This window comes from Mercenaria mercenaria, chromosome 17 (assembly GCF_021730395.1).
Source record: "Mercenaria mercenaria strain notata chromosome 17, MADL_Memer_1, whole genome shotgun sequence".
NCBI lineage: Eukaryota > Metazoa > Mollusca > Bivalvia > Venerida > Veneridae > Mercenaria > Mercenaria mercenaria.
This window is the reverse complement of record NC_069377.1, coordinates 9,118,059-9,231,704: the sequence shown is the minus strand read 5'-3', so window position 1 is coordinate 9,231,704 and position 113,646 is coordinate 9,118,059. Positions and strand designations below refer to the sequence as shown.

General features: G+C 35.7%; 2 protein-coding genes across 4 annotated transcripts; both read left to right on the top strand.

Annotated features, from left to right (window-relative positions):
• Positions 1–10,664: 10,664 nt before the first annotated feature.
• On the top strand, positions 10,665–65,692 carry LOC123536313 (histone-lysine N-methyltransferase SETDB1-like). 3 transcript variants are annotated; one of them, XM_053528959.1, is made up of 31 exons: positions 10,665–10,761; positions 14,088–14,270; positions 15,074–15,167; positions 15,733–15,906; positions 16,696–16,789; positions 19,443–19,580; positions 24,560–24,702; positions 29,418–29,520; positions 32,713–32,827; positions 33,034–33,115; positions 33,654–33,727; positions 35,010–35,083; positions 36,156–36,335; positions 41,727–41,838; positions 42,392–42,547; positions 42,848–42,964; positions 47,346–47,414; positions 48,671–48,776; positions 50,120–50,303; positions 53,555–53,740; positions 54,152–54,273; positions 54,602–54,706; positions 55,388–55,532; positions 56,227–56,354; positions 57,697–57,765; positions 60,243–60,335; positions 62,269–62,390; positions 63,203–63,304; positions 64,165–64,277; positions 64,795–64,883; positions 65,658–65,692. In XM_053528959.1, exons 2-31 carry the CDS (start codon positions 14,105–14,107, stop codon positions 65,680–65,682), a joined length of 3,480 nt encoding a protein of 1,159 aa, XP_053384934.1. In that variant the 5' UTR covers positions 10,665–10,761; positions 14,088–14,104; the 3' UTR covers positions 65,683–65,692. The 3 variants fall into 3 exon arrangements, with proteins under 3 accessions (XP_053384934.1, XP_053384935.1, XP_053384936.1); XM_053528960.1 differs by lacking the exon at positions 19,443–19,580 and adding an exon at positions 17,566–17,646; XM_053528961.1 differs by lacking the exon at positions 19,443–19,580.
• Positions 65,693–85,341: 19,649 nt separating this feature from the next.
• LOC123536972 (uncharacterized) lies at positions 85,342–94,110 on the top strand. The gene is made up of 7 exons (XM_053528962.1): positions 85,342–86,629; positions 86,904–87,014; positions 87,190–87,567; positions 87,942–88,169; positions 88,491–88,751; positions 89,189–89,552; positions 89,937–94,110. Exons 1-7 carry the CDS (start codon positions 86,056–86,058, stop codon positions 91,204–91,206), a joined length of 3,186 nt encoding a protein of 1,061 aa, XP_053384937.1. The 5' UTR covers positions 85,342–86,055; the 3' UTR covers positions 91,207–94,110.
• Positions 94,111–113,646: the final 19,536 nt, after the last annotated feature.

Below are 113,646 nucleotides of genomic sequence, written 5' to 3'. Positions count from 1 at the left end.
TAAACATAAATGATATAATGCAGCCAAGACAAACCAAACATAAATAAGATGAAACAAAATCAAAAGCAGCAGAATCAAAATAAGGAGGGATGCATAGCAGGGTTAAAGCAAAAGAAAGAATACTAAGCATTTTGGGTATAATTCAAGCACACATAGAACAAGCACACTTGTGATCACTCCAAGTCCGGATCAGTCGCTTGAATTCCATGTAATCTGTAGTACATCTAACTTCGTTCGGAAGACTGTTCCAGACTTGTGTGGCCTCAAAGCGAAAACTCTTCTTACCATATATGGTTGTGCTTACTGTTGGTACCTCAAGAGTGTTTGTATATCTGAAATTATAATTTGATGATCTTACTGAAACAAGTTCTTGAATATATAAAGGAGAAATTTTATTTAAACTCTTAAAAACCTCCAAAGCAATGAGTCGAAGTCTAACTATGTGAAGGGTTGGCATATCAACTTTACGTAATAGAGAATCATAACTAGATGTATAATCATTAAAAACAATTTTCAGCGCCCTATGTTGAAGTTTTTCTAACCTATTTGTACTTTCTTTACTACAAAAATGCCAAACTAACGGACAGTAATTAAAATTTGATCTGATGAAACATTTGTAAATTAAAATTTTAGTATCTTCTTTTAAGAAACGGCTTAACCTTGCTAAAACATTTATTTGTCTTGCCGCCTTATTGCAGACATTTGAAAGATGAACTTTAAAATTTAACAGCGAGTCAATTTCAACTCCAAGCAGTTTTACATGGGATTCACAGGGTATATTTGTGTCTGATACTTGAAAACTTTTAATATTATCAGATGTATTTCTTCCAATGCATATTGCCTGGAACTTATCCGGGTTGGCCTGCATAAGATTGTTTTCAAACCAGTTTATCATCTTAATGCTGTCTTCTTGAAGAGTGGTTTTAAGCACATTAATATCGTTATGATTAAAAGAAAGCGTATTGTCATCTGCATAATTGTAAATAGAAGACTTTTTGATAAAATAAAAGATATCATTGATAAAAATATTGAGGATCAGAGGACCTAGGATTGACCCTTGAGGAACACCTTTATTTATAGCTTGCCAGTCACTATAGAAATCACCCAGTCTAACTTGTTGTTTTCGGTTGGATAGGTAATCCAGCATAAGATTTGCTGACTGTTCAGTTAAACCATAAGCTTTAAGTTTTAAAACAATTAAATCATGAGGGAGGCAGTCGAATGCCTTGGACAGGTCCATGAGTATAGTAGCTACATACTCATGCCTGTCCAGGGCACTCTTCCAGTCCTCAATCAGACGTAAAAGGGTTGTTTGACATCCATATTTAGCTCTAAAGGCTGATAGAAATTTATGAAATACTTTTTCAAAATGGGTATTTAGTTGTAAACTAATTGACTGTTCAAAAATTTTAGATAGAGTTGGAAGTATGCTAACAGGTCTATAATTTTTCTTCTGAAAGGGATCATCTTTTTTATATATTGGGGTGACCTGTGCCATTTTGAGCTGATCAGGGAAATTAGAGGTTTCAATACATTTATTAACTACAGTTGTAATAGGGCCTGCCAGTACCTTTGTATGTATATTATAAAGGGTATATGCCGAGTATCAGATCACTATAATGTTGATCATTACTGCAGCCACCAATAGATGCAGAGGTAAAAGTAGATTTCCCTACTTTGTACAGCACATTACTACATAATTACGAGGGGTAAGTGCCAGAATGTGCTATGTACCATATTTTACGTTTTTCACTTTTTTGCATTTTCTGGTAGAGTTTTTCAAGCTGCACATTTTGCACCAGTTTGCGTCATTATATCATATTTCTTTCCTAAGTTATTTAACTGGGATCAAACCAGTCATTGCAGAATCTCTGTTAATAAGTTATGCCAAAAACAGTTTTCATTACATAGCATGTTATCAAAGTAAGTTTATCTTATTTGAAATGAACCAAAACAATCTATATACTAACAGGAAGGTCTAATACGTATCAGTTGTTCCAGATGCTAATAGCTGCTTTTGGCAGACTGCATTTTAAGGCTTTGGGAGGATTTTTCAAAATCCATAACATGATATGTAAAGATAGCACGTTTTAGCAGAGCAGTTTTCTACATATTATGCATTAACCCAACTGAGCCAGAAAAAGTCATGTAAAGATAGGACCTAAATCTTACTGATATTTTACAGTAGTGCAACAGCCATATTGTGCTATTGTATGATAGAAGATTCTGGTTGAAGGCCCGGTAGTAAGATTGTCATTTGCATGTCAAGAAGCAGACATTCCACGATAGGTTTATTTGGCCGTGTTAACTTTTACTGTTTTTTTCAATAATTAGGTGATGAAAACGGACTATCAAGTTTAGAGTGTGTGGCAGATATTGTATTTTGCACTGGAATGTTGAACATTCATCCTGTTTGAATGTTTTAGAAAAAAGAGTTGAAGTTATTACAAGTGAAGTAGACTTACTACTGTCAGCAAATGATCTTGGAAGAGGTAAAATCAAACCTTATTAATTGTAACTGCTTTTTATAAGCTAGTTGGAAACATATTGGCAAAGATCCTTCACATTTTTGACACTCTTGAAGAAAGAATGGAAAAGTATATTGCCTTTGCGTTAAACTGGCATTATTCAGATTATGACGGAATAACTGTAGCTTGATTACGTGTCAGTGGCAGACCTTTTCCCATTAGTACTGGCTAATTACACAAAGCGCAATGTTATATTCTACACAAATAATGTTGAAGAGCCAATCAGCACAATGAAACCAACCAAAAGTGATTTACTTGCCACTGCAGATAAAAGTAAGTGTAACTTCTATACATCTTTTCTGGAATTTTGGATCAGTTTGAAAGATACCTTTAAAATCCAGATTCTAAAATATACTTTGTCTCGCCGTTACAAGATGAACAATTTGACTAACAGAAACAACAAATATACACCTACCACCAATGATAAATCAACACCACAGAAAAGAGCTACATCAAGAAAAAAGCAGTTTTTATAATGCTTGAGGAGTTCCATACTAGAAAAGGAAAAGCAATACCAGAAACATGGAATCAATGTGAAAAAAAATTACAGGCTGTCAGGTGCAGAGTATAAATCAGTAGATGGAAAGCCAAACACCACAAGTTGAGCCATTAGGCTGTAACAACTGCAGACAAAATGTGACACAAAAGTTACATCAGAACAAAGGGAACAATTCTTTAAATCAGTTTGGCCATTGACAAATTATGATAGACAAAAAGATGTTTGTCAATTGTAGAAGAGACAGACACTAAAACATATCAAGGCCAAATCAAACTGAAAACAGGTGTCAAGAAGAATTTCTTTCGAAATTGAAAATAAAGGTATTCATCTGCAAGACGGTTTTTTTTTAAAGAAAACTTCAATAGGTAAGGCATAACTATATTGATCATACGTTGAAGAACAAAAAGGACGAACATTTTACAGGAAATGCTTCGAGAGGAAAACAAACCCTTATAACGTAATTTCTCCAAGTAGAGCAGATGCAGCGAAAAAGCATACTGAATCTTTCCCACCCATAAGTTCACATTATGTACGAGAAGGGAAAAGGAGACAGTTCCTTGATTTGCATCTCACACTGCCAAAAATGTATGACCTCTATCTGGAGAAGTAAAACAATTAAAACAAAACCAGTTTTATTGGAAGGATACAGATTAATGTTGTACCTAAGAAGGACCAGTGCAACAGATGTAATCAGTTTTACATGGCACAGCAATAATGAATTATGATTTATGAACAAAATAATGCTTTTGACAAACCTAAGCAAAGAAAGAACCAAAACCAAAATGGCAAGCTTAATTAAGTTTGCATTAAGGTCGCAGCAAGATTGCAGTTGCGATCTTAACAAGCATGCAGCAAGATTGCGATTGGAACTATCGCAACCATAATTTAAGCTTGCGCAAAGTAATTTGCGCGCTTCCTGCAACCTATTTAAGATCTTGCAAGCTTTTAAGGTTGCGCATGCTTGCGATTGGAACCCTGGCGATCTTAATTGCGACCTTGCAAGTTTACACAATCAAAATAAGATTGTAAGCTTGCGCAATCTTGCAAACTCGCACAATCATAACAAGATTGTAAGCTTGGGCAAACTTGCAAGCTTACACACACATATATCAGTGTACTGAAAAACAATTGCGAGTCCCGTGCAACCTTGTTAAACATAACAAGGTTGCGCAAGCTTGCAAACTTAACTGTCTTTCCAAACATTGTTTAGGTTTATGAGACAGTTTTAATAAGTTTAGGGTGTAAACATTTAATTATAAACAATTTTATAAAACAATATTTGTAGTGATCAGTAGATATTAAGACTCAACAATCAGGGACAATAGTTTTTAAAACAACATATTTTGACCTAAAACGTTTAATATTTGGTTTTATATATAGCCTCCCTTTTATATGTACCAGTGAACTAAAAGAGTTTTAAAAGGTTATAGGTAATGAATTTGAAAAACTGAAAATGTTTCCCTCCAGGAGACAACAAGCAAATACTGTTGCCAATTAAGTATCATTCAAAGCTACCTATTTCTGCCGCAAAGAAAAAGTATCTATCGCAACTAAACTATGCAAGAGTGGTAATATTCTTGAATATTTCCATGTATTACACGGCTTTAATTAACAGTAAAGACAGTACCAGAGATTGTTTACCAGAACCAAATGCTGTTCAAGATTCAAGCAATGACTCCAATAGTAACTTAACACTACGAGTCAGATAAATTTACCACTACATTTTAAATGTGACTGGCAATGTTGTTCCCAAGACTTAGCTCTCTCCTTTCCCTTGCATTTACGCTACTTTTTGCATCCCATCCCCTTTACTTTTAGTAAGTTTTCGTGGCTCCTCTTTATTTTGACAGCCGAATCCCTAGACGGTACTTGATTGTTTTTTCCTACTTGTGTGGGTGTGTTTATAAGCTTGTGAGTCTATAACGGTGCCCTACTGTTTTCTTATGTGTTGCTTGTTCATTTTTCTATGTTATTCAGTTGATCGTCGTTGTGTGTTTGTCTTTGGTACATGAGTGTCTGCGCTACTGTGGTTTAAGTTGCAGTGCGACTGTTTTTAAAGAACATGGCATTCCCTCGTATATTTGTCCTTGTTCAACTTCCCCCCTTCGAATTCCTCCCCTACCCCCGACCCAATTTCGCCCTTTACCGTTTCCTTCCCTTTTATCAATATTTAGTTTATATTAATATGTACTTGTTGGATGTTTGAAGCAACCCGTCTGAAATATTTTTCCATTACAGCTTCTTTTTGTTGTGGGCCTACTATGTAAATGCGTGGCTCTGGGGCTGCGTTTTTGGTGCTCTGTGCTTCCAAGAAATCTACCCTTGCCTATTATCTTTTTAGTGTGTGACAATAATGATAGTTACATAGATTACAGTCATAAACATGTGTATCAAACTTTATATCTCTATTAATGCAGTGTTTATATTTTATAACATTACATTAATGTATTATGAAAAACATAAACACATAAACTAAAACGTTGTAGATGATTCTTAATACATGATAAGACAGTCTAATAAGAGCTAAATGGAGCTATATACGTATAGGCTATTTGTGACTTGAAAAGTCTTAAGCCAAGACAAAGAACGCATCATGCCATAGGAATCTATGTTTTTATAGAATGTATTTGTATGCCAAAAAACTTACATTTATGTCAACTTTGCATATGCTAGAAGATTCTATTGCATTCTATTGCTTTATAGAATGTTTTCGACACTTACAAAAACTATGACATGCAACATCTTCACCAGCTACCAATTTATAGCATGTTCTGGCTCAGTATTGTTTCGAAAGTTTTAACAGAATTGTACATGCCAAAACCAGATATCTTTCAATGGAATGTTTTAGTTATTCTGATATTTGCAAATAAATGGCCTTTTAGTTGTGCCAAAACAATTTTTTTGGATTTGACCTAATTTACTAAAGATATCAACAAAATACATATATCATGTATTAAATAATGATAAAGTAAATAAAACCATAGTTTTGATATCTCAAAATACCCTACTATTAAAAAAACGCTCTCCTGTAAAATTTTTTAAAAAATGCACATAGCAGGTTCTGGCACTTACCCCTCGATTTAATAAATGACCTCTTATGTCGGTCAAAAGCTATACATAGCTTATGTTTATAATGTTATTTTATCTACTGACAATCAATAAATATTGACTTGACTTGACTTGAAGGATGTAGTTGTTTTCTAACGTTTGGAATTTTTTCATACTCTGTGACCTTGAAGAACATTAGTTTCCAAGACAAACACGAAAAGAAAAAACACATGCCACCGAACTCGTTTTAATTCTATAGGGCATTTTCTTCACCCACTGTTTAAGCATTTCTGAAATTTTGTAAAATTGAAAAAATGGTGGTACTTTATAAAACATATAATATCCCATTTAATGTTATAGGGATTTTGTGTCTTACAGGTTAATATGAATACAAGGTGATGTCAGTATTATATAAGCATAAATGTCACTAACAAATCTCTTTCATTTTTACATGTTGACATAATTACCTCACCCAATTTATTTTCAATGAAAAAAAATGTATTTAGATCTAAATAAATTCTGACGATAAGATCTTAAAAACATTTTGCAGCTGTAATGACACATGAAAATGCTTTAAAGGGAAAGGTTTGTTTTGATGTTAATTCCAGCTGCTGGAATTTCTTTAATCATTTAAAGAAGTGAAAGAATTTTCAAAATCGACTTTAAAATGAGAAAGTTATGAGCATTTAAATACTTGATCAAAATGCTGGGCATTTTCTTTCCATGGCAACAAAAAAAACAAAATGGCGGATTTATTAAATTTCTAGACACATACTTGAACTGTAAATACTTATTTCTGTAAAATAATTTCTCTATTTTTTTCCCAGTATAATGAAAGAATTTACCATGTTTTACATCTTACACACAAGAAATATATAAAATTAATCTATTTAAAAGGTTATTTGCTAAATAAAGAATTCAGCAGTGTGTAAATGACGTCATAAACACACAAAATGGCTGCCTCCATGATTAGCAATTTTCTTATATTTCAAACTGCCATATCTCTTTCAATAGTGGTCCAATTTCAAAAATTCTCTCAGCGTTATGAAAGGCTTGATGATGGCTTTCATCAGTAATAAACTTATTGTCATGCTTTTCTTGTCCTTTAAAATGGAAAGAAAAAAAGTTGGGTCACCATGCATCTAATAGATTTATTAAGAAAAAACTGTCAAAAACTGGTGAATTTGAAATGTTTTGTTCTTTGTTGTTTAATATATATATATATTCTAGATAAAATTAAGTGCTATCTTGAAATTTTTTTATTTCAATTATAGCTTATCATTTTATGTGTCAGTCAGGAAGATATCAAAACCAAACCTGATCTAGTTTCATAGATATTTGAAATTACCTACCCCTACCCCATTAGAAAACTTACGTCAATTTTAGGCAAATGCCAGCCAAAAATAAGGATAATATTCTTTTCGCAAAAAGCAGAAGCTATTTGGTTAACTGGTACATTATTAGCCATATTTTAATCATTAGGCATTAATTTTTGGCAAATTTTTTTATTAGAAAGCAATATTCGAAGAAACATTTTTCAAAATGGCGGATATCCAGAAAAAAAAAACGCTCGTACATCCTTAAATAATAAACTAACTTTTCTAATTCAAAGGCCATTTGCAAAGGAGAATGCTACTTTTTACACATGCAATTTTGATAAAGCTGTTATTAGTTTTATCATACTATCTGATCATGTGACGAAGTCTGTGAAGCTTTTTCCTTTTTCTTGAACAACATTAGAATCTATGTGTTATGTTTGGGAATGCAATTTCACAACAAGTTATTGATATTCCCATTGGAACAAAGTATGCACCCCATGTTGCAGATTTCTTTTATATTGTTTTGAAAGAGACGGCAAATGTTACTCCAGTTACGCAGACAAACATTATAATTGCATTTAACAATAAATCAAGCTATATGGGCAATATATTTAATATGGATAATCCGAAATTTGCTCAGTTTGTGGATATTATTTATCCCCGGTTAAATAGAAATAACAATTCAGATACTACTGCCTCAGTTTTAGATTTACATCTTTCTGTTTATAACAACATTACACATACCAACATTTATGAAAAGAAGAATGATATTAATATCATTATTTGTAAATTTGTGTAAGGATGTACCCAGGCAACATCTTATTGGATATATTTCTCAGTTAATTTCAGTTTGCCAGAGTGGTCATCTTACAACTGAAATTCTTCACCAAGACCACTTTTATATAAATTGCGTAAATATTTTGCTAAATTTTATTGTTGTAATAAGATTTGGCTTTAAAATTGATAGAGTCTATTAATTTAAAGACAGTTCTGTGGAAATGTATATCAAAACCCAACTTTTATCGGGATGTTGCTAACAAACTTGTGAGATTTTGATGCCACAGGGTGAGTCAGTCCGGGGTTCGAACCCGTGACCCCTCACGCACAGAGCGAGTGTTCTACCGACTGAGCTAACCGGCTGCCTAACACATCTTCCCTAACGTGACAAAGTCCGTACAGTGACATACATCCCCACAAATACATAATATTGCAAGCATCTTTTGACTGACCAAGCAAGCATGCCACAGCCCCACGTTGGGCGCCAAATGTCACAGGGTAAGAAAAATGTGCTGTCAGTCCGGGTCTCGAACCCGGGACCCCTCGCTTACAGTGCGAGTGCTCTACCGACTGAGCTAACCGGCTGCTTGACACATCTTCTTCCCTAAAGTGACCAAGTCCGTACCGTGACACTGAGTAATGGTAACTGTACTCCTGTATTTGGTAAAGTTATAATATGTTTATCAAAAGAGATTATAATTAATTAACAACTGTTTTGAGACACGCTGTATGTTAAGTGTTCAACCTTTTTACTTTTGGACGCTATGGTTTACTTTTAAATTGTGCCTGACGGAACAGGCGAATGCCTCTATGATAGTCAGTTCTTTTCGAAGATGTTATATAAATCTCACTTGGACTGAACTGTTTTGATATCCGCCTTCGGGCATATATTCCGTCGGGCCCTTACGGGTGTTTCTCTTTATGCTCTTTCGTTTTCAAAGGAATTGAATACATGCGTTTTGAGTTCTTAAGGTTTGCATTTGATATGATTTTATTTCGTTTTGCATGCAATGCCTTCTGTTGCCATTTCGAGTATTAGGATTCATCTGATGGGTATAATTTTTATTTCCATTGTGTAGAGATAATACCTAAAATTTTTAATTATCAACAAAAAAAAAAAAAAAACAACAAAAAAAAACAACAAAAAACAAAAAAAAAGCATTGATTGCTTAGATTAAACGTTTAAAATAAATACCTTTATATATTCAATAGTTGCAGACCAGTCCCCTCTTCTGTTTTCCAGGTTTATTATCCTAACGTTAAGGCTCTAATAAGAAACTGTGTTGTTAAGATAGTTTTTATTAGGTCTTGTACACAATTCAATGTCCTGGTTCCTTTCCACTATTTATATTCTTCTTCTTCTTCTTCTTCTTCTTCTTCTTCGTAGTTACTATACACTCCTTTACTTTGAAGATTATGTGTAGTAATGATTAAAATTTATGGCATATTACATAGTGACATAACAATTGTGTACATGTAAAAAGCAATATAAGTGTCCAAATTTACACGATTTGAACTTTGTATATTGGTTTCTATTTAGAGATTAAGAGCAGAGATTGGAGCAAGCACAGTGACAATAGCTTTGAAAGAGTAAACTCTGGCTGCTGTGTCTGCGACAAGGGGGAGGGGGCGTGGGGGGTGGGGGCTGGGCAACATGTTCCATTGACACTACACTAGAATGAAATTTGTAGGATCTTTGGATGCACCAATGTGTCTCAAGCTGTATATGTTACCATGTCTAGGCCTTGGTCTTGAATCAGCGGGTATTAATAAATTGTTTCGGATATATAGCAAGAACATTAATAAGTGAGATCTAGTTCTTCTTGTCTCTATTATAAATGTTGGTGGCCAATTTAAATTAGTTAACATATCAGAAACAGAACTTGTATTATGATAGCAATTAATAATTGACAAATCTAGCAGCCCTTCTCCGTACTTTTCAATTGGATTGATTATAATATATGATTCTGTTAAATTTTTTAACACTGTTTCCAAGTAATACGGCCAGCAGTTAAATGTATTGAATGTAGAAAATAGCGCCAAACAATTAAGACTTAATCACATGTATAAAATATTTTATGAAAATGTCCATCTTATCTTAGTGCCAATTTTGTATGTAGTAATGAAGTTTGAACACACAGCACTAGATCTAGTGCATTTATTTTTGTTCTTTCTGAAAATAATTCTGTCATTAAACAGTCATTCTTTTATACTGATATCAAGGATTGGAATGCTTTACCAGATAGTACTACGTAATATAACTGTTACTGAAGGAGTATCTTTGATCTAGCATTCAGTCTGTGATAGAAGTTTGTGTGCATTCTCTTTAAGTGAAGTGAATACTTTTACATGATCCCTTTTTCAAACCGTCTGTGGGTTTGTTTTGGGGAGGCTGCATTTTGAGAACGTGGCATTCCCTGTTGTTATCTATAATAATTCATGTACGGTATGGTACGGGAAGTGTTTTTTCTTTTGGCGTAAGAAAGTAATGGTGTGAAAATCACAACCGAACATGGACACCGGTTTGCACAAAGAGATAAAAAAAATAAACAAAAAATAAGAAAGGCAGGCATGTGCAAATCTGAATGAGGTTGCAGTATCCGTTTTTATTTATTTTAAATCAAAGAATACTGTGTAAATTAATTGTCTGAAACTATTCCGTCAGTGATCTTCATGAAAATCTTGAAGATTTGTCAAAGCACGAGTCGGACCTGGGATGAAGAAATTTGACCAGACAGATAAAAAAACCTGTTTGCATCCTAAATCAACCCAAAAATGAAAAATATGTGGTGAAATAAGACCCCCTTTCAACGATATATAACATCTCGGGGTTTGTTTTTTTTTTTTAGTAAACTGAGGACGATAATCGGTGTCTTCCCCTAGAGGCTAGAAAAAAGGCCAAAAAAAAAGGCAGTGGCTAGAGAACCGGAATGAATAAACTTTACAACCCTTTAAACATATTATAATATGGAGAGGGGGAACTGTCACCCTTATATAACATTGTGGGGGGAATTGTCTGGGAGTGAATTGTCTTGGGGGGGAATTGTCTTGAGGGGGAATCATCTTGGGGGGGAATAGTCTGACAACCAACCGGAATTGGTTCCCTAGACAGCGAAGTTATTTATCTGGAACAAGTTCTCCAGCCAAAATACCGTGCATAGGCTACAGAACTGGAATTTTATTTCTATGCATAATGCTGCCGAAATCCTGCTTTGTTTCTTGGCAAGAATCACACATACCGTATTTTCCCGTATTAACGCCCCTGGGGGCGTTACATTTTCCAAAGAGGGGGCGTTTATTTGAGGTAAAAAAATAAAAAATGAAAATTTTTACAAAACTTAAAAACATTGTTCAAACTAGCTGTAAAGTGTTTCTGTGTTGTTTAATCCCCCTAAACGTAATTATTTGGCATCCAATTTAATGCAGTTTGTCTTTTATGCATTTAAATACGGTACCTCGTGTATTCCATGTCTGGCTTTTTGACACGCTCGCGACACTACACATTGCGTCATGACCCAAACAGCTGTGTACTCCGATAACATTTTCCTTAGTACATGCAGGTAGCTAATAGCACAATACACAATGTCAATGGTTTGACACGCTGCTGTGCCTGCTTTTAAATCAAAAGTTCTTAAAACTGCCGAAGAAAAGGGTATATCGTAAACACATTGCTTCAAGTTTGTTTAAAGTCGGCAGGAAGCGTGTGGGCGAGTGTTGTAAAAACAAATCAAAAATGTATTTACTGTTTAATTTTCTGTTACGTACCGTACTTAGTACAAATGTTTTGGCTTTACAGTACATGGACTGTTTAAAAGTGTGTTTAATTTTTAATACATTGGACTTTTGTACTGTAAATTACTGATTATGTAGACTTATAAAAATGAGGTAGGTGATTTTTTCCCGTTCTTGTTGACTTTTTTTCCCCTCCAAAATGGGTGGGGGCGTTAATTAGAGGGGGGGCCTTAATTCGGGAAAATACGGTATTATTAATATTATCTTAATTAATTTTTCAAGTTTATTTCGCCTTGCTCGAATGAGGACAATTTCCGCATTCATTCGTACTAATTTATTTTATCATTCCAATATGGCGGACAGTATGTGGTGAGTTCACTTTTGGAGACACGGTAAAAACAGATAAATGAAAGGGCATGGCTTGCTGAAATGGTAAAGTTAATTAAGATAATAACAAGCATGATACATACCAAAAGAAACAAAGTGAATTTCTGCAGCATCATGCATACAGCATAGAAATAAAATTCCGGTTCCCTAGTCTATGCACTTTAGCCAGATGAATAAGTTCGCTGTCTAGGGAACTGATTCCGGTTCTCTAGCCACTGCCTAGAAAAAAAGTCCCACAAAAATGAATTTCACCCCTCAACAATTGATATTTTGGTGTTAAAAATATTTTAATGCTGTAATTCCACTTTATGGTTTGCATTTTATTTGTTCTAAAGTGTCTGATACCAGCCTGCGTTCATGTGCCCATACAATCCATCAATGGTTGGCTTATTTGTACAGATTTATAACGGCAGCACCCTATTTTACGATGCACATCTAGGCCTAGAATCAATGTTTCATGGTATTAACAACTTCATTGAATTTTTCTCATATCTGGAATGAATCTAAAAGCAGATGGCATAATTTTAGCTCTATCTACTTTATGTTCTTGTGAGATTTTCGCGAGAACTGTGAAAGCAAATCAAATTATCAAAAAAACCAAGTTTTTTTCCTCACCATTTTGGGACATGACCCATACCTGTGGGATTGGGAATTTTTGCCAAAATTGGAAAAGAATACAAATTTCAATATCCATGTTAAAGCAATTATGAACAAACCCTTCTGTGGCAGAACTATAGTACAACCAGTTATATAATTTCTCATACTTGGCTGAAGTAAAAAGCCTCTGGTCAGGTACAAGCACACTTTCATTCAATTCATTGTCCTCAGAATGCAATGAAATTTGAAAATCCAAAGCAGTCAAAGGTGAAGAAGTTTGACTTTCAGTTGTTTCAATAGTTGATGTCGCTTTTGCTGGTTGACTAACACGCTAGTTATAGTTTTTGATAATGCTGCCTGTTTGAATAAATTGTCTATTCTTTGCATTTTTCAGGTGTGTTTTTTTTAACTTTTTGAAGTAATATTTTTAATTGTGTGACATGTTTTTACCATTGTTGTTGATATTGATCTATTTCTATAAGACACTTGCGCAGGTTAATAGAAAAGATGATTGCCGAATGTATCAGATTGTAATTTGTGCTACCGATTTTCGTACTCGATTTTCATCGTACTTGCTGTTTTTCTTGGTAAAATGGGTATATTTTTCTCAGATTTTTTTTGGCTTTGAATTGAGAATTTCATGCTTGAAATTGGTAAAAAAGATACTATTTTCAACTGGGAACATTACCGAATAACGGCTGTAAAATACGCCCCCCAATGCGGTACGTCTTTGACACCTTCAGTTTAATTGTCAACATGTGTGAGATCAAAGCGTAAACAAATTGTTGATAAACCAAGTGATCCACTGGTATTGTTACATAATTATTTGGTGTCCGTTGTAAAAGAACGACTTTTAGCTGCTTGTAATAAATATTTACAACATAAAACTGTGTGGTTGCAGATTTTTCATGAAATGTGGTAATCTTACCGAATACAGCAAATTAATAGTTATTATTACTTTATTCCCATCCATACTCGTGTTCCTTTTACATTTATACCGGATGAAATATGATAAAATATACATTAATATTGATCAGGTTTCAGTTGCTTCAGATACACTACAAAACTGATTCGTGGCAGGCAACAGTAAATAAGCTGTGGAGAGTTTTAGGGCCTTTGGTTGTGCTTGAGTGTTAAGAATCTTTGGGTAAATAGTACCTGTAAATGGACTGTAAATATGTATTTACTGACTGCTTTTAGAACCATACCACTTAAAAATGGCTGACAAAGAGATGAAAAGTTTCCAGTTCAGCTGTGATATAAACCTGGATGATATAGTCGACTCCGCTATTGCTGACCTGTGTGATACCTCAGAATGTGTCGAGGCACAGAATTGGGAGACAGAGCTACAGAAGATTCAAACTCAAGTAAAAACTGCAGAAAGTAAGTCATTCCAATTTGCAGAATAAAATCAAAGTATTGCTGTATTTAATATTAAATACACTAGAAATAGATTTTATGTTGTTTTTTTTTCACATGAACTACTATGCATTTTGAGAATTTAAGCTATCAGAATATAACAGACATGTATGATAACTGGTATAATTTATAGAACTATAAATAGCTTTTATAATTGATTTCTTACCAAGACAAAAAAGGGCTGAAGAATGCCATTCTGAGAAGTTAAAGTGACATTAAATAAAACAAACTGGCTTGGGCCCGGTTGTTTGAAACTTTAACCAGCTGTTAAAGTAACGGCCGGTAAAATTTTGGTTCAAAATACTGGACTTGGTGGGAAACACTAGTATGATATTTTTATTTCATTGTAAAGATTTTTCAGTGTTCATACCGTAATTCTTACCTTATGCATTTGTTTTTCTAAGTCTTAGGAAATGATGAAAAATAACCCTTAAAGCTAATCAACCGTTAGCTTAATTGCCTGTTAAAGTTTCGAACAACTGGGCCCAGATTGTATTTTCAAACAAATTCATTTATTATATATTTGACTATCAGTTCCAGTTGCTCGATGGTTTAGGATTATACATACATATTTTCTAGCGATTATGGAAGAATTGTTTTGATTTTACCCTTTCCAAACAAGTTTGTTTTTGTTTAAGGATAATTTCGCATTCATGTAACACGCACTTGTGTTAAAGAAGCTAAAAGCAGCAATTTTATTTATCCACCTATGACTAAAATGCTACAGAACAAACAGAATTTAAAATGTTTTCTGTATGTATTTACAGGAAAGCAGAAAGAAATTAACAGATTGTTTTCGGACTGTATGTCACAGTTAGTGAGTTTCCGAGATGCACTTGAAGAAGAGGAAAAGGAGGATATGTAAGCTAAAAGAATTTATTGTGTCACATACTATGTACTGTTAAGTCATTACTTCAAGCTTTGCAAATTTTTTGTCTTTGCTTGGCATCCATCATGGAAATTTAGTATCTTCAGACAAATCAGTTCCAACATTTGTATAATCTTTTAAACATGTTTGAAATCCACAAATGAAATTAATGTCCTGGCACAAGAGCTGCTCCGGAGTTTAAGGTCCATATATCAGACAAAAGAACTTATAATAACTTTTCTATACAAGGAAGGATCAGATCTTGTCATCTATCAGCTGTAATGTGTGATATATTCCAAAAATCCATATATAGTGTGGGCTCAGCATTCAACTTTTGTAACTATTTATAAATAAAGAACAAGACTCAGTAGTTTTGACATGAGCCCACAGTGTATTGTAAGACACCCACTGTTCCTTCAGTTTATTTTTCAGCTTGTTACAATAACTAAAACACGTCTTTCAATTGATTGAAAAAATCATAAACAAGAGAATAAGTAAATATGATGCAGGAAAATACTTAGTGGATGCACTGATAATTTTTTTTACCCAATTCTTCAGGATAAAGCACGAAGCTGCAAAACTTGCTGCAGATAATGCTTTAAAACAACCACATGAGATCACTATAGACGACACTGACGATGAAGATGATGATGATGTACAGTTCATACAGAAGACGTACGATCCTCAAGTGGCAATAAAACGTCAGGGAGAGGTCACACGAGTATTTGCAGTGTATGTATATTATAAGCTATTGGTTTTGGAGTCAGAGTAGAGATATTATTTATATTGTTGGTTTTAAATGAAAAGCAATTTATTGAATATGTGAACATATATTTCATCAAAGCATTTGATAAATGCTGTGAATGATGACAGGTAGAAATTTTATTTCTAAATGATGTTACAGCATTATGCATGTTCTTTATTGTTTGCATCACGGGTCACACTGGGTGAACAGTTTATGTTTAGGTTGAACACCACTAATTAAAGTCCTTCTTTGTTTCATATAAAATGATAACTTAAAGTCATATTTAAGAAAAAGTTCCCAAGTGTGGTTTATTGTACAATAACCCGTATTTTGAGTTCTTATGCATAAGAATATATCACAAAGGCCGTAGGCCTGAGTGATATATTGTTTCGCATAAGAACTCAAAAACCAATATAATAATAAATAAATAAATGAATGAGTTACTTTTGTAAATAAATGAATAAATAGATAAATAAATACATTTTGTAAAAAAAAAAGAAAAAGATAAATACATTTTGTAAAAAATAGCTTCATTTTAAGAGCCGCATGGAGAAAAGTGTGAGCCACTTTAATGGGTCTGTAGCAAATGGCTGAATTGGTAAGTGGCAGAGTGTACCATGTGTGCATGAATCAGACAAAAAAAAATGACATGACAAAAGTATTTGTACTGTTGGGTTTGTTTGCTATGTCGCGAAATTTTCTTATGATCGCTGTAATCTACATTAGTGTAGAATTTTGTCTTCTAATGGTTCTTGTAATTGACTTGCTTATTCCAGGACTAAAAAAGATCCAAATGCAGGTTCCTCAGTAACAACAAGCCAGACAAGAGCTAATCTGTCCACTGCTTTATCAAATGCGGGGAACCAACCAGTACGTATTTGTTTTTAGTTGTTAACTCCTTGCAGTTTCTTTGCTTTGAAGTTCACATGGCTCAAACAGCAATGATGAAAGTTTATATACCATCAGAGTGTTATTTGATTTAAGCAATTTGGAATATGTTTTAGCCAAAAGAATCCTTTTCTGATGAATTAATAGTTTATTTGTGTAACAGTATTTGCATTCTCAAGAATTCATTATAACTAATCATTAAACAAAGGAGTTAAAGGTTACAGTTGCTGTTTTTGCCTTTTTTGTTGAGTTCAACACTGCAGTCATTTCTCCATGTTGAAGACATTCACTGATATCAGGTACATGTATATATCAGTCTCTCAACAGAGGTGTTGTTCTTTCACTTTTTATTGCTACAGTGACAACATGAAGATTACTTGGTTTTCTTTGAACATGTTTTACATTGGCGTCATCTGCTGTTTGAGTTATAACTGTTAAATGTTCTGATGTTGTTGCAAGATGTGGACTTACCAGTTTATAGAAGTTGACAGAGAGGAAAGTAATGGCGGGAGCAACAGCTCCGTGAAAGAGATTGGCATATGTATTTTGGAATGAACTTCTTAAACTCAGACATGTTTCATGTGTGGAATTTTGAGCAATTCACTGTAGTTAATTCTCTAAAAATTCTTTTTTTTTTTCACTTGGACAGCATTAAACAAAAAGTGATAAACTGATATGGAGTGAATAATAATGATAAATACTTTTCTCATGTGCATTTTTCTCTCGTACCAGTCATTTCATTTGATCATAATTTGCAGCCTCGTACCATTGATACAATGCGAAAGATTCTGTCAGCCTCTCTATCACAGCAGTCAGGAATTAAAATAAGGATCAGTGGCGTAAGACAACAGAAATACTGTAAATCACTTGGACACAGTGTCGTGAAATCATTTCTAATCTTGTTCTCTCTTTAATAAGTTACATGTGTATGATAAATATACTATGAAATCATTAATATTTGTTCTGGACTAATTTTTCATGAATTTTTTAGTGAGTTGATCCACGAAATTTCAACAAACGAGTAAATTCTCATCCATTTTGTGTTCAAAAGTTGAAAAACACTAATGCCTTACTCAGGACTTGGTTAAAGCCACGAAAATTAGTGCCCACAAAATGAAATGAATTCAGAGTTTTGAAAATTATAAAATGTTTAAAAATACATAACATTTTTAAACCGGAGGGATAGGACAGAAAATGTACTCCTTTGCACACAAGACTTAGTGTGCTTTCAGTTCATAGATATTATTATGGTCTTAAAATACAGAACTCTGAAAAGATTTAGTTCAAGATACATTACAAATTTGGCAAAGTTACCAGACATGAAAATGTAAATGACTCGAGAGTTTTTGTACACAAACTATGTCCAGTGATTATCAGACAGATAGCACTTGCTCTGATTCCTTCAGTTCTTGTGTAAACTTTCCCTGCTTTACTTCTTTCATTGATTTGATTTGTGGATGAGAGCAAGCGCTATCTGAAGTTCCTATATCGGGATATGCAGCATGATATATGTCATCTTGTAACTGTTGTCTTACACACATTGTGGTATTGTGTCAAACTTTTTGTTCTTGTCCTAACTGTAACCGTTTATTAAGTTGACAAGTAGAAAGGCATCCGTGTTTCAATGTTACCTTGCATCTTGCGTTGCTATGGAGAAATACAGTGCACAATTCTTTTTCCCAATTTAGTTTTCTTCTATAGAATGCTGAGGATCAGCGTATTTTAAAGTTAGAAATTAACTGTCTTCCTTATTACCTCCCTTTTGCTTATATAAAAGGCCAAGGATCAACATTTAATTTAAAAGTTTTTTTCCGTTAGAAATTAACTGTCTTCCCTATTACCTCCCTTTAAATTGATTATTTGAAAATGTGTAACTGTACTTCAAGATTTATTTTGTTTGCATAAATGTGTCACTATTCTTACTGTTAAGTACACTCAAAGATGAATGGTTTTCTGTTTTTCTTCGCAGAAACTATGTTCCATGTTTAATAGGTGGCACTTGATTTACAATTCAGATCAACTTAAACTCCAAAAATTCCTCTGAAATTTAAAATGTTTTTTTAGGAGAAAAAGTGTTTCTTGTCAGTAGGTAGAGCACAGAATTGATTATTGTGTTCCCAGGGAGAAGTGAAGATTCTTCTTTATATGAGTCGCGCCATGAGAAAACCAACATAATGCATTTGCGACCAGCATGGATCCAGACCAGCCTGCGCATCCGCGCAGTCTGGTCAGGATCCATGCTGTTCGCTAACGGTTTCTTTAATTGCAATAGGCTTTGAAAGTGAACAGCATGGATCCTGACCAGACTGCATGGATGCGCAGGCTGGTCTAGATCCATGCTGGTCGCAAACGCACTATGTTTGTTTTCGCATGGCATGGCTCATATATTGATAGAAGAAAACATGTTTGAAGTCATTTGTTCTCCACCTCTGTCTAATGCAAGGAAGTTGTCAGTTACTTGCTTAGAATAAGTTTGTACTGATACAGAATCAAAGATCACTGATTAAGTTACACAACTGCTGTTACATTTTAACAATATTGTGATAAACATGAAACCAGACATGTGAAGTGTATGTACTTTTGTTTCTATCTGACACTGTTTCAGATTTTGAGTACCTGTATAATTTTATTTCAGCAGTCACAATTACAGAAAGTGCGAGAGAATTTTACGCGATCGCTCCGTACCATGAACATTCCTGCAGTTTCTCAGTCATCATTATCATCATCATCCCAGTCATCATCATCAGCTTTGCTGTCTAATTTAGCGTACAGTGTATGTTCTTCTTTCTTTTCTGTCTTACTGCTTTATATAGGGTCTGTAGGACTGTTAAGGCCCTCATGCTTTGATTTCTGGAATAGAAACCAAGATTATAACATTGAATCTGGAAATCAGTCAAAAATTCCATCATCTGATTGGTTAAATCAGAGGTCAGTCTTGATATTGACCAATGTCAAGGATGCATTAATAGACTGGTTTCCAAACTCTGGTTCATATTCTTTGGACCTTGACCCTTATTCTTCAGCAGTTATTTCTAAATTTTCGACTTTAAAATAGCAAAGTTTCAGTTTGCCTTAACTTTGTTTTATAGCAAATTTGTACAGTCAAGTGTGACTGTATTTGTCAGTGTTTCAGATTTAGACTTTGAAATACTGAACTTTCTTTTTCTCTCTCCTTGATAAATCAACACCAATTTTAATGAAATAAAGCATGAATGTGTATTCTGTTGCTGTGAACAGTTCAGCAATATGTCAGTTTAAATTTACGTTATATCAAAGTATTTAATAGTCTAAGTTTCAAACCAATGTAAAGACTTTGCTACCAGTATGGATCCAGATCAACCTGTCCATCTGTGCATTCTTATCTGGATCCATACTGCTTGTGTATTAGTCACATACAAGTGTTGAAATTGATAAACAGCTTGGATGTGGGGATAAATAAATAGTATGGATGTGGGGATAAATAAACAGCCTGGATGTGGGAATAAATAAACAGTATGGATGTGGGGATCAATAATCAGTATGGATGTGGGGATAAATAAACAGTAAGGATGTGGGGATGAATAAACAGCCTGGCTGAGTGGATAAATAAAAGTATGGATGTGGGGATAAATAAAAAGCCTAGATGAGGGGATAAATAAAAAGCCTAGATGAGGGGATAAATAAACAGTATGGATGAGGGGATAAATAAACAGTAAGGATGTTGGGATAAATAGTATGGATTTGGGGATAAATAAACAGCATGGCTGTGGGGATAAATGAACAGTATGGATGTGGGGATAAATAAACAGTATGGATGTGGGGATAAATAAACAGTACGGATGTGAGGATAAATAAACAGTATGGATGTGGGGATAAATAAACAGTATGGATGTGGGGATAAATAAACAGTCTGGATGTGGAGATAAATATACAGTATGGATGTTGGGATAGATAAACAGCCTGGATGTGGGGATAAATAAACAGTATGGATGTGGGGATAGATAAACAGTATGGATGTGGGGATAAATAAACAGTAAGGATGTGCAGATAAATAAACAGTATGGATGTGGGGATCAATAAACAGTATGGATGTGGGGATAAATAAACAGTATGGATGTGGGGATAAATAAACAGTATGGATGTGGGGATAAATAAACAGTATGGATGTGGGGATAAATAAACAGTTTGGATGTGGGGATAAATAAACAGTATGGATAAATAAACAGTATGGATGTGGGGATAAATAAACAGTATGGATTTGGGGATAAATAAACAGCATGGCTGTGGGGATAAATAAACAGTATGGATGTGGGGATAAATAAACAGTAAGGATGTGGGGATAAATAAACAGCCTGGATGTGGGGATAAATAAACAGTATGGATTTGGGGATAAATAAACAGCATGGCTGTGGGGATAAATAAACAGTATGGATGTGGGGATAAATAAACAGCCTGGCTGTGGGGATAAATAAACAGTATGGATGTGGGGATAAATAAACAGTATGAATGTGGGGATAAATAAACAGTATGGATGTAGGGATAAATAAACAGTATGGATGAGGGGATAAATAAACAGTATGGATGTGGGGATAAATAAACAGTCTGGATGTGGGGATAAATAAACAGTATGGATTTGGGGATAAATAAACGGCATGGATTCAGGGATAAATAAACGGTATGGATGTGGGGATAAATAAACAGTATGGATGTGGGGATAAATAAACAGTATGGATGTGGGGATAAATAAACAGTATGGATGAGGGGATAAATAAACAGTAAGGATGTTGGGATAAATAGTATGGATTTGGGGATAAATAAACAGCATGGCTGTGGGGATAAATGAACAGTATGGATGTGGGGATAAATAAACAGTATGGATGTGGGGATAAATAAACAGTACGGATGTGAGGATAAATAAACAGTATGGATGTGGGGATAAATAAACAGTATGGATGTGGGGATAAATAAACAGTAAGGATGTGGGGATAAATAAACAGTAAGGATGTGGGGATAAATAAACAGCCTGGATGTGGGGATAAATAAACAGCCTGGATGTGGGGATAAATAAACAGTATGGATGTGGGGATAAATAAACAGTATGGATGTGGGGATAAATAAACAGTATGGATGTTGGGATAAATAAACAGTAAGGATGTGGGGATAAATAAACAGTAAGGTTGCTAGGATAAATAAACAGCCTGGATGTGGGGATGAATAAACAGTAAAGATGTGGGGATAAATAAACAGTAAGGATGTGGGGATAAATAAACAGCATGGGTGTACACCGATATGGATCCTTGCTGGTCCTTAAGCCGTAATGTTGTTTTTTGCACAGTGGGGCTCAAATGTTGATGTAGGTGGGCCCAGCAGTTAATAGCAGTTATAATGAATAAAACAGATTCAGTTTTCTTTATGTTGCAAAGATGTTTAAATTAGTTCAAAGTAAATGTGCAGAATGAATCATTTGTTGTTTGTGTAGAGTAGTTTATGATATTTTGTATATACAGCATGGCTTTGCTGTTAAATAAATGGCATTAACGAGAATTTCAATTTTTTATGCCCCCGAAGGGAGGCATATAGTTTTTGAACCGTCTGTCTGTCTGTCGGTCTGTCAGTCTGTCGGTCTGTCAGTCTGTCCACAATTTTCGTGTCCGGTCCATATCTTTGTTATTGATGGATGGATTTTCAAATAACTTGGCATGAATGTGTACCACAGTAAGACGACGTGCAGTGCGCAAGACCCAGGTCCGTAGCTCAAAGGTCAAGGTCACACTTAGACGTTAAAGGATAGTGTATTGATGGGCGTGTCCGGTCCATATCTTTGTCATGGATGGATGGATTTTCAAATAACTTGGCATGAATGTGTACCACAGTAAGACGACGTGCAGTGCGCAAGACCCAGGTCCGTAGCTCAAAGGTCAAGGTCACACTTAGACGTTAAAGGATAGTGCATTGATGGGCGTGTCCGGTCCATATCTTTGTCATCGATGGATGGATTTTCAAATAACTTGGCATGAATGTGTACCACAGTAAGACGACGTGCAGTGCGCAAGACCCAGGTCCGTAGCTCAAAGGTTTAAGGTCACACTTAGACGTTAAAGGATAGTGCATTGATGGGCATGTCCGGTCCATATCTTTGTCATCGATGGATGGATTTTCAAATAACTTGGCATGAATGTGTACCACAGTAAGACGACGTGCAGTGCGCAAGACCCAGGTCCATAGCTCAAAGGTCAAGGTCACACTTAGACGTTAAAGGATAGTGCATTGATGGGCGTGTCCGGTCCATATCTTTGTCATCGATGGATGGATTTTCAAATAACTTGGCATGAATGTGTACCACAGTAAGACGACGTGCAGTGCGCAAGACCCAGGTCCGTAGCTCAAAGGTCAAGGTCACACTTAGAAGTTAAAGGATAGTGCATTAATGGGCGTGTCCGGTCCATATCTTTGTCATCGATGGATGGATTTTGAAATAACTTGGCATTAATGTGTACCACAGTAAGACGACGTGTCCTGCGCAAGACCCAGGTTCGTAGCTCAAAGGTCAAGGTCACACTTAGATGTTAAAGGATAGTGCATTGATGGGCGTGTCCGGTCCATATCTTTGTCATCGATGGATGGATTTTCAAATAACTTGGCATGAATGTGTACCACAATAAGACGACGTGTCACCCAGGTCCGTAGCTCAAAGGTCAAGGTCACACTTAGACGTTAAAGATCATTTTTCATGATAGTGCATTGATGGGCATGTCCGGTCCATATCTTTGTCATTCATACATGGATTTTAAAATAACTATGCATGAATATGTGACACAGTAAGACGATGTGTCGCGCACAAGACCCAGCTCCGTAGGTCAAAGGTCCTAAACTCTAACATCGGCCATAACTATTCATTCAAAGTGCCATCGGGGGCATGTGTCATCCTACGGAGACAGCTCTTGTTTTTTTATTTCATTCTGATAGATTTACCTCCCCTGTTATTTAAATTTTTGATAACTGTAAAATAGGATGACTTCACAACCTAGAAAAATTCTCTGATTTTCATGAATACTGTAAAATCATTGATATTTGTTGGGGGACTTATTTTCAAAGATTTTGTGGTTGAATCTATCCATGGTATTAACCCTTACCTTGCTGGACATGACTGATTCTGCCTTTGCGACCGATGTAGATCATGGTCAGCCTGCACATCCATGCAGTCTGTTCATAATCTACACTGTTCGCCATTGAGTCAGGATCTTTTTGGTAAGCACCTGTTTTAACAGTTAATGGTACTGTCCGAATTGAAAGATGGACAAGTTCATTATAGAAATTTAGAGGGGTAAGGGTTAAATCCAAAGGAACAAGTAAAGTTCCTTTTCATTTTATATTCAAAACCAAATCCACGAATTTATATCCCCATGAAATAGCCGTTTTTGTACAAACCACAAAATGTCTTGCCCATGCAAGTCAATGAATTCACAGTATTTAGAGAAGCAAATCTTGTGTTTTCTTGAATTAGTGGTTTCTTAGTATCATTTGTCTAAGGAAATACTGAAATAGCAAAAAGATAATCTTCTGTCAAGGAACCATAAGTTAAGATATTCATTAAAAATTGAATGAGATTAGACATGATCATATAGAAGAAAATTATATTTTGTGAACTTATTCTGTTTTAACTGAATGTAAGAATGTCTGATGATTTCATGCAAAATGTCTTTGAAAAATAAATGACTTTACAAATTTACAGAATCCAAACATATTGCTCAGTAAAATTCTTCCATATTTTAGATGCAGCAAAACCAGCAGATGACTAGCAGTCATATGGCGACATTGAACCTTCTGCACCAGAAGAAGCAGACGCCAGGATCGTACCAGTTGACCTCACAGCAGAACCAGGAGCGTATGGAGAAACTTTTCCAAGAGGATGTCAAGTGAGTTTCTCTTGTCTCTTAAGCTTGTATTAACATTAAAGAAATATTTCCATTTCGGGTGGGACAAGTCTTCGGTCATTTGACCGTTGAAAAAGAGAATAAGGGATGGAAAATTTTAACTAAAAGGTTAAATTTTTCAGTGAAGATAGGTGAAAATAACTTTATTTTACCATATAGTCCCTTGCCTGCACTTCATTGTACAGTTTTTTGGCTAGAAAAAGATATCTTTATAAAATTGAATTTAGGTCACAAACAAGAAGACGAAGATCTTCAATATTGTACTCCTGGACATTAAGCTGTCTTTTTTATAATAAATTCTGTTAAATATTACTCTGTTTTGGGTAATTACATGTTTACAGCCTAAAAGCTTGTATTTTATCTGTACCATAGCTTCCTACAACAAGACAGTTAGAATTTTTGATATAGGCCACAGCTTGTGGATTAGCTATACCGTCCGATTTTCCTAGGATTTCTCTTCTGTTTTTCCCAGTTTTATCCATCAAGAAAACAACATTGGAATAATAACTACAGATGAATATCTCACCACATTCCCTAGAACATAAACCATATAGGCCATTAAACTTTTTATCAGTGATTTTAGCTTTTCGTTTCCCGTTTGTGTCAAGAATATAGATCCTTTTATGTCCGTCAGTGACAATTAGATCAGAGCCGTCTGTCCAGATGTTTGCCATAACAGTGCTATCCTTTAATTCTGGACAAGGAAAAGAACGTAAAACTGTTCCTGACTAAGTGTATACCTTAATTTCATAATCCTTGCAAAAAATAAACAAATCCTCATCAAGGCAACAAATGCCCTTGCGAAATATGTCCATTTCTACTCTGAAGGACTTTGTCAGCATTAAAGATGTCGCATTCGTGGAAGAAAATTGTATAAAAGTGTTTCCAGTGTGGGTTGTTACAATACAAGCCACCTCTGTAGGTCCGGTTTTACACATGGGTCCAGGTTGACCTTGTAGTTCACAACATTCTGTCACCTTAAATGCATTGTCCAGTAGCTTTAGTTTGTTGTTACTTGAATCAGCTATTACCAACTGATCTTTTTCTAATAGACATATGTTGCTTACAAAACATTGTATTGTGTCGGTGCTTAACTTTATGTCATACTCACCAACAAGTGAGTTTTTGTTCAGAATACTTTCTTTATCTGGTGCACCAACAAACATGTCAGTTGGTGATGGAAATGATTCAGGTGGTCCATTACTTTCTTGGGAATTGTTTGAGAGTTTTCCAATCAGAGCTTTTCCCTCTAAATTAAGCTGCTGTCCTTGTTTTACTTGAATAAAGTCGTCAACAGAATTTTTGTCCTGTGCGATAATTGTAAGCTTCGACTCAGTCTTTGTTATCATTTCATCTAGCTCGTTAATGTCTTTGTTGACATCTTCTTCTGTTGCCTTAATGATTGCTTTATCAAGAGTTGTAAACTTTTTCTCTGCTTCTCTTAATCGTGCAGATCTGCGTTTCTTGGTACCTTGTATCTCTTCACTTTCAAGACATATAGGGTTGTTGAGATTTTCTAAACATTGTTGTCTAGATGCTTTAAGTTGATGAAGAATTTTCAGGTTCTGCTTTAAAGATGTCAGAATTCTCTTCTTCTCTTTGTTTATGTCAATATCTGTCATTTTATGAGAAATGTGATTTATACTGGTGCAGGATCTGAAAGAGAAGAGAATATTAATAACATTAATAAGGAACAAGTTCATTATTTTTTGGCTCGACTTTTCGAAGAGAAAGTAGAGCTATTGCACTCCCCCCGGTGTCGGCATCGGCATCGCCGTTGGTTAAAGTTTTTGATAAAGTCAAATATCTCTGTTACTATCAAAGCTATTGACTTGGAACTTAAAATAGTTATTTACTATCAAAGTCTACACCAGGAGAAACAATCCCCATAACTCTGATTTGAATTTTGACAGAATTCTGCACCTTTTCAACTTAGAATTTTTGGTTAAAAACAAATTTTTGGTTAAAGTTTTTGATAAAGTCAAAATCTCTGTTCCTATCAAAATTATTGACTTGAAACTTAAAATACTTATTTGCCATCAAAGTCTGCACCAGGAGAAACAGTCCCCATAACTCTGATTTGAATTTTGACAGAATTATGCCCCTTTTTAACTTAGAATTTTTGGTTAAAATGTTTGATAAAGTCAAATATCTCTAATACTATCAAAGCTTTTGATTTGAAACTTAAAATTGCTATTTATTATCAAAGTCTACACCAGGAGACACAATTCCCATAACTCTGATTGAATTTTGACAGAATTATGCCCTTTTTTAACTTAGAATTTTTGGTTAAAATGTTTGATAAAGTCAAATATCTCTAATACTATCAAAGCTTTTGATTTGAAACTTAAAACACTTATTTACATTCGAAGTCTACACCAGGAGAAACAGTCCCCATAAATCTGGTTTGAATTTTGACATAATTTTGTCTCTTTTGAACTTAGAATTTTTTGTTAAATTTTTTGATAAAGTCAAATATCTCGGTTACTATTAAAACTTTTGACTTGAAACTCAAAATAGTTATTTACTGTCAAAGTCTACACCAGGAGACACAATTCCCGTAACTCTGATTTGAATTTTGACAGAGTTATGTTCTTTTTTAACTTAGAATTTTTTTTACTGGCAAAGCTCTAATTCAGAGTCAAGCACTGAGAAAAGTCGAGCGCGCTGTCTTACGGACAGCTCTTGTTCTACATGTTTTCAGTCAGCCATCATGAAATATAATTATGAAATATTTCTGGTAATTTCATATAAACTAGCAATACACCATAGTTACGTCAAAGGAGTTAACCACATTTTTGTGCTGAGGTAACAATTTTTAAGTTTCATTGGCCAAATGATGAAAATATGATTAGAAACATTGAAAATAATTTAGACTTGTTTGTGTTACACATAACATCAAAATATACTTTACTCCTGAACATGCAGTCTTTTATTTTCCTGTCTACATTACACATGAAAATATTGTGTCTGGAGTTCTTCATGTGAAAGATAGTTTGATCTAACAGTTAAACACTGAAACAAATAAATATGTTCTAATTTTCTTTTTTAGAAGTATCAAATATTATTATTACTCATTATACAAAATAAAATTTTCAAAAAAAAACTTGTTTTAATAGTGACTAAATCATCTTTGTTTGAAAACATTGGTTAAACTGGTAGTTATTTTAGAAAATAAGCTTTAATTCCTTAATCAAATATCAGTTTCTCTTTCTTAGCATTTGCAAAGAAAAGCAACTTTAGTACTAATGGTTGACATATATATTATGAGTATAAAATGAGTACAAAAATCTTACCTGTGGTATAGAGCTATACCGAATGGACAGCAGACAATATCATGGTCTGAACAGTACATGTCAATAACTCTTCCTTCATGTTCTTCACATACAGTGCCATTTGTTGCAAGCATCTCTGGTCTGTTTGGCAATCTGTTTTCCATTCTATTTGCTGAAATTTCATGCAAAATATTGTAATTTTCAAAAGTTTCATGTTTATTATGATTGGTTAAGCATTCTTAACACAAATAGAGCTGACAGTCCACACAGTAAAACTCAGCCAATTTTTGCAGTCTAAATTCCGAACATACGATGCAGCAGAAGTGATTTATAAATGAGCCGCACCATGAGAAAACCAACATAGTGCATTTGCGACCAGCATGGATCCATGCTGTTTGCTGACGGTTTCTCTAATTGCAATAGGCTTTGAAAGCAGATACCATGGATCCTGACCAGACTGCATTGATGCGCAGGCTGGTCTGGATCCATGCTGGTGGCAAATGCACTATGTTGGTTTCTCATGGTGCTGCTCAAATACAGAAGTTTTACGTCCTGTCCCACCTTCAGCCATGTTTGATTTAATATACATGTAATATATAATGTATTAAATATTACACTCTAGTATTCATCACATCCTGTGAGGAATAATTTCATGAATTTTATAAAAATCGGTGTTCATCCTTGAATAATACATAGGCTGGGGAGTGTATTTGATGTTCTATAAAGTTCAGTGTTTGAGAGGATGCCTTTATGAGATAACTAAAGGGCTAATGTTACCATATCTCTTAAATAAATTACTGATAAAGACAGAAGTTTAACTATATCGGTTGTTTTATCAGTTGATTTCTGGTTGAGGGTGTGCTGACATGAATATTTTAATCTTTTGAACTATATTAGTTTTGTTTAGCATATTTTGCTTTGTCAGCCTTTTTCGAACCAAAACAATTAGAAATACAAATTTTGACATTTTGTTGGATTCTGTAAATTCTTTGTTAATGGCTTCGCATAAAATGCATTATAAAGTATGAAAATTTTAAACAGTTCTAGAGAATCTTTTTTTACCTTTTCATTGGCAAAAACTTTACACAGGAATTCCACTTTTAAAAGCACATTTCTGTCAATAAAATTAAAGTGGTGAAATATACCTTAAAATATAAAATTCTACTACCCTTAAGGCCTTTACAGTGATATGAATTTTAAGCTGTTCTATTCTGAAAAGTTTTCAGAATTGCAGTGAAATTTTTGAAGAAAAAAACAAAACATGTTGTGAAATTGTTTAAACTGTATTTTACGTTAATTGTTGTATTTGTGCATTGTTTGATATTGTACAAAAGTCAAGTCTATTACAGCCCATAAAAAATAGCAGCTGCTAAACAGATTTAATTGCTCAAATTTTCTCATTTACTTGTTATTCTGTTACAGTAAAATAAAGCCAGGTATGATTGTGTTGAGTCGTCGTGCTGGTGACATGTGGGAGAAGGGTACAATTTCAGAGATTTTTAGCATCAACAGGCCTGTTGATGAGGTAAGTGCCGTAGGATTATTTTGACTGTTCGAGGAATAGGTAGAGCTATTGGACTTACCCGTGCGTCGGCGTCCACATCCCTGTTTGGTTAAGTTTTTGTATGTAAGCTGGTATCCCAGTAACAACCTGTGGGAATGGATTGAAACTTCATACATTAACTGTGATAAACTGAGGTGCCATAACTATTTTTCTTTTTAACAAAATTTACCCCTTTTTCAACTTGGCAATTTTTGGTTAAGTTTTTACATGTAAGCTGGTATCTCAGTACCCACTAATGGGAATGGATTGAAACTTCACACACTTACTATTCACTGTGATGATCTGACATGCATTGCACAGGTTCCATAAGTCCGTTTTGTATTTTTACAAAACTGTTCCCCTTCTCAACTTCTATTCATTCAGTTGACAAGGCTGATGAATAGTCAAGCATTTCTGTCCTCAGACAGCTTTTGTTTTGCAACAATTTCTGTCATGGATAAATTGTATACACTTACTTTAAGGTAAAGGAATGCCATGGGGTGAACACGAGTGCTCTAACTGATAGTGCCGGTGTTTCAATAGAATAGTTTCTTGGTAATAGTTTAATTGATGGGTTTAAGTTTAAGACCATGGTCTCAATAATAACACAGTCTTTGTAAATCAGATAGCAATGTTTCTGTACCCAGTCTATTAGTTACCAACAATCTAAGTAACTTTATATCATCACATATTGAATAACGGTCCTACAGAATAGGTGTGCATTGTTAAAGAAGAGTGGCATATTCACTGTATAAAAATAGCAAAATAACATTTTCAAAGTGATAAAATTTATTTAGATATTTGTTCTGTTCTTGTAAGAAATGAGTTCATAGCAGTTTTAATCCTTACCCTGCTAAATTTCTAGAATGAAATTTCAATTTGGACAGTACCATTAACTGTTTTACGGGGTGCTTACCAAAAAGATACTGACTGAATAGCGAACAGTGCAGATCATGATCAGAATGCATGGATGTTCAGACTGATCATGATCTACACTGGTCGCAAAGGCAGAATCAGTCATGTCCAGCATAGATTTAAACGAAAGTCACAATTTATAGCTAAGAAATATGCTATTATACAGTCATTCCATTGGTTTATTAAAAAAGAAGTTTATGTATTTCAAATCCATGAGATGACAATGCTGATTGCTTTTATTAGCTCGACTATTCAAAGAATAGTGAGCTATTTGACTCACCCATGCGTCTGCGTCGGCGTCCCGATTCGGTTAAGGTTTTGTATGCAAGCTGGTATCTAAGTAACCACTTGAGGGAATGGATTGAAACTTCACACACTTATTCACTGTGATAAACTGACCTACATTGCACAGGTTTCATAACTCTGTTTTGCTTTTTGAGTCGGCTAAAGGCTGAAAGCCTTTTGACGAGTCCTTGCTATCCAACGATTCTCTAAATGGACCAAATAACACAGTGAAGGGATGTAGTTCCATTAGATTTCTCAAACTTCAAACAGTTCACTGCATGAATGAAGTTAAGTTGTGTCAGTTCCCTTTGCTATGACCAATATACGATGTAATCTGTCATATTTATGACTTGTAATTGTGCAATTCTCGAATGTAACTCATTAAGCATAAATGTGCATTTTAAGAATTGCGCAGGCTTACAAAGCTTGGGTAACATCCAGCGAAAGACAAAAAATAGTTCCAGCAGGGCTCCAGATAAGATGCGTATTAGCGTAAATTACGTATAGAAATAATGCAAATACGCATGTCTAATAATTTCTAAGCGTATAAAAAGGTATATAAAATTACAGAAACGCACACAATGCTTTTTTAAAAACAAAATCTGAATCGTCTGGATGCGTTAGGTAACATAGCCGATCAGCCTTAATTCTCTCACATTGAACGTAAACACGCATCGTATGATTTCTATAAACTTTGTGTGGGTTGAATTTTGCAGTCAGTAAACGGATAAATTATCGGAAGAAGAAGCTCTTACTGGTTTGTTTAGTTACTACTGATATTAAAAATGATTTTAATTCTAATTTTTCGAGAAATAAACAAATCGGCGAAACATTAAATTGTATTTTCTTGTAGTTTTTTGAAATCAAAAGTAGATTGTCTATGTTTGGCGAAACGAAACAACTTTTTTATGAAAAGATTTAAATAAGAGGTAATTTAACTGTAAACTTCAATGTCAGATACTGCCAATTGCTGCTAAATGTCTTCGTATCATCACAATTTGTAAAATATATTGTTCAAACTGGAGAAAAGTGTAATCGTACCCGGATATAATATTTTGGGTAAATATCGAGCTGTGTTATGAAATTTTAAGAAAAAAACTAAAAACAAACTGAAACTGGTAGACTATACTGTCAGTACATCAATCATTAGCCGACTCAGGCCATTCAGGCCTTTGATTTTACAAAATTATGCCCCTTTTTCGACTTAGAGAGTCTTGATTAAGGTTTTGTATGTAAGCTGGTATCTCAGTAACCACTTGTGGGAATGGATTGAAACTTCACACACTTATTCACTGTGATAAACTGACCTACATTGCACAGGTTCCATAACTCTGTTTTGCTGTTTGACAAAATTATGCCCCCTTTTCGACTTAGAAACTCTTGGTTAAGGTTTTGTATGTAAGCTGGTATCTCAGTAACCACTCGTAGGAATGGATTGAAACTTCACACACTTGTTCACTGTGATAAACTGACCTACATTGCACAGGTTCCATAACTCTATTTTGCTTTTTTACAAAATTATGCCCCTTTTTCGACTTAGAAATTTGTGGTTAAGGTTTTGTATGTAAGCTGGTATCTCAGTACCCACTAATGGGAATGGATTTAAACTTCACACACTTGTTTACTGTCATGATCTGACATGCACTGTGTAGGTCCCATAACTCTACTTTGCATTTTTTTCAAAATTATGCCCCTTTTTCGACTTAGCAGTTTCTGGTTAAGTTTTTATATGTAAGCTGGTATTTCAGTATCCACTTATAAATGGGAAAGGATTGAAACTTCACGCACTTGTTCACTTTATGAGCTGATAAGCACTTTGAAGGTTCCATAACCCTTTCTCCCATTTTTACAAAATTATGCCCCTTTTTCGACTTTTGTATTCATTCAATTGACAAGGCTGTTGAATAGTCGAGCGTTGCTGTCCTCCGACAGCTCTTGTTTTTAGGTATATAATTATATTAATTTTTTTTGCAGAGAAAGTACAGAGTTAAGTTTGATCAAAGGAAAGTATCCAAGATTGTCACCCCCAAGCAGGTGGCTTTTGTAGACAGTATTAACAAACCGGTTACCGTGGGAACAAGAATTATAGGTAACTATTTGTAATTTTTTGATTTTGGAAATTTTATTTTATAGATATTTTTATGTTTAACATTCTGTTTGCACTTCTATACCTAGTCTTAGCTTGGATTTATGGCAATGCATTCACAGGTAAAGTCAAAATTGAATTTACTGAATTATTGTTAAAAATCACATCAGAAGTAACAAGACAAAGTCACTTCTGTTTTCTATTTATAGCCCTGTATAAAGATGAGGACTCGGATGAAGCTTTCTATGCTGGTATTGTTGCTGAAGCACCTAATGGTAGAAATGAACTCAGGTAAGGCCTAAAAAAAAATGTTTGTTTCTGGTAACATAGTAAAACATATTAGGGTATGTAGGTCGGTATTTTTTTTTTTTTTTTTTTGGATTTTTTTTTTATTAAGGGGATTTTTCAGAAATTATTTTGTGTCAAAAAATGAATACAATTAAGGGGGTTATGCCTTTAGGGCATCAGTAAGTTGATTTCTAACATCACTGACTATGTTTAAAGCATAAAAAGTGCAGTTTTGCAACTTTTTGTTAAAAAGTTTTAAAAAAATTTCTCCAAAAGTTTAGGGTAGGTTTGGATACCGGAAACAATTTTTCTTTTGCCTAATGTGTGATCTTTCTTTGATTATACAGCCACGTATTCTGGAAAAACTATGATATTTTTGGTCAGATGATAGATTTAATCTGAAATTTAGTTATAGATAAACAATAACATTCATTTCTGGTACATGTTGAAAAGTTAATCTTAGTCAATTTTGTGTTGCACTGTTTTACCCACTAACGTAAAAATGATTATATATGATTTTCAATTTTTCTGTTTTCTGCAGATATCTCGTATTCTTTGATGATGGGTATGCACAGTACTGCAGCTCAAGAGAAATACACAAAGTATTCTACCAAAGTAAGTACATTTTAGGGCTGTCGTTAGTGTTCCCATGTGTGTACATTTGTATGCAATTCACACACAGAATTGTGCTAAAATTTAGTTAGGCACCTGCATGTATCGAAAATCGAAACAAAGAGTTTTATCCAAGTGTGATTTTGATAAAATGAGAAAGTCCATACCAGCTGAGTGATACTTCCTGTACCCTGTGATGTCACTTTGGACTGGTTTCTTTTTAACCCATACCTTGCTAAATTTCTGTTATGAACTTGGTACCATTAACTGTTAAAAGGGGTGCATACCAAATAGATACTGATTCAATAGCGTACAGTGTAGACCAAGATCAGCCTGCACAGATGTTCAGGCTGATCTTGGTCTGCACTGGTTGCAGAGGCAGAATCACCTGCCGCCAGCAGGCTGATCTTGGTCTGCACTGGTTGCAGAGGCAGAATCACCTTCCGCCAGCAGACTGATCTTGGTCTGCGCTGGTTGCAGAGGCAGAATCACATGCCGCCAGCAGACTGATCTTGGTCTGTGCTGGTTGCAGAGGCAGAATCACTTGCAGCCAGCAGGCTGATCTTGGTCTGCACTGGTTGCAGAGGCAGAATCACTTGCCGCCAGCAGGCTGATCTTGGTCTGCACTGGTTGCAGAGGCAGAATCACTTGCCGCCAGCAGGCTAAATGTTAATCCTAACCGCTCACTTTTCAAATGGATATTTGTCAGGCTCAGTCGATCTTGTGGCTATGACATCATACGTGAGTTTCTGCAAGTGCTAATAAATCAACTGTTTGGGAAAGTTTATTTTTACAAAATTTACTTTTTATCCAGCAAAGTAGTGTATACTGTTATTCAAAGGTCCATTGATTTTTTCACCATCAGTTTTGAATTTTCAACCCCTGATTGCCCACATGATGTAAAATGTCACTCCAAAAAATTATTACGGGAACACCGTGTCATCCTTTTTTCTATGATACAAATGTACTGTCAATATAAATAAAGAAAAAAGCCCACATACATAGTCTTAGTGGGCAGCCATCTTTGTTCCATAGGGATAGCCCTGATTTACTTGTTATGAGGTTGTGAGTTTAATCCCCAACTGGCATGTGTTCTCTGTGACGATGGAAGATACTGTATCGTTAGAAGAATAATCTCCCTTTGTCATTGTAGCTATGAATGCCTGGTTTGAAGTGTGAATTAAATTTTGCTGAAAAAAATCCTAAAATTTATAAAAGTACTGGAATATTAACCTTTCAGATTACTTCTCCATGTTCACATTATGTTTTAAATTTTCTTTTCTAGGTAAGAATGTGTGGGATGATATCCATCCAGACTCTCAAGATTTTGTCAAAGATTACCTTGCTCAGTATCCAGAGGTAAAATTTATAAATGACAAGGCTATTCTTTTAGCTGAGTTTCTTAAAACTTTTCCTGATTCCTTGTGGAAATTGTGAGAAAACAGATTTTGTGAAAATCTCCAGGAAGCCCTGATCTTTTTCTTGTTCCATTAAAATTACTTACCTTATATTAAATGCCAAACTCAAGCCTTAAATGGGAGGCCTTCTGGCCGAGTGGTTAAGGTCACTGACTAAATCATCTGCTCCTCCTCACTGATGTGGGTTCGAACCTCACTCGGGGCATTGAAATCTTCGTGTGAGGAAGCCATCCAACTGGCTTACAGAAAGCCGGTGGTTCTACCCAGGTGCCTGCCCATGATGAAATAATAAACGGAGCGGCAGCTAGGGTCTTCCTCCACCATCAAAGCAGGAAAGTCACCATATGACCTATAATTGTGTTGGTGCGACTTTAAACCCAACAAAACAAACAGAACAAAACAAACAAGTTTTAAATGATGTAGTCAAGTATTTGTCTTGTGCTGCAAGGTTATGTTCTTATGTTCTATGGTTACTGTTTATCACTTTAGAAATGACTTGATCAATGTAGAACTTTCTGGTAATCGGAATTAAAAGAGCTTTACAGTGAAAGAATTAGGTAGTCTTGAATACTGTGGAATCATTTAATTTCTTGTTCATGAAATTTTGTGGTTTTGGTACTGATACAGCTATATTTTGTATTTTGTGAAGATATGGAAATATGGGTTTCAACTTTTGAAGATAAAATTAATAGCAATTTTATTTGTTTATTTATCTCACTTAGACCTTTCTAGAGGTCACCACATCTTTAAGTGAAAAAAATGTAAACTGTTTGTTGGGATCAAATTTTGCATGTAGCATTCTTGCATGAACGTCTCTCCAGTTTGTTCAAAGTTGAAAATAGAAAAACCTTTAAAAGACTTCCTCTTGATGTTCCCCAAACTTGGTCAGAAGCAAGGTCCTCTGATGTTGAACAACATAGGCCTTTTAAGGCCTTTTGCTTTACTTTAGGTGTTGATGCATTAGAGTCTACCTCTAAGATTGAAAGAAATAACAGGCATATATTTCTTTACAGAGACCCATGGTACGTCTTCACAAGGGACAGACTGTGAAGACAGAATGGAAGGGGAAATGGTGGACAGCAAAGGTGGATGAAGTAGATGCTAGTCTCGTTCTAATGTTCTTTCCATATGATAAACGTAGTGAATGGATCTACAGGGGATCGACAAGATTAGAACCTCTTTATACTGCCCTAGTGAGTATAATATTGTCATGAAATGTCTCAGATTTTTCAACTATTTATATCTATAACACAGGAAGATGAGCACAAAATACGTTGGCGTAAGTGAAAAACAAGTCTTAGTGACTGGTCTGTATTAACCCTTAGCCTGCTAAATTTCTATAATGGACTGGTCCATCATTCAATTTGGGCAATACCATTTATTATTCAAAGGGGTGTTTACTGAAAATTTACTGACTGAATAGCGAACAGTGCAGACCATGATCAGACTGCACGGATGTGCAGGCTGATCTTGGTCTGCACTGGTCGCAAAGGCAGAATTACTGCCGCCAGCAGGCAAAGGGTTAAATTACTTGTTTGTCTACATGTCTTTACAAAAGGTTGGTGGTTCTACAAAGATGCTCTCTCTTGAAGAAATAATGCCCAGAGGGACACCTGGGGTCTTCTTCCACCACGAAAAGCTGGAAAGTTGCCATATGACCTATGATTGTGTTGATGTGACGTTAAACCCAATAAAAAAAGAAGTAGTTCAAGCGACTTCTTTGAAACCAATTATACAGTCTTGATTGGACTTCTTGAAAGATCCTGGTTTTCTGCTCAACAAGAAGTATGTGACTGGGGATCTGCTTTGCTATACCATCTTAAAAAAACATGGTTGCTCTAGGGATAAAATGATATCCATAGCTATTGTGTCTTTCATCGATTATCATTTAGTATATCCTCAGATACAAAGTATAAGGGGACTATATCGGAGTTATTCATGTCTGTCTCACCATTGGTCTGTCCGTAATTCATGTCCATACCATATCCTCTGAAACACTAAGCATCATTTACCTTATCAAGACGATGTTCATAGCACACAACAAAGGTCACTAGGTCCATGGTTAAGGAAACACTTGGAGGTCAAAGGTCAAATAGCTTAACTTTGTGTCTGCCTCATTTTGTCTGACCAACTTGAAAACTTGTTTACCTCATTAGGACAATGTGAAGAGCACATGGCCCATTCATGAAGTCCAAGGTCAAGGTCACGCTTAGAGGTTAAAGATCTAATAGCTTAACTTTTTGGCTAAACTGCTTGGAAGATTGATTGTTCACCTTATCAATATGACATGCAGAGCATATAACCTGAGTCACAAAGTCAAAGGTTAAGGTCACATTTAGAGGTCAGAAATCAAATAGCTTAAATTTTTGTCTGCTCAGTACCTTTTGAACCACATGGAAAATTTTCAGCCGGTACTTGCACCCTGAGTATTAATGGGGTTAAAGATTGTTACTGGTTGTATGAAAATTTTCTCAGCAGTTTAGAAGAAATTGAGGTGCCATGTGCATTTATAACCTATGATAACTTTATTTTCATGAAACTTTTTGGAATGTTTGCCTTAATGAGATCAAGGACAAGTTTGAAACTGGATTTATCAGTTGTCAGTAACTAGGTTACTAGGTCATATCATAGAAAATCCTTTTTAGATTTTTATTCTTACTTAGAGGGGTAGGAACCAATTGTTCTTTCAAGTTTACATCATAACCTTACAGATTTGATGATGAAAATTGTTTGAAAGTTTTCTTAATGCTGAAAGCTCTTTAGATATTTCAGAAAATGTTGGTATTGGTATTTCTCCACAATTATGAAAAACTATTCATTAATAAATATTCCCACCAAATTATTGCTTTTCATATAATTTATATCAGCAACTTACAGATTGAGATGGCTCTCCTGTTTTATTTTAACAAACCACTTTGTATGCAATATGACATAGAAAAGGCTTGGAATCAAGCCACCTGTTCCTAGTGAACAGTGAGAGGAGCTTACTTTTTATGACTTTAAACTGAATGTTGTAAACATAGCATTACATGTTTTTGCTTTGTTTAGTTGAAAATGTCTTCTTGTATCTTGATTTTTTTCTGTTTTACTGGGTATGTACTGAGAAAGAAGTTTGACTATATATGTTTTTAGAAGCATCCATGTCTTATATCACTGAAAAGAGAGAGAATAGAAAATAGGAGTTAAAAAATCATGCTATCTGATCAAAAAGAGCTATGCTACTTCAGCCCATGTCTGTATCTAAACAATTTTTCAATGTCCAAGATCTTTCTCTCACTCTGTTCCTTTGTTGGCATATCTCACTGGTAGAGGATGAATTTATTGCCCTGACTGACTGTGGTATGTACTGAAAGCATCTTTAAATGTATTTACGATAAGGATGCTATATAAATAGGTGTAATATCCCAGTCAAGGCACTGAATATTTCTCAGATGCTCTTGAGTGCTGCCCACCTAAGAGGCCAATACTGGCTCTTCCCAGGAAAGATGGCTATACACCAGGCATGTTAAAGAAGAAGACTGTTTATTTGCAAAGAGCTAAGCTAAGTTAGCCAGACAGGCTTGTATCTAAAAGGATTTCTCTCTCTGTCTGTTCTTGGGGCTTTGTCTCACTCTGTCCCTCTGGTCAGATCGTTCTGTGACTGTACTAGTAGAGGATGAATTTGGGGCCCTGATCGGCCTTTGAAGGTGTTGATCACGTAGGGTGCTATAGAAATCTGGTTAAATATAAATCTGGTATGATATATAATTTATATAAACTGAATTCTATATGTACTTTACTGAACATGAAACTTCTGTGAGGTTTAATACTACTTACATTATAAAACATCTCCCCAAAGTCATGTTTTTGTGACATTTGCTAGTCAAAAAAAAAATGTGTTAAAAATTGCTCTTTGGAAAAAACAGACTTGACTTGAATTTTCCAGTGTTAAGCATATTTTCTCAGTTTGTAATACCAATTTGCATGATTTTGAGTGGAGGAGACCCTGACCTAGAATTCAATACCGAAGCCTTTGCCAACTTCAAAATAAGCAAATTTTGGACTTAAAGAAGTGCTTTTGAATCTAATTTTGCTCACTGAGTGCCAGTTGCTGTTTTTCAAACAGGGTTTATCTGTTGTCAATAAACCAGGTTATCTAGGTCATATCATATCATTGCATTTATCATCTAGGGACTAAAAGACGCGATCCTCAGGTGCCTGATGTAGGCCCATTTGGGTCTCTTGATTATAGAATTTTCGAACAGTAATCCTTCTAGTTGTTCTTACAGATTTATGCACCTTTTTATACACCTATAGGGATGTTTGGTGTGATGGCACAGGTTATCTTTATGTGCCTGTAAGATTTGGTTTATGTTCACTTAGATTCGCCCTTGTCTGTTTGTCGGTCTGCTCAAAGATTTGTGCCGTGCATATGTCAAAAAGCATTTTCCCAAAAAGTGAACAGTATGTGTTGCTTATATGAGAAAATAACCTTGGCCAAAAAAAGTTTTGTGAGATTTTTCGTTACAGGATAAAATCAATGCAAATTAGAAATTAAAATGGTTAAATTTGTTGTTAAGTTCAAGACCACTCGGGAAGGGATTCCTCCTGCACAGCAGAACCATCCAGTTGGTCAACTTATCAAGCATGAAGCTGAAGGAATCTCCACGTGTCCAAGACGCTCGTGCAGAGACTCAAGTCCCGTGTGTTCAGATGTATCTAGTGAATTTATGTCTGCTGATAGTGAAAGTGAAGACTCGTCCACAGATGGCTTCAAAAAGTGTTCGCAATCAAAGGTCCGTGGTCAGGTTACTGTAAGAAATTCAACTTCAGTTCCTGGACGATACGAGTTGTTCACGTTAAAAGAAAAGTTGAAAATAGTGGACTTTGCACATGTTCACGGGGTGCGAAAGACTTCTAGGGAATTTAAAGTTCCTAGGTCATCTATATCCAACTGGATGTATACAGATTTCACTGAGCGGAATGAGATGGGTAAGCTTCCATCCGTGGGCAGACCTTTGAGCTATTCACAGGAGATAGATAACAAAATCTGCCAGTATGTTCGGGAGCAGCAAGATCTACAGAACAGTGTTTCAATGGATGAACTTTGTCACTATGCTATAGGGCTGGTTCATCTCTACAACCCAGAGTTCAAGGCTAGTCGGCATTGGGCCAGTCGTTTTTTGGATCGTCACAACATTGTTCTGCGGTCCAAAACAGAGGTAAATGCAACAAAACGCATAATTACTGTTTGATCAACATTTTCCATATCAAGGTTTTTCCCGGATTTCTCTTTAGTCTTTACCCTGCTTAATTTCTAAAATGGACTGGTCTATCATTCAATTTGGGCAGTACCATTCATTAGTAGAAGGGGTGTTCTCTGAAAATTTACTGACTGATAGCGAACAGTGCAGACCATGATCAGCCTGCACGGATGTGCAAAGCTATACCATTGATGTTTTACATCATCCTAAAGAATGACTATTACTCTTGGATACTTTTAGAATGATGAGTAGTTTATATCTGGGTCATGAAAAATAAACTGCTAGTTCACGAAAAACCGTGTTACGGATTATGTGGACCAAACAGTAACTCTGTGCTTGTGCATTTATACTTCTGTCCATACAAATTTTTATATAGCAAATCTCAGAAACATATTCATGCATTTTCGACACAGACACATCATCAGTTGTGCATACCATGCCTTTTTGTTTCTCTGTTCACTTTTGTAGATTTGGTAGAGTGTAACTGTTCTTCTTCTGTTATCATGCCATCAGTTTTGTAGCTGTGTTTGTAAGATTTACCAAGTGTTGATTATTTATCAGTTTTATTTTTCTGCCGGTTTTGATATTGAATCTGGACAATATTGAACAGCCTTATTACAATGAACACATTTTTATTTTATTCTATGTTTAGATCAAACAAAACCTGGATAATACAGGCATTCATTTCGTCCCCGTGCAACATCAAACTGTTGGTGTTTCACTGTATTATTTGTGATTTCAGAGGCTGAAGTCTCATCTGTTATTATGCCCCCCTTCGAAGAAGGAGGGGTGTATTGTTTTGCAGATGTTGGTCGGTCGGTTGGTCGGTCTGTATGTAGACCAATCCATTTCCAGATGATAACTCAAGAACACTTGTGCCTAGGATCATGAAAGTTGATAGGAAGGTTGGTCACAGTGACCCGGAACAGTTAAATGGTTTCCGGATAATAACTCAAGATTGCTTGGGCCTAGGATCTAGAAAGTTGATAGGGAGGTTGATCATGACCAGCAGATGATCCCTATTGATTTCGGTCAGTAGGCCAAAGGTCAAGGTCACAGTGACCAAGAACAGTAAAATGGTTTCCGGGTGATAACTCAAGAACACTTGGGCCTGGGATCAGGAAAATTGATTGGGAGGTTGATTATGACCAGCAGATGACCCCTGTTGATTTTGAGGTCAATAGGTCAAAGGTCAGTGTCACATTGAACCAGAATAGTAGAACTTTTGTTTACAGTGAGCAAATAATTTTTGTTTCCATGTGCAATTACTGAATGCATCAAGGGGCGCATTTCGTGTTCAATGAGCTCTTGTTGACAATTATACTTTTTTTATACTTTCAGGCAAATGCAGAAGCCAACAGAAATGCCGGTAAGATGAAAAGACATAATTTGACAATGGCCGGAGCCAAGAAACCTGTAGTGGAATATACAAGAAATAACAGTTCAGATAATAGTAAGTTATACTGATATTCAGGAAGAAGGCAGTAGGCTGATTAGGGAGAAAAAAACAGATGCATGGTGGGAATTTGGCCATCATAGTATCTTTTCTTTTTTATGTTATTTAATAATCATTTAGGTTAAGATAGTGGACCAGTAAATGCAAATGACACTTTCTGTGTGGCTATATATTATCATCAGTTTTTAGCATTCTTAAAACCAGAGAATGATGGAAATGTGTAATCAGTTATGGATTTACTACCTTAAAACTGTTACATAAAGATTAATTATTTTATTCACTAACTTCGGTTTCTTGCATTTGTTTATATTCATAATATGTATGTATATGTTTAAATCGTTATTTAATCATGGATTTAGAGGTTGCACTGGCTTACAGGCAAAAACCAAATTCCATACAAAAAGTAAATTTTCTGTTTCTTGAGTGGTTTAAATGTTAAATCAAGGAACTTATATGCCAACATAATAGATGTTTTAGTGAAAACTACACAATTTAATATTAACAAAATTAATAATAATTTCTCAAAATTTTGTAAATTCATATTTGACAGCCTCACCGGCAAAAGCAGATAAGAAGAAATCTGTAGCCAAAAAGAGTACAACACAAGGGTCTACACTTAACACAGGTCAGATCTGGGAGGCTCCATGGCTTAAAATAAAGAAAGGAAGTGAAGACAAGAAACCTTCTCTCAAAGTCCAACCCCCAGGTAAGTACAGAATATGTAAAAAATCGAGCCCCTGATAAATATATAAAATATATGTAATCCCATGCCCTGTTTAATATAGAAAATGTAATGAATTGTACAGGCTATGCAGTTTTGCTAGATTTAAGGACAAACACTGTAATTTTTGTAAGATTTTTTCGTTTTATTTCTTAACCTTTAGTATCCTGTCATCACCACCGCACACACACACAGCATAAATGAAAATCCTTACGGAACTTTAAGTCAAAGTAAATCTGAAACTGAAATGCATGAAGGTATAATTTGTGTTACATTATGTTACAGATAAGTTTACAACATCTACTATCAGCAGTAGTGGTAGTAACACTAGTAAAAGCAGTAAAGACATGGCCACAGTGTTACAGGAACGACTGTCTACATCAGAAGATGCTGGAACTGTTGGTATGTATTTTGTATATAGCTTAATCATTTAGAACCAATCTAAGGCAAGCCTCCGTGTTTTATATAACACATAATATCTTTTATGTTATGGAACTAAAAAATGATTTCAAATTTATTGAAATATGTAAATTTTTATGCTTACTGTAAAATCATTTAATTTCGTGGGCATGAAATTTTGTTGTTTTGGTCAAAACGGCAATTTCATTGGGATATGAATTCGTGGATTTCAACTTTTGAACATAAAATGAATGGGAATTTTACTTGTTCGTTGGGATTAAATTTCGTGGATTGACTCCACGAAAATTAGCCCCCCACGAATATTAGTGATTTTACAGTATCTTGACTAAAGGCCTTACAGTAGAAGTGAATAGCTGTAAGTTACTTATATTGAATACTAACTCGTATATGTATGTATTCCAGGGCCTCTAGAAAGGTTAACTGGCCCCAATATGCATAACTAAAATTCTGTTATTCAGTGAAATGATATGAAACAGTATGGAAGTCAGCTGTGCTGTATACAACTGCTCATATAGCTGACTATTATTGGGTATTATGATCACACAGTACCTGCACTGATACGCATAACTAAAATTCTGTTATTCAGTAATCATACACAGTGTGAAATGATATGAAACAGTGTGGAAGTCAGCTGTGCTGTATATAACTGCTCATATAGCTGACTATTATTGGGTATTATGATCACACAATACGCGTATCAAAAATTTAACAGTTATATTTAGCCAGCATACAAAGGACATTATGTTATATTTGTTATTAAACCTCCAGATACAAAGTATATGAGCCCGCTCACTTAGCTCAATAGGGAGAGTGCAGATCTACGGATTGCGGGGTCATGAGTTAGATCCCCGGGCAGGGCGTATGTTCTTCGTGACGATTTGATAAAAGACATTGTGTCTGATATCATTCAACCTCCACCTCTGATTCAAGTGGGGAAGTTGGCAGTAACTTGAGGAGAACAGGTTTGTACCGGTACAGAATCCAGGAACACTGGTTAGGTTAACTGCCCGCCGTTACATAACTGAAATACTGTTGAAAAACGGCGTTAAACCCAAAACAAACAAAACAAAACAAAGTATATGTGACTATATTGGAGTCATACGCATTCATCCATACTTTCATAATACTAAAGAGTATGTAAATGTCCAAGGTTACTTGGTTTAAGGTCAAGGTCACACTCACAGGTCAAAAGTTGTATAGATTTATTGTTCACTCCATATGTTCTAAACTGCTGGAAGGATTTTCATTAAACTAAAATTAATTGTTAACCTCATCAAGATGTTGTGCAGAGGAAACAACTGAGGTCACTAGGTTTGAAGTCAAGGTCATAACTTGAAAAGTCATATAGCTTTATTTTGTGTCAGATCTGTATCTTCTAAAGCACTGGGATGATTTTCATAAAATAAGATGTCATGCAGAATGCATGATCTATGTCATTAGGTCCAACCCCCTTCCCTTGATCAAAGCGGCATCTGATGGTATTAGTTACCTATTTGTTACTTTGAAGTTCGTAACCCTAGTTGATATATTTTTGTGTTTTTTTTTTCCAGTTCTCAAAAGCTTATGTAAGGAGTATTATGAACATAACAAATTCAGAGGGTCAAGGCTATTGTGAATCAATTTTCTAGATTTTCTTTCATTTCTTGACAGTAAGGTTATAAAACAAACAGCTTTACACATTTCAGTAGAATATGATTTTACAACTTTTGCACTTTAGTGTTTAATTCTTTCTCAGATTTTGAAATGCTGAAATTGGACTTTGCAAATTAGAAGCGACTTCAATGAAATGTCATGAAAAATCTATAAGATTCACAATAGCCTATTTGCACAGAGGAAAAAAAAACGAGATTTAGAAACCCTTGTCACCTAGGAAGCTAACTGTTTTAGTATTGGTAACTGTGAAATCTCCAAAATTCTTTTCGAGCACAAATTGTTGGGATTATAAAAAAAAATGTTTTTTATATGCCCGAAGGGGGTGTATTACGTTATAACGATAGTGTCGGTCCTTCCATCTGCTAGCAGTTTCATGTCTGCTCTGTAACTCTTGAACCCCTTGAAGGATTTCGAAGAAACTTCACACAAATGTTCACCACATCAAGACGACATGCAGAGCACATGTTTTGGATGGCTCGCTACAAGGTCAAGGTCACACTTAGAGGTCAAAGGTCATATGACTTTGTTTCATGTCCGCTCTGTAACTCTTGAACTGCTTGAAGGATTTTAAAGAAACTTGATACAAATGTTCACCACATCAAGACAACATACAGAGCACATGTTTTGGATGGCTCACTTCAAGGTCAAGATCAAACATTGGGGTCAAAGGTCATACCTTCGGGCGTATATTGCTCTGCATTGCAGTGCTCTTGTTACATTTTGTTAGCTCGACTATTCAAAGAATAGTCTAGCTATTCTACTCACCCTGGCGTCGGCGTCACACCTTGGTTAAGTTTTTGCATGCAAGTACATACAGTTTAATTAAAGGCATATAGCTTTGAAACTTATTTTTTCTTTTTCTAGGTCAATTACCAACCTCTCTGGGTCAAGTCCCATAACTCTGACATGTATTTTGAGCAAATTATGCCCCCTTTTGGACTTAGAAAATTTTGGTTAAAGTTTTACATGCAAGTAACTATCTCCAAAACTAATGCAGATATTGATTTGAAACTTCACATGTGTCTTCGGGGTTATAAAACTAGTTGAAAGCAGCAAGTCCCATAACTCTGACTTTCATTTTGGCCAAATTATGCCCCCTTTTGGACTTAGAAAATTCTGGTTAAAGTTTCGCGTGCAAGTACATACAGCTATTTCTAAAAGGCATATAGATTTGAAACTTATTTTTTCTTTTTCTAGATCAATTACCAACCTCACTGGGCCAAGACCCATAACTCTGACATGTATTTTGAGCAAAGTATGCCCCCTTTTAGACTAAGAAAATTTTGGTTAAAGTTTTACATGCAAGTTACTATCTCCAAAACCAATGCAAATATTGATTTGAAACTTCACGTGTCTTCGGGGTTATAAAACTAGTTGATAGCAGCAAGTCCCATAACTCTGACCTTCATTTTGGCCAAATTATGCCCCCTTTTGTACTTAGAAAATTCTGGTTAAAGTTTTGCGTGCAAGTACATACAGCTATTTCTAAAAGGCATAATTTATAGATTTGAAACTTATTTTTTCTTTTTCTACATCAATTACCAACTTCACTGGGTCAAGTCCCATAACTCTGACATGTTTTTTGAGCAAATTATGCCCCCTTTTAGACTTAGAAAATTTTGGTTAAAGTTTTACATGCAAGTTATTATCTCCAAAACTAATGCAGATATTGATTTGAAACTTCACATGTGTCTTCGGGGTTATAAAACTAGTTGATGGCAGCAAGTCCGATAACTCTGACCTTCATTTTGGCCAAATTATGCCCCCTTTTGGACTTAGCAAATTCTGGTTAAAGTTTTGCGTGCAAGTACATACAGCTATTACTAAAAGGCATATAGATTTGAAACTTATTTTTTCTTTTTCTAGATGAATTACTAACCTCACTGGATCAAGTCCCATAACTCTGGCATGTATTTTGGGCAAATTATGCCCCCTTTTGGACTTCTGGTTAAAGTTTTACATGCAAGTTTCTATCTCCAAAACTAATGCAGATATTGAATTGAAACTTCACATGTGCCTTCGGGGTTATAAAACTAGTTGATAGCAGCAAGTCCCATAACTGATATGCATTTTGGTCAAATTATTCCCCCTTTTGAACTTAAAGCTCTTTTGATATTTAACCTTTTTGGGTAATATTTTCTTGCTTCTGGGACAATATTTTGAATAGTCGAGCTTGGCTGTCTTACGGACAGCTCTTGTTTTCAGTGTTAGATGTTGATTTTCATGTATCATATGAAGAGGACAACACTGAAGAGTTTCTTTGTTTGAATTGTAGATGTTTCTTTTGATAGATTTAGATTTTAGCATTAATGTCTGTAAAAGATTATTTTGGAATGTTATAAAATGGGATATAGTTTTAGCTTGGTGTATTTCATTCTAAACCAATAATGCCAGTTATTCTGCTCTTAAAATCACTTGAAATAGCACAAGAAACCTTTAAAAATCAAATAGAAAATTTGGAAAGATGTAGTCAAATATTCCATAGGGCATACATAATCTTTCCTTGTAAATGTCAGTTTTAGTGGTAGATGATGATAAACATTTGTGTACACCTGAATTTAGCAGAAGCCTTTTGGGTCAAGTTGCTATTAAGGTTGCTGACTTAAAACAATAAATTATTACCTCGTTTTTGCTGTTTTATGGGTTTAAACCCTTCTTTGGATGTAGAATTATTTCTTTCAGTCATTAGTGGTATATACTTTTGTTTCAGATTTAGAGTCTCTGGGTACAAGGCTGGACCACATTATACCTGACAAAGATAGAATGCGCAAAAAGATGGGTAATGAATGACTTTTAAATTGTTTAATTTTACCGGTACTAAATGATATTGTTTTTGCTATAACCATCATTTTATGGGGATATGATATGTGGTTTTCAACTGGTCTTCTGAACATAAAAGAAATGGGAATTAGCCCTTATCATGCTGGACATGATTGATTCTGCCTGTTTACCATTCAGTCAGTATCTTTTTGGTAAGCACCGCTTTTAACAGTTAATGGTTCTGGTATTATTATGTCTCCCCCAATTGGGGGAGACATTGTTTTTGCCCTGTCCATCCATTCGTCTGTCCATAGGTCACACTTCATTTCCAATCAATAACTGGAGAACAATTTTACCTAGAATCTTCAAACTTCATAGGGTGGCAGGGCTTATGGAGTAGACAACCCCTCTTGATTTGGGGTCAGTCCATCAAAGGTCAAGGTCACAGGGTCCGGACCATGGAAAACCATTTCTGATCAATAACTTGAGAACCACTTGACCCAGAATGTTGAAACATCAGAGGATGATTGATCATGCAGGGTAGATGAACCCTATTGACTTTGGGGATCACTGCATTAAAGGTCAATGTCACAGGGGCCTGAACAAGGAAATCTATTTTCGGTCTGTAACTTGAGAACCACTTGACCCAGAATGTTGAAACTTCATAGGATGATTGGCCATGCAGAGAGGATGACCCCTATCGATTTTGGGTCACTCTGTTAAAGGTCAAGGTCACTGGGGCCTGAACATGGAAAACCATTTCTGGTCAATAACTTGAAAATCTATTTACCCAGAATGTTGAAACTTAATAGAATGATTGGTCATGCAGAGCAGATGACACAGATGACAGGTCAAGGTCGCAGTGGATAGAAAATGGAAATCCATTTCTGGTTTATAACTTGAGAACCATTTGACTCAGAACCTTCAAACATCATAGGGAGATAGGAATTACTGAGTAGATGACCACTAATGATTTTGGGGGTCACTCTGTTAAAGGTCAAGGTTATAGGGGCCCGAACATGGACAACCGTATCCAATTCATAACTTGAGAACCACTAGGCCCAGAATGTTGAAACTTAGTGGGATGATTGAACATGCCAAGTATGTTATCCCTATTGCAGCCAACCATCAGTGTCTCTCTGACTTTCGCTCTTGTCCCCTATTGACTTCATGCATATACAACTATGCATTGGGGGAGACATGCGCTTTTTTACAAAAGCACCTTCCAGTTTTACATGGATTTGTTTATTCTGCAACATTTTTATCTTATTTCAGTGAAACATAAATGCAGCAGAAAATGTTTGAACGATGTAAATGATGATGGGGAGAAATTAAAGGGCAATAATCCACTACTTATACCACTGTTTTTTGGATGGGAAAGGTAGTCTTTCTTGTTAAACTGTGTCATAATTTTGTTCGATACACAGCCAGATACAAAATACATAAAGCTAAATTGGAGTCACATGCATACCTAAGCCTCTTCGTAATTTCTTCTCTGAAATCCTGTAATGGATTTTCAAATACTGCAAAAAAAATTAATTTCGTGGGCGTGAAATTTCATGGTTTTGGTCAAAACCACAATTTTGTGGGGATTTGAATTCTCGGATGTCAACTTTTGAACATAAAAATGAATGGGAATTTTACTTGTTTGTTGGTATAAAATTTCGTGGATTGACTGAACCATGAAATCCATGAAAAAATTAGTCCCCTACGAATATTAATGATTTCACAGTAAGTCTTCATAAATGTTCACCATTGTAATATGATGAGACACAGGGATCACCTAGGTTCAAGGTCACATAGAGGTCAGGGGGCCTCCGTGGCCGAGTGGTTAGAGTCGTTGACTTCAAACCATTTGCCCCTCATCGATGTGGGTTCGAAACCTCACTTGAGGCGTAGAATTCTTCACATGAGGAAGCCATCCAGCTGGCTTACGGAAGGTCGGTGGTTCTACCCAGGTGCCCGCTCGTGATGAAATTATGTACGGAGGGGCACCTGGGGTCTTCCTCCACCATTAAAGCTGGAAAGTCGCCATATGACCTAAAATTGTGTCGGTGCGACGTTAAACCCAACAAAATAAATAAATAAATAAACATAGAGGTCAGATCAATTTATATTGTGGCAACTCTGTATCTTTAAACAGCTGAAGGAATTTTCATAGAATCAGAGATCTCAAGAGATTTGCTGACAGACTGAACGTTCAGGGAAAATACACAGAATTCAGTCAAAATACTTGATCTACATTTTTTTCTTTTTTTCCATAATGCAAGTTATGATGAATGCTACATGGACGGATTTGTATAAATTAAGCTTGATAATTGTATGATACAATAGTAAGTTTAAATAAAGAATATTACATGAATGTCTTTTCATATTGAATTTATCAAACAAGTTGAATAAAATAATAAAATTGGAGGCTCTGCCGAGCATTTTATCAGTTTTATTCAGCCAGTTAAATGAATTTAATTTGGAAAGTCTCAGATGTAATATTCTTTTTATTACATGTTAACTTTTCAAGTCAAAACATCAAAACTTCTTCTTTCTCTAACTATTATAAACAAGTCATTTTGACCAAAGTCTCCTATACTATAAAGGACGTCGACATCAAAGTTTTATTACACTAGTGTATGATCAATTTTATGTAATGGCTTTATTACACTCCCGCGACGTCGAACATGTAATAAATATAATGTAAATACTTCTATGTGTCACATTCTGAAACAGACATGTAGCAAAGACCAAGCCTTATGGAAGACGTGTAGTGTTTTATCGTGCACCTTGCGGCCGACGTCTGCGGAATCTTGAGGAAGTGGACGCATTTCTCAATCTAACAAACAGTGGTCTGTCCATCGACAGCTTCTGTTGTGATTCAGAACTTCATGTTCATCATGAATTTATCCCAGTAAAGGTAACAACATGTTGTTTTTTTTAATTCTATGGTAGAATGAATATCATGTCATCAGACTGCCTGACTTTGAATCTTGTTTGTTGCTCACTAGTTACATTGTATATGGCTTATTTTGAAAGGATTCAGTTTTCCTATTAACCCTTAGCCTGCTGGCGGCGATTGGTTTTGCCTTTGCGACCAGTGCAGACCAAGATCAGCCTGCACATCCGTGCAGGCTGATCATGGTCTGCACTGTTCGCTATTCAGTTAGTAAATTTTCAGTGAACACCCCTTCGAATAATAAATGGTATTGCCCAAACTGAATGAGTCCATTTTAGAAATTTAGCATGCTAAGGGTTAAACAAAGACAGCTGAAAGTGTGTGTTACTGTAAAAGCACATATTTTTGCTGGGTCAAAATTTCGCAAATCGGCAATTTTGAGTATGTTCATGAGGTTTAATAAAAATGGTATTACACTTGAATTTGAATTATACTAATGGTGAATATGTATGGGAGGATTAATTTAGGGCCTCTTGAATATAGCAAAAAATAAACCATTGCAAAAATTTCTGCTTTTACAGTATTATGCAGGTATATCACTGTTTATACATCACAATTATTATGTAATGTCAGACATAGCGGCACACTGACAAATATTTGGTGGATGTCAAGGATGTATTTGATAATTCTTGGTATCATATTAGAATAGAAAGAATATATCTAAAATGGTGTCTTTCTCTTGATTAAAATCATTTTTTATCGTTAGATGCATCTTCATGATATTATTCCACCGCATTTTAACAATGTTTTTATTAGCTCACCTGTCACAAAGTGACAAGGTGAGCTTTTGTGATCGCGCGGCGTCCGTCGTCCGTCTGTCCGTCCGTGCGTGCGTGCGTCCGTGCGTCCGTAAACTTTTGCTTGTGACCACTCTAGAGGTCACATTTTTCATGGGATCTTTATGAAAGTTGGTCAGAATGTTCACCTTGATGATATCTAGGTCAAGTTCGAAACTGGGTCACGTGCCTTCAAAAACTAGGTCAGTAGGTCTAAAAATAGAAAAACCTTGTGACCTCTCTAGAGGCCATATATTTCACAAGAGCTTCATGAAAATTGGTCAGAACGTTCACCTTGATGATATCTAGGTCAAGTTCGAAACTGGGTAACGTGCCTTCAAAAACTAGGTCAGTAGGTCAAATAATAGAAAAACCTTGTGACCTCTCTAGAGGCCATATTTTTCATGGGATCTTTATGAAAGTTGGTCTGAATGTTCATCTTGATGATATCTAGGTCAAGTTCGAAACTGGGTCACGTGCGGTCAAAAACTAGGTCAGTAGGTCTAAAAATAGAAAAACCTTGTGACCTCTCTAGAGGCCATATATTTCAAGAGATCTTCATGAAAATGGGTCAGAATGTTCACCTTGATGATATCTAGGTCAGGTTCGAAAGTGGGTCACGTGCCTTCAAAAACTAGGTCAGTAGGTCTAAAAATAGAAAAACCTTGTGACCTTTCTAGAGGCCATATATTTCACAAGATCTTCATGAAAATTAATCAGAATGTTCACCTTGATGATATCTAGGTCAAGTTCGAAACTGGGTCACGTGCCATCAAAAACTAGGTCAGTAGGTCAAATAATAGAAAAACCTTGTGACCTCTCTAAAGGCCATATTTTTCATGGGATCTGTATGAAAGTTGGTCTGAATGTTCATCTTGATGATATCTAGGTCAAGTTCGAAACTGGGTCACGTTCGGTCAAAAGCTAGGTCAGTAGGTCTAAAAATAGAAAAACCTTGTGACCTCTCTAGAGGCCATATATTTCATGAAATCTTCATGAAAATTGGTCAGAATGTTCACCTTGATGATATCTAAATCAAGTTCGAAAGTGGGTCACGTGCCATCAAAAGCTAGGTCAGTAGGTCAAATAATAGAAAAAACCTTGTGACCTCTCTAGAGGCCATATTTTCCATGGGATCTGTATGAAAGTTGGTCTGAATGTTCATCTTGATGATATCTAGGTCAAGTTCGAAAGTGGGTCACGTGCCGTCAAAAACTAGGTCAGTAGGTCAAATAATAGAAAAACCTTGTGACCTCTCTAAAGGCCATATTTTTCAATGGATCTTCATGAAGGTTGGTTTGAATGTTCATCTTGATGATATCTAGGTCAAGTTCGAAACAGGGTCATGTGCGGTCAAAAACTAGGTCAGTAGGTCTAAAAATAGAAAAACCTTGTGACCTCTCTAGAGGCCATACTTGTGAATGGATCTCCATAAAAATTGGTCAGAATGTTCATCTTGATGATATTTAGGTCAAGTTCGAAAGTGGGTCACGTGCCATCAAAAAGTAGGTCAGTAGGTCAAATAATGAAAAAATGTTGTGACCTCTCTAGAGGCCATATTTTTCATGGGATCTGTATGAAAGTTGGTCTGAATGTTTATCTTGATGATATCTAGGTCAAGTTTGAAACTGGGTCAACTGTGATCAAAAACTAGGTCAGTAGGTCTTGAAATAGAAAAACCTTGTGACCTCTCTAGAGGCCATACCCTTGAATGGATCTTCATGAAAATTGGTCAGAATGTTCACCTTGATGATATCTAGGTCAAGTTCGAAACTGGGTCACGTGCCTTAAAAAACTAGGTCAATAGGTCAAATAATAGAAAAACCTTGTGACCTCTCTAGAGACCATATTTTTCAATGGATCTTCATGAAAATTGGTTAGAATTTTTATCTTGATGATATCTAGGTCAAGTTCAAAACTGGGTCACATGAGCTCAAAAACTAGGTCACTATGTCAATTAATAGAAAAAACGACGTCATACTCAAAACTGGATCATGTGGGAAGAGGTGAGCGATTCAGGACCATCATGGTCCTCTTGTTGAACTACATATCACGGGTTTAGTGTATAATTTCTTTGATAATTGTATTTCATACAACTGTTTTGTAAACTGAATTGTTAGACACTGTCCATTAAGACTGAATTTATTAAATATCCACAACTCTATTGTAAATTTGGTGACATATGCTTTCTCATCTACAACTAAAACAAGCAGACGTGCAGCTGTTTTAAAAGGGAGTTCAAATAGAAAGTTATAAAGTAAATGTAAGTCTATCGCTTTATATGTAACCAAAAGCGTATCAACTTGAAAAAAGGTAAAAAAATGGCTTATCTTTATTCTGCAAAAGCATACCTTGCAGTGATTTCTGTTTCATTTTCAAAACTTAACTTTTTTTAGGGTTTTTTATGTGTATATTGATAGATTTGATGATTTTCAGACTTTCTGTGACATCAAAGATATATCATACGGCAAAGAGAATGTGGTTATATCTTGTGTCAATGGAATAGATCGTCAATACCCTGATTACGTAGACTATTCAAACCAGCGTATTCCTGCCTCGGGCGTCAAATTGAACCTTGACCCCAATTTCCTAGAATGTTGCGACTGTGAGGACAATTGTAGGGTAAGTGAAAATTTTATTCATCAAATTTGTATCTTTACATTACAATTTCACGTGAGGAAGTCAATACTGGACACCCTCGATTGTGAAATATGCGGTTTTGAAAGTTTCCTCACTGAACGGAGTGGTTAGAATGAAACAAAAACATAAATCTGCATGCCAATATTTTCAGCATTTATAACTCTCCATAATTTTCAGCAGGCCCGACGGGCTAGCTTATTGGATGTACAGCTGACCTGAGGTAAAATCGACCCCTGTGACATTGTCTTGAAATAGCTTGTCCCTTGCCTCAGTGGTTTTCAATCCCTGCTCTGATTGTCACATGAGGAAGGTCAAGGGTTCTACCAGTCTATGATCCTTGATGTAGTTTTGCTATAGTTATGTTTATTCAGGACAGTTGTTACTTGTTATTAGGACCGTAAGAAGTGTCGGTGTCAGCAACTCACAGTGGAGACATCAGCTGTCATTAATGGCGGGAAACCAATTCCTGATGCTGGGTACCATCATAGACGTCTTCCAGAACCTCTCCTGTCCGGGTAAGTATTATCTTTTAAATTGTCCTAAACCTTTTTAATAGATGCATAACACTATTACAAGAAGACCAGGAGAATTTCTTTGAGTGCATTTATGTAGTTTAGTTTATAAAACAAAACAATAAATCTCTGCGTAAGTGTTTCACCAAACTATCAAATTCATTTAGATCATGCATTTGATCCTGAGCAACTCTTGTTTATACACTGCTAAAACGTTCCATTGGATAAAATGAAGTTTTGTACTCACAGTGAAGAAGCAATAATTCCTGATTATGTAGTATATATTTAGAAGCAGTAACTAGATTAATGTTTGATTACAACTGTGTTACAGGGTGTATGAGTGCAATTCAAGATGTAAATGTGACAAGAGATGTCGTAATAGAGTTGTTCAGAATGGTCTTTCTAACAGACTTCAAGTGTTCAAGACCGAGAAAAGGTAAGACAGGCATAATTTAATTATATGTTGAATTGTTCTCCATACTAAAGCTTTAACTCTGAGACATGTTGATCATCAATTTGTTCAATATCCAAACTTTTGTCAGTGCTGCCTTGATAACTCTGGTGGTTAGATCGGCTGTCCGAAGACATTTGTTTTGATTTTAATCACCAGTCAGACCGATGTTTTCCTTGCCAATCCAACAAAAGGACAACCTGTATGAGGTCATTTTTTGAAATTCCAGGTTTGCTTAATGTGAAGAGAAATTGAGGTTTGGGGTTCTGTTCTCCGTGATAATTTAACAGAAGACAGTATGTCTTAAGACATTCATCCTCCGCCTCCGATTCTTGTTGAGAAGTTGTGCAGAAGTCATTTTGTTACTTATGAAGAACTAGTTACTGGTAGTTGATGGTATAGAATCCAGAAACTGCCTTGTTCTTCGATTGTCCTTAACATTACAGAAATACCATTGGGGTGTTAAACAAAAATCAAATAATCAAGAACAAGGTAAGGTTATTTATTAATGTTTAGCTTATATTAAAAAAAGATGTATATTAAACTGGGCATTTTTCACCTTGTAAATCTTTGAATGCAATGAGAGAAGTTATTGTTGTGATGTATCTGAAATGTTAAACAAATGTTAAAACTAAATATGTACTTAAATGTTGATGCTTCTTGCAGAGGTTGGGGTTTACGTTGCCTTGACGACATTCCAAAGGGAGGCTTTATCTGTATCTACGCTGGCCAGTTGTTAACTGATCAAGGTGCTAATGAGGATGGACAACAATATGGAGACGAATATCTGGCTGAATTAGACTACATAGAGGTATTTACTGCTCCTATTCTAATTTTATTATATACTTACAAATTTCCTGTCTCCAGTACAACATGTATTTTAGTAACAAATGCAAAACCCTGTTATAAGGCTGTATTAAACTCCATCAGATGTAGAAAAATATTTAATCTGCAATGACATAATGATGTCATTTTGATGTTCCTAGAGTCAGAAAGTTTCATCAATCGAGTTTTCAGTCTTATTTGTCCAAAAATATAGTAAATTTTGGCTGATATTACACTTAAAATAGGTATATGAGCCGCGCCATGAGAAAATCAACATAGTGGCTTTGCGACCAGCATGGATCCAGACCAGCCTGCGCATCTGCGCAGTCTTGTCAGGATCCATGCTGTTCGCTTTCAAAGTCTATTGCAATTAGAGAAACAGTTAGTGAACAGCATGGATCCTAACCAGACTGTGCGGATGCGCAGGCTGGTCTGGATCCATGCTTGTTGCAAAGCCACAGTGTTGATTTTCTCATGGCGCGGCTCATATGTATATAATAAAAGGGTCATTAAAACAGTCCCTTGATGTGCACTTATGCATTTGGCTCTCTTAGGTTTTGCCAGGCTGGCTTACACTTGTGACATGCACCTCAAATCCTCCAGTTGATCATGTTATTAGTCTTAAGTGATATGTAGATTAAAGGAGAGATATGAGAGTGATGTAGATTTGGTTATTTTAGGTTGTAGAGAGACAGAAGGAAGGCTATGAAAGTGATGTAGAAGATATAGATGAAGGTATAGGAGGAGTTGATGAGGACTTTGAAAGTGAAGAAAGTGAAGATGCTGGACATGAATCTGATTCTGACGAGTAAGCTAATGAGACTGCTATTAATACAAAACTTGTTTTATCCAATTCTTAAACATCTACTGGCTAGCGTTCTAAAACTGGACACATGAAATATTTTTCATGATAACTCATGGAAATAGATATATCTAGTGATTGAAATTTCACGTGAACAAAGCTAGGTTCTCCTCCCAACTAAAGAGCTCATTTTTTTTACTTATAAAATTAGGTCAAGTAGTTTTTCGAGGCCCGAACGAAGGGCGACCGAATCATGTTGTTTAAAGGTCTAACAGTACCATGTTTCCAGACAGCAAGTTGTCACTTTATTGATTTTCAGTTTACGTTCAGCATTGAATTAGACTTTATTTTCAACCAAGGGAAAGTAGTCATACAGTGTCTGAGTTATAGAATTACACAAATTACCTCCCTTGAATCGATAATTTGGTCGTATCTCTCTCGACTAAATCTTTTAAAATTTCACTATTCGAAGTGGATATTTGATATGAAAATGTGTTTTAGGGTGTATTGAAATCTTGCACTAAATTGTCAAAGCTGTATTTCCCTGGTTTAAGTGATTACTATATGTCTTGTCTGCTTACTCAAATTTGCATGGGGCCAATGGTGGGACCTCACTCAAATACTTCGCATATGCATCGTGCCACTTCCGTTTTCCCCCGTTATGTAAACCTGCTTCGTTGGTGCAGACAAAATGAAATGTAGCATTTCTTGTAAAATACATAAATTTAACCGTTGTTACTTTGCCGTGTTGTTGAAAATCAAGCGTCCATTTGATCGTAAACAGATAAGCAAGGTTAAAGACCGAAATAAAGCGTTTAGAGGACTGTCTGGTTTAGTAGTCCTCTGGATTTGGTGGTCGCTAGCCAGAAAAGAATGATTAAGAGATATACACATTTTGTGACGTAGTTGACAAAACTAAATACAAACGTGTGTTGATGCAAAAAGGAATGATTAACATGCAAGTTAATATGAGCCGTGCCATGGGAAAACCAACATAGTGGCTTTGCGACCAGCATGGATCCAGACCAGCCTGCGCAGTCTGGTCAGGATTCATGCTGTTCGCTAACTGTTTCTCTAATTGCAGTAGGCTTTAAAAGCGAACAGCATGGATCCTGACCAGACTGCGCAAATGCGCAGGCTGGTCTGGATCCATACTGGTCGCAAACCCACTATGTTGGTTTTCTCATGGCACGGCTCATATTAATTAGATAAGCAATAAAAAACATGAATATGCAGAAATATTTCTGACCCTAAGGATCAAAGATGATTTACTTATATTAATTGAATATTTAAAAGCATATTTGTTTAGTTTTGTATAAGTATTGACATTGAAACATTTATTTTTTAGGTCATTTTCTGATAAAATAGTTCATGGCCGTGAAGAGGAAACAGTGGCAGAAAAATCACATCATACGAGGTAAGGCATTGCAATACACATTTGGGCACCTTGAATCTTCCTCCACCAGATGGTGCAAAATCACCACATGACCTAATTTGTGTTGGTTTAAGGTAAAACCCAACAAAACCTCCAAGCTCAGCAATTTCTTATCTGAAAGCTGAAACTATGTTTTAGGATTAAATCAAATAAGAAATGCTTTCTAAAAAAATTTAAGTTTTGCCGACACTTTGTCCAAGACTGATGAGTAATTATGTCTCCCCCAGGAGACATATTGTTTTTGCCCTGTCCGTCCGTCTGTCCTTCCGTCCGTCCGTCCGTACGTCACACTTCATTTCCGAGCAATAACTGGAGAACCATATGACCTAGAACCTTCAAACTTCATAGGGTTGTAGGGCTGCTGGAGTAGACGACCCCTATTGATTTTGGGGTAACTCCGTCAAAGGTCAAGGTCACAGGGGCCTGAACATTGAAAACCATTTCCGATCAATAACTAGAGAACCACTTGACCCAGAGTGTTGAAACTTCCTAGGATGATTGATCATGAAGAGTAGATGACCCCTATTGATTTTGGGGTCACTCCGTCAAAGGTCAAGATCACAGGGGCCTGAACATTGAAAACCATTTCCAATCAATAACTAGAGAACCACCTGACCCAGAATGTTGAAACTTGATAGGATGCTTGGTCATAAAGAGTAGATGACCCTTATTGATTATGGGATCACTCCGTCAAAGGTCAAGGTCACAGGGGCCTGAACATTAAAAACCATTTCTGATCAATAACTAGAGAACCACTTGACCCAGAATGTTGAAACTTCATTGGATGATTGTACATGCAAAGTAGATGACCCCTATCGATTTTGGGGTCACTCCATTAAAGGTCAAGGTCACAGGGGCCTGAACATTGAAAACCATTTCCGGTCATTAACTTGAGAACCACTTGACCCAGAATGTTGAAACTTAATAGGATGATTGGTCATAAAGAGTAGATGACCCCTAACGATTTTGGGGTCACTCTGTGAAAGGTCAAGGTCACAGGGGCCCGAACATTGAAAAACATTTCCGGTCAGTAACTTGAGAACCAATTGACCCAGAATGATGAAACTTCGTAGGTTGATTGGTCATGCAGAGTAGATGAACCCTAACGATTTTAGGGTCAATCTGTTAAAGGTCAAGGCAACAGGGGCCTGAACATGGAAAACCATTTCCAATCAATAACTTGAGAACCTCTCTACCCAAAATGTTGAAACTTCATAGGATGATTGTTCATGCAGAGTGAATGACCCTTATTGTTTTTGGGGTCACTCCGTTAAAGGTCAAGGTCACAGAGGCCTGAACATTGATAACCAGTTCCCATCAATAACTTGAGAACCACTTGACCCAGAATGTTGAAACTTCATAGGATGATTGAACATGCAGAGTAGATGACCCCTATTGATTTTGGGGTCAGTCTATTAAAGGTCAAGGTCACAGTGGCCTGTTCATGTAAAATCATTTTTTGGAAATAACTTGAGAACCACTTGACCTACAACGTTGAAACTTAATAGGATGATTGGACATGCAGAGTAGATGACCCCTATTTATTTTGAGGTCATTTGATCAAAGGTCAAGGTCACAGGAGCCTGAACAGTGACTTGAGAACCACTAGGCCACGAGTGTTGAAATTTAGTGGGATGACTGGACATGCCAAGTAGATGATCCCTATTGCAGCCAACCATCAGTGTCTCTTTGACTTTCGCTCCTGACCCCTATTGACTTCTTGCCTATAGGACTTTGCATTGGGGGAGACATGCTCTTTTTTACAAAAGCATTTTCTAGTTTTACTTTGATAATTGATTTTTTTGACCCCAGTGACAAAGACCGGGGAGGCACATACATAAGTGTTTGAAATGTCCAGTCGTCCATCCGTCTGTCATATTTTCTTGTATACTCATTTCCTGTTTCAGTTCAAATGAAGCTTTATATACATCATGAGCATGAAGTGGACATGGGCATATTAGGACAAGATATTTTTCCTTTCATTTTTGCCCTTAGTGTCTATGTACTTTGAAATATTACAGCTTCATATGAAACTTGTGTACTCAATTGTCCTACAGGTAGCTTCCATCCAATTCAATTGAAACTTGGGTTACATTACCACTGTGAAGTGGAGCTTCGTGTCCAACTACTGTAAAAGCACATATTTTCGCTGGGTCATAATTTCGCGAATCTGAAATTTTGAGTATGTTTGCGAGGTTTAATATTCGCGAAATTGTAAAAATGGTATCCTACTTGAATTAAAATTATACTAATGGTGAATATTTACGCAAGGATTAATTTTCACATAATATAGGGCCTCGCGAATATAGCGAAAATTAAACCCTTACGAAAAATTTTTTATTTTACTGTATCTATTTGAATAAGCTCCTTTTTTCAGACTTCATAATTTAGTTTCTGTCAAGCATTTTCATGGGGCATGTATCATGCAGTGTTGACACCATTCTTGTTTTTTTTCACAGACGGAAAAGTCGGCAAGAATCAGAGAAGCAGAATAAAGATGATAAAGGAACAAAAGCTAGCGGTTCTAAGTCACAGAGATCAAGTAGAGATACGTATGTGATATATTTCATGAAATTCTATACTTTTATATAGCCAGTTGAAACTTGAAAACAACATTTTCAGCTGTTTTACTCAAAATTATGTTTAGGGCCTTAGTGACCAAGTGGTTAAAGTCATTTGCCATGCATCTCATTGGGTTCTGTTTTTGAGGTGCATTTCTTTCATGTTATAAGGCCTGAAAAAAAAAGATTGTTTCCAGTAACATGCTCAAAAAAATTAGGGTAGGTAGATCGGTAAAATTTTTTTTTATTCTATTTTTTTATTAAGTGGGACTTTTTGGAAATTATTTTTGTGCCAAAAAATGAATACAAATAAGGGGGTTATGCCTTTAGAGCATCTTTTAAAGGGGAATACTTCTCCAGAGTCTTGTTTTTGTATTTTCAATATTTTGAAAGTACTTTACAGTTGTTACAGATTTTAAATAAAAAGTAGAAGCAGACCGATACATTGAGAATTTATTGTTGAAAAAAAAAATCTACAAAGTAATTTTCTTAGGAACTGGTGTGATGTATTTTTAGTGTACTGTAAAATCATACCTTTTGTCAAGGCGTAAAGTTAGATGATTCTCTAGCTTGAGTATTTGAAGAATGAGGAGGGCTGTTGCACTCGATCTTGCTACGGTTTCTTTGCCTGTGTTGGTTAAAGTTTTTTTTTTTTGTAAAATCTGATATCTTCTTCATTTCTTAAGATACTCAATTCAAACTTGCTCAAAGTGGAAAGGTAACTTAGTTTGACAAGTTGTGTAACTCTACCTGCAATATTTTTATAACTATGCCCATTTTTTAGCTCATCTGATTTTTTGAAAAAAAATGATGAGTTATTGTCATCACTTGAGCGGTTGTCGGCGTCGGCGTCGGCGTTGCCTGGTTAAGTTTTATGTTTAGGTCAGCTTTTCTCCTAAACTATCAAAGCTATTGCTTTGAAACTTGGAATACTTGTTCACCATCATAAGGTGACCCTGTATAGCAAGTAACATAACTCCATCTTGCTTTTTGCAAGATTTATGGCCCCTTTTGTACTTAGAAAATTTCAGATTTCTTGGTTAAGTTTTATGTTTAAGTCAACTTTTCTCCTAAACTATCAAAGCTATTGCTTTGAAACTTGGAATACTTGTTCACCATCATAAGCAGACCCTGTACATCAAGAAACATAACTCCATCTTGCTTTTTGCAAGATTTATTGCCCCTTTTGGACTAAGAAAATCAGTTTTCTTGGTTAAGTTTTATGTTTAGGTCAGCTTTTATCCTAAACTATCAAAGCTATTGCTTTAAAACTTGCAACACTTGTTCACCATCATTAGTTGACCCTGTATAGCAAGAAACATAACTCCATCCTGCTTTTTGCAAGATTTATGGCCCCTTTTGGACTTAGAAAATATCAGATTTCTTGGTTAAGTTTTATGTTTAGGTCAACTTTTTCTCTTAAACTATCAAAGCTATTGCTTTGAAACTTGCAACACTTGTTCACCATCATAAGCTGACCCTGTACAGCAAGCAACATAACTCCATCCTGCTTTTTGCAATAATTATTGCCCCTTTTGGACTTAGAAAATCATTTTCTTGGTTGAGTATTATGTTTAAGTCAACTTTTCTCATAAACTATCAAAGCTATTGCTTTAAAACTTGCAACAGTTTTTCACCATCATAAGTGGACACTGTACATCAAGAAACATAACTCTATCCTGCTTTTTGCAAGAATGATGGCCCTTTTTAGACTTAGAAAATCATGGGTAGGACAATATTTCTATTACACAAAAAAAAAATCAGATGAGCGTCAGCACCCGCAAGGCGGTGTTCTTGTTTTAACTTACTTATAACAGAATTAAAACTTCCATGATGAATATCAGGAATATAGCAAATAAAAATCCCAGGCAAAAGTTTCCAATTTAATTTCTTTGTATTAAATATAGTTTTAAAAAAATTACAGGTCAGTTGAAAAGGTCATGAAGAAAAAACAGACAGCTCAGAAAAGTACATCAGGTAGTTCGTTGAAGTCACCAGAGTCTACTGATGTTGACTTGCCAGATCTTGATGAAACTGAGCATCCAGGTATGTTAAAAGTGTATTTTTACTTTCTTGTATCAAAATGTTTCCTAACTGTATTACCCTTAGCCTGCTAAATTCCTAAAATGGACTTGTCCATCATTCAGTTTGGGCAGTACCACTTATTCAAAGGGGATTTCACTGAAAATTCACTGACTGAATAGCGAACAGTGCAGACCATGATCAGACTGCACATCGACTGCATGGATGTGCAGGCTGATCTTGGTCTGCACTGGTCGCAAAGGCAGAATAACTTGCCGCCAGCAGGCTAAAGGTTAAGGGCTCAAATGTATTGCAATTTAAAGCATATGTTTCACACACAAGAAAAAGTGATTCAAAATATAAGCAGAAAATTCAAATGAGAAAAAATTGAAGTAATAAAGGGAGTAAACTCCAGGTTTTAGCGAAAAAATGAGTTCCTATTATGAAAATTAGATCATGAGTTTTTGTTTTGTTTGCGTTTTATTTAAAAAAACACTCAAAACTATTTCATATGTGCAAAATGGCATTTTCATTGCAAATACGTCTTTTTCACACATCAATGAAATTTATTATACGTCCTTTCCTCAAGTGATAATTTTTTACCTTTTCGATTGGCTATTGTATCCGATATCTTTGCAGAAAGACGCGGGAACACTTAACCTTTTCAAAAATGACTTAGAACTTTTTGGTAGAAATGCAGGTTCATCCTTTTCGAATGAGGCCAACAATATGCTGTATATTAACTAATTCTTTCAAATTATTAATAATTCCTAAAAAAAGAATACTGTCTGTTATCAAATGTAACAAATATTATGATAAAAACTTTGCATTAATAGTGATAGAAAGTACAACAGAGAAGAAGAGAAGAACTGGAAGGTCTACGGCAGCCAGGTATGGCCAGATTAACCCTTCAAAGAAGGATGGTAAAGAAATTTCAGGTAAACATTTTGTTTTGATTTATAAACAGGTTCAGATAGGCAACATTAGTAAAGAAGATAGCAAATATTTGGTCTCAATGTAACCTGTAACTGGGGCAATAAATTAAGATTGTCCAATTTAAGTATCTAACTAGAGAAAAAGGCAGCTGTTTTTCTTTCTAGCAAAAGTATGATTAATTGTGCATCACTTAAACCTGATTGTTGTTATGGTCCTTTAAGCCTAACATACTTGGCCTTTAGGTTATAAACCTTAGTTTAGAAACCTACTTAGAATGCAGCACTGCCACTGGTCAGTATTGAGATTGTGTGCAGATTCAGCCATTGAAACTCCGAATTCAACTTTAGAACTAAGAGCCTGGAGTAGCTCAGTTTGTTGGCATTGACAGTGTTCCCAGAAACCCCCAAATGGGGGGTTTTCAGCCGCAGAGTGGTACTTTGCACCCCAAGTTTTGGAGACAGCTGTTATATATCTCTTAGTGAAGGGTGCAAAAGTGCAACAGAAACTCAGTTTCCACCTCCAACTTTAAATGCCAGTGGCAACACTAATTGATGAGTAACTTACTCCTTACTGCTGTAAGCTTCAACATTAACACAAACTTGTGAGATCATCCAGCAAAGATTGTGTAAAGTCTGTTATTTCTATCATAATAACACATCTAGTTGTCATATGAGAAGGGACTGTCATGATCCCAGCGAGGCTGCAGTCCACAACCCATCCCCCCCCAGCTGAGCGGCTGACACCCTAACCACTAGACCACTCTCCCCTTGAAGTCTTGTAGTCTTTTAAAACATAAAATAGATTTTAAAAATGTCATATGTTTACTATTTTTAATGGTATAATGTACTATTTTTCTGTGTAGAAGACAATGATGACAGTTTTCATGGACCATCAACACGTGATTTCTACCAAGACGATCAGTCCTGCTACATTATGGATGCCAAATCAATGGGTAACATAGGACGATACCTCAACGTAAGTTTGTCTTTAATGAATTATATAAGTTAGGAAGAAGTGATGTAGCTGTAACATTTTAATTAATTTTTGATACATCAGGACTGGTGTTCTGAGTTAATAAAATGAAATTTTCTTGTTTCTGCAAAAAGTCAAGTAAGTTATGATAATATAAATAAGGTATGTGTCTGCAGTTTATTCTATCAAGAATTAACAAAGTTTGTTTCAGTTTTTACATCTGAGTAAACATGTGTGTTAGTGGTCCTTTGCTGAATCGAGCCTTCACTTGAAGTTATGTACATAGGAACTATTTGGATTTCAGTCAACCATGAAATCTAGAAAATTGCTGCTTTTCCTAACGTATTGATTTTATGTAATTGAATCCAGTACGTGTAAGTAGAATACAAAGTAACTATGGTATAACCTATAAATAAATGCTTTTTGTGAAAGGTTTAGTAAAGAAAATTTTGTTTTGTAAATGATTTTAAATCTTAAAAATCTTAAATTTTAAATTGTAAATGATTTGTTGTATTTACAGCACAGCTGTTTCCCAAATGCTTTTGTACAGAATGTGTTTGCCGATACTCATGATCTCAGATTTCCTTGGATCGCCTTCTTTGCTGGACAGTAAGTAGGGTGTAAAATACAGTATAACACCAATCACTGTAGGTCACAAAGGGTTGAAAAAAACATTTGAGTTGTCTGCGATTTTGAATTTTTAGCAATTCAGATATAGAAAATATATTTAAACAGTTGTGGACCATATATGTTGCTTGTTTGAGTCAGGGAGCTCTAGATGTTGACACTCAAACAATTGATGTTTCAGTGTATTTTTTTTTTGACTTAGATGCTTAGCATTTTGTACTTTGTGTCTTTGTTTGTAGCGTGGAGAATAAGTACCGTCTGAAAAAAAAATTTGATTTTTATACAACTTGTATATCTCTAATTTAACGAAGCAAAGTATATTGCTATCCTTGTGAGTTATTTTTGAGGACACATCGTAGATTATATTTTTGCACTTTACCAGATGCTACTTTAGTGTAGTTTTATGGGAACTCGTGAAGATAAAAAACTGTATGTTAGATGTTTTGGTATTATAAACTCATCAAAGCAATGTTTAGATATCAAATATTAGTAAAGGATGTGTCCATGTTGTTTGCAATTTATGGTACGGACTTATGACTTTTTGCGCTCCTTGTGAAAACATATTGCGTTAATAATTAAGCATTCTTGCTAATAGATTGCCCATACAGTTGCTGTAAAACTAGAAAACCAAAATGCAGAAATTTTGTACGTACATTGTATTTACTTGTCAGTACGGTTCAGCAGTCTAATGCCACAAGTCTATTTACTTATTTGCTAAAATGGGTTATTTTTGGTTGTGACATTGATCTTTTTCAGATATATTAGTGCAGGGTCAAACTAACATGGGACTAACTATGAAGTTGCAGTGTGCCAGGAAAGGTATTTACTGTACTGCGGATTCACAGACATGTAGGGAGATACTCTATGGCCACATGATCTGGATATGTTCAAGGGATCACTCTGTAACGACTTGTAGAGGAGCACAAGGACTTGTCATGAAAGGGATAATTTTGTAAATGAGCCAAAGACTGTTGACAGAGATGTGGAGATATTGTAGTTGGGAGGATTGTCTGAATAATTGTAGGAAAGTCAATATCATTGCCAAGTTTGAATAAATTGAGATGTCCCAAGTAAACTGGGGGCAAACATTTGATTTTTTTTCTGGCTGGTGAAAAGAGGACAGTGTTGTTTAGTTGGTTTATGTAACATTGACCCAATCTTATAGGTTTATTTGAGATGTTGTATTGTGTTATGTGAACATGGTTGTTAAGAAAATTGCAAAAATTACGATTGTAGAAAAAGTGGAATGGGTTATCATATAATTGATATTTATGTTGAAATGTACTGTAAAAGAGATAATTGAATTTTTTTTTCTACAATTTGATGTGATGTTATTCATTCAAACTGACCAAATTTACAGCATTACTTTGTATTGCAGAAGTTAGATACTTACTTGAGAACTTTCTCTCGCATATAGTTTATGCAGTGTTTTCTTACTATTATGACAAATGAATAATATACTCGCAGTTAACATATCAAAGTACTAATATTATTCACTTAAACGTTTTATGAATGTGACATACAAAAGAAACCTTTTAAATAAAGATAAAGTCACAAGAGGGTGGATTGAAACAGTCATAAATTCTTAAATATATTAGTCAAGTATTATGTATTTATGAAAAATAAAGAGTTAAATTCCTCAAGTAAGTACAGGGGAACCCTTTTAAATAGGACAGCCTTTGGACCAGAGTAAAAATTCAATTCTGAGGATTCTTCTGTTCTGTCCGTGGATTGTGTTCTACATTATATAAATAGTTATACAATTACCATTGAACCTTATTTATTTCAAATCTTGATCATGTTTAGTTACTGTATGAAACAACACCATTAAAGTTTTTATAGATATATTCTACCAAATAGAGAGTAAATTCTGGTAAACATGGTAAAAGGCAGTTGCCAAAATTCTGATTGTCTTCAAAATTGTTGGGTTTTCAGGGGTAATTTTATGTTGATAATTAGATAGTTGGTCTTGAAAAAATTTTTTGGTGTCTGGAACAGAGGGCTTCCAGTTGCAAGGTTTTTTTTTAATGTAATAAAGAGGGTCAAATTTGGGACCATAAAATTTGTTCAGTTTGTAAGGGTTTCCAGTATTCACAGGTTTTGGTTTAGAGAGTTTTCACTAATTACTGTTTGATCAAGTCTATCTGTTGCAAGGTTTTTCACTGATTTCTCTTAAAGTATAACATTCATATTGTACATCATTTTAAGAACTCTTGAGGGTAGTTATAGGAACTTCAAAATTTTTTGAAAATAATTTAATTATTTATGAATTCATTGTCAAAAAAAGATTTTGTTGGCGAATTTTCCAAAAGTTAAAAAAAAAATAAAAATTTGACTTTATTTGTTGGCTAGATGTTATCAAAGTTACAAGATATCTTCTTTTTTATTTAGTTATTTTTTTAAAAAAAAAAAAGGGAATAACTTTCAGGATATCTTAGTTAGGGTAAATTCAAGATCTCCTTGCAACTATTACGTTAAATTTCTAAAAAAGAAAAAAAATGCAAAAGTGTGGTGTTGCCCAATTTTATAATGGGAAAATACCCCTTTTTTTTTTGGCCTCAAAAATTGAGATTATTACAGATGTTTTAGAAATTCAAAAATATTTTACGTGTAAGAGACCTTAAGAATAACTATATAAAGACGCAATACACGAAAATACCCATTACGGATAAGATGGATCAGACAGTAGAGCCATGTCAGTACCTAGAAGGCAGAAGAGAGGTGTTTTAGTTACCATTGTGTTTTTGTATGTTTAACTGAGACGTAACCTTTTATCAATATGTTCTCATTCATTTAAAAGGAAAACTTATAGGTTAACCTTTTATGTTCAGTGTGAAGGGGCCGTGTGTGCACATTTTTAGCAGTAGGAAAGAACTAGTACTTGTGATTGACACATTGATGGTATTAATTGGTTGACAAAATATGTTGTATTGTACTGTTTTAGCACGAATTGTAAATACATGAACTGGTATTTAAAGTTTTGTGTTCTTTTTAATTTGATACTATGTATATCCTTTGTAAGTCTGTACTTAATATTTGTGGAAAAAAAAGGCCTACAGGTAGTAGGCAGTAGTAATTACGTCTCCCCCAGGAGACATATTGTTTTTGCCCTGTCTGTCCGTCCGTCCTTCCGTCCGTCCGTACGTCACACTTCATTTCCGAGCAATAACTGGAGAACCATTTGACCTAGAACCTTCAAACTTCATAGGGTTGTAGGGCTGCTGGAGTAGACGACCCCTATTGTTATTGGGGTCACTCAGTCCAAGGTCAAGGTCACGGGCCTGAACATTGAAAACCATTTCCGATCAATAACTAGAGAACCACTTGACCCAGAATGTTGAAACTTCATAGGGTGATTGGCCGTGAAGAGTAGATGACCCCTATTGATTTTGGGGTCACTCTGTCAAAGGTCAAGGTCACAGGGGCCTAGACATTGAAAACCATTTCCGATCAATAACTAGAGAACCACTTGACCCAGAATGTTGAAACTTCATAGGGTGTTTGGCCGTGAAGAGTAGATGACCCCTATTTATTTTGGGGTCACTCCGTCAAAGGTCAAGGTCACAGGGGCCTGAACATTGAAAACCATTTCCAGATAACTAGAGAACCACTTGACCCAGAATGTTGAAACTTCATAGGATGATTGGTCGTTAAGAGTAGATGACCCCTATTGATTTTGGGATCACTCCATCAAAGGTCAAGGTCACAGGGGCCTGAACATGGAAAACCATTTCCGATCAATAACTAGAGAATCACTTGACCCAGAATGTTGAAACTTCATATGATGATTGTACATGCAAAGTAGATGACCCCTATCATGCAGAGTAGATGACCCCTACCCATTTTGGGGTCACTCTGTGAAAGGTCAAGGTCACAGGGGCCTGAACATTGAAAACCATTTCCGGTCAGTAACTTGAGAACCACTTGACCTGGAATGATGAAACTTCATAGGATGATTGGTCATGAAGAGTAGATGACCCCTATTGATTTTGGGATCACTCCATCAAAGGTCAAGGTCACAGGGGCCTGAACATGGAAAACCATTTCCGATCAATAACTAGAGGACCACTTGACCCAGAATGTTGAAACTTCATAGGATGATTGTACATGCAAAGTAGATGACCCCTATCGATTTTGGGATCACTCCATTAAAGGTCAAGGTCACAGTGGCCTGAACATTGAAAACCATTTCCGGTCAGTAACTTGAGAACCACTTGACCCAGAATGATGAAACTTAATAGGATGATTGGTCATGCAGAGTAGATGACCCCTTACGATTTTGGGGTCACTCTGTTAAAGGTCAAGGCCACAGGGGCCTGAACATGGAAAACCATTTCCAATCAATAACTTGAGAATCTCTCGACCCAGAATGTTGAAACTTCATAGGATGATTGTTCATGCAGAGTAAATGACCCCTATTGTTTTTGGGGTCACTCCGTTAAAGGTCAAGGTCACAGGGGCCTGAACATTGAAACCAGTTCCGATCAATATTTTGAGAACCACTTGACCCAGAATGTTGAAACTTCATAGGATGATTGAACATGCAGAGTAGATGACCCCTATTGATTTCGGGGTCAGTCTATTAAAGGTCAAGGTCAGTGGCCTGTTCATGTAAAATCATTTTTTAGAAATAACTTGAGAACCACTTGACATACAATGTTGAAACTTAATAGGATGATTGGACATGCAGAGTAGATGACCCCTATTTATTTTGAGGTCACTTGATCAAACGTCAAGGTCACAGGAGCCTGAACAGTGACTTGAGAACCACTAGGCCAAGAGTGTTGAAATTTAGCGGGATGACTGGACATGCCAAGTAGATGATCCCTATTGCAGCCAACCATCAGTGTCTCTTTGACTTTTCGCTCCTGACCCCTCTTGACTTCTTGCCTATAGGACTTTGCATTGGGGGAGACATGCGCTTTTTTACAAAAGCATTTTCTAGTTCATCTTTTGCTTTGACAACCTAAACCAATCGCATATACTTTGTACCTGCTCTTATCAGTGATAAAATATACCCCAGGTTAAAGGCATACTGACCGTTATGACCAGAAATATTTATCTGACCCTACAAGCCGTACTCGACACAAAGGTAATGTACACAGATTCGACAAAAACATGAATATCAAACTAAAATTTCAACTTATCCAGACCCTGAAATTGTAGTTCAAAGTTCACAGTTTAGGCTAGAAAAGATACACATTTCTTCGAGTGAACATCCTCCCCGCCTACACCCCGTCCCCACTTCCCTAAAAGGTATTCAACAGAGACAGGGCAGCAGATAAAGGTGCTTGCCGAAACAGCTTACCCTCTGCACACCCTCAGTCAGGCATCAGTTATGAGATCTGAAGAATAAAACCAGAAATACAGGACAGAAAACTAAACCTTGCGAATTAGACAAACGATATGATATCCTAGTGTTAGAAAATAACTACAAAGCACGTAAATTGAAGGATGCTCAATAAGTACTTTCTGTTACTTCTCGAAACTAAAACCTACAATTACTGATACTGTCTCCAAAAGCTCCGATACCTTGATTTTATGTGTACGAGTGGCGTTCAATTAAATAATGATACTCCGTGTGTAGTTCCGTAACCGGTGGTTATTTTTGAATGCGGTTTTCAGCACATTGTAGAGCAATTTATTGGGAACAAAATGCCATATGAATGATACAAATCCGTAGATTCAAAGAAAAAATACAATAATTTGAGTGGGGTATTCTCGGGGTAAACTGCAAGTTAACATGATACAATTCACTGTTAATTCTCATTGGACGTATTGACATTTTGACGGACCCCTTCCCCCATTTCCCACCTCTCGAGCCTTAAAATACGACGAACTCAGAATTTTTCGTGTAAAAGTCACTCTCATTTCCTACCTTACCAGCTTTAAAATACGACGAGCTCGGAATTTTTGGTGTAAAGGTCACATGTATACGAACATAATGTATGTTAAGTTTATGCAGACCCCGAAATGCACGAGAGGCCACGATTTCATACCTGCATTTCAAAATTTTCAAGGGGAGAGCCTTCTGATCCCCGCCCCCTCCCCCATCAAGATGTAGTTACTACCTCATTACCTCTAAATTTAAGCCTAAAATTCACCAGATGCCACCATTTCATGCCTGTATTTAAAAACTTTACACGGGGAAAGCCCCCCTGACCCCCTAAAATGATGGGACTACAGCCACCAGTAAATGCACCAGAGGCCACCATTTCTTACCTGTATTTCAAAAAAAATTCCAAGGGGATATCCCCTGACCCCCATAACATGGGCAAAGGCACCCCTTCAATACCTACTTTGCTCTCAGCGCTCGCTATGCGCCTATGCGATGACATCTTCATTCTAGACTGGTGCCCCCAAGACAAAAATTTCTCGTTCCGGGCCTGGTGTAGGTGTAGTATTAACAGCTATTAAGGTAAGCATTGCAAATTTTATGTTAATAACCTCCTACTTTTCCTACTTTTTTTGTCTGCAAACCTTCTGTTTTTTCCTACATTTTTGTGTAGGGACCTCCTTCTTTTTTGCATGGCCATGCTGAAAGGCCTGTTTATGTTCAAATTACATATAGTTATTATATTTTTGATTTGGTATAATTATAAATTTATTGTTCGAGCGTGTATTTAAACAAATAATTTTCTTTTTGCTAAATGACCATATCGCGCCTCTGTTTAACAAAAAAAAAACTTAAATCCGTTGACTGAAATTGTCTTATATATCTTAAATACGGTAATAAAATATCCACTTTAAATGCAGCTACATTCACCCAAATTATTCCAACTAGATGGAGAAGCCCACAGACACTTTGGTTCAAGCCCCAGTCTCCTCTGCCCCTGCCAACTGTTAGCCAATAGAAAAGCCAAGGAACTGTACGGTAATAGTTCTATGGTCCACTGACGCGGCTAAAGTTTGAGTCATTAAAGTTTTAAAAGTATAAAAATGCTTCAGTTGCCTGCTTCGGTCGACAGGCCAACAAACACATTGTTTCGAGTCATAAGTATTTCGTTATTCACAGTATTTTTCGGCGCCCGCGAACCTACTGGTTTTCTCTATTTGTTTCAGGGTAGGACACGGATGGAATTTGGCAGCTGTTATCTGTCATTTATAACTGCGTGGCTGCAGTAATTCGCTCGAAAATGTGCTTCCGTGGTGTAGTCGAAAGAGTCCAAAGTAAATAGATCCTAATTTTCCCATTTTTTGCGCAAATTCGTGTAAAACAAATGCTTTAAATCACACGTTTTCACTACTAGAATACAGTCTGCATGAAATGAGACGGTTTTCTGTTTACACTCCAATGATGACCAGTTTTGCAGATCGAAACCGAAAATAGGGTTTCCTATGCGGACAAGAGCAAATATGCGCGTTCTTTAGGGTAGCAGACCAGCACTGACTGGCGTTTCACTAGGAAGTATTCAAGACCCTATTTGCTTTCTCTTTTTCTTCGTTAATCTATGATATACTTTCATGAAAAATAGATGCAGGAAAAAGTGATGTTCTATAAAGATACGTAAATGCGACCTGAATTTGTCATTTTTTCTATGAAACAAAGAAGGATTTGAATTACTGTCCTTCAACCTGTAAGAACTGAAATAAAACTTTTCTCGGAACATATCACAATTAGTCTTAATAGTCATAAGTCTTTTGTATACATTAATTGCTAAATGGCGTTTTGAATATGCGAAAAAATATCATAAAATTTGAAAAAGAAAAAATGATTTTCAACCATATGTAAGATAAATGCTCCTAGCTATTTCTGCAGCAATTTCTGTGATCAAAAGGCCAACATTTGTCTCTAGAATGTCAGAAAATGTACAAAATGAATCCATCTGGGCCTTATTTACGACAAAAAATCGTATTTCAGAACCCAAGTAAAATACAAATGTAATTCAAACAGTTGAAACTTTTACCAGAATTATAGTTAAACGACCGTAGGGCCTAAACTTAGCCCAGCAAATAGATAGGGAGTGGCTTTAAGTAAATGTCTATATTTCTGTAATATCTAGACTTTTTACTGAAAAAGTTATGAAATTTGATAAGAAATATATCTTATACAGTAATATTGCGTAAAAGTCGGACACCAATGCGGAGGAAAAGAAAAACAGTACATACTGCAACTATATGATTTCAGTGTAACAATATACAGCGGAATATTTAACTCATGTGTTAAAGAGACAGTTTAAAAACCTTTTCGTTTTCTTCGGTTGTTCACTGGAATACTAATAGATAATAATAAAAACAGAAATTGTAGTAACAAAAAAAAAAATGTGCATGCTATATTTTGATACCAGTGAGATTCGAAACCACGCTCTACTATGTTTGAAATTACTAAATGAGAGTGCTAACCTTTAGACCACTTTGGGTCCCTAGAAAAATAACACTTTGTATTCTTTATATTTTGAAAATTCGACAATCGGATAATTGCACCAATTATAGGTATATATACTGGACGTTCGTTCGCACGAAATCTATTTATAGAATATCTGCCGTGGTCGAGAGGTTAACGCACTGGACTTCGAGTTTAGCGACCCCGGTTCGAACCCGAACTTGGGCGCAGTTGTTTTGGGGTAAAACTTTTTTTTTTTTCGTTTTTGCTTTTTGGTTTCATTACCCAAAGTAAATTATACTTTTTGCCCCACTGGGCTGTTATTCGCTTTTATGTAAAAACGCAAAAAACGGAATAAAAGTCGATCGGCGATTCCGTTTGAGAAGGACATATTTCATGACGGCTGCTGTTCATTTAATGCTAGTATCTATGTAAAATAGATACCATCTCGTAGGTGATACATACAGCTAACTCGAAGCCATAAACAAATGCTCTTGTCACAAGAGTGAAGCAAAAGCGGTCCGCGCACAACTAGTCATTGCCAAGAAGCCAAGGAACTGTACGTTAATAGTTCTATGGTCCACTGACGTGGCTAAAGTTTGGGTCATTAAAGTTCTAATAGTATAAAAATGCTTCAGTTGCCTGCTTCGGTCGACAGGCCAACAAACACATTGTTTCGAGTCATAAGTATTTCGTTATTCACAAGTATTTTCGGCGCCCGCGAACCTACTGGTTTTCTCTATTTGTTTCAGGGTAGGACACGGATGGAATTTGGCAGCTGTTATCTGTCATTTATAACTGCGTGGCTGCAGTAATTCGCTCGAAAATGTGCTTCCGTGGTGTAGTCGAAAGAAGTCCAAAGTAAATAGATCCTAATTTTCCCATTTTTTGCGCAAATTCGTGTAAAACAAATGCTTTAATCACACGTTTTCACTACTAGAATACAGTCTGCATGAAATGAGACGGTTTTCGTGTTTACACTCCAATGATGACCAGTTTTTGCAGATCGAAACCGAAAATAGGGGTTTCCTATGCGGACAAGAGCAAATATGCGCAGTTTTAGGTAGCAGACCAGCACTGACTGGCGTTTCACTAGAAGTATTCAAGACCCTATTTGCTTTCTCTTTTTCTTCGTTAATCTATGATATACTTTCATGAAAAATAGATGCAGGAAAAAGTGATGTTCTATAAAGATACGTAAATGCGACCTGAATTTGTCATTTTTTCTATGAAACAAAGAAGGATTTGAATTACTGTCCTTCAACCTGTAAGAACTGAAATAAAACTTTTCTCGGAACATATCACAATTAGTCTTAATAGTCATAAGTCTTTTGTATACATTAATTGCTAAATGGCGTTTTGAATATGCGAAAAAATATCATAAAATTTGAAAAAGAAAAAATGATTTTCAACCATATGTAAGATAAATGCTCCTAGCTATTTCTGCAGCAATTTCTGTGATCAAAAGGCCAACATTTGTCTCTAGAATGTCAGAAAATGTACAAAATGAATCCATCTGGGCCTTATTTACGACAAAAAAATCGTATTTCAGAACCCAAGTAAAATACAAATGTAATTCAAACAGTTGAAACTTTTACCAGAATTTACAGTTAAACGACCGTAGGGCCTAAACTTAGCCCAGCAAATAGATAGGGAGTGGCTTTAAGTAAATGTCTATATTTCTGTAATATCTAGACTTTTTACTGAAAAAGTTATGAAATTTGATAAGAAATATATCTTATACAGTAATATTGCGTAAAAGCCGGACACCAATGCGGAGGAAAATAAAAACAGTACATACTGCAACTATATGATTTCAGTGTAACAATATACAGCGGAATATTTAACTCATGTGTTAAAGAGACAGTTTAAAAACCTTTTCGTTTTCTTAAGTTGTTCACTGGAATACTAATAGATAATAATAAAAAACAGAAATTGTAGTAACAAAAAAAATGAGCATGCTATATTTTGATACCAGTGAGATTCGAACCCACGCTCTACTATGCTTGAATTATATTTGAAATTACTAAATGAGAGTGCTAACCTTTAGACCACTTTGGGTCCCTAGAAAAATAACACTTTGTATTCTTTATATTTTGAAAATTCGACAATCGGATAATTGCACCAATTATAGGTATATATACTGGACGTTCGTTCGCACGAAATCTATTTATAGAATATCTGCCGTGGTCGAGAGGTTAACGCACTGGACTTCGAGTTTAGCGACCCCGGTTCGAACCCGAACTTGGGCGCAGTTGTTTTGGGGTAAAACTTTTTTTTTTTCGTTTTTGCTTTTTGGTTTCATTACCCAAAGTAAATTATATTTTTTGCCCCACTGGGCTGTTATTCGCCTTTATGTAAAAACGCAAAAAACGGAATAAAAGTCGATCGGCGATTCCGTTTGAGAAGGACATATTTCATGACGGCTGCTGTTCATTTAATGCTAGTATCTATGTAAAATAGATACCATCTCGTAGGTGATACATACAGCTAACTCGAAGCCATAAACAAATGCTCTTGTCACAAGAGTGAAGCAAAAGCGGTCCGCGCACAACTAGTCATTGCCAAGAAGCCAAGGAACTGTACGGTAATAGTTCTATGGTCCACTGACGCGGCTAAAGTTTGAGTCATTAAAGTTCTAATAGTATAAAAATGCTTCAGTTGCCTGCTTCGGTCGACAGGCCAACAAACACATTGTTTCGAGTCATAAGTATTCCGTTATTCACAGTATTTTTCGGCGCCCGCGAACCTACTGGTTTTCTCTATTTGTTTCAGGGTAGGACACGGATGGAATTTGGCAGCTGTTATCTGTCATTTATAACTGCGTGGCTGCAGTAATTCGGTCGAAAATGTGCTTCCGTGGTGTAGTCGAAAGGAGTCCAAAGTAAATAGATCCTAATTTTCCCATTTTTTGCGCAAATTCGTGTAAAACAAGTGCTTTAATCACACGTTTTCACTACTAGAATACAGTCTGCATGAAATGAGACGGTTTTCGTGTTTACACTCCAATGATGACCAGTTTTGCAGATCGAAACCGAAAATAGGGGTTTCCTATGCGGACAAGAGCAAATATGCGCAGTCTTTAGGGTAGCAGACCAGCACTGACTGGCGTTTCACTAGAAAGTATTCAAGACCCTATTTGCTTTCTCTTTTTCTTCGTTAATCTATGATATACTTTCATGAAAAATAGATGCAGGAAAAAGTGATGTTCTATAAAGATACGTAAATGCGACCTGAATTTGTCATTTTTTCTATGAAACAAAGAAGGATTTGAATTACTGTCCTTCAACCTGTAAGAACTGAAATAAAACTTTTCTCGGAACATATCACAATTAGTCTTAATAGTCATAAGTCTTTTGTATACATTAATTGCTAAATGGCGTTTTGAATATGCGAAAAAATATCATAAAATTTGAAAAAGAAAAAATGATTTTCAACCATATGTAAGATAAATGCTCCTAGCTATTTCTGCAGCAATTTCTGTGATCAAAAGGCCAACATTTGTCTCTAGAATGTCAGAAAATGTACAAAATGAATCCATCTGGGCCTTATTTACGACAAAAAAATCGTATTTCAGAACCCAAGTAAAATACAAATGTAATTCAAACAGTTGAAACTTTTACCAGAATTTACAGTTAAACGACCGTAGGGCCTAAACTTAGCCCAGCAAATAGATAGGGAGTGGCTTTAAGTAAATGTCTATATTTCTGTAATATCTAGACTTTTTACTGAAAAAGTTATGAAATTTGATAAGAAATATATCTTATACAGTAATATTGCGTAAACGTCGGACACCAATGCGGAGGAAAAGAAAAACAGTACATACTGCAACTATATGATTTCAGTGTAACAATATACAGCGGAATATTTAACTCATGTGTTAAAGAGACAGTTTAAAAACCTTTTCGTTTTCTTAAGTTGTTCACTGGAATACTAATAGATAATAATAAAAACAGAAATTGTAGTAACAAAAAAAAATGAGCATGCTATATTTTGATACCAGTGAGATTCGAACCCACGCTCTACTATGCTTGAATTATATTTGAAATTACTAAATGAGAGTGCTAACCTTTAGACCACTTTGGGTCCCTAGAAAAATAACACTTTGTATTCTTTATATTTTGAAAATTCGACAATCGGATAATTGCACCAATTATAGGTATATATACTGGACGTTCGTTCGCACGAAATCTATTTATAGAATATCTGCCGTGGTCGAGAGGTTAACGCACTGGACTTCGAGTTTAGCGACCCCGGTTCGAACCCGAACTTGGGCGCAGTTGTTTTGGGGTAAAACTTTTTTTTTTCGTTTTTGCTTTTTGGTTTCATTACCCAAAGTAAATTATATTTTTTGCCCCACTGGGCTGTTATTCGCCTTTATGTAAAAACGCAAAAAACGGAATAAAAGTCGATCGGCGATTCCGTTTGAGAAGGACATATTTCATGACGGCTGCTGTTCATTTAATGCTAGTATCTATGTAAAATAGATACCATCTCGTAGGTGATACATACAGCTAACTCGAAGCCATAAACAAATGCTCTTGTCACAAGAGTGAAGCAAAAGCGGTCCGCGCACAACTAGTCATTGCCAAGAAGCCAAGGAACTGTACGGTAATAGTTCTATGGTCCACTGACGTGGCTAAAGTTTGGGTCATTAAAGTTCTAATAGTATAAAAATGCTTCAGTTGCCTGCTTCGGTCGACAGGCCAACAAACACATTGTTTCGAGTCATAAGTATTTCGTTATTCACAATATTTTTCGGCGCCCGCGAACCTACTGGTTTTCTCTATTTGTTTCAGGGTAGGACACGGATGGAATTTGGCAGCTGTTATCTGTCATTTATAACTGCGTGGCTGCAGTAATTCGCTCGAAAATGTGCTTCCGTGGTGTAGTCGAAAGAAGTCCAAAGTAAATAGATCCTAATTTTCCCATTTTTTGCGCAAATTCGTGTAAAACAAATGCTTTAATCACACGTTTTCACTACTAGGGAATACAGTCTGCATGAAATGAGACGGTTTTCATGTTTACACTCCAATGATGACCAGTTTTGCAGATCGAAACCGAAAATAGGGGTTTCCTATGCGGACAAGAGCAAATATGCGCCGTTTTTAGGGTAGCAGACCAGCACTGACTGGCGTTTCACTAGGAAGTATTCAAGACCCTATTTGCTTTCTCTTTTTCTTCGTTAATCTATGATATACTTTCATGAAAAATAGATGCAGGAAAAAGTGATGTTCTATAAAGATACGTAAATGCGACCTGAATTTGACATTTTTTCTATGAAACAAAGAAGGATTTGAATTACTGTCCTTCAACCTGTAAGAACTGAAATAAAACTTTTTCGGAACATATCACAATTAGTCTTAATAGTCATAAGTCTTTTGTATACATTAATTGCTAAATGGCGTTTTGAATATGCAAAAAATATCATAAAATTTGAAAAAGAAAAAATGATTTTCAACCATATGTAAGATAAATGCTCCTAGCTATTTCTGCAGCAATTTCTGTGATCAAAAGGCCAACATTTGTCTCTAGAATGTCAGAAAATGTACAAAATGAATCCATCTGGGCCTTATTTACGACAAAAAATCGTATTTCAGAACCCAAGTAAAATACAAATGTAATTCAAACAGTTGAAACTTTTACCAGAATTTACAGTTAAACGACCGTAGGGCCTAAACTTAGCCCAGCAAATAGATAGGGAGTGGCTTTAAGTAAATGTCTATATTTCTGTAATATCTAGACTTTTTACTGAAAAAGTTATGAAATTTGATAAGAAATATATCTTATACAGTAATATTGCGTAAAAGCCGGACACCAATGCGGAGGAAAAAAAAACAGTACATACTGCAACTATATGATTTCAGTGTAACAATATACAGCGGAATATTTAACTCATGTGTTAAAGAGACAGTTTAAAAACCTTTTCGTTTTCTTAAGTTGTTCACTGGAATACTAATAGATAATAATAAAAAACAGAAATTGTAGTAACAAAAAAAAATGAGCATGCTAATTTTGATACCAGTGAGATTCGAACCCACGCTCTACTATGTTGAATTATATTTGAAATTACTAAATGAGAGTGCTAACCTTTAAAGACCACCACTTTGTGATTCTATTTGAAAAATAACAACTTTAGATCTTTGGATCCATAGAAAAAATTGACAATGAAAATTGCACGGAATAATTGGCATATATAGGAATCTGGACGTTCGTTCGCACGAAATCTATTTATAGAATATCTGCCGTGGTCGAGAGGTTAACGCACTGGACTTCGAGTTTAGCGACCCGGTTCGAACCCGAACTTGGGCGCAGTTGTTTTGGGGTAAAACTTTTTTTTTTTCGTTTTTGCTTTTTGGTTTCATTACCCAAAGTAAATTATATTTTTGCCCCACTGGGCTGTTATTCGCTTTTATGTAAAAACGCAAAAAACGGAATAAAATCGATCGGCGATTCCGTTTGAGAAGGACATATTTCATGACGGCTGCTGTTCATTTTAATGCTAGTATCTATGTAAAATAGATACCATCTCGTAGGTGATACATACAGCTAACTCGAAGCCATAAACAAATGCTCTTGTCACAAGAGTGAAGCAAAAGCGGTCCGCGCACAACTAGTCATTGCCAAGAAGCCAAGGAACTGTACGGTAATAGTTCTATGGTCCACTGACGCGGCTAAAGTTTGAGTCATTAAAGTTCTAATAGTTTTAAAAATGCTTCAGTTGCCTGCTTCGGTCGACAGGCCAACAAACACATTGTTTCGAGTCATAAGTATTCGTTATTCACAGTATTTTTCGGCGCCCGCGAACCTACTGGTTTTCTCTATTTGTTTCAGGGTAGGACACGGATGGAATTTGGCAGCTGTTATCTGTCATTTATAACTGCGTGGCTGCAGTAATTCGCTCGAAAATGTGCTTCCGTGGTGTAGTCGAAAGAAGTCCAAAGTAAATAGATCCTAATTTTCCCATTTTTTGCGCAAATTCGTGTAAAACAAATGCTTTAATCACACGTTTTCACTACTAGAATACAGTCTGCATGAAATGAGACGGTTTTCATGTTTACACTCCAATGATGACCAGTTTTGCAGATCGAAACCGAAAATAGGGGTTTCCTATGCGGACAAGAGCAAATATGCGCCGTTTTTAGGGTAGCAGACCAGCACTGACTGGCGTTTCACTAGGAAGTATTCAAGACCCTATTTGCTTTCTCTTTTTCTTCGTTAATCTATGATATACTTTCATGAAAAATAGATGCAGGAAAAAGTGATGTTCTATAAAGATACGTAAATGCGACCTGAATTTGTCATTTTTTCTATGAAACAAAGAAGGATTTGAATTACTGTCCTTCAACCTGTAAGAACTGAAATAAAACTTTTCTCGGAACATATCACAATTAGTCTTAATAGTCATAAGTCTTTTGTATACATTAATTGCTAAATGGCGTTTTGAATATGCGAAAAAATATCATAAAATTTGAAAAAGAAAAAATGATTTTCAACCATATGTAAGATAAATGCTCCTAGCTATTTCTGCAGCAATTTCTGTGATCAAAAGGCCAACATTTGTCTCTAGAATGTCAGAAAATGTACAAAATGAATCCATCTGGGCCTTATTTACGACAAAAAAATCGTATTTCAGAACCCAAGTAAAATACAAATGTAATTCAAACAGTTGAAACTTTTACCAGAATTTACAGTTAAACGACCGTAGGGCCTAAAACTTAGCCAGCAAATAGATAGGGAGTGGCTTTAAGTAAATGTCTATATTTCTGTAATATCTAGACTTTTTACTGAAAAAGTTATGAAATTTGATAAGAAATATATCTTATACAGTAATATTGCGTAAAAGTCGGACACCAATGCGGAGGAAAAGAAAAACAGTACATACTGCAACTATATGATTTCAGTGTAACAATATACAGCGGAATATTTAACTCATGTGTTAAAGAGACAGTTTAAAAACCTTTTCGTTTTCTTCGGTTGTTCACTGGAATACTAATAGATAATAATAAAAACAGAAATTGTAGTAACAAAAAAAAATGTGCATGCTATATTTTGATACCAGTGAGATTCGAACCCACGCTCTACTATGTTTGAATTATGTTTGAAATTACTAAATGAGAGTGCTAACTTTTAGACCACTTTGGGTCCCTAGAAAAATAACACTTTGTATTCTTTATATTTTGAAAATTCGACAATCGGATAATTGCACCAATTATAGGTATATATACTGGACGTTCGTTCGCACGAAATCTATTTATAGAATATCTGCCGTGGTCGAGAGGTTAACGCACTGGACTTCGAGTTTAGCGACCCCGGTTCGAACCCGAACTTGGGCGCAGTTGTTTTGGGGTAAAACTTTTTTTTTTCGTTTTTGCTTTTTGGTTTCATTACCCAAAGTAAATTATACTTTTTGCCCCACTGGGCTGTTATTCGCTTTTATGTAAAAACGCAAAAAACGGAATAAAAATCGATCGGCGATTCCGTTTGAGAAGGACATATTTCATGACGGCTGCTGTTCATTTAATGCTAGTATCTATGTAAAATAGATACCATCTCGTAGGTGATACATACAGCTAACTCGAAGCCATAAACAAATGCTCTTGTCACAAGAGTGAAGCAAAAGCGGTCCGCGCACAACTAGTCATTGCCAAGAAGCCAAGGAACTGTACGGTAATAGTTCTATGGTCCACTGACGTGGCTAAAGTTTGGGTCATTAAAGTTCTAATAGTATAAAAATGCTTCAGTTGCCTGCTTCGGTCGACAGGCCAACAAACACATTGTTTCGAGTCATAAGTATTTCGTAATTCACAGTATTTCAGACCAGCACTGACTGGCATTTCTCTGGGAATTAGTCAAACCCGTATTTGCTTTCATTTTTTGGTTAAACTATGATACACTTTCATGAAAAATAAGTGTATGAAAAGGTGATTTCTATAAAGATACGTAAATGCTACCTTGATTTGTCGTTTTTTCTATGAAACAAAGTAGGTTTAAATTAGTGTCCTTTAACCTATAAGGACTGAAATAAAACTTTCCTCGGAACATATCACAGTTAGTTTTAATAATCATAAATCTGTTTTTTTTTTTTTTTTTTTTTTTTTTTTTTTTTTTTTTTTTTTTGTTGTTAAATGATGTCTCCAATGCAAATAAATCTCTTCAATGCTAAAATAATGAACCAGGTTGACACTTGTTTTTATTATTTTAAACGATATAAAAGTTGATATAGATATTGTGTAATGGTGCAACTGACCGGTATTAAGAAGTTCTTCTTGTTATTGTTGGTTGCGATAAAATGGAGTATAATTTGTGGTGATCATTTTAACGTTGAAGTCGATATTGACGTTACACTGACGTAAGAGCGAGTAATAGAACGTTGAGTTTTGAGTTCTACACCGAAATAATTTCGCCCAAGGTTTCAGAGTTTTAAAGGCTATTTTGATTTAATTATACTAAGAAAAATAAAATAGTAGCGTTTATCTTAAAAAGGGGAGATGCAGGAAAAAAGTACTCAGTTGCGTTATCTTGTGATTTGGGGGTAGCGTTAGCGAAAATGATTGCGGTGACCCCATAATTTTATTCCTTCAATCGACAGAAAATAAAGTTTTCATCATCATGTTTGATTTGTCAAATTTTATCGTTTGGGTTTTACATGAGACAAGATTAAAGCAAACTTTTTATTCAAAACTCAACACTATGTTTGTCGTTTTGACGTCACTTTAACGTAAATATCGACTTTAACATTTGCCCTTTGGACGTCAATGGTCGTGTTTGAGGGGTCGCAGTGAAAACAATTAAAACATATCAAAAACAAGTAAAATACGCATTATACAAGAAAAATGCTGAATTTTTATTAAACAAAATGTCCAAACGGAACCCTATAACTTTAACTTAGGCGCATTCCACCTTAAGTCTAAAAATATCGACATTTCTTCGAGTGAACCACGCCCCACCTCCCGGTTCACACGTCCCTCTTCGCTACGCAGTATTTCACAGAGGCAGAGCAACAAAGGTGACTTGTAATCGTTATTGCTGAAACAGCCTCTTAACTTCTGCACACCCACAGGCAAACGCCAAGAAGACCTCAGACCATTCTGCATCTCATATTTTAAACCTTGGGAATTAAACAGTTAGAAAATTACTACACAAAGTACGCAAACTAAAGGATGCTCAACATTAACATGCCAAATTATCGTGTGATTCTGAGCACACACCCTTCGATGCCCTAAAGGCTAAAACCAGGATGCTACACCAGTTCAATGTATGACAAGTTCATGAGCCTGCGGTTCTTCCAGCCATTTCAGAGCATGATGTAATCTCCGTCAGAATAAAAGCTAGGGATCCATCTATCTTAACAAAAGCCCACAGTAAAGCCAATTTCCATAAATTTAGACAATACGTGCTGTTTTCTAGAGATGACATCCTACAAGATCATTTAACCATAACGGTAGAAAATTCAGTGAAAATCAAAGCTCATTCCTGTTAAGAAAGTAGGGCACGGGTTACAAAAACATTTTAAAAGAATTACTACAAATAGAGACAAATTGTAACGTTAATCGAACATCAGTTATGGTGCATGTCCAAATAGTTCGAAAGCATGTGAAACGTTTGGAGGATATATGCTCGACGCTGCCGATATTGAACACTAGACACAGTAAATGTTTTATCAAAAACCTTGATACACAAAAATCCAGTCAAAACTCACTAACTTAACCTGTCAATGATTAATGGACACACAGTCTCCAATCAAACAACTCCGACAAAAGAAGTATACATCTCGAACACAAACCTGGAAAACTGATAATGTCTCCAAAAAGGTCCGATACCTTGATATCTACAGAATTTAAGGTTTATGAGTGGAGGTGGGGACAAGCCTTTACGAACAATACGTAAACTGCTATACATAACTGGACGTGACTACTTTAAATTGTCAAACATTCATTTACAGCTTTAAAATTCAGAATTGAGACGAAAAAAGGGGCTGATAACAACATGATCCAATTCACTGTTCATTCTCGTTAGACGTATTGACATTTTGACGGACCCCCTCCATCCATGTCCTACCTCTTCCAGCCTTAAAATACGACGAGCTCAGAATTTTTGATTGTCTAATATTGATACTTCATTCGTTCTTAAAACATTTTAGACAAAACATGATATTAGTGATTAGTGGCATTTACAGAGGCTGACTATAGAAGATGACCTTGTGTTAAATATTTGGGACATAAAATATTGGTAAGATTACACAATTTTAGACGTTATTGCCAAGCATTTTCCTAGAAGGCATGCTCATGGATTTCTGTTGGAGATATCTACCCCATCTTGATCCTCTTGATACTTGTTTCCACCCCAGATTCTTCCTGTAAACGCAACAAAATAGTTATAGTTTTTATTTTTGTCCTTATTCCGTTAAAACACACGCGCGCGCGCGCGTGCACACGTACGTATGCACGCACGCACATACATTCGTAATTGTTCCGTTGGATGTGTGTGTTATTTAACTAGAGTCTTGGACAGTTTTATTAAGTGTAAGTCACATATGTACGAATAAAATATATCATTAAGTTTATGCTCAAATTACACATAGTTACTATATTTTTAAATTTGTATAATTTTAAATTATAAATATAATGAACATGTATTCATACAAATGATGATGATGATGATGATGATGAGTATCCCTGTTTTACAAAAATATTTTTAATCCGTTGATATAACTTGAGTACGACTATAAAATATGTAATTTTATTGCAACTAGAATGTCCCAAGTTATGCCAACTAGATGGAGAAGTCCACAGACACTTGGGGTCAAGACCCCACGCCCCATCCTCCACCGCCCCTGCCAACTTTTAACATGATACAACGTTGTTTTTTTTACAATTATCAGCAAGTTTTAAGAATACACATCTTTACCATCAAAATGCATTGATGGTGGAAAGGTACGTGCATTTTAAAAGCATGCTGAAATTGAAACAAAATCCGTTTCTTTTACTTTATAGTGAAGCACACGCTCTCAGGTTATCATATACTGTGGTTATTCATAGAGATATATCGATAAATCAAATTTTACAAAATTAACCGGCCCAGTTACACCATCAATTTACCCATGAACCAAGGTCGTTTATATAGGTACCCGTCGGCGACTATGTATAGTTATATTTTATTCGTATTGATATTTAACTGACATTTTACTGAAATGAATAAAAGTTTCATAACGAAAGTTACTTTCCAGGATTTAAATGGGAAATTTCACATTGTTGTTATGGGAACCCGGTCGTGCAACGAAATAAAATCGAAAGTAGTAGGTCCTTCATATTTTACATTGTAACAGTTTACTGGACTTTAAACAAATTTTACAGATTAAAAGACATGTTCCATTATCAAGCAAATTTCAAATGTTATTGTAAAATGGATATATACGTTATAGAAGGGGGCGGTCTCTTTGTGTGCTGCACGCAGCTGCTGTGGTTCGTCGGAAATGAATGATAACACTTTTTACACAATTTGAAAAATAGCTCATGGACAGCTTTACGTAAATGAATGCCTATAAAAAAAGATAATGAAAAATGCACAAGATTTGAAAATTAACACCAAAAAAATGTTTTAAACAGAGTTAATAGCTGAAATATTTGTTCGGAAACAGAAAGTACATTTGATAACGGAAGCACATAAATTTGAAATCGGAGCCATATTAGATTTGGTTATCCGTTGAATAAATCCTGAACAGTTTAGGTTCAAACGCGACCCCAACTATCACATTTTGATTCCAGGAGGAGAAAAACAAACATTACGAGATGTTAATTTCAAATGATGATAATTTAAGAGCGCAGTAAAATGGTGAAATTGGAAAACGAGTATTTCATCCGTCTATATCTTCTGCTGATTAAAGGTGGTGGCGAAATCCTTCGTCAGATCATCAGATGGGGACTTGAAAGGCAGAAACTTACCCTAGAGGAGTTTATGACTCTGAAAAAAGATTCTATATGTACATTAGAACGAATCAAGCAGACGGAGATAACGATTTTGTATCACGTTCCGCAGGGCGTGACTGATCTTTCGAAATGGGATATATCGTTACCGTGCTGTATTGCAGTGGAGTTCTTTAAAAATGACTTAAAACCTTTAGAGCTACAGGCTGTTGAAAAAATAAAAGAAATGCGGAATAAACTGGCTCACCATGCAGATGCTTCTATAGATTTTTACACTTACAACTCGGGATGGACAAAGCTGACATTAGTTATATATACTATGGCTTATCAAATGGATGACAGTAAAAAAGAATACTTAACAAACTTGATAAGTAGTGAAGCTGAAAAAGAACCATTAGATATACGATCGGCCATCGAGGAACTGAAGACATTAGATCGCACAGACGAGCTAATTAAAAGTCTCGGCGAAGTAAAAACAGGTATGAAGTATTACATATAGAATTACTACAGAGATGTTAAGCAAATTAGCTGTATAATGTACGTTTACACATACCCGATTTTGATCTACATATTTTGAAAATTTGCATGATAGAGGAGAGGAGGTCATCCTTGTGTAATAAATTGGACTCTCCAACAAATCGCTCAGAAGATTTTGAACTTTTATCTTATTTCCGCTGAATTTTCATAATATCGCTATCTGCATGGTTCATGAGTCTCTGCTTGTAACTATAAATGCTCCTTTCTGAATTTCAGAAATTTCCGAGATGAAAAGGAAAATAGAAGAAATATCTAAATTAAAACAAGAGATTCGAGAGCTTAAAGAACTGATGGAGAATCTAGGAAAGTCCACAGACATTAGAAACAGTAAGTCAAATATATCACAAAAAGTTTGGATATTGTATGCATAATATTATAATAACATAACTGTATTTCGATTCAGAATTTTAAAGTATAAATAATTGTATTTAAGTAGACGTTAACAACTTTTTTCACGGGAATCCACGTTGATATTTATAGTTCTCTCGTTTTCCAAAAATAGAATCCCGCGGAGCAATACACGTGAGTGCAGAGGATCAGGATGTAGAAACCGCAGCACAGTCTCTATTGATTTCCGCTGCAACAGATAGTGCATCGAGTTCTAGTCATGGGGCAGTCAAAGAAAAAGTTGACAAACTTGTTGAAGAAATTAAAGGGACAGGAGCCGAAGTTGAAGAAGTGACGACAGGATCCGTTATTTTCTCTTTCGAATGTTCGTCCATTAAATCCCTGTTAGATCTTATAGATTTCTTCGAAAGTCCTAACATGCAGAATCATCTTGACGAAATATCAGCCGTGCTGGGAGATATTCTTGGTCATAAGATAGACCTTACGGCTCACATGATCACAGAATCACTACAAGATGTAGTAAAAAAGCTGAGTATGTGATATCTTTCATTATCATGTATCTCTTCAACACTAAAATGATAAATCAAGTTGACGTGTGTTTTATTATTTCAAACGATACCAAAGTTGTTATATATAAATATCATATACTGGTGTTAGCTAAACAGGCGATTGACCGAAATTAAGAAATTATTAAGAAGTTATTGTTGGTATCTTATTCTGTCTATGTATTTTGTGTATTTTAATTTGTCTGTGTATTTTGTGTATTTCATTTTGTCTGTGTATTTTGTGTATTATGCTAGTCATGTATACATCCATACATAGTCTGCTGTATTTTTGGTGGTTTGAGGATTCTACGTGCTTGAATGTTGGGTTTTCCTGTTGGATATTTATATCTTTTTAAAACAGAAAGTATGACAGAAAAGCGCGGGAGATCTCTTCAGTTTTCAATGACATGCAGGGGAGTGGAGGGTCTGCAGCATGCATTAGATGTGTTTGAAGGAGATGCAGCTTCTAACTCACTCAACGATTTAGCTAAAACACTCTCAGAGGAGGTTGGCAAGCCTGTAATTATAGAAACATCCATTGATATTGAAGAAATGCAGAAAGCAATCCAGACAACAAAACAACAAATTGGTACTTATGTTAATCTTGCTACTTTCCAGTATATTAATTCTGTACTGTTGGTGGTGGTCACAGTTTGGCGTTTGTATTACTTGGAGTGTTCACGTGACTTATTTTGATTTATTAGAAATACTTTCTATAAGCTTTATTTAACAGTACATATTTTCATCAGAACTTAATTTAAACTTCGCTTTAAGATTTTGACTGAATTTGTTAAATTATATATATATAAATTATACAGTGTACTTACTAAATACAAATAAAATGGTATTAAATGTGATCATTTATTGGCTGAATAAATGTCTATTCCATATTTTATATTTTTTGCTTTAGAAAGTGAATTGCGTGACATACAGGACAGCGGAGTCGAAACTACCGAAAGTGGAACTGAAGATGAGTTTTACGAGAGTGAGGTTCTCAATGCGACTTTCTGTTCCGGACAACTTGAAGATGGATCAATTTGTAATCAACTGATTGTAACCGATCACGGCTGTGAGACATGCGGAAAGATATGCAGGCCTCATTCTCGAAAGAAATGTGCACAACAGACAGAAAGTGAGGCATGTTCAGAATGTGACAGGAAACTCGAAGCAGGTATTGGTTTCTTATTGTAATAAATACTTGATATCATACTAAAGATAGAATCCCGTTAAGCATTAAACGTATCTAACGCAAAGTACCGGAAAGGTATGCTATTCCGTGCTACGTTATACAGATTGATCTACCTATTAGATAGATTTTATAGAAATCAAAACATGGTACACCGTTGTTGAATTGATAAAAAAATGCTTTATTTACTAACGGACCAGTCAAGCGCGGGTGCACTTTATCTTAACAGTGTCAGACACTGAACAAGACAATTTCTTTACGTCGGAAAAGTGTAGTAAAAGCCGGCAAAACCATACGAAGAAAATTGATACTTCTTGTCACAGATTTTGCGGAATTACAATGTATTATGTATTAGCTATTTCGTCTGAAATTAGTTGGAATAAAGTTATCACATTTAAGTATCTTGAATGTGTTTATTTCAGACGATAGTGATATTCAAACTGAAAATTCTTCTGTTATAAAATCTTCTGATATGATGCACGACTTTGTTTGTACGCCATGTTCTGAGGATGGAAGAAGCACCGAGGCTTTTAAATACTGCGTCGAATGCCAGTCGTACTTCTGCAAGTCCTGTTTACAACAGCACAGCAAATTTCCACCTCTGAAGAAACACATTCTACTAGACAAGGCTGATATAGAAGGTGCAACGCGACAGGACAAGACGAAACTTCCCGTTGTTGCTCTACCTTCAGATTTTTGTTCTGACCACCCTGGTAACGTTACCCAAATTTACTGCAGAAATCACGATGTCGTCTGCTGTACTGTCTGCATTGCTTTGGATCATAGGTAAAGGTATTTTCCAGTTAAATAATAAATGTAAATGCACTTAATGTATGAAATATGTATTAGTTTCAAAAAGGGATATATTTTAAACAGGGTTGCTGTTGTATATACAAATACATTGATACTGTACACTAAATCTTACTGGAAGTACCCAAAGTACTATTAAATGCCTTATACTGAAATTATTTTAAACATATTTTATTCCCAGTAATACATGTACAAATTAAAAACATACATCACAGTTGAACAAGATAAGTAGGAAAGGATGAAAATAAACTGAAAGACACATAGTCTTATAAAATTCTTCTCCTTAACTGAAATTGAGATGATACACAACGGAAGTACAAGTGACTGTTACAAATCATTGTAATGTTTTCTTCAAAACAGGTCGTGCGAAGGAGTGGAGTTCATTCCGAAAATTGCCACAAAAGAGCTCCTTGGTAGCAAAGAAAGGACAGAAGTCGAAACGTCTTTAGTAGATATTCGGAGAGAGTTAGACCGAATGAAACATCAAATAACAAATGAGCTAAATCATTTAAGCAACGCCCAATACAACATCTTAAAGCAGATTCAGAATTTTAAAGCACGTTTACTCGTTAAACTTGGCGAGCTGGAGAGAAAATCAGAAGAGCAAGTGCGTGCAAGACACAAGATTGTTGTAGAGAGCATAAACAGAAATGTCGGTGACATTGAACAAATGCTCAAACATCTAGAGACTCATTTAAAGAATATAACAAATTTCAAAGGCGAAAATGATGCACAATTGTTTGTGTACATAAAACACGGGCAGAAATTTTTATCAAAATGTTCAGATTTGCTACAAAAGATCAAGAACACACCTACCGCTACTTTGAAATTTGATTTCAATTATGACTTGGAAGTTTCATTGAATGAGATGCAGTCGTTCATAAGCATACATACGGACGATTTTGACAAGACATCATATGTAGGTGAATATGACATAAGACTTCAAAGTGACATTTGCAATATAACAGCCTGTTGCATTGTGGATGACGGTACTTTGGTTATAGCAGACACCAACAACAACAGGTTAAAGAGACTTAACCAGTCATACCGTTTAATGGACTGGCGCGATGCCCCTGGTGGCCCATCTGGTCTGTGCCAGGTAGGTCCAAGTGAAATAGCCGTGTCCATGTACTATGGTCAAAAAGTACAGTTTGCTACTGTTGGAAATGAAATTTCTCTAAAAAGATCATTTCCTGTAAACGAAGGATGTCTGGGCATTTGCTGCAATCAAAATGAGTTGTTCATTTCCTGTACCAGCATCCACTTTGTCGGAACCGCCTGCTATATGAAAAAAGGTACTGGTCATGTTCGAGTTTACACTCTTTCTGGTGCTCTTCTGCGCATTTTGAAAACAGATCACATGGGACATGAGTTATTTCTAGAACCATGCAATATTGCTATTAGTAGGGATGGTACATACTTGTATATTGCAGATGTCCAGCTGGGTCTGATAATTCTTGATCGACAAGGTAATAAACGAACTGTTATTACCGACCCAAAGCTGAAAGGTACATTCGATGTTTGCCTAGGTAATCTTGACCAAGTGTTTGTCTGCGGCCGTATGTCACACAATGTCACAAACACGGTCAAGTCGAGCGGGAAATTCTTAGACAGACTGATGGTCTGTTGAAACCGATTTCAGTTACATACCAGCAAACCTCTAACCATTTGATAGTTTCGTGTGAAAACTTGGAAAAGCTCAAGGTTTTCAAACTTAGCTAAGATACTTTATATAAAGATGGATTTGTCACTTTAACAGTGAATGGTAAATAACCGGAGGTTGAGTTGGACAACATTCTCTGGAATTTAGAGAAATTTAAAGATCTTATTTGGCAAGTACAAATTGACGAAAAGAGTGCGTGGTCATGCCCGCCGCTTGTACTCTACAAAGCTTCACGATTTAGTATGACCGGTGGGCAAAAGGACCGTCCTTGGACTGAAAATGAATTTGGTTCAGTTCAGTGACGAAACTGAAGTGATCTTAGAAGCCTATCTACATTTTGTGAACTCTTTATGCAGCAGGCCCGGTTCCAGAAATATTTGATTGAGGGGCACCAGTCTAGAAAGAAGATTTCACCGCCGAGGCGCATAGCATAGGTACGGGAGGGGACCGCTGCCCATGTTAAAGGGGTCAGGGTGCGTCTTCCCCCAGGAATTTATTGAAATATAGGTATGAAATTGTGGCCTCTGATGCATTTTAGGTCTAAATGTTTAGTAATGGAAGGGTTAGTCCCTTCCTGATTGGGGAGGAGATCAGGGGGCTCTCTTCCTGGAAAAGTTTGAAATATAGGTATGAAAAGGTGGCCTCTGTGGCATTTATTGATGGGAGTACTCCGCTCATTTTAGGGGGATCAGGGTGTGCCCCCCCCCCCCCCGCCATCCCCCTCTGGAATTTTTAAATACAGGTATGAAATGGTGGCCTCTGGAGCATTTTTATGTCTACATTTTAAGGTAATGGAGGGGTTAGTCCCGTCTTGGTGGGGGGGGGTCTGAAAAGTTTGAAATGCAGGTATGTAATGGTGGCCTCTGGTGCGTTTCTGTGTCTAAATTTTGAGAAAATATTTTTCTTTTTGATTTAATCATATTTTATTGCTTCTGAACACATAATACATAGCACATATACATAATAAGTAACAGAAGCAAATGGGTTGGGCTACAAGTTATTGCAACATTAGAAGTCAGCCCTTCCCAAGTGCGTAACATTAATAGCAAATGAAAAATGAACGAGTGTATTAGTTTAATTAAGCATTCCTTATACAAAGATATATGATAGTGATAATAACTACAAAGATAAAAAGATGAAGGAGAAGAAAAAGAAGAAGAAGAAGAAGGGAAATATTATAATGATGATTTTTCTTTTTCCGAGATGATTGGGTGCATTTTCGGCCCACCCCTGGATCCGGGCCTGTGCAGTGTAATGTACATGAAATGGCAGCATTTTACAACTGCTTATCACTCCAGAATTCCTGCTCAGGAAGCACTTTAGACCAGACCGATATTGTTTCGAAAATCGGGCAGATATCAATTTTGCAAACCTGAGGCGATAACGGTCCGATAATAATTCCGGAAGATAGAGATGTTCAAATATCGACAGGATGTTGGACTAGTATCATAACCAGGTGTCGGCTGGCAAATATTGATTTGATATGCCAAATGTTCCTATTATATATGTGTAGATAGAGTAAGAAAAGTGTATATTAATTAAGAACATTAAAAATATTGCGTGTATATGACAATATGATATGCTTTCAGACGCTTAAGAAATATGCATTATTACTCAGTATATAATTCTGTTAAAAATTCATCACATTGTTGACGTTTACTACATTGGATTGCTATAACTTCTTTACTTTTGTAGATAATGCATTTAGGCTTGGTTTAATACGGCTTTATCACATATAATTTGGTTTTTAGCTCACCTGACCACAGAGTGCTCAGTTCTGGTCAGAATGAAACACTCAACAAAGTCTCAGAAGAATTCATTACTTGGTCATTTGGATACAAAAACGCTAGGTCAAAAAGGTCAGTTAACAGCAAAACATTGTTTACATTCTAGAGCCTATATCCTGAAACTTATCTTCATAGTTCTTTGTCAGAATGGTTGTCTTTATCAAGTTCAAAACTTGGTACCAGAAGTCTTGAACTAGGTTACTTTGTCAAATTCTAAAACAACTATATTTAACGCTCTTGATGCCTCAATTTCTACATGCTCTTCATAAATCTTCGTCCGAATGTTTGTCTATATGAAATCTAGGTCATTTCTAAAACTGAGTTACCTGAGATCAAAACCAAGGTTATTAGGTTAAATCATAGAATTATTTTTAACATGACGTTTTTATTTTATGTCAGTTCAGTGTTGTGTTGTTTCATCGTCAAATGGTGTTGCAATTGTGCAAAGATAACTTAGAATTATAAAGTACAATTGCACTCAGCCAGGTAATTAGCTGAAATTTAGTAGTAATTTAAATTATGTCTGTAGTAATTTCATGAATTATCATGTATACAGAAAAATAAATCTATTGCACGTGTCCAAATCTATGTGATTGCATGTACCATTCCCCTACAGTTTGTGAGTTGTCAGGAAAAAGTTATCGTGTTGATCTTTTATTTTTTTTTTAACGAGATATATATTATTGATTTTTATTTGTAGTTTCTCAAAATAGATTTTATTGTCTGTTTAGATATTTTATTATTATATTGTATCATACCAGATTTTTATAGCGCCCTTTTCATGATAAACATGTTCAAAGCCGCTTTACTAGCATTCCAAATTGCGCTTCCCTTCAAATAATCAGTTTCAACCTGACGTAAAACCCATCATTTTGTGTATATATGGTTTATTCTTTTCCATTAACTAGATCTATATTTAATGAGGATTGCCTTCTATTTCGGTGTTGTTTTTTTCCTTCAGCCATTTTAGTGTACACAATCATGTTAATGTACATAGTTCCTTTCACAAAAATACTCAAACACTAGGTACTTGAAAAGAAATTTCATAAAATGAAATAATAATTGAAACAGCAATGTAAATTAAGCCATTGTTTTGTTTTTAGAGACATTCCAAAGAATCACGAGACAAATTTATTCTTGTATCAGTTATATTATATATATACATATATCCTTATGCATAAACAGAAATATACATGATACGGAGTTGTCTTCATTTTCGGGGATGGGGTGCTTTTTATGCCTTAAAAAACGAGTAGCATTCCACTGGTATAAATAACTTAGAATTTTGTTCTCCTGGAATTTATTACCTATTACTAAGCATTTATCCGCTTCCTTCACCACATATGTAACATGTGAAATACATGTAAATTGTGTACGTAGAGCATGAATACTTATTCTAACATAGTTCAGTATATTTGCCAGTTAAACAATGGACGGAGCCAAGCGTTATATGTTATACAGTTACTGACTTAATCGTCACAGGAGTTCGAGCCTCGGGTCAAGGAATAACAGGTCTGGAAATACACAGATATGCGCCTATATAATATCTTATTTGTCAGCGACAAAAACTGTGGCCTTCGCCATCAATATTTCATTCCAAGTGCAAATACATAGAAATAACAAAACCGATGAATGGCAAATTATAGATAAATGAGCCGCGCCATGAGAAAACCAACATAATGGCTTTGCAACCAGCATGGATCCAGACCATCCGCGCAGCCTAGTCAGGATCCATGCTGTTCGCTTTCAAGGTCTGTTGCAAGTAGAGAAACTGTTAGCGAACAGCATGGATCCTGACCAGACTGCGCGGATGCGCAGGCTGGTCTGGATCCATGCTGGTCGCAAAGCCATTATGTTGGTTTCCTCATGGCATGGCTCATTAATGATTAAGCATCAACAAAAGTCTTCTAAATTACCTGGAATCACACAAATATGCGCTTATATAATATTTAGGGTGGATACCTGGGTAGAACCATTGACCTTCCGTAAGCCATGTAGATGGATTGAACCAGCATCGGCGAGGACCAGTGATTCGAAGTCATCGAGACTCAGTCGCGGAGGCCTCTGTATGATACAAGAACGAAAATAACACCTTTTGCTACATCTTCCAATGCAACTGTTTACATTGTCCAACATGCTGCGATAGCAGAAGAATCTTCAAAACTTAACTTCTGTATAAATTGTCAGCCGTATAATTTGTGAAATTTGTGACTTTGTCTGATGTACAATAGCAATATTCCCGACACTGATAATCATACTTTACTGGACTTGGTGGTGGTATGGCTTTCGCAATCTTGCCCGGAACATCTTGGCAGTATCATCCAAATATACTGCAAGAAGTATGATGTCGTCTGCTTACTGCATGGGTAGATAAACATAAAAATTGATTCTATAAATCCGTAACTACAAAGTTTATCACCGGATTTGTGAATTCTGAGAAAACAAGAGCTGTCGGAGGACAGCAACGCTCGACTATTCAACAGCCTTGTCAGTTGAATGTAAATTAAAGTTGAAAAAGGAGAATAATTTTGTAAAATTGCAAAACACGATTATGGAACCTGTAAAACGCATATCAGTTCATGACAATGTACAACTGTGTGAAGTTTCAATCCATTCCCATTAATGGATACTGAGATACCAGCTTACATACAAACCTGCTAATCCTTACAGAAGAAAAAGGCCTGCTGCGTACTCTTGCTGTGTACATACAGCGTATATGATGCGTACATGATGTGTACTGAAATCAAGGGCTTTAAATAGTACGCATGATATACACCGCACATACACCGATAGTACGTTTGTAGTACACTTTTGACATGCAAATGAGCTCTGCCGCGTACTACTTGCTGCGTACATGCTGTGGACTACTTAGTACACATGATGTACGCTGGAGGAATTTAGTATGCGGGAAATAGTACGCAGCATGTACGTGGCACATACACTTTTCACATGCAAATGAGCCTGCGGTGTACTACCCCTGCGGCGTACATGCTGTGTACTCCTGTGGCGTACATGCTGTGTACTCCTGGCCCGAGTCCTGCGGCGTACATGCTGTGTACTCCTGATGCATACATGCTGTGTACTCTTGTGGCGAAACTGCTGTGATAATGTAAATTCCTTACCCCACCAACTTTCGTATGGAAATGCTGATCATTTGGACAGAAAAAAAAACAGAAAAAAGATAAGTGACATGCATCAATAAGTATTTACCCTTACCAAAATAATGTAGATTGATGTTATCAAATAAATTAGTATGCTTTTCTTCATCCACTTTTCAGTAAAATAAATCAATTTTTGTAGCATGTAATTTGGTAAACATTTGAAGAAAATGGCGTAACTGCATCAAGGGGAAACAACTTTAATGCAACTAAATATAAGTGTTATGATTTATTATAGACAATGTGTGCGTAGTATGTATTTATTTTGATTAAAATCCATCTGAGAACAATCTAGGACTGGAATTATATAAACATTTATACACTTTTACGTCCGTAAAAAGTAGCGCACCAAAAAATTTTGGATTGATCTTTTTCCAATGGGGCGAGCGCAATTAGCCAAAAACGTTCTGAAAATATACGAGCGCCAAATCCGATGAACAACTTTTTAATTTGGTGAGGCCTTAATGAGTTAACATAATGAGCATTAAAGCCTTTATAAAACATGATAGAATGGTGTTTTGCTTAAGAGTATTCAAATAACAGTGAGAGCTATTAATTCTTCTCATTCTGGCGCTGTTGAGGCATTATCTTGGTAATTATTTCATGTATTACAAAATGTAATGCAACGAAGTTCAAATAAGGCTTTTCAATTATCCAAGTTAGAAAGCTCTAGCTAGGATTAATTCAAAATGAAAAAGAATATATTTTTACACTGCATGCAAGGTGCAGCTCAGAAATCACTAAGATGTAAGCTTCACAAATGAACATTGCAAATAGTTTGGCAAATTTTCATTGTTCAGAATACCGGTAATCTGAACTATTCTATGCTATTAAGATAAAGGTTACTCGGAAATCAAGTTCTTGCTTCCGAAAAAAAAAATGTACAAATCCTTCCTGCATGAAGTGTACTTCAGACTTTTACCTAAAAAAATTCAAAGTATAAGCACCAAAAGAAAATGAACAAGTCCCTCCCGCGTATATGAAGTTTACTTCAGACTTTAACTTATAAAAAAAACTATGTATAAATGCCAAAAGAAATTGTACAAGTCTTTCCCGCGTATATGAAGTGTACTGCACAACTTTCAAAGTATCTGTGGTGTACATGCAGTGTACTATTTTCTTGTACAAGTCCCTCCTGCGTACATGCAGTGTACTCCTTAAATTTTCAGAGTCTGTGCTGCGTACTTGAAGTGTACTAGTGACCTCCTGCGTACATGCTGTGTACTCGTCGAAATAGTACGCGGCATGTACGCGGCATGCGGTGTATGTAAAATGTACTCCTCTGGCGTACTACTGTGTTCGCGGCATATACACAGCAAATACGCAGCAGGTACGCCACAGAGGCTTGCTTCTGTAAGGGAAGTCAAAAAAGGGAAAAGATTTTAGTAGATCTATGTAACCTGTGCACTACATGTCAGATCATGACAGTGAACAATTGTGTGAAGTTTCAATCATTTCCCGTTAGTGGGTACTGAGATACCAGCTTACATATAAAACCTTAACCAAAAACTGCTAAGTCGAAAAAGGGGCATAATTTTGTAAAAATGTAAAGTATTGTTATGGAACTTGAGCAGTGCAAGACAGATCATGACAGTGAACAAGTGTTTGATGTTTCAATCCATTCCCATTAGTGGGTACTGAAATTACAGCTTACATATAAAACCTTAATCAAATCGGGACGCCGACGCCGACGCATGAGTGAGTCCAGTAGCTCTACCTATTCTTTGAATAGTCGAGCTAAAAACGTATCGTTATTAAAAGGTTCATTTCTCTGACCAAATCATTTAATCAATATCAATGAACAAGGAGCTGCGTTCAATAAACGCTTGCTTCCCTCAGTGGCATCCTTGTCGATAGATTTTGCACCCAAGTCCAAAACGAGGTCAAGGTCAAGGTCAAACTGAGGTCAGGTGATATTTGAAGATGAGGAATGGTCACAGTTTACATCTGTATTAGTATCAATTCATTCTTGTAAGGGGTATTGATGCTAGACGAAACGGTCCCATTTGGTTAACCAAGAGATGGCCGATATAAAGCAACCTAAGTCCAAAATGAGGTCAAGGTCAAGGTCAAACTGAGGTCAGGTGATGTCTGAAGATGAAGAATGGTCACAGGTTACATCTGCATTAGTATCAAGTCATTCTAGTAAGGGGTATTGATGCTAGACGAAACGGTCCCATTTGGTTAACCTCGTACGGACGGACGGACGGACAGGACAATCACTATATGCCTCCCGCATCAGTTGATGCTGGGGGCATAAAAACACCTTGTGCTTTAATGTTAAGATGTTTTATATGTGTATTGTGTATTGGAAAGTATTTGGTTATCATTTTTACTTGCTAGTGCAATTTCACTCCTGATAAAAGCATACTTTGGACCTTTTAATACTGTATGAAATGTTCCGATATTTTTTGAGATTGAGATAACCTGTAAAACTTGCGAAACTCTAACCGTTTTGTAGCCAGTAATTTAAAGTATAGATAGGTAGCTATTTGGTAGATAAGTAGGTAATTAGGTAGATAGATAGGTAAATGGGAAGGTAGGCAAGTGGAAATGGATGGAGGGAAACGTACAAACTTACAAGTACATACCTACCTATCACCCATTTTAACGTATATTAATCGCGATTTTATAAAAATCGCGTCTTAGGACAGATTTACAAAACACTGAGATGTTTATTGTTTGGGCAGTCACAGAAAATTAAGAATATGCTGTAAATGATTTTGATCGAATGATTATCAAACTTGGTCAGAAGCAAAATCAAAAGGTCAACGTCTTGAGAGAAGATCATATAAGGATGCTACAGACCAAATTTGATGAAGTTCCGCCATAAGAAGTCTTAAATAGCGTTTGTATTTATAGCTAGAAAGGACCAAGTGTGGAAGCATTTCCACTAATCTGAATGAGGACCACACAAGGATGCAACAGACCGAGTTTGGTTAAAATTCATCAACTGGTTCATGAAAACAAGTCATTTAAAGGTTGAGCTCAAGCAGAACTATTTGAATAAACTGAGAGACGTCCATGCCAGGATGCTACAAATTCTGATGTAATTCTGGCCATTGGTTTCAGAGAAAAAGACGTTTTAAGTTAAAAATATTAACACCAAAATGCTGAACCATACATCCATACTAATAATAAATCTAAATCTGCGGTCTTATTGTCTTCCGTAGAAAATGCAGAAATAAAGTTCCCGCAGAAAAAAGTACTTATACGGTACCTTTCCAAAAACAAAGTTCCGGTAAGCTAAACAGAAGAAACTGATGACATTCAAATTTTATTTCATGTTCTTTCATATATTTTATTTACAAAGCATGTCACATGTGAACAATAAAACACGTCAAGATTTCAGAAAGGCATATATCATATCTATGTAACTATATGTTATATTGCAATTTAAAAAGGAAGACACTCCATGGCATGAAACTGTGTATATTTAAAATGTACAAACATTAACAAAAGGCTAGTAACCGACACAAAAAGACATTCCATACCTTTTTAGTCGGTTCAAAAGCTCACGTGAGCTTCTATTGTACTTGTTTGCTTTATAATAAACCTTTTTCTTATTTATCTTACTCTGTTCTAATACTTGTATCCAGGTCACATTAGTAATAGACTAGCAACTGACACAAACAGATACTGTAAAAGCATATATTTTTGCTGGGTCAAAATTTTGCAAATTTGAAATTTTGAGTATGTTCGCGAGGTGTAATATTTGCAAAATTGTTAAAATGGTATCCTACTTTAATCTGAATTATATTAATTGTAAATATTTATGCGAGGATTATTTTTTTCAAGATGTAGGGCCTCGCGAATATAGCAAACATTAAACCCCTGCGAAAATTTCTGCTATTACAGTACCGTCCTTCACACACTTCTCCAATAATAGTATCTAGATCACACTGTTTACCTCCACTGAAGGATACAGTCAACCATCTCTAAACAAAAGGTCACTACTGTAAAGCCTGCTTATAAAGGCCACTATGTGTAATAACAAGTAGTGTAAATTTACCTGTGTTGAGAGATGACCTGTCTGCAAAGACTACCTGTCTACAAAGACCACTCTTTTCATTTTCCAAAGATGGTACTAGTATTTACAAACAGGTTTCACTGTGCTTAACCTTTAGCCTGCTTAATTTCTAAAATGGACTGATCCATCATTCAAACTGGACAGTACCATTTATCATCTGAAGAGGTATTCACTGAAAACTTTACTGACTTAACAGCGAACAGTGCAGACCATGATCAGACTGCATGAATGTGCAGGCTGATCTTGGTCTGCATTGGTCGCAAAGACAGAATCACTTGCAGACAGTAGACTAAAATAAAAGTTCTAAGTTCCATAAGGCTTTTTATATTTATGTTAAAAACAAATAAACCAGCTATCCAAATAGATGTTACACATAATTACATTGCGTGTATCAGTGCTATACACTAGGCACGTTAAAGAACCAGGCTGTCTATTCGCAAAGAGCCAGGCTAAGTTAGCCGGACAAGCCTGTATCTGATTTCTGATATCTCTGTCATGGGGGCTTTGTCTCACTCTGTCCCTCTGGTCAGATCGCTCTGTGTCTGTACTAGTTGAGGATGAATTATGCGCCCTGTGTGGCTGCATTTGAACTATGTAAAGCGCCTTTGAACGTGAAATTGATCATGAAAAGGGCGCTATATAAATCTGGTATAATAATAATACATGGTTAGAAAATCACTACTTCGAAAATTACATATAGAGTGCTAAAGGGAGGTAATCATAAACCATGGATTCAAAAATATTATCTACTTTGTTAATCAATATTCAAACCTTTGGCATATACATAAGAAAAACAATTTTCGAAAATCACGGAATGAAGTATATTATAGACATAAATTATTTGGCAATATCCGGTTATCTTCCCCTCTGTGGAATGAAGTATATTATATCCACCTCAATCCCTGACCACCACCTCTAAGAGTGTCTTAAACTTATAGATACTGAATTATGACATTCAGAAAGGTTTCTAAATCAACGTATTTTTTACCTCCCTTTATTATTTTTTGTTCATTCCGTAAACAGAGGGGAAGATTCCCAGATACTGCCAATTATTTTATGTTCGTACAAAAAATGTGGCAGCTACATTATAATTAAATGCATTATTAGCCCTTAAAGAATTGTAGTAATAATATTTTTGAAAATAACCTAAGAGCTGATAATGACTAGAAGTCATCATGTATGTATATCTAAATTAATGTAAAGAGATCTCTATGGAAAAGATTCCATTCTAAATAATACTACTAAACATTTCTACATTAGATTATTATGAACATGATATTATATCCATGAAGAAATTAAGACAAGGTGGCAATAACAGGTCCATAAACATTCTTTACTCTCAAAATTAGCGAATACAAAAATCATGAAACACAAAACACATTTTTGTAATATAAAGTTCTACATTGCAACTGCTTCACACCGAGTAATACTGTACTCTCCTAAATGCAAACTTCTCAAAATAGCTAAAACGTAATTTAAACAAAAATTATTTCCCTTTCGAGATTCTTAAATGATAAAATTTAGGACTAGAAAGCTTCATTTTTAAATACAAAATAACAGAAAACTTTGAAATTTTAAACAACATAAATACACATTATGATTGTCAAGATTTAACATACATGTATATTATTCAGCACTCATAACCAATATTGTAGTTACTCCTAAATTATATCTATTTTACTGTCTTAAACACAGACGGAAAAAGTTTGAAATAATTCATATGCTCAGAAAGGTGATTTATCTATCACAACTTGGGACTTTCTATACATCGCATGTATTGAGAAACTGCCTGGCTTAAGCAGTTTAATCTAAATATAAACCAAAAACAAACTTAAACAAGATGGTCATGATGACCATGAATCGCTCACCTGAGTAATATGAGCCACATGTTTCAAATGGCAAACTGATGCAAAAATATTATAAAGTAGGTCAGTAGGTCACATTCATGGTCACTGAAAGTCAGTTTTAAGATTGGTGTGCAAAACTGTCCATATCATTCAAATTTCATGGCTGTATCTTAAAAAACAAGAAAGTAGGTCAGTAGGTCAAGGTCACAGTCAAGTGACTCCTAATTGCTTAGGATCATCAGGTAATTATAATTAAACAGTCTAGGAAATATAATCTGATAATTTTTGAAGTATTTATTCCTATATAACTCATATAACAAATGAACCCCAGGGGCGGGGCCTCTTTTCACCCCAGGGTCATAATTTGAACAATCTTGTTGGAGATCCACTAGGCAATGCTACACACCAAATATCAAAGGCCTAGGCCTTGAACTCTCAGACAAGAAGATTTTTAAATATTTTCCTATATAAGTCTATGTAAAACTTGGGACCCTCCGGGCCTCTTTTCACCCCAGGGGCATAATTTTAAGATCTTGGTAGACAACCACAAGGCAATGCTTCATACCAAATATCAAATGCCTAGGTCTTACGGTTTCAGACAAGAAGATTTTCAAAGTTTTTTCCTATACAAGTCAATGTAAAACTTAAGACTCCCTGGGGCGGGGCCTCTATTCACCCCAGGGGCACAATTTGAATAATTTTTATAGAGGACCATTAGATAATGTCATATACCAAATATCAAGGCTCTACGCTTTGAAGTTTCAGGCAAGAAGATTTTTAAAGTTTTTTTCTTTTGGTTGCCATGGCAACCAGAGTTCTGCATGGAATTCAATTTTTTGAACCATTCTGAAAGGAGACCACCCAAGGATCATTCCTGTGAAGTTTGGTGTAATTCTGAATAGTGGTTTTCAAGAAGATTTTTTTTTCCAGAAAATGTTGACGGACACACGATACACGTCTCACGATGCACATTGAGCGGTCACAAAAGCTCACCATGAGCCTTTGGCTCAGGTGAGCTAAAAACATAAAAGATTGTTGGACTTGACTAAAATAAAATTAATGTCAAAACTTGATAACACCATCTAATTTGAAGGGGCCAATTTTTTTTTCTTACTGTCTCACTGAGCATTTCTAATCCAAACAATCAACAATGTAATCATATTTTTTATCTAAATTTTGAGGTATAGTATCAGTTGCTCCAACAAATGGTACTAGATCATATCTACTCTTTTTCCTATTCATGGCAAGAATATTTAAATCCAGCTCTGACTCCCTCCAGCATGTGCTACAACAACAGAGATGTCCACATTGTATGATATTGAATGACACATGCCCCCTGAAAATTTGAGCCTGAACTTGTGAAAAAATGGAAGTGAAAAGCTAATGATTAATAATTACAATTGTCATTTTTGGTTGCGGGTTTACCTCACTACCAAAGTTAAGTGTATTTCTGACAATCATATAGGATCTTTATTTTATTCCAAATCACATCCAAAGGATGTACATGTGCTAAACAAAATAGTCCCATTCATGAACACTGTGGATGAATTATCAATGATCAAGCAGTTCTGATTCAACCTGTATCCATTCACTCTGACCATTTAGATTATATAAGATCTATCAATGACAAGGGTTTCCAGCCCATGGTTACATCACAAGCTAGGTCAGGCAGAGTTCATCTTAGATATGAGGCATATTTGTATTTGTTTCTCATTCATGTATATTTATAGATTGGCATTTAAACAGAAAATAAATCTACCAAAACCCTCAACTACCAGACGTCTCAAGGCTTTGATTTTGTGTGGTGATTTTGTCAGTAATAAATATATACCAGAAACCATTTTTAGAAAATAAAAGTTTTAACAAATCTTAAGTGGATTTCGTGTTCACAAAAAAAAATGTGAGCAAGTCGCCTGAAGAAAGAGATAATTTTTATTTATTGTTGGGTTTAGAGTTACACCTTGGTGACTTTTCCAGCTTTTGATGATGGAGGAAGGCCCTAGATGCCCATTCGGGCATTATTTCATCCCTGGAGAGAGAGGGGGCGAGGCACCTGGGTAGAACCACCAACCTTCCATCAGTCAGCTCCACAGCTTCCATACATGATGGATTCTATACCCCTGCCAGGTTTTGAACCTTCATCGGTAAGGGGCAGGTGAGATAGACGGTGAGGGGCAAGTGAGATAGACGGTGAGGGGCAGGTGAGATAGACAGTGAGGGGCAGGTGAGATAGACGGTGAGGGGCAGGTGAGATAGACGGTAAGGGGCAGGTGAGATAGACGGTGAGGGGCAGGTGAGATAGACGGTGAGGGGCAGATGAGATAGACGGTGAGGGGCAGGTGAGATAGACGGTGAGGGGCAGGTGAGATAGACGGTAAGGGGCAAGTGAGATAAAGAATCACATAAGCAGAATAACAATACAACCTTTCTTCTCAAACTTGGCACTCTGTGAAATAATATTTCCATCCCTTTAAAATAGTTCAACAATAACAATTTACAAGTATCAACAAATTCTAGCACCTTACTCACATAATCTCCAGACAAGAAAATAGAGAGCCAGCTATACAAAATGGAGGTTTTATAAATTCTATTATTTACTTTATAAAATTTAGTAGAGGCATGTCTTTTCAATTAATTATTGCTGAAAAAAATGCATTGACAGTGCAAACAAGTAACAAATCGTATAAATGACAAATACTTGCATAATGACACAAACACATGAAGTACTGTCCTATATGTAACTACATGTATGTAATGTCAAAAACAAACATAAACTGCCATTCCTGTAACTGCATAATGTCATGGAAAAAAGTCCTGTATACACACTGAAGCAAAAGACTACTAACAAATTTGTACATATCTTGTATATGACTGTTAAGAAGTAAACAAAACAAATCTGCACCTGTTCTATATGTAACTTAAAATAATTAAACAAAAGGCTAGCAATCAAACTTGAATACATGCCATATGTGACAGTCTAGTGTCACCAACAAAACTAGCAACAAACACGAATATGTCTTAAATGTAACTGTAAATAATCAAGCAAAAGGCTAGCAACAGACTAGAATATGTCATATATGTAACTGTCAAGTGTCCACAACAAAACAAAAAGCTAGCAACAGACTTGAATATGTCATAATTATAAGTAACTGTCAAGTGTCCACAACAAAATGAAAGGATAGCAACAGACTTGAATATGATATATATGCAACTGTTAGCAAAAGGCTAACAACAAATCTGTATATGTCCTATATGTAACAGTTAACAATGAAGCAAAATGATATCAAACAAAACTCTTATATGTCCTATATGTAACAGTTAAAAATGAATTCAAAAAATATCAACAAAAAAACTTGTATTGTATTTTGCAATTTTTCTGACACACGTTTCAATTCCGAAACAAAACACTAGAAATTAAAAAGTTTACAACAAAGATGAAATAATTATTTTTCTTTTCTCTGTATTTCTATTAACAAATATCATCATTTTTCTTAATATATTTTTATTTTGAATAATAAAGAAATTAAATTCCTGTAAATCTAGTTCTGTGTAACATACCGATATATGTCAAATGTAAACATTACACACTGCACACTGCATTTTATGCAATGCAACAACTGGCTTCCCTGTATATAAAAATAAATTATCTTTGGTATAAAATGTATACTACCTATGACATGAATTAATCACTACTGATGCATTATTCATGAAAATATAAAAAGGAAAAAATCACTCACAAAATCAACTTTTACCCATTTCCAAAAAGGATACTGGTTGGTGTTCACACATGCAAATTTTTTTTTTACAAAAAACAAAATTGACTAAAAAAGGCTGTTATATTACTTAATGTAACTGACAAAAAAAAAATATTCTGATGTACAATGGCATGTTATGTTTACACACACAAGCTTAAAACTGGCTGTGTATATATCAAAATATGATGTCTTGCTCTTTAAAAAATTTACATGTAATTACATCTTTATATTTCAAAAATACTATCTGTTGACATTTGTTTTACTTCTGTTCTTGAGAGTATGTACCTATATATCTTTCCCTTCAGAATGCTGATCATATGACTAGAGCTTTAAATGCCTAACTTAAACTATAAGTTCAAAATAATACCTATTCTAATTGGAATATATTGACAAATCCCTAACCCCCATTTCAAATTTTTATTTAACAAAATCAAAGAGTTTGGTGGACTTTGTCTTATATTTATTCTAATTATAATAGTCCTGACAAACTACAGTAAAAGATACCGGAGGATGAACTTCACTTGTACTTAAAGGCCCACCACAACCTAGTGACCTACTTTTTACCTTCCACACAAACTTTGTTAAAAAAAACTATCCTCATGGTACTGGTATAATACAGCTATACTACAAGATGCCAGGTGGGCAATTTAGACCATCCCTGAATTAATGTCTTCTGCAAATTAATATAGTCAATATCTTTTCAGTATAATTTTAAAAACATAAAATGTTAAGACACAAATCACATTGTCTTGACCTAATATATGTCACTTTCTTTTTGTACTTAGATATTTTTCTCATTTTTTCATGCAAATCATGTATAATTGCCATCATGGAAACAAAAAAAAGATTACAATTATTCTGTGGCACATCTTTCTAAGTTCCTAAACAATTACTCGAATGCATACACATAAATAGCGTTCCCCCTGAACCCTGGACATTCTATAACAAACAAAAGAAATAAAGACTTCAGAGACAGTTTCTGCAAGCTTTTAGATATATACAACCTTTCATTATTTAAAGCCTTAACAGGCCAACCAGTCACACAAAATTATCACCTAACACCATCAATTAATCACATATTGAAAACATAAACTCAAAAATCACAACATAAATTCTAACAAATGCCCATACAATCCAAAAGATATTTCAGCCAGAAATAATATGATAATCTTAAAAGAAATCACACTTGCACAGAGTGTATGATTTATTCACTTACATTTAAAAAATCTTTTCACACAACACTTACATTATTGCCAATATCTTAAATTTTACTAAAATATTATTCTGAAATCTGGTGCATGCTTAGGCAATTATATTTTGAATGTCATAAAGAAATTTCAGTAAAACATATTTAAGAAATCTTATATTTGTACATATTTTACAACCACATAACATCTTTAAAAAGTTGAATAAACCTCACTGGTGTTTTGAATTTCTTCCGAAAATTTAGATTTTATTTTAATACAAAAAAACATAAAACACACAACACCCCCATTGTTTTGTCAAATCTAAAAAGAAACAAACTTTTTTCAGCATTTTTTTTTACAAAACAAAGTATCTACAGTCCACTTTTGTGCCAATTTTATAAAATGCTGTCCATTTAGGATACTCACATTTTAGGCTATTATTGTGAAAATTTTCATACTCTCATAGTTTGATGTAGAAAATATCTCTTGCATGAGAAAATAGCACAAGAGTTGAAATATGTAATAAATACCTGTCAAATATATACACATTTTCATTTTATGCATCCTATCAAAAATGTCTCTGCATTAGTTACCCCTCCCCCTTTTGAAATATTTTGACCATAACAGGTTTGAATCACAGATGTTCTGTAATAATTAGTAGTACATCATTTTCAAAAACACAGTTTGAAAAAACCTCAATTTTTACCACAAAAATACAGGTGAGTTTATACTTGAATAAATGTAATATATTTATTAATTCATACTTTGTGACTTCTTCAAAATGGGTTGAGGTAAGATAAATGAACTTATGTGACTGCATAAATTGATAGTACTGAAATTTAATTTTGACATGTTGTTAATAATAGAACTTTTGAAATGCCTGTAGATTTTCAAAAGTGTTAAGTTATTCAGAAGATATTGGCAAAAAATTAAGTATTACATTAGAAGATTTTTATATCAACACTGACACTTGTAACAATATGTTTTCTACCATATATCTAAAAAGTCTAATGATCATGAGCAATAATATATCTTTCTTTATTTTTGATGAATAAATAGTCCCCGATTAACTAGAAGACTATCTATGTAATATATCGCTATTATGAATCCTACTGTGCATAAGTCAAATTGATGTAAAAATATATTTAAATATCTTGCCATTTCCTATAAAACATAACCTTTTTAATTTGTTATTTACGCCATTTTTTTTTCTCATAAAAATATCTAACAGGTCCTTTTGTATGACCCTGCTGAAAAACTGTCATAAGCACCATACTTTGGATATTCTATATAACACATTTATACTTATGTTTAAATCTTCATCTTGGCAGATGAAATGCACTTTTAAAAAAAAAATATTCACAGTTTTAACCTTTACCCTGCTAAAATGGACTGGTCCACCATTCAAATTGGGCAGTACCATTTATCATTTTAAGGGGTGTTCACTGAAAATTTACTGACTGAATAGCGAACAGTGCAGACCATATCAGCCTGCATGTCCATATCTTGGTCACACCAAGCACTGGTCGCAAAGGCAAAACCACGTGCTCCCAGCAAGCTAAAGGTTGACATATTTTCAATGCATTATACTGCTACAGTACATACAGCAAAAACGATACATGAAAAATCAAAATAATCTCTAAACATAGCTCAAAACATTGCTTTCATCTGCAATTCAAAAGCATGTTAATGCTTTTCAGCTTCTTTTAAAAAAAGCAAAATTAAATATTCAATAGAAAATTAAATTTTAAGTGAAATCTCTGAACCAGACGCTTTAAAGTAATGGACCCATAATCACAATCGACAATTTCCATTCGATTACATGTTGTTTGTATGCAATATTGGCAGGTTTCTTGTACGAACTACATTAGCAAGTGGAGAACACTGAAATCATATATGGAGAATAATTAATAGCCCTCAAATAGCCAAATGTCATTACCGGACCATCACCTTAAATAACATTGTTAATCTTGAGATAACACCCTTATCATAATACTATTAGCACATTCTGTGTATGCAACCTGTTAATTTTTTTCCCATTAATTGCCACAATAAGCCATGAACACATTAATACTTCTATTTGGTCTCTCAAAAAGAAGGCCAGCTTTCACTTTCTGTTGAGACATTGCACCACACCATATAAAGGAGCATTTAAAATGCTCCAATAGGATTTCTTCATACATCACCAATCAACCAATCAAATCAAGTCTTACAAATTCTAATATTACAAGTTCTTGTCACTCCTTTTTATCTTTTTTCTTTGATAACACTGGTACTGCTGGTATTTTAACATGACTGGCTACTGCTGTTCCGACATCGTAACTTTTCCCGGCGACCCACTTCACTCCACCGACACCATACCCGACAGCCCCTGTGGTAACATTATATAAACCAGATCCTAAGCCACTAGACACTCTCCATACTATCCCTGCTTGTTGTTTCTGCTCTGCAATAAATATAGATCAATGAAATTATTTATAAATAGAATATCTGTTTGTTTCAGTATAAGACTGGAATATCTTTCACAGAATGAATGTCAGATGCAATACTTTTACAAATGGCATAAGGTTTTCAGTCTTTATCTTGTACAAACAAGCACAGCATTGTTCTTTTCATTTCATGCCCTTTAGTAGCTTTCACAAAATTTTACTCCTTAATACTAAACTAAATTCTTGTAGAGGGATAAACTTATATGCCCTTAAGAACTGAACACCTTAATGAACAACTTGATAGTAAGACAGAATGAAAGTGCTTTCACATCAAATTATTTTAACTTTTTACCCTGCTAAATTTCTCAAATGGACTGGTCCATCATTCAATTTGGGCAATACCATTTATTATTCAAAGGGGTGTTCAATGAAAAGTTACTGACTAAATAGCAAACAGTGCAGACCATGATCATGCAGGCTGAACTTGGTCTGCACTGGTCGCAAAGGCAAGATCACTTGCTGCCAGCAGGCTAAGGGTTAAATGAGATACTAGTTTACATGTTAACAAAAATTGCTATGTGAAAAGAGGGGTTTAACTTAACAGAACAGAACCAGTTCACAGCAAGTCAAATGAAAATCACTGTGAACTAAATTTAATGTGAAAGGTTTAAACCATTTCAAAAAACTTTACTGATTGGGATAGCAATGCAGATTCCAGCTCCAACTAAAGGATGAATGTAACAGCTCTACCTATTCTTTGAATAACTGAGTATAAAACCTAGTACTGTCTTAAAGGTTTCATATAGTTTGCATGTTTCTTTTGAAAGATATTACCATTAGAGGAACAATGCAAGAGAGCCCTCCAAAGATGTTAATCTTAGCAGAACAAAGCAAGACAACCCCCGAAGATGTTAACATTAGCAAAACAATGCAAGAGAGCCGTCCAAAGATGTTAACATTAGCAAAACAATGCAAGAGAGCCGTCCAAAGATGTTAACATTAGCAAAACAATGCAAGAGAATCCTCCAAAAGTGTTAACATTAGAAAGCAATGCAAGAGAGCTCTCCAAAGATGTTAACCTTAGCAGAACAATGCAAAAGAGCCATCCAAAGATGTTAACCTTAGCAGAACAATGCAAGAGAGCCATCCAGAGATGTTAACCTTAGCAAAGCAATGCAAGAGAGCCCTCCAAAGATGGTAACCTTAGCAAAACAATGCAAGAGAGCCGTCCAAAGATGTTAACCTTAGCAGAACAATGCAAAAGAGCCATCCAAAGATGTTAACCTTAGCAGAACAATGCAAGAGAGCCATCCAAAGATGTTAACCTTAGCAAAGCAATGCAAGAGAGCCCTCCAAAGATGTTAACCTTAGCAAAACAATGCAAGAGAGCCGTCCAAAGATGTTAACCTTAGCAAAGCAATGCAAGAGAGCCGTCCAAAGATGTTAACCTAAGCAGAACAATGCAAGAGAGCCCTCCAAAAGTGTTAACCTTAGCAGAACAATGCAAGAGAGCCCTCCAAAGATGTTAACCTTAGCAGAACAATGCAAGAGAGCCCTCCAAAAGTGTTAACCTTAGCAGAACAATGCAAGGGAGCTGTCCAAAGATGCTAACCTTAGCAGAACAATGCAAGGGAGCCCTCCAAAGACGTTAACATTAGCAAAACAATGCAAGAGAATCCTCCAAAAGTGTTAACCTTAGCAAAACAATGCAAGAGAGCCCTCCAAAGATGTTAACCTTAGCAGAACAATGCAAGACAGCCCTCCAAAGATGTTAACATTAGCAAAACAATGCAAGAAAGCCGTCCAAAAGTGTTAACCTTAGCAAAACAATGCAAAGAATCCTCCAAAAGTGTTAACATTAGCAAAACAATGCAAGAGAGCCCTCCAAAGATGTTAACCTTAGCAGAACAATACAAGACAGACCTCCAAGGATGTTAACATTAGCAAAACAATACAAGAGAATCCTCCAAAAGTGTTAACATTAGCAAAACAATGCAAGAGAGCCCTCCAAAGATGTTAACCTAAGCAGAACAATGCAAGAGAGCCCTCCAAAAGTGTTAACCTTAGCAGAACAATGCAAGAGAGCCCTCCAAAGATGTTAACCTTTGCAGAACTATGCAAGAGAGCCCTCCAAAAGTGTTAACCTTAGCAGAACAATGCAAGGGAGCCCTCCAAAGATGTTAACCTTAGCAGAACAATGCAAGGGAGCCTTCCAAAGATGTTAACATTAGCAAAACAATGCAAGAGAATCCTCCAAAAGTGTTAACATTAGCAAAACAATGCAAGAGAGCCCTCCAAAGATGTTAACCTTAGCAGAACAATGCAAGACAGCCGTCCAAAGATGTTAACATTAGCAAAACAATGCAAGAGAGCCGTCCAAAAGTGTAAACATTAGCAAAACAATGCAAGAGAGCCCTCCAAAGATGTTAACCTTAGCAGAACAATGCAAGACAGCCGTCCAAAGATGTTAACATTAGCAAAACAATGCAAGAGAGCCGTCCAAAAGTGTTAACCTTAGCAAAACAATGCAAGAGAATCCTCCAAAAGTGTTAACATTAGCAAAACAATGCAAGAGAGCCCTCCAAAGCTGTTAACATTAGCAAAACAATGCAAGAGAGCCATCCAAAAGTGTTAACCTTAGCAGAACAATGCAAGAGAACCCTCCATAGATGTTAACCTTAGCAGAACAATGCAAGAGAGCCCTCCAAAGATGTTAACCTTAGCAGAACAATGCAAGAGAGCCCTCCAAAGATGTTAACCTTAGCAGAACAATGCAAGAGAGACTCCAAAGATGTTAACATTAGCAAAACAATGCAAGTGAGCCGTCCAAAAGTGTTAACCTTAGCAAAACAATGCAAGAGAGCCCTCCAAAGATGTTAACCTTAGCAGAACAATGCAAAAGAGCCCTCTAAGATGTTAACCTTAGCAGAACAATGCAAGAGAATCCTCCAAAGATGTTAACCTTAGCAAAACAATGCAAGAGAGCCCTCCAAAGATGTTAACCTTAGCAGAACAATGCAAGAGAGCCCTCCAGAAGTGTTAACATCAGCAAAACAATGCAAGAGAGCCCTCCAAAAGTGTTAACATTAGCAAAACAATGCAAGAGAGCCCTCCAAAGATGTTAACCTTAGCAGAACAATGCAAAAGAGCCCTCTAAAGATGTTAACCTTAGCAGAACAATGCAAGAGAGCCCTTCATAATCCTGAATGTAGGCATTATTAATTCAGAAACCATAATTTATAAATGACAAAGGTAGCCGATAGTGTTGGGAATCAAGTCAAATCAATCAGTATAAAAAAATAGCTTGATCATTGCTTAATCTTGAAAAAAATCAAACATATCAAATTACACCAAACTGATTGATAATGCTACTGACAAAACAGTTATATATCACTAGTTTACACTTTTATGAAGGCATCGATAGGACATTAAAATGTGTCAACAGTGAAAGGTTCGGTTGTCTATCTTGTCACGAATATCTTATCTGTGATTTGCTGATGTCCTGTTTCATCAGCATATCTCTAGCACATTTGTATATGAAGTAACAATATATACCTGACTGTTCATCTGTTTTCTTATTTGATGTGAAGTCTTCTGCGTCATGTTCCTTCACAAACTCTGGGTTGTCAACCCGTTCTTCAATATCCTTGGTAACAAACTCTACTTGCTCCGATGGTGGAGTCTGTAAGAAAAAATATACCATTGGTGCAACTTGTTCATGGTTATGGGGCCCTTTAACTCTGTTTATTACTTTGGTGATTTTGTTTGTTTTTGTTGGGTTAAGAGCCACACTGACATAATTTAAGTCAAATGAGCCACGCCTTGAGAAAATCAACAAAGTGGCTTTGCGACAAGCATGGATCCAGACCAGTCTGCGCATCCACGCAGTCTGGTCATGATCCATGCTGTTCGCTTTCTAAGCCTACTGGAATTAGAGAAACTGTTAGCGAACAGCATGGATCCTGACCAGCTGCGTGAATGGGCAGGCTGGTCTGGATCCATGCTGGTCGCAAAGCCACTATGTTGGTTTTCTCATGGCTTGGCTCATATGGCAAATTTTTCAGATTTTGATGGTGGAGGAAGACCAGGCATTATTTCATCACTGGCAAGCACCTAGGTAGAACCACTGACCTTCAGTAAGCCTGATGGATGGCATCCTCAAATGAAGAATTCTATGTCCCAAGCAACGGGTCTGGAACCCACACTGAATTGGG

Coding starts and splice junctions, on each gene's coding strand:
- LOC123536313 (XM_053528959.1), top strand. CDS start 14,105: ATGGCTGACAAAGAGATGAAAAGTTTCCAGTTCAGCTGTGATATAAAC. Junction 16,790..19,442: donor CAAATGCGGGGAACCAACCA/GTACGTATTTGT, acceptor ATTTTATTTCAG/CAGTCACAATTACAGAAAGT. Junction 64,278..64,794: donor ACATAGGACGATACCTCAAC/GTAAGTTTGTCT, acceptor TTGTATTTACAG/CACAGCTGTTTCCCAAATGC.
- LOC123536972 (XM_053528962.1), top strand. CDS start 86,056: ATGGTGAAATTGGAAAACGAGTATTTCATCCGTCTATATCTTCTGCTG. Junction 86,630..86,903: donor TCTCGGCGAAGTAAAAACAG/GTATGAAGTATT, acceptor TCTGAATTTCAG/AAATTTCCGAGATGAAAAGG. Junction 88,170..88,490: donor GACAACAAAACAACAAATTG/GTACTTATGTTA, acceptor TTTTTGCTTTAG/AAAGTGAATTGCGTGACATA.